Source organism: Mirounga angustirostris, unplaced genomic scaffold (genome assembly GCF_029215605.1).
Source record: "Mirounga angustirostris isolate CCGP_5_RB_7025 unplaced genomic scaffold, mMirAng1.0.hap1 SCAF_13, whole genome shotgun sequence".
Classification (NCBI taxonomy): Eukaryota; Metazoa; Chordata; class Mammalia; order Carnivora; family Phocidae; genus Mirounga; species Mirounga angustirostris.
In genome coordinates this window covers 25,784,790-25,928,968 of record NW_026991721.1, presented here as the reverse complement: position 1 = coordinate 25,928,968, position 144,179 = coordinate 25,784,790, and the positions used below count along the sequence as shown (strand labels likewise).

The 144,179-nt window shown below is 38.5% G+C and overlaps 1 protein-coding gene and 1 non-coding gene across 5 annotated transcripts; one reads left to right on the top strand and one right to left on the bottom strand.

The window, feature by feature from the left end:
* Positions 1 to 8,523: 8,523 nt before the first annotated feature.
* On the bottom strand, positions 8,524 to 8,630 carry LOC123858045 (U6 spliceosomal RNA). Its single transcript, XR_006794015.1, has one exon. It is a non-coding gene; the product is annotated as a U6 spliceosomal RNA (small nuclear RNA).
* A 39,166-nt stretch (positions 8,631 to 47,796) lies between these two features.
* Positions 47,797 to 138,988, top strand: HIPK3 (homeodomain interacting protein kinase 3). Of its 4 annotated transcripts, none has more exons than XM_045893929.3 (17): positions 47,797 to 48,384; positions 77,187 to 78,282; positions 114,466 to 114,589; positions 121,586 to 121,705; positions 122,362 to 122,448; positions 122,954 to 123,138; positions 124,236 to 124,395; positions 124,791 to 124,914; positions 129,803 to 129,924; positions 130,187 to 130,311; positions 130,402 to 130,563; positions 130,721 to 130,783; positions 131,076 to 131,372; positions 131,668 to 131,808; positions 133,509 to 133,744; positions 134,040 to 134,167; positions 135,020 to 138,988. In XM_045893929.3, the coding sequence occupies exons 2-17, from the start codon at positions 77,189 to 77,191 to the stop codon at positions 135,494 to 135,496; spliced, it is 3,645 nt and encodes a 1,214-aa protein (XP_045749885.1). In that variant the 5' UTR covers positions 47,797 to 48,384; positions 77,187 to 77,188; the 3' UTR covers positions 135,497 to 138,988. The 4 variants fall into 4 exon arrangements, with proteins under 4 accessions (XP_045749885.1, XP_045749887.1, XP_054367971.1 ...); XM_054511996.2 differs by lacking the exon at positions 47,797 to 48,384 and adding an exon at positions 48,751 to 48,964; XM_045893930.3 differs by lacking the exon at positions 47,797 to 48,384 and adding an exon at positions 48,971 to 49,187.
* The last annotated feature ends 5,191 nt before the right edge of the window (positions 138,989 to 144,179 follow it).

Sequence of the window (144,179 nt, the reverse complement as noted above, 5' to 3'; positions counted from 1 at the left end):
GTTTTCTCAGAGATCCCCCAACTAGCAACCTCCAACTGCAGTTCCTGAGGTGCGGTTCATGCTTTTCTCTGCCACACCGCTTAAACCTCTAACCCTCGGCCCATGGATGGCTGAGGATGACACACTCTGTCTCTGTCTGTCTCTCTCTCTCGGGGTCTCATATCCCTCCAGGCAGCCCAATTGGGCAATGTTTTTAAGCCAATTTCAACCTGTTTTTTGCCCCTGAATCCACTTAATCCTCATGTCAATGCAGCTCACTCCCAGGAAAGCTTAGCCTCTCCATTCTCGGCCTCTTTGGGCCTACAGCCATAGCTTCTCACATTAAATCTCCCAGCTACACACCAGATACCATTCCATCATATGGAATAGATTAAGGTCCCAAACTCTGAGGGATACTATCTAGCCCAGCCCTAGAAGTGGTCCCTTTGAAGGCTTCTTTTTTTTTTTTTAAGATTTTATTTATTTATTTATTAGAGAGAGAGAGAGCACGTGAGCAAGCTTGAGGCGGGGGTGGGGGGGTTGGGAGGGTGCAGAGGGAGAAACAGACTCCCCGCTGAGCAGGGAGCCAGATGTGGGGCTCAATCCCAGGACCCCAAGACCATGACCTGAGCGAAAGGCAGACACTCAACCGACTGAGCCACCCTTCACCCTGGTGCCCCTGAAGGCTTCTTTTTGGTGTAAGGGAAAACACCATCCTCCTGACCCCCATGGGCATAAGGAAAAACACACAAGAATAACACAGTCCTTTCCAAGGAAATCCCCCTCTCTGGCCACTTCAGCTTCAGGACTTTATACCCTGAAGAGTGGCCAAGGTTTGCAAAGCCAGTTTTTGATTCTTGCCTTTGTAAGTCCTGTTTGGAAGGTAGGCACTCTCCTTGGAATGTGAGTGTATGTGATAAGCTACTGTTTTCTCTTAACCTTTGAGGATACAGCTGAAACTAAGACAGAAAGGATCTCATTATAGCCTCCTATTTATTATGTATCCGGAGAACATCTCTTCAAGGATACCCAAGAAACAGGTGCTTGCCTCCAGGGGATGGAAGGGCCGGAGGAGAGAGATACGAAGGGAGACATTTCCCTGTATACCGCCTGTTGCCTTTTAACTTTTGTACCATGTGCATGTGTTACCTATTCTGTATATGTAATAATCTCATCCCAAGATGCTTCCTCTTGTAAAGTCAGAGCAAAAACACACTGAAGAATGATGTTTGTTTTTTTAAAAGCAAAAGTATAACTCAAGGCGCCAAGTGAAGAATTGATGTAATTATAAAGATTTCCAAGTCAAGAAAGGCACTTTATCTTTAATCCTCCATGCATTTTAGTTCTGTGTTTTGTTTTGTTTTGTTTGGACTAAATTACATTATCTCAATTCTTCATTGCTTTTGTCTGCCTTCTTGGTACCACCAAACTGATAAATTATGGTTGATTCAGTTTTTACTTAAATTCTGTTTCACATTTGATTTTGAGTCACAGAAGAGTCAAGTTGGAAGGAAACTTAAAAAGTATTCAGCTGTTCCTCAGGTGTTGGATGAAGACACTGAGTCCCTCATAGTATGTCATCAGAGCAAACACATCTTCCAGTTAACCTCCTGGAATGCGCGGAAGCCTGCCTGTTCTTCGTCGTGTGTGTGTGCGCACGCACATGCATGTGTGTTTTGTTTTCTTCTTTTTTATTTTAAAGCAATTGTTGAAGATAAATGACAGTATCACTGCATTCTATAACCCAGTGCCAGCCACTGTTCCTGCCACGTGCTATCCTTAGGGTAGGACTCAGTACTTCTCATTATATCTCAAAAGAAAATCCATTCTACAAGGCACTAGAGGGAAAATTTTGTAGAGAAGATGGATTGGAGGATTACATCATATAGCACACAATAAAATTTAATAAAAATCCCCATTAACCAGCTCTGTTCTCTCCCCAAGTTCATTGCCAGACACCAGTTATCTTTTCTCCCTTCTAGCCTTTTTTTCTCAGGCAGACTTGTAAGGCCGCACCTGGTTACAATTAGCTGTACAGCCCCTGGGATTTTCCCTCTGAACTCCTAAATCTCTCTTTTTTTCTCCCAGAGAGCAATTCAACTTGTTTCTGGTTTCTTCATTTTTGCATCTTCACACCTGAAATCCTGTTTGGCTAATAATGCACTTCCATTAGAAGCAAGCAAGTAGTAAACAACATGTTTAAATCTTCTTTGTCTCAAAACAATTTCTTTTCCTCTCCAATTCAGGAAAGCAGCCGTAAGTAAACATTGAATCCAGATTTATATCATTAAGGACATTTGGTGTCATAGAACCCCAGACAATTAGACGAATAAAGACCTCAACTTAAAAGATGAAGAAACTGACCTAGAACAAGATGCATGCAAGATTGTTAGTTATCATCCAAAATCTGTTTGCCCATTATCCATAGTGATGGATTTATAGCTTGTCGTTGCCTCGTGACTAAACTGTCACCAATGGAATGGAAACAGAGTTGCCTTGTGCAGCTTCCAAACCACTTGCTTAAAAGGAATTTGCTTGTTCTGGGCACCTGGGTGGCTCAGTCGGTTAAGCGGCTGCCTTTGGCTGGGGTCATGATCCCGGAGTCCCAGGATCGAGCCCCAGATGGGGCTCCCTGCTCAGCGGGGAGTCTGCTTCTTCCTCTGACCCTCCCCCCTCTTGTGTTCTCTCTCACTCTCTCTCTCTCAAATAAATGAATAAAATCTTAAAAAAAAAAAAAAGGAATTTGCTTGTTCTTCCCTTCCTCTCTTTCCCTGTCTGTTGAGCCAGAAATCAGGCTTGACAGCGACACAACTCAGACCATTCAGACAAAGCCACCGCCCTAGCATCATATTACTCTAAGTGTGGCCCATGGGCTAGTAGCATCAAGCCTCAACTTGTTGGAATAGGCCCCTCATCAGAGTCTGCATGAGATGCCCAGGTGATTACATTTATATTAAAGTCTGGGAAGAACTACTTAGAAGATAGTGGAGCCATGAGACGGAAGGAATCAGGGTCCCTGATTGTCAGGAACTGAACTACCCTGAAAGCCACCAATGTTCTGCCCCGCCCATTGGCCTCTTTTTTTGGTGGTAAAAAAATGCACAACATAAAATTTACTCTCTTAACTATTTTTGAGTGTACAGTGCAGTGGTGTTAAGTACATTGTATTGTTGTGCAACCATCACCATCATCCATCCCCAGAACCCTTTTGATCTTGCAAAACTGAAACTCTGTACTCATTAAATCACACCTCCCCATTCCCTCCTTCCCCCAGCTCCTGGCAACCACCATTCCATTTTCTTCCAGACCCACCTACTTGTGGACTGTTAAGAGAGAGAGAAAAAACCTTCTAATTTATTTAAGCCACTGTGTTTTGGGGCATACTGCTCAATTCCCCTCCTGTAGGACTAAAACACTCATTTCCTCAGCTGCTAACAGTATTTGCATACGTCAGCCTTAGCTCAGCCCCTCTCCAGAAATTGCCCTTGGCAATTCTGGGTGAGAATTTGGGTGAGATAACTTAACCAAAGTCTTTCTAGGGTCAGCCATCTTATAACCAATGAATTCAGGAGTCAAGGCGAGTACCAGCCCCCTTGCCCCAATTTGAAACAACTCAGAAAAGTCATTCCAACTACAAAGCTTCCCTGGGTTTTTTTTGTTTTTTTTTTTAAAGATTTTATTTATTTATTTGAGAGAGAGAGAGTGAGTACATGAGAGGGGGGAGGGTCAGAGGGAGAAGCAGACTCCCCGCCGAGCAGGGAGCCCGATGCGGGACTCGATCCAGGGACTCCAGGATCATGACCTGAGCCGAAGGCAGTCGCTCAACCAACTGAGCCACCTAGGCGCCCCTTCCCTGGGGTTTTTGTGACTGTATCACAGTTATACTTTTTCCTCTGCCTAATTCTGCTTCCTCTACTCCCCCCTGGGGTTGATCTCATGAATACTCCCCAGTATGTCCTCATTTGGTATCCTTGGCCTAAGGATAAGAACTATCATAATAGGGGAGGCCATGCCTCTTAAACTACCAGCCAAAATAGTAAATAAAAAGATATCACATTCTAGGGTTAATGATAGAGATTGTTGGCCTTATAAGGCCCCTTATTTTTCCCTTTTAAAAAATTGAAGTATATATCGCTTCTTAGTCTTTTGGTTAAGATCAAGTGTAAAAAACTGAAGTATAATTAATATACAGTGGTATATTATTTCAGGTGTACAATATAATGATTCAACAATTCTATACTTCACTTAGTGCTCATCAAGATAAATGTACTACTCTTAATCTTTTTTATCTATTTCACCCATGCCCCCACCCAACTCCCCTCTGGCAACCACCAGTTTATTTTCTGTATTTAAGAGTCTGGCTTTTTTGTTTGTCTCTTTTTCCTTTATTCATTTGTTTTGTTTCTTAAATTCCACATATGAGTAAAGTCATATGATATTAGTCTTTCTCTGATTGACTTAATCTCACTTAGCATTATACTCTCTAGATCCGTCCATGTTGTTGCAAATGGCAAGATTTCATTCTTTTTTTATGGTTAAGTAATATTCCATTGTGTATATATACCACATCTTCTTTATCCACTGATCTATGGTGAATATTGGCTTCTGATACAAGAAAACTAAAGGGACTCCATGAAAAATTGCTTTTTTTCTTCTATTCTTGCTAGGACCTACACCTTCACCTTACACATGCCTTATAGAACAGATAATGTATATCCTCCTTGGAATTAATGATTTCTGTGGATTCTTTCAGCACAATAGGTAATACCTAAGCAGTGACCAGGTAGGGTGATCCTGAACATTTTCCAAGACCACTGACTCACCAAGACCCCTGGCTTCATTGCATGAGTGACTTATGAAGGACAGCTAAACACTCGTCTTTGTTCCTGGGTGACTGAGAAGATACTTGCACTGGACCACAATCCTCAATAAAAACCCTAGACTCCAACCAAGAAGAAGACTCACTCTTCTTTCCTTTTCACGTCTCCTGATGCTGTCTGTATCTTTACTCTATGTCTTCAATAGATTCTGCTCTCACTTCCTCTCAGTTTGCATTTGATTTCTATCTTGCCGAAAGCCAAGAATCCTCTTAGCGTGTCTTGCAGGCCTCCCTCTGGGTCCTTGGAACCAGCCAGTCTGCATCACTTCCATATCTCGGCTATTGTAAAAATGCTGCATTTGAATTAGTGTCTCCATTTTCTTTGGGTAAATACCCAGTAGTGGAATTACTGGATCATATGGTATTTTTATTTTTAATTTTTTTTAAAGATTTATTTATGGGGTGCCAGGGTGGCTCAGTACTTAAGCATCTACCTTCAGCTCAGGTCATGATCTCAGGGTCCTGGGATCAAATACCATGTCGGGCTCCCAGCTCAGCAGGGAGTCTGCTTCTCCCTCTCCCTCTGCGTCTCCTTCCATTTGTGCGCTCTCTGTCTCTCTCTCTCTCAAATGAATAAATAAAATCTTTTAAAAAATTATTTTTAAAAAGATTTATTTATTCATTTGAGAGAGGGAGAGAGCACAAGAGTGGGGGAAGGGGCAGAGGGAGAGAATCTTCAAGCAGACTCCCTGCTGAGCATGGAGCCTAACCTGGTGCTCCATCTCACGACCTATGAGATCATGACCTGAGCCAAAACCAAGAGTTGGATGCTTAACTGACTGAGCCACCCAGGTGCCCCTTTATTTTTAATTTTTAAAAACTGGGTTTTTTTTATTTATGTAATCTCTTTACCCCACAAAGGGCTTGAATTCAGAACCCCAAGATCAACAGTTGCATGCTCCTCCAACTGAGCCAGCCAGGCACCCCAACTTTTAATTTTTTGAGGAGCCTCCATACTGTTTTTCACAGTGGCTGCACCAACTTGTATTCTCACCAGCCAGTGCACTAGCATTCCTTTTCCTCCACATCCTCACCAACACTTGCTATTTCTTATGTTTTTGATTTTTAGCTATTCTGATATATAAGGTAATATTTCATGTGGTTTTGATTTGCATTTCCCTGATGATTAGTGATGTTGAGTATCTTTTCATGTATCTATTGGCTATCTGCATGTATTCTTTGGAAAAATATCTATTCAGTGGGAAAAATATGTAGCCAAGAATACTTTAACAAGCAAGGCTGTCATTCAGAATAGGAGAGATAAAGAGTTTCCCAGACTAACAAAAACTAAAAGAGCTCATGACCACTAAACCAGGCCTGCAAGAAATATTAAAGGGGGCTCTTTGAGTGGGAAAGAAAGGCCAAAAGCAACAAAGACTAGAAAGGAACAGAGAAAATCTCCAAAAATAACAACTTTACAGGTAATACAATATCACTAAATTCATATCTAACAGTAATCACCCTGAATGTAAGTGGACTAAATGCTCCAATCAAAAGACATAGGGTATCAGAATGGATAAAAAAAACAAGACCTATCTATATGCTGCGCACAAGAGATTCATTTTAGACCTAAACTCACCTGTAGATTGAAAATGAAGCGATGGAGAACCATTTATCTATGCTAATGGATGTCAAAAGAAAGCCAGGGTAGCCATACTTATATCAGACAAACCAAATTTTAAAACAAAGACTGTAACAAGAGATTTTAAAAAAGGCACTATATCATAATAAAGATGTCTATCCAACAAGAAAATCTAAAAATTGTAAATTTTTATGCCCCCAACTTGGGAGCACCCAAATATATAAATCAATTAATAACAAACATAAAGAAACTCACTGATAATAATACAATAATGGTAGGGGACTTTAACACCCCGCTTCTAGCAAAGGACAGGTCATCTAAGCAGAAAATCAACAAGGAAACAATGGCTTTGAATGACACACTGGACCAGATGGACTTAATAGATATATTCAGAACATTTCATCCTAAAGCAGAAAATACACATTCTTTTCGAGTGCACATGGAAAATTCTCCAGAATAGATCACATACTGGGTCACAAATCAGGCCTCAACAAGTACAAAAAGATTGAGATCATACCATGCATATTTTCAGACCGTAACACTATGAAGTCAACCACAAGAAAAAATTTGGAAAGACCACAAATACACGGAGGTTAAAGAACATCCTATTAAAGAATGAATGGGTTAATTAAAGAAGAAATAATTTAAAGAAGAAATAAAAATTACGTGGAAGCAAATGAAAATGAAAACACAATGGTCCAGAACCTTTGGGATGCAGAGGGAAGTACATAGCAATAAAGGCAAACCTTAAGAAGCAAGAAAAGTCTCAAATATACAACCTAATGTTACTCCTAAAGGAGTTAGAAAAGCAGCAAATAAAGCCTAAAGCCAATGGAAGAAGGGAAATAATAAAGATTAGAGTGGAAATAAATTATATAGAAACAAACAATAACAACAAAACAACAGTAGAATAAACCCATGAAACTAAGAGCTGGTTCTTTGAAAGAATTAATAAAATTGATAAACCCTTAGCCAGACTTATCACAAAGAAAAGAGAAAGGACCCAAATATATAAAATCACAATGAAAGAGGAGAGATCACAACCAACACCACAGAAATACAAACAATTATAAGAGAATATTATGAAAAAGTATATGCCAACAAATTGGGCAATCTGGAAGAAATGGACATATCCAAGGTCAATTCAGTGGCAAAAACGGAGCCTGATCTTGGGTTTCCTGAATGCCAAGTCAGTGCTCTTTTCATTCACCTTCTTTCCATTTCCCCAGTTGTGGGTAAAGGTTTTCCTATTCTCCAGTTAAGGTTGTGTTCTCCATCCGATGTAGTAGTTTTGAGCTTACGCTATGGTGTCAGACAGACCTGAGTCTCTGCCACTTCTCAGCAGTGTGTCATTGAGGAGATCATTCACATTCTTTGAGTTTTGGTTTCTTCACATGTACCTACGAATAATAACAATAGTACCTGTTTCATGGAGTTTATGTAAAGATTAAATGACATAATATTTAATATGTAAGATAAAACCCTAGGACATAAGCTTCAATAATGTTAACTGGCCTTATCATTTTTTTTTAAAGATTTTATTTATTTATTTGACAGAGAGAGAGACAGCAAGAGAGGGAACACAAGCAGGGGGCAGTGGGAGAAGGAGAAGCAGGTTTCCTGCCTAGCAGAGAGCCTGATGTGGGGCTCGATCCCAGAACCCTGGGACCATGACCTGAGCCAAAGGCAGACGCTTAATAACTGAGCCACCCAGGCGCCCCTAATTGGCCTTATCATTATTTCTGCCTGGCTTCTGGAGATCTAACATCTTTCTTTGCCTTGCTTTATCCTCAGCTTTGGCTTCTCATTCAGACTGGGAAATTTGATTCCTGAGAGTTCATTTTAATCTGCTTACTCAAGCTCAAAGTGTTGACCAGCAAATGGAAAGAACACTGTGATTTGCCCTGGTACACACCATAGAGGCATTTCCTTGCATCTCATAGTTATTCAATACGTAGACACAACCGCATACATAATTACATAAAATGGAGGACCGTTCATTCGTGCCTGAGGTATCATTAACACCATGTGATCAGGAAGACAGTTTTTCTTTGTTGTTGTTGTTTTTAATTTGTGGTTTATTAAAAATATGGAACGCTTCACGAATTTGCATGTCATCCTTGCGCAGGGGCCATGCTAATCTTCTCTATATCGTTCCAGTTTTAGTATGTGTACTGCCAAAGCGAGCACGACAGTTTTTCTTTGAAGGCAGTAGTTCTAATAGGGTTATCCCTCTTTTACAAATACAAATACTTTATAACATCTCCTTTATTATCCTGAGATAAAATTCATTAGTACAATAAATCGTTTACACATATAATAAACAATGAAGGCCCCAACTTCAACATAAAAGAGAAATGAAGGGAATGTATTTTATAATAAAATGTGTATTTCAGGGGCACCTGGGTGGTTCAGTCAGTTGAGCATCTGACTCTTGATTTTAGCTCAGGTCATGATCTCAGGGTCATAGGATCAAGCCCCATGTCAGGTTCTGTGCTCAGCACAGTCTGCTTCTCCCTTTCCCTCTGCTCCTCCCCCACTCTCTGTCTCTCAAATGAATAAATAAAATCTTTTTTTTTTAATAAATAAAATCTTTAACAATATATATATTTCACTATATCAGTGCTCAGGCATGACTACATTATGGGGCCAAGAGTCAGTTGGAGGTTTGCAGCTGTGCATAGAAACATGCATGTCATTAGTAGCTATAAACGCAGACGGCTAGAGTTGTGTTGAAATGGTGATTTGAATGTTGAGAAAACTGTGACTATCAGTGATTCATTTTTTCTGAAATGATGAAAAATTTGCTGCAAAATTTCAAACAAACCAAAATACAGCCTTCTTTTCCTTTATCTGCAAGGTGTGTTTCTAGAAAGTTCAGTGTGTATTAGAATTGGGGGGACACTGTATTTATATGAAAAATGAAGGTAGGTTGTAGGCGCAGGTAATTATGAACAGGTTGTTCACTGATATATCTGGAGAGACCTCAAAAGTTGTGAGGGACCAGAATAATTCTTTGGAGTGGACAGCATCCTTGGCAACTGTCCCTTAAATCCCAGCAGGGCTTCTAATCATTATCACATGTGAAGATTCTCCCTCAGAAGCCAAAATGCCCCCGGAGAAGTTCCACCTGCTTTGAGAACCACAGCCTTAAAGAAAATGTCATTATTATGTATGGTTTTATTATACCAGGGCACTGGCACTCAAAACTTCCCAGAAATTTTTTCTTCAATATAATCATTATTTTACACCATGTATCACCATTTTACAAATGAGGAAACAAGCTCATAGAGATTAAGCCACTTGTCCCTGGTTGGCCTTACCCAACCCTGCTCACTACCACTGGGAAACTGTAGGGTCTCTGACCCAGGGCTCAACAGCGAGATTGCTCACCTCCATCTCCTGGAAACCCCGTAAGTTCTGGTTCTCGGGACTCTACTGAGCTGCCTTGCTGGTGCAATTTGCCTTTCCTCAGACCCTCTCTGAAGGCATCTGCCCCTGTCGCCACCCTCCCTGCCTCATTTCCACGGCCACTAGCTTCTCTTCAGGTCTTCCCCAGGGTAGCCTGGCCGAGGTGGCAGAAGGGTCCTCCCCTTTCCCACCTTCTGTTACTAGGTCAGAAAGCCCAGTTCCAGTTTCCTGAAGAGTTTCAAGGGGGCAGTAACTGATTTGATTTGGTCTTTATTCCAGGCCACTCTCCCTGGGAGTCTGATGTGGGCACTTGGGGCTGGCCTGGAAGGCTCTCTGCCACCCCTTACTTAATAATGTCCTTCCCTACCCTATACCAACCATGCTTTCCTCTCCAAGTGGACCCTTGTTTCAGTTGTTTGTATGGGAACTTAAAAAGGGGGGCATTTTTCAGCTGCTCCTTAGGGGGACCTCAGCAATGGTTTCCTAATATTAACCTCATGTGGAATAGAATACAAAATATTCATGAGTATTTGGGATAAAGCTCATGACTTAGAGAGATTCCTAGCTCCTGGGTATTCTGTATGTTCTCTCTCCTTTTCCCTTCCTCTCCCCTTCTCCATCCCATCCTCAGACTATCAAAACTGTACATTTACTTCCCTGTTTCAGGGATAAAAGCTAGAGCAGCACATCTTCTATATGTTAATCAGGTGTTGATGGTAACAATCTACTGATCTCCCCCAACCTTCATTCCCACCCCAAACATGTGTTCTCAGACAATGCCTTGCTTTTCCACTCATTCTAGGGTGACTTGCTCTGAACCTCGGGGCGGGGTCTGACCTTATTTCCTATTTATATGATACCGGTATCAAATACAGTGCTGGCACTTAGTACGTGCTCCATAAATATTAGGTAAACAAATGTATGAATGAATGAATAAATGAAATTCTCACTCTTTTGAGGTCTGGAATGGAAAGCTCTACCTTACCATTAATTAAACACAAATTAAAACAAGGGATATCTACTACCACCATTTTGTTTGGCAAATAATTTTGAGAGGATAAAATACAGTATTAGTAGGGCACCTGGGTGGCTCAGTCCTTAAGTGTCTGCCTTTGGCGCAGGTCATGATCCCAGAGTCCTGGGATTGAGCACTGCGTCAGGCTCCCTACTCTGCAGGAAGCCTGCTTCTCCCTCTGCCTCTCCCTCTCCCTCTGCTTGTGTTCCCTCTCTCACTGTGTCTCTCTCTGTCAAATAAATAAATAAAATTTTTAAAAAATACAGTATTAGTATGGTAGAGGCAGGTGTCCCAGGTACAGTACTCTGTAGGCACTCTACAGCACTCAGCAGCCCCGGGTTGGGAGAAAGAACAGCAGGCTGATATTCATAGTAAGACTACATTTGTACCGCACTGCTGAGGGGCAGTTTGGCAACATGTACCAATAACGTTTTCATGCTCATGAGTCAATAATTTATCCTAGAGAAATGATTAGATAAATGTTAAAAAATGTGTTAATGGTATCATTATTTATAATGAGAGAACTTGGAAACAGTATATAAAATATGGTACTGGTTAAATTAATTATAGCACATCCACACAATGGGTTATTATAGAATTGTAAAATAATATGTTTGAAGAACATTTAATGACATAGGAAAAGATTCCATAATGTATGAAAAATATAGGAGCTACAAAACATTGCTGAAAGAAAATTTAAAAGGCACAAATGAATAGGAAAACATCTTGTGTTCATGGATTGGAACATATAATATTGTTAAAATGTCAATACGACTAAAGTTGATAGAGATTTAATATGATCCCATCAAAATGTCAGTGACATTTTTTGCAGAAATAGAAAAATCACCCTACAATTCATACAGAATCTCAAGGGACACCAAATAGCTAAAGCAATTTGAATAAAGAACAAAGTTGGAGGTCTCACACTTCTGATTTCAAAACTTACTACAAAGCAGAAAGAAAGAAAGAAAGAAAGAAAAGAAAGAAAGAAAGAAAGAAAGAAAGAAAGAAAGAAAGAAAGAAAGAAAGAAAGAGAAAGAAAAAAGAAAGAAAACAAGCGCTGGTGGGATGTGGTGAAATTGGAACACTTGTCCATGGCTGGTGGAAATGTAAAATGGTGCAACTGCTATAAAAAACAATATGATGGGGGTGCCTGGGTGGCTCAGTTGGTTAAGCATCTGCCTTTGGCTCAGGTCATGATCTCAGGTCATGGGATCAAGCCCCTCATTGGGCTCCCTGCTCAGTGGGGAGTCTGCTTCTCCCTCTGCTACCCGCCCCCATGCTCTCTGTCTCTCTCAAATAAATTTTAAAAATCTTAAAAAAAAAAAGAAAGAAAACGTGGTATATACATACAATGAAATATTATTCAACCTTAAAAGGAAGACAATTCTGACATGTGCTACAACATGGATGACTCTTTAGGACATTGTAATAAGTGAGCTATGTCAGTCACAAAAAGGACAAATATTGTATGATTCCATGTATAAAGGTACACAGAATAGTCAAATTCATAGGGTACAATGGTGGTTGCCAGGGCCTGAGGGGAGAGAAGTATGGGAAGTTATTGTTTAATGAATCAGATTTGCAATTTGAAAAGAGTTCTGGAGGTTGGTTGCACAGTAATGTGAATATACTTATCATTACTGAACTATACACTCAAAAATAATTAGGATGGTAAATTTTATATATATAAAACATTTTATCACAATTAAAATAAAATTTTTAAAATATTTTATTTATTTATTTGAGAGAGAGTGAGTGAGAGAGAGAGAGCACAGGGGGTAGGTGGTAGGGGAGAAGAGAGGCAGAGGGGGAAGCAGACTCCCCACTGAGCAGGGAGCCCAATGCGGGACTCAATCCCAGGACCCTGGACCTTGACCTGAGCCACAGGCAGACGCTTACACTTCTGAGCCACACAGGTGCCCCAAATTAAATTTTTAATGAAAATTTAAACATAAAAAATGAAAAGATAAATTGTATATATATGGAATTATTTCATTTTAAAAATACGTGAAAATATAGATGAACAAATATATGACTATATAGAGAGAACATATATATTATGTATTACTATATAGAGAGATACAGAGGAAAAAAAATGAAAATAAATACCCCAAATTTTAGCTGTGATTCTCTGTGGGTCAGTTGAAATAAGAACGATTCCTATTTCCCTCGTACTTGCTCTGTATTTTTCAACTTCTTACAATGAATATATCCAATATATCTTTTAAATCAGAAAAATATTTAAGAATAGAAATAGTACTCTTGATCACCTGGGTGACTCAGTCGGTTAAGTGTCCAACTCTTGATCTGAGCTCAGGTCTTGATCTTGGGGCACTGAGTGTTATATGCAAACAATGAATCATGGAACACTACATCAAAAACTAATGATGTAATGTATGGTGATTAACATAATAAAATAAAATTTAAAAAATCAAACACTTGTTTGGTAAAACCCATGGTAACTTTTTTAAACAGGTAAAACTAGTAAAGATCAGGAAAATATATTAGAAACATTCATGAAAGGATTAATATCCACAAAATATAAAAGGCTATGACAAATCAATAAAAAAAAACTTCCTGAAAGAAATACAGGCCTTTTGCCTATAAATAATCAATTCACAGAAGAAAATATGTAAAAACAGTGTATAAATAGAGGCTTATTGTCATTAGCAACCAAGGAAATATAAACTATAGCAATAAAATATCTTAATCAATCTGAGTGGCAAAAATTAAAACAATGGATAACATCAACTCTGAGTGAATATTCAAAAATAAGGATACTGTTCTACTCTATTGGTGGGCCTGCACAATGGCCAAGCATTTTTGGAAATCAAAGAGGCATTTATGTATCAAATTTTAAAATTCACATGTACTTTGACCAAACAGTTTTATTTCTAAGAATCCATTCTAAAGAAGTGCTCTCATATTCACAAAGAAGTGTGTGTGTATACTCATTACTTTAGCATTTTGGAATAACAAAAAACCTAGAAATAATCTAAATGTCTATAAATGAGTTAATAAATTATGGTAATTTGTACTGTGTAATAGTATCCTGTAGTTACAAATGAATCTATTAGGTCTCTATGTATTAACCTGCAGAGAATCTTGAAGACATAAGGGAAAGAAAATCATTATAAAAGAAAAAAATATTTGGGGCACCTGGGTTGCTCAGTTAAGCAGCTTCGTTTGGCTCAGGTCATGATCCCAGGGTCCTGGGATCAAGCCCCACATCGGGCTTCCTGCTCAGCCAGGAGTCTGCCTCTCCCTCTTGTTCTTGCTCTCTCTCCAATAAATAAATTTTTAAAAAAACCTTTAAAAAGAAAAAAAGTTTGAATGTGTATATGCATACAAGTACATACATAGCATTCAAACCAAACTGTTTAAAGAGGTTTTCTCTGGAGAGGAAAGAGGGATTTGAAAGTAGATGAAGAGTGATTTTTGTATTTTGTTCTGTATATTTCTCTATTGTTTGCACTTACAATGAGAATGTGTTCATGTAATATTTGTGGAAAGATATTTTTATCAATAAGTAAAGACAAAAACATTTTAGGTAATAAAGATGTTTTTAAAATCAAAGAAAGCAATTGGTTTTAGGAGGGAAGATTAGATTTTTTAAAATCAATTAATCTTTTTTTAAGTGTATTTATTTATTTATTTATTTAAGTAATCTCTACACCCAATGTGGGGCGGGAACCCAGGACCCTGAGATCAAGAGCTGCGCGCTCTTCCGAGGGAGCCAGCCAGGTACCCCTAAAGCAATAATCTTGTCTAAAGTCAGAGTTCTGAAGACGAAAAAGTCTGATAATATAATAATCCACTTACTATAATTCTCATCAGTCCACACTGTTTTCTCAGCCATTTCAACATACAAAAGTTTTTAGTGATCATGAAGTTGATGGCACTAAGTATCAGCCACCTAATATTTAGTACTTAAGATACATGTTCTTCTATAAAAATGTGATAAAGTTTTAATGGTTTGCATTTATATCAGTTTGGATACTTTCAGCTGCAAATAACCTAACTAAAGTTTACTTAAAACAGTGCTTCTAAGTACCCTATTGGCATTTGGGCAAGACTGTCCCACCCATGGGAGGATGTTTAGCACCCTTTATCTCTAGCACCAAATGCTACTACCTCCACCCAGTCATTAACTAAAGCAAAATTGCCCACCCCACCGCCACCCCCACATTTCCAAATCCTTGTGCAGTACAGCTTCTGACTGAGGCCTGCTAGCTTCAAAAGTGAGGACATTTATTATCGTCATTAAGCAAGAAGCTTGAGACATGGTGGTTCTAAGGTTGATGCAGTAGCTCAAAGATGTTATGAAGAACCCAGGATCTTTCCATCTTGTTGAACTCTGCTATCTACAATGTTGATTTCTCGCCCTCAGGCTAGCTTCTCATGGTAACAAATGGTTGCCTCAGCTCCAGGACTAATGCTCTTAAACAACTGTGTCCATAGGCAAGAAAAGGGCCTTTTTTTTTCATGGGTCCCATTTTAAAAGGAGAATAAATCTTTATCAGAGATCCCTCTGACTTCCCAGCCAGTCCCATAACCAGGATTGGGTACTTGCCTATGTCATCCCTACCTAGAGAGGAGAAGGGGAGAGTGATATCTGGTACCTGCGGCTTTTATAAAAGGGGGCAGCCTTGGTGGTCATAGTGAATGGCACTTGTATTTTAATGTCTTCAGATCTAACTGAAGTGAAAGATTGTCTTCTAGTCAAGAAAAGACGAATGTTCCAATGAAGGCATAGTACTGCATTTTGTTCTGGAAAACACAAACGTTCCAATGACTTAGTGCTTTTTATTCTCTTACTTTGTCCTGCTCCACTTCCATTTTTTATGATCTTTATAATCAACTGGATTCAATAAGAACTTCAGAAGGAGGACAGCATGGGAACTAAATGACTGGGGCTCCAGGAAGCCCTGCTTCCCTCGGAGCAGGGAGCCCGATGCGTGGCTCGATCCCAGACTCCTGGGATCATGACCCGAGCCAAAGGCAGACGCTTAAACTGAGCCCACCCAGGAGCCCCGATCCTATAGTCTTATAGATAGGTCTTGACTTGGGATACATTGTATGTCAAAGCCTTTAATTCAATGCCTGGACAGTGGTAAATACTCAATAATGTTAACACCAATGATAATGATAATTTTCATCACTCACCCCTGAGGGCATTGCTGACTCCCAACTTAGCCACCTTATACCTTTAATTCAGCTGAAATAAAGTTGGGTTTTCCACTATTCCATCTTGATTTTTATTTATAGCACAAAATACTCCAACATTAGAACAAAATTTAAAAAGAAATAAAAGCCTCATAATCTCACTAACTATACTGTTGTTATTTTTCCATGTGTTTGTCTTTTGTCTCTTTTTGAAAACAATTTAAAACAGTTGAATCATAGTGTATATATACATATGTATCCTGGTCACTTCAGGTTTGTTTGTTAATCTAGCAGTCTTATAATTAGAGCTGCAATCTCATGCATTTACAGTTTTTTTCCTCCTAGGATATATTGCCAAGAGCGGAATTACCGGGCCAAAGGGTATGAACATTTTTATAACTCTCAATATATAATGCCAAATTGTGAAAGGGTTGTACCCAATTTACAAATGGCAAAGGCTGGAATTCTTTCATAAGAAAAAAGAAACTAAAATAAAACACATGAAACTAGAGTCATTTATAAAACAGATTTCCTAATTCCATTTTAACGGAAGTCTACCCATACATGTTTTTAGCCAGGCTACACAACCTCAGCTCATTTTTCTAGCCTCCTTGGTCTCTATGTTACACTTAAATTTTAGCCTGAGTTAGGACTTGCTTGCTGCTAGGTATGGTGAATGCTCTGATATAATCTTTTTGTTACTTATACTGAGAATTGACTTTCAAAATAATTTTATAATTAATGACTCATATTTTCCTCTTTATATCCTTACTCCCTTATTTAAATGTTCTAGTTTTATGTCTGACTCCAGCTCTTTTAACGCAGCAGGGGATAATCAATGATTTAATCTGGCCCCACCCCCACTGCCCTGGTTTAGGTTAGCTATTCAGAGACATTTAAGAGGCAGAATTAACTGGCCTTGGTGATTAGCTGAATAGCTAATGCCCTTCCTCTTAAAGGGTGAAGAGAAGCAGGTGGGGAATACTGCAGTAAAAACCAGGCAAGCTGGTTCAGACTGGGTTGGTTATGCCGTCAAGATCACACTATAAGGGCAGGAGCAGTAAAAGCTAGTATTATCACTTTGTTTGGGCCACAAACCACACCAAAACTCGGTGGTTAAATCTCCAATCATTGTTCTGATTTTCCCTTTTCTCCCTTGCCTGAATAATTTGGTCCTGAAGCTGTTAGGTAGGGCTGAGCAAGGTAACATGTATGTCTGGCTGAGTAGGGGGCAGCTCTGGCTGCTAGAGCAGGCTCTGACCAAGGTGAGTGCTGGAGCTTGAATAGGGTAAAGAAGGTGTCTGCTTGGGGTGTGGCCTCATTGAGGAGTCAAAACCTGAGTAGGGTCAGAGAACATCTGCATGGGGGAGGGGGAGGTGGCAGAGATGGGGGATTGGCTACATACAGAGGGGTTCATAAAATAATTATATTGAGGGTAATGGGAGAATGGCTTGTTGCTATTGGAAAAAAGAGGCACAAATACAGAAAGGAAGAAAACTAGAATTAATCCTGTGCTCCTGGATTGGAGTGGGAAGTATCAAGTTGAACTCACGGTTTTCAATATATTGTATATATTTTATATACTGGAATGAATTCTATTCAGTTATATATATATTTTATGGAATAATACTATTATATACATATCTATTCTAGAATTAGATGAGATAGTGGTAATGGTTGCACAACATAATGGATATACTAAAAGCCACTGAATTGTATACTTTAAAATGGTGAATTTCATGTTATATGTATTATATCTCAATAAAAAATGCATGTGTATATATTATTAGGCAAATGAGAGAGAAAAATAATAGATGTAAATGTGTGTGCATATATACATACATACACGCACATTTCCCAGCTCTGCCCACTGAAAGAACCAAAGCAGTGACACCCCAATAGTAATGAGGATGCCCAGTGACAAGATTCTGATTTTTAAATATTCTCTATTAAAAAGAATCAGGACTGCTTCAAAGAATGGTAGTTTCTAGGTCTGGCACAAGAAAAGGACAAGATGATCTCGGGATATCTTACTGTGTCAGAAAGTAAGGAAGTAGTCAAAGAATGCTGGAAGTAGTCAAAAGATGCAGAACTGGGGATGCCTGAGTGGCTCAGTTGGTTAAGCGTCTGCCTTTGGCTCAGGTCATGATCCCAGGGTCCTGGAATCGAGTCCCATATCAGACTCCTTGCTCAGTGGGGATCCAGCTTCTCCCTCTGCCTGCCTCTCTATCTCTCTCTCTCTAACAAATAAATTTAAAAAAAAAAAAAAAAGATGCAGAACCAGCTTGATGGGGTCCCCATTAACCAAGTCTGGAAGAATTTGAGCATCAAAATAAACAATGAAAGTAACAGATTAAGGTCTCTCAAATAAAATACAAAATCATACATCTACACGACATAAATCATTGATTAAACTAAAAGTTTGATGAGGAATAGGGCATTTACAGAGTATCCACAAAATATTTACTGATTATTTGGACAAATGGAAAAGTTTATAGTGGAGAAGCTTGGCAGACACCACTTTAATCAAGTATTAAGTGAACATCATTGGTAATGAGACAAATTGAAGTCAGGTGCCACTGAACAAGATGAAGTAGGAAAAAAACAGCATCATCTCTGTGATGTTCCTGCCAAAAGGGGAGGGGAGCCTATGAATGGAAGTAGGCCTGTTAGGGAGTATCAAAATCCAAGTGTGGTGAAGAATTCATCTCCACAGAGGAGGGCCCGATGCCCCAACTGGGCAAGGAGAGCATTGTCTTATGGGGGTGGCCTGGTTTGGGGCATCAGAGCCCAAGAAAGGTAGAGAGAACTGGCCTGAAATGGGATTTTGGAGCCCAAGTGGGCTGAGGTGGTTGTCCATGCAGGGGGTGTGGGGAGGCAGGGCCTGAACCGGTGAGGAGAGCTTCTGTGTTTAGGAGGGGCCTAGACCGAGGTGTCAGAGCTTAAGCAAAGTTTCTACAAGGAGAGGAGGGCGTCAGAGCTAAATAGGAGAAGGAACAATTATGCCTAGGTATTTTGTATACAAACTGCCGAAAACCAAAGACAAAGAGAGAAAATCTTGAAGGAGCCAGAGGGCAAAAAAACCATCTTACCAAAAAATTACAGGGGATATGTCATCAGAAACTATGTAAGCAAGAATAGAATGGAGTGAAATATTTAAAATGTTGAAAGAAAAAAAAAAAACCCTACGAACCTAATGAATATGGTGAATAATATAGTGATAATTTCCAGTGAAATTATCCTTGAAAAGTGATGGAGACATAAAGTTTTTCACAAACAAACAAAAACCGAGGGAATTCATTGCAAGCAGAACTACTTTACAAGAAATGTTAAAAGAAAATTTTAGGCAAAAGGAAAATTATATTGGTCAAAAATTTAATTTCTATAAAGAAGGGAAGAGCATCGGAGAAGGAATACATGACAGTAAAATAAAATCTTTTCTTTTTTGTAGTCTTTTCAAAAAAAATTTTTTTAAGGAAGGGGGAGGGGCAGGAGGCAGAGGGAGGAGAATGAGAGAATCCTAAGCAGGCTCCATGCCCAGCCCAGAGCCTGACTTGGGGCTGGATCTCACGACTCTGAGATTATGATCTCTGAGCCAAAATCAGGAGTTGGTCATTCAACCGACTGAGCGACCCAGGCATCCCTATATTTCTTAGTCTTAACTGATTTAAAAAAAATTTTTTTTTTACATTTTTTAAAAAGATTTAGTTTATTTATTTGACAGAGAGAGACACACAGTGAGAGAGGGAACACAAGCAGGGGGAGTGGGAGAGGGAGAAGCAGGCTTCCCATGGAGCAGGGAACCCAATGCGGAGCTCGATCCCAGGACCCTGGGATCATGACCTGAGCCGAAGGCAGAGGCACCCAGGCACCCCTAGTCTTAACTGATTCTAAAAGATAACTATTTGTTTAAAACAATGATAGTAACAATGTATTGAGTGGTTAGAGCATATGGACAAGTGAAATGAATGACAGAAATATTGCAAGGGACAAGAGGGAAGAATTGGGAATATTCTGTTATAAGGTATCTGTACTATATGTGAAAGTGAGTAGGGTGATTTGAAAGTGTACTTATATTAGTTAAAAATGTGTATTGTAATCTTTAGGGCAACCACTAACATTATTTTTTAAGAGTAAATTGATACATTATGACAGAAGATAAAATGGAATTATATAAAATGTTCCATTAGAACCATAGAAAGCAGAAAAAGAAAAAAAAAAATACAAGTAGAAAACAGTAAGGTAAGAGGAGCAGGACATCTGCCCAGGTGTCAGAGATTAAGCTGAGTGAAGAGGGCGTCCATGCATGTGGGTGACCCAGAAGGGGGTTTCGGGGGGGTAAAGTAGGGTATGGAGGGTATCCACACAGGGAAAGGCTAGCAGCAGTGATGGAAGATTGGCTGTGTAAAAGGAAACTTTATCAGGTAAGTAAATATATTAAGGATAATGTGAGCCAGGTTTCTCGGTGTCAGAAAGGAAATTACATGGGCGCCTGTGTGGCTTAGTCAGTTAAGTGTTGGACTCTTAGTTTGAACTCAGGTCATGATCTCAGGGTCGTGAGATGGAGCCCTGTGTTGGGCTCTGTGCTGGGTGTGGAGCCTGCTTAAGATTCTCTCTGTCTTATGGGCGCCTGGGTGGCTCAGTTGTTAAGCAACTGCCTTCGGCTCAGGTCATGGTCCCAGGGTCCTGGGATCGAGCCCCACATCGGGCTTTCTCCTCTGCGGGAAGCCTGCTTCTCCCTCTCCCACTCCCCCTGCTTGTGTTCCCTCTCGTACTGTGTTTCTCTCTGTCAAATAAATAAATAAAATCTTAAAAAAAAAAAAAAAAGATTCTCTCTGTCTTTCTCCCTGTGCCCCTCCCCCTGCCACATGTTGCATGCTCTCTCTTAAAAAGATTTAAAAAAAGAAAAAGAAAATACAAATATGGAAAGGGAGAAAACTAAGATGAAATTTCTGGAATTGGCAGTATCAGTATAAATTCATGGATTTCAATAAATATAGATAGGTATCTAAATACATATGGATGTAGGGGCACCTGGGGTCTCAGTCGGTTAAGTGTCTGCCTTTGGCTCAGGTCATGATCCTGGGGTCCTGGGATCGAGCCCCATGTCGGGCTCCCTGCTCAGTGGGAGTCTGCTTCTCCCTCTCCCTCTGCAGGCTGCTCTACCAGCTTGTGCTCTGTCAGATAAATAAATAAAATCTTCGAAAAAGAAGAAAGAAAGAAAGAAAGAAAGAAAGAAAGAAAGAAAGAAAGAAAGAAAGAAAGAAAGAAAGAAAGAAAGAGAAAAAGAAAGAAGGAAGGAGGAAGGAAGGAAGAGAAAGAAAAATGTAAATGTGTGTAGGTCTAAGTTCGTAGGTCTGTATATATATCTGGATATTCCCTTGCTCTGTCTTGCTGAGAGGACCTAGAAGCAACATCCACCAGCAATGAGCACACCTAGTGCTCAGATATTGAGTTCTAAATGCCATTCTCCACTAAAAGAACCAGAGTTCCCTGAAGAAATGGCTGACTGCATGGTTGGTGAAAAAGGAAATGAACGATGAGCCTGGACTATATTATGTTAGAAAGCAAGGATGTGTTGAAAGAATGATGGAGTCATGTCAAAAAAACACAGAAACCAGTATAAATGGGCTCCAAAAGGCCAAATGGGAAAAATTAAGCATCTGTACAAAATAATAATAGCAACAGTTTAGAAACCATTAAATAAAATGGGAACTGTGAGTTCATACTATAAATAAATGAATAAATTGAGAATTTGACAAGGAATGGGACATTTACATAGTTTCAAAAAACTCCTACAAAGTGATTATTACAAAGGGGGAGAAGAAAACTTCACAGTGGAGAAATCAGTGGACACCACTTTCTGGCAAGTGACCAAAGCAAATATCATCAGTAATGAGAAAACTGTGCCACAAGAATACAGTATTATTTCAGATGCATTCCTGCCAAAGATTCATAATCAAACCTATTAGTGAGGAAACATCAGAAAAACATGGTTTGAGGGAAATTCTACCAAATAACTATCCTGTAATTTTCAAAAGTGTCACAATTATGAAAATCCAAGAGAGACTAAGGAAACATTTCAGGCTAAAGGAGACTAATGAGACCCAACAGCTAAATGAAAACACAGGACTGTGAAATGGATCCTTTGGCAATAAAAACCATTATTAGGACAACTGATGAGCTTGAATGGTGTCTAAGGATTAGATGGTGATAATGAATCAATGTAATTTCTTCATTTTTTTTTTCAAATAGAGGGATCACAGCCCCCCCCCTCTTTTAAAGATTTCATTTATTTATTTAACAGAGAAAGAGAGAATTCATGAACAGAGAGAGGGACAGAGGGAGGGGGAGAAGCTGACTCCCCGCTGAGCAGGGCGCCTGACTTGGGGCTCAATCTCAGGACCCTGAGATCATGACCTGAGCTGAAGGCAGAGGCTCAACCAACTGAGCCACCCAGGTGCCCCTAATTTCCTCATTTTGATAGTTGTATTATGGTTATGTAGAATATCCTTGTCTGTAAGAAATACACACCTAAGTATTAGAGGGCCGTGATGAGGCATTACATTAGCATCTTGCTCTCTAATGATTCAGGGGGGAAATTCTTTGTCCTGTACTTGCAAGTTTACTATAAGTTTCACATTGTCTAAAAATAAAATAATCTACTTGAAGAAAAAAACAAGTAAAAAAGTTTATATAATTGTATATCTGTAAGTAGAGAAAGAACTATAAAGTTACACATTAAGCTATTAACTGTGGTTAATTTGGGGAGGGAATTATGCATTGGAGTAGGAGTGAAGAGGGACTTTTAAGATGTTACTCTATAATCTTCTGTATTTGTAACTTCCAACAACAATAAAAAGTCCAGCCATACTTCTGAAGAAAAAGGACTTCACTCAGACAGAAGAGCATGTGACTCTTGATTTCGGGGTCCTGAGTTCAAGCCCCACATTGGGTGTAGAGATTACCTAAATAAATAAAAAAAATATAGTATGGTACTGTAAAATCTATTTTCTCCTTCTTATGATTTTCTTAATGACATTTTCTTTTCTCTAGCTTACTTTATTGTAAGAATACAGTATGTAATACACATAACAGAGAAAAATATGTGTTAATCTATTGTTTATGTTACCTATAAGGATTCTGGTCAATAGTAGGCTATTAGTAATTAAATTTGGGGCGAGTCAAAATTTATATGTAGATTTTTTACTACGTGGGGAGTCAGTGCCCGTAACTCCTGCATTGTTCAAAGGTCAACTATATTGCAATTTTGCTTCTGTCTATAGAGTCTGTTTTGAAAGAGTCGGCCAGCCTTATCATAGCTAAGCTTAGCTGCCAATTTGGTTTTTTGTTTACTTTTTCTAACCGTTCCTTCATAGATGTTTGGGAAATTTTAAGTACTTGGTTCAACAGAACTTGCTTGTATTGTGTTCAAATGACCAGAGATGTAAAGCAATCAGTACCTATTTAACAAAAAAACAAAAAGGAATGAGTACACTATTGGGAGGGGCTTATATACAAAGTATAAATAAAAGCCTGAACTCTTTTCATAACTCCTGATGAGTTCACAAGAATTTAATAACTGTTGAGGGAAGGGTTTTACACTGAACTTTACATTAATGCTAGACTAGAATTTAAGTTGCCCTCAGTTTTACCAAGTAGACACTATAAATGTAAAAAAAGAAAAAAAAGGAAGAGGAAGAGGGAATTTTAAAACCATACTACAGTGTTTTCTATCAAACCACAAAGTTGTGCAATTACCATTTGTTTCTGTTTTTGTTTTTTTTTTAAGATTTATTTATTTGAGAGAAAGAGAGAGCACAAGAGACGGAGAGAGAGTACGATAGAGAAAGAGAACAAGAGAGAGCACGCACAAGCAGGGGGGAGGGGCAGGGCGGGAGAGGAAGAAGCCGACTCCCTACTGAGGACCCTGGGATCAAGACCTGAGCCGAAGGCAGATGCTTAACCACCTGAGCCATCCAGGCGCTCCTGTTTTTTGTTTCTTTTTTAAAAAGAAGTCAAAGAGAGTGCGTAGGCAAGGTTCTTGGATACGTATGTAAAGAAATTTGTTCTCAGAAGTGTGTGTGTTAAAGTCACATGCTGCATATATGTGAATTTTAGATGAATCACCATACTAGTTAGAATACTCTAAACCATCTTGGGACCTCATTCCTGGCCCTGTTTTTTCACTGACTTACAGTCACTGCCACATAACTTTTAACATTAATAAACACAGCAACAAATATATACATTTAGGGAAACTCTACAACACGGGAGGCACCTGATGATGAAGGGAACTCGGGGTTTGGGAACCATTAAGTTTCTGGCTTTTTTTTTAAACACAAAATTAGGTTTTAGGCTTCTTTTGCAATGCCCAGAGTACCCAGTACAGTGTTTGGCTCACAAAAATACTTGTTGACTTTAGAAAAACTTACTCTGACATGTGTCCTTAGAGACCTATTTCCCCATCTTGATTCCCTGAGGCTGGAGTAAAAATAGAACATGACCAAAATGTGTTGCAGAAACAAACTTCTGGAAATATGCAGTACTGGGTCATGCTTTTTTACCCTTTCTACCAATAACCATAGTACAACTACACACACAGAATTGCAATTTCACCTCATTTAAGTTTTACTAATATCCTGGAAACAAAGATCCATGTAGGCACTTAGTTTTACAGTATTGGAATGTAAGAGTTATTTCTCTCTCAGTTAGTAGGGCTTTTCTCACACACAAAAATAGTCTAGAGTCCGTGATTTGACTTTAACTTCTACTAATACTAATAAATACAAGTTTTCAAAAGACGTGGGGCTTGAACTCATGACCCTGAGTTAGAGAACTGAGATCAAGAGTCAGGTGCTTAACTGACTGTACCACCCAGGTGCCCCCCTCAAAAGACTTTAAAGAATAGTTTTCTGTATTCTCTCCAATAAAATCCTGTGTAATAGTCATGCACTGATTTAGAGAATATTTTATTTATATTCATTGTTCAAAGATCTGATTTTTTTTTTTAAGAACTTATTTATTTATTTGACAGAGAGAGAGAGAGATAGCGAGAGCAGGAACACAAGCAGGGGGAGTGGGAGAGGGAGAAGCAGGCTTCCCGCGGGGCAGGGAGCCCGATGTGGGACTCGATCCCAGGACCCTGGCATCATGACCGGAGCTGAAGGCAGACGCTTAACGACTGAGCCACCCAGGCGCCCCAAAGATCTGATTCTTTAAAGGATTGAGTTAAACGTCATTTTTCTTCAGAGTAGACCAAAGCGCCATTTATTATTATTTTCACCAGTATTTATATTTCTGTAGCATGGTGGTGGAGACTGGGCTCTGCCTTGTTTGAGGGCTTCATTTCACTACTCGTTCACTTGTTGTGCTTCAACTTCCTCAGTTGTGCCTCAGTTTCCTTATTTCTAGAAGAGTGCTAGTTAAATCTATCCTTATGAAGTGATTGTGAGGAACATATTATATAATGCTTAGCACAGCGTCCCTGACACAAATGAATCCTATGAAAATGTGTGCCCAACATTGTAGTAAACTTTGACTACGGTGCAAAGGAAAATGGATCCAGATTCCTAAGAGTTTGAAATCTTAAACCAACTTGCATTAGGATAATTAAGTGCTAAGCTAAGAGATAACATCTCTATGTTCAGAATGAATTCAGAGTAGGGGGAAATTTTTGTGACTGAGGTCCTTGGAGGGACTTTATGGGGGAGTAGAATCTGCACTGGGCTTTGAAGAATGAGAAATAATAAGAACTTAGAATCTTTTGTAAAATAGAAGCAACTTTGAGCAAACATTTTTTTTTTATTTGAGGATTTCTTGGGAATCATTCATATATAACTGTTTTGATTATTTTGTTTATGTGAAATATTTATATTTGTTGAAAATGCTTAGTTTCTTTATAAATGATAACACTTAAAATCTAATTAGAGAAAACCCAATTAAATGGTAAGTACTTAATTACAGTTCATTCACATTTGAAGAACAAACTAATGTACTAGCTACTAATAACTTCTCAGCATGGATATGCCTTTCTTCATCCATCCTATGGAAAACATGGCTCTTTTATACACCAAAGTATAATTGATTGCTAGTACCAGGCTTCACATCGGAATTACAGGTGTTCACAATCCATGAAGATATTGCTAGAGAGTTCTGTTTAGCGTTCAGTAGGCAGTAACATACTATGAACCTTCATGGCATATTATAATTTTAAAAAGAGACGTAGGAAACCAAAGCTGAAAAAGACCCTGTATAACCATTTAGGCTGACTTCAGCCTTTTCTGTGTTTTTTTTTTTTTAAGATTAAAAAAAATTTTTTTAAGTAATCTCTACCCCCAACATGGGGCTTAAACTCACAACCCTGAGATCAAGAGTCACATGCTCCACCGACTGAGCCAGCCAGGTACCCCTTCTCTATGTTTAAATTAGGAAACTAAGTCAGATTCTCCTAAAGACTTAAGTAATCAGGGAGGTGCATTAATTCTTCCAGGCCCCTCTGGGGTACTATGTGATGTTGTTGCCTTCTTAATCACCAGGTTGCCTACGAAGTGGGAAAATAACATGTGTCCCCAAATGTGATTCCTCGGATTAGGCCTATTGCAAGTTGAGAAACAGGGAAAGCATATTGTCACAACCTCTGTCAAAAAGCTCTAGGGTTTTAAAAACACATTTTGCCCTATTTAAGTTCCCCAATGAGTTCATACAGCTTCCAGAACCATCCCATTACTCAGCCTTTCTACCGCTGTGAGTACACTCACTCTTCTGACTCTGTCCCTCTCCAAGCTGTGCTCTATGCTTCACACTTTCAGCTCAACAAAAACCTTGGTCCCATTCCTTTAGGGTCTTGCTATACAACAGTTACTTAATTTAATAAAATTATTGTACTAAGGAATCCTCAGTTGTCTCCCTGCCTCCCCTCAGTATTTTACTGAAAAGACTGTCTATTGCCAGAAGTATTCAGAACATTGAAAACCAAGAACACTGTTGTTCTTGAGAAATGCTCTTCCAAACATTGACTCTGATAAGGTATTTCACCCCCAGTGAATCATGGGAGTATCAATCACTTTTATAAAGCACCTATAACGAGATAGAAAAAGGAACAACCTCGGCAAAATTTAGATCTGTTAAAATGTATTTGGGGCTTGGGCGCCTGGGTGGTTCAGTTGGTTAAGCGACTGCCTTCAGCTCAGGTCATGATCCCAGGGTCCTGGGATCGAGTCCCGCATCGGGTTCCCTGCTCTGCAGGAAGCCTGATTCTCCCTCTCCCACTCCCCCTGCTTGTGTTCCCTCTCTCGCTGTGTCTCTCTCTGTCAAATAAATAAATAAAATCTTAAAAAAAAAAATGTATTTGGGGCTTAGAAATCTATTGTTAATTTGCACAACATGTTCTGATGACAGAATGACTTCCTAAATTTGAACTTGAAGTTGACATAAAGAGAAGCAACCCGACACGTCTGTTGCAATCAGCCTGTTTTCAACAGTCAGGAAAACAAACTCAAATAAAACTTATCTCTGAGTTTTTGGTAGGGTAAAGCTGAAGAGATGGTGTCACTTTTCCTTTCTTGGGCTTTTAAAGCTCGATGAGGACATTTTCTGGGAGTTGCGTCCTTTGGTTATAATGAACGTGGCAGGCAGATAGAGCTCACGGAGATGCCTCAATGTCTGAAAATTAAATGGAGTCTTGGTAAGCAGTCCTGATACATGTTTACTAAATTGGTTTAATTACTGCTGATTCTCATATTCTGCTTTTGAGTTGAATCTTAAATATTTGACAGTTTTAGCACGTGGGATTCACAAGCAACAAATAAAGAAGCTATCTTTGCAAATTTCCTAACACTTAAAAAAAACAATAATAAACATTTTGAATTTACAGAAAGCACTTGTTTTAACAAATTGGGCTGTTGTCTCAAATGGGAAGAAGCTCTTTGCTAATTGGATATCTTGGCTTTATCACTTTTATGATGAAAGATGGTATAGCATTTTAGGTATCTTTTGCCAAGAAAACAACTATAGAGTAACGTGAAGATTGGAATAGGCTGTTTGGGAAATGATTCTTCAAACTGCAAATGCTTACAGGTAGCATCTGTTTAATAAATCAAGTGGCCAAAGGAGAACAAAAGTATCATTGTGGCTGTTTAAGTTGCATTTTTACAAGGCCCAAACAAGAAAGTAAAAAATAGATGAATGGTCATTTTGTGTCTGCTATCAGTGGATTAAAGTGCATTATAAAGATGGTGAATATATTTTTAATATACATAGGTCACTTCATGTCCTCTGGGAAACAGACATCAAGATGGAAGAAGTGCAAGAGATTTATTAGTGATAAGGCCTTTGAAAGATAAAGACGAGAGAGAGCAGAAGTCTGAGATGAAACCCTGGCACCTGTGGGAGGAGCAAGGGAAGGACTGAGAACTGAACAGGAAGAGCTTGGGGCTCAGTTGTGGCTCCGAGCAAGTCTTGGGCCTTCCTACAGAGAGTGGCAATGCAGATTGCCAATAAAGGAGTTCTCTCTGTTGGCAGAAATGGGCCAGACCCTAGGCCCCCAACTCTGCTCACTCATTGGCTTACAGCTACCTAGGGGGAGAGTGCCCTGGGTTTGGATGCTGCCACAAGTCCTAAATGTGCTGCAGCTGAAGAGTACCAGCTGACTGTACTCTTCAGCAAGTTCCCTCTTTAAAGGATCTCTGACAGGGCGCCTGGGTGGCTCAGTTGTTAAGCGTCTGCCAGGGTTCTGGGATAGAGCCCTGCATCGGACTCCCTGCTCCGTGGGAAGCCTGCTACCCCCTCTCCCACTCCCCCTGCTTGTGTTCCCTCTCTCGCTGTATCCAGGTGCCCCTGGAGAACCCCTTTCTTACACTACAGATTAAAGGAATGAATTTCTTGGGGTGGGATAGAGGGTAGGAGCTTTTCTAGGAAATAAAAAATATTGAAAAATAAAAGAAGAGAGCTCCACTGACCAGTTTAAGACTTCTCTGGTTATCTTCAAGCCATCAGCTGCTACCACACCCCATCTTTGTAACTCAGTGGAATTGGAATTCTCATGTGAGTGGGAATTGTGGCTGGCAGGTCCCGTAATCCTCAAATCAGTGCCACCAAAACTTTGGGAAATCAAAGGCATATCCTTCTTAATAATTGTTTCAAAAGATGGAGAAGAATATACAGTGAAAAGAAAACTTCCCTTTTTCCCCTGGTCCCAACTTACCCAGGTCATTTTCTGGAAAGAGCACAAGTATTAGTTTCTTGTTTATTTTTTCAGAGCTTTTCTATGTATTTGCATATATGCATTTATCCATAAATCTTTATCTGCCACACTAATGGGAGCATGTTTTTCACATCATTTCAGACCTTGCTTTTATCACAACATAGCTTAGTGGTTGTTCCATATTAGCACGTAGAAACCTGCCTTATTTTAATTTTAATGGCTGTACAGTATTCCACTGTATGGATATGCCATAATATACCTGAGTTCCTACTGATGGACATTGGGTTGTTCCTAATCTTCTGCTATTATAAACAATGGTGCAAAGAATATATGTATATATATACAATTTTCACAAATGTATGAGCATATCTGTAGGAGAAATGCCTTTGTCTTTTTTTTGGTATCAAGTTGGTCTTTTTCTTAATGATTTGTAGAAGCTGTTAAAAGTGGATTAGAATCTTTCAATATTAAGTTTTCGATTTCTTATGAATGTACATGACATAAGGAAAAGAGGGAATGGTGGAGATCTCAGGATTATCAGTTGACGTTTCTTTATTTAATAGGATATTTTCCTTTACAGTAGAGTGAATTATTATCTGTAAGGACATAGTACATTTGTTATAGTAATGATCCTATGAAATAAATAATTCTTTTAATATCTGTCCATCATAGCAACAAACTTCTTTTCTACTTGACACTTCGTCATTTTCCTGAATGCCAGTCTTAACAGCCTGTTACATTAAGAACTTAAAAACACATTAAGAAAGTGAAACATAAGCAAAGTTGGGCTTTTGTAACATAATTCCTAGGGACAGATGCAAAGCTGTAATACAACTGAGTATTTCAGGAGCAAATAGAACTATTCTGTAACATCTGATAAGAAGTTAAACCCTCCTGAGCTATAGATACTTTTGTTGGCATTCAGCAGTTGTGATCTGCAAAATCTTAAAGGAAACTTTTGTATAAAACTACTTTTGTTATACCAAACGAAATAATGTCCGAGGAGTCCGTTTATATTTATTTTTAGTTTTTCAAGTTTGTTTATTTTTGGTCCTGTGACTCAGGAGTAAATTTTTTATGGAGGGGAGAGGGGCAGGGGAGAGAGAGAATCTTAAGCAGGCTCCACGCCCAGCATGGAGCCCGAGGTGGGGCTTGATCTCACAATCCTGAGATCAGGACCTGAGCTAAAATCAAGGGTCGGACACTAAAATGACTGAGCCATCCAGGCGCCCCCCCTCTCCAAAAATACTTTTTAAACCCTTCTATACTCACTGTTCATGAACTGATTTCCTTTACTTTTCAGAATATTTTTCATTTTGACAAGAAAGGAATAGCATATGAAATGGTGCCATCTTCCTATGATGCCAGTTTTGACGAACTCTTTAAAGAACACTAACCTTTAGAAAGATGTTTATCTACTTGCAAGGAACATAAACCCCAAGAGATTTTCTGGACTCTTCCCTAATTTGGGAGATTTTTGTCAAATTGCTTGCATATGCTCATGTACTCACACTTAATAGTCACAATTCTTCTTTAGAAAAAGCTTGTTTTAAAGAGAAGCTCAACAACTGTGATATCTTTGGAATTTATAAATATCTAGTCCAGGATTTCCTTAAGCTTGTCATCTGTTTCCTCATTTCAAAAGTTGAAGCAGTGTTAGGCTGCATTTTTAAAATGTTAGGTTTGTTTCACCAATACAGGAAAAGCAACACTTCCTAATTTGCTTAGATTCATGCCCACATAATTTGAAATTATATCAGCTCCAGATAAGTACTATTGTAATAGGGGAATTAACAGGTTGAATGTGTGCGTATACACGTGGATGTCCATGTGTGTCTGTAGTGTGAATGTGTATTAGTAATGTGATAGAGGATTTTAGAAAATCAGTACGAATGTCAATTCATTTTTTGGACACTTGTGACCAACAGAGAGACTAAACATACATTTCATTAATTAACTTATTTCCCTTAAGTATTTTTCTAATCTTTAAATCCTTGAGTTAGGATTCATTAATAAGTATATTTTTATTAGAGCATGGTATTTCCTAAAATCGTCTTTAAAGATGAGTTACACATTAGTAGAATCTTTTAGATACTAATAGTTGCCTCTCATCATTTATATAAATGTACTAAAAATAATTGTATATATCTAGCTCAAAATTCTATTCTATGTGGAAATTTTCCTTATAAAATCTGTGGTGAGTGGTTAAATAGTTTTTTTGGTGGTTGTTTTTAGAGAGAATGTATGGGAAACATCTAGAACTGTTCTTGGTACAGTTAACTTTTTTGCTTAACAACAGTCTTTAAATGAAATTTTGTCAGTGGATAATCATTAACTTTATTCAAAGATTTACCATAAGGATGTTTTTTCTCCTGATTGTTTATATATTTTACTGATTATGTGAGTAAACATGTTTATTTTTATGAATCCAAACAAAACAAAGTTAAAGTTTACTATAATCTCACCTCTCAGTAATAGTTACTATTAACAATTGTGTGTGTGGGTATATATATATTCTAATTAGGTATATGTATATTTAAGTATATATAAACATTGATATATTTTTATTCTACAGAAATAGATCATATTAACATTTTAAAAAAATATGTCTCAGATATCTTTTCCTGTAAATAAAAATAGATTTTGGGTGAAATAGGCGAAGGGGATTGAAGAGTACACTTATCATGATGAGCACAGAGTAATATATAGAATTGTTGAATCACTATATTGTGTGCCTGAAACTAATATAATAGTGTGTTAACAATACTGGAATTTTAGGGCACCTGGGTGGCTTAGTTGGTTAAGCAACTGCCTTTGGCTCAGGTCATGATCTCAGGGTTGTGGGATGGAGCCCCACATCTGGCTCCCTGCTCAGCTGGGAGCAAGCAGGGAGCCTGCTTCTCCCTCTCCCTCTCCCTTCTACTCCACCTGCTTGTGCTCTCTCTCTCTCTCTGTCAAATAAATAAATAAAAAATCTTTAAAAACAAAACAAACAAAAAAAACCGATACTGGAATTTAAAAAAAAATTATGTTTTTTTAAATTTTTTTATTTTATGCTTTTTAATCCTGCCATGTATTCCATTATATGGCTATATCACAGTTACTTATCCAAACTCCCTGTAAGAGTTATAGTAGAGCATGTCAGGCTGCAATTTCATGGCCAGAGTCTTCAAGGAAGACATTCTTTTCATTCATGCAACAGAGTTTTATTAGAGTCTACTGCTTCAGTGGAGCTTACACTCTAAAAGGAACAGACAAAATAGCATGTAAGCAAGTAGACAAGATTTTTTTAGAGGATGATAAATGCTAGCCCAAGGCCAGTGTGACTAGGATGCAGTAATTGAGGGGATGAAGTCAGAGAGGTACGCGCCTTGCGGTCCACGGAAGGAAGCACGAGTGTTATTTGCATTTCAGTGGTGAGCTTTGGGAGGGCTCAGACTGGAAAGCTTCAAGGTATTCCTGGCTGCTCATCTGCCTCACCTCTCACACCACTCTCTTCCTGGTCTCTCCTCCCTGGCCACACTGGACTTCTGACTCTTCCTGGAATATGTAAAGCTCTTTTCAGCTTCTGAGTCTTTACATTTCTTTCTTTCTTTCTTTCTTTTTTTTTTTTTAAGATTTTATTTATTTGTCAGAGAGAGAGCATGCACAAGCGGGGGCCAGAGGGAGAAGTAGGCTCCCTGCTGAGTAAGGAGCCTGATGTGGAACTTGATCCCAGAACCCTGGGATCATGACCTGAGCCAAAGGCTGAAGCTTAACGGACTGAGCCACCCAGGCGTCCCGGGTCTTTACATTTCTTATTTGATCAGCCTAGAAACAACAACAACAACAGCAACAAACCAAAGCACTATTCTTCCACATAATGATGTGGCTCCCTCATTCATATCACTGAGGTCTCTCCTTGTACATCCTATCTAAAAATGCTTCCTCCCTACCCCCACCCCCATCATGATGTCTCCATTCTAATCCCCAGGAACTCTCTATATCTTTCCCCTGCTTGATTTTTCTTTGGAGCATTTACTGCTACCTGACTTTATTTCTTTCTTTACGTGTGTGAATTCTGTCAGCTCCCCTAGACTGTAAATGCCACATAAGGGCATGGATTTTGTCTGCTCTGTACAACATTGTATCCCCAGTGCCTAGAACATTGTCTGGCACATAGCGGGTAATGTTATTAGTTATCTATTCTATGTAACATATTGCACAAAACTTAGTGGCTTAAAACAGTAAGCATTTATCTCACATTTCTATGGATCAGGAGGGGCTAAGCTGGGTGGGTGTGGCTCAGGGGCTTCAGCATTGTAGTAAGTGTTGGCCCAGGCTGCGGCAGGAGGGTCTACTTCCAAGCTCTTTCATACGGTTGTTGGTCAGAGGCCTCAGTGCCTTGGTTTCTCCATAGGGCTGCTCTCAACATAGCCAGTTGGAAAGTGATGAGAGAGAGAGATCGAGAGAGCAACTGATTAAGGCGAAAGCCACAGTACCTAGTTATGACCTATTCTGAAGTTGTACACCATCATTTCTCCATCATTCTATTTGCTAAAAACCAGTCAGTAAGCCCAGTCCACACTCAAAGGGAGGGGAACGAAGGTCCATTTCTTAATGGGAGGGGTATTACATAATTTGTGGACATATTTTAAAAACAAACAGAAGGATGTATAAATTGGGTTATATCTTTAAACAATCACTGGCTGCTGTGTGGAGAATGGACTCTGGGGGGCAAAACAGAACCAATGAGACTGATGCTGATGCTAGCCAACATTTATTAATTCATTTTCTGTGCCAGGAACTGGTCGAAGCACTTGACAGCTATTAAGTCACTTAATCCTCAGAACAACCTTATGAGGTCTGCATCATTCTATTGTCTGCATTTTATAGATGAGGAAGCCGAGGCACAGAGATGTGAAAAAAAACAGCAGTCTAGGTGAAAGATGATCTCATACAACAGCTCTGACCCGGAATATTTCAAATGCCTTTAAGTTCTCCAATTTATGATTCCAACTCATCAAAGTGAGCACAAGGTATTACAGAAATCTCTAAATTAATTGAAGATAATACCACAGTTATGCAAGGTAATATACTCATAAATATGTACTATAGATTTTACATTTCTGCCAATGATTCTAGAGTAGTCCATGGTCTATCTCTTTTTTTCAGTAATGGAAGTCCATAGTTATGATAAGCGTAAAACCATGATGTTTAAATTTTATTTTATATGTTTCTGGAGCTAGAAATAACAAATTTACAAACACAGTGACAGTCATGAGTGTATTTATCCTTTTGCAGATCTTAAAAACAAATTTATTTTGTTTTTTCAAATGTTTGGATAAGTGTATCTTCAGCCCCAGAACTTAATCTATAATTGCCAAGCAATGGAATCATTTTTTTTCTGAATTTAGATGGTGTAAATAAGAAATACTATTTTCCTATTATATCAACTATATAATAACTACATTAATAGACCATTATTTAAGGTCATTGTATAATTTGTATTTTATTTATTTATTTATTTATTTATTTTAAAGATTTTATTTATTTATTTGAGAGAGAGAGACTGAGAGAGAGAGAGCATGAGAGGGGGGAGGGTCAGGAGGGTCAGAGGAAGAAGCAGACTCCCTGCCGAGCAGGGAGCCCAATGAGGGACTCGATCCAGGGACTCCAGGATCATGACCTGAGCCGAAGACAGTTGCTTAACCAACTGAGCCACCCAGGCGCCCTATAATTTGTATTTTAAATAAAATAAGCTATATGTAAGCAGATTAGATTTACCTTTACAGTTTTGAAATATTCTACTGCTTGTCATACAAAGAATGAATGGTCTTCCTTTTTTTATGTAACATATTTTTTCTTAAAGATTTTATTTGTTTATTTGACAAAGAGAGAGAGAGAGAGAACACAAGGAGGGGGAGCAGCAGGCAGAGGGATAAGCAGGCTCCCCACTAAGCAGGGAGCCCGATGTGGGGCTCGATTCCAGCACCCTGGGATCATGACCCAAACTGAAGGCAGACATTTAACCGACTAAGCCACCCAGGTGCTCCATGAATGTTCTTCCTCATGTTAAATGAAATTCTGTACTCTGCCTGCAGATCAACAATGACCTTTACACTGTTATCCTTAGTGTGTTGATTAAAGAAAGTGTTTGTTTAGCTTTTGTTGCCCATTTCATTTTACTGCAATGTGAACTAATTGTACTATGCACAGGAAAATATGTCATTTTTCTTTTGCTTTCATAGTTGATTGCTTCCCCCATCATCTCATAGGCCCTTTATGATACCCCCGTCATTCTTTTTTTCTTTTGCATTTTTTTCTGCAAATATATTTTAACCCTACTAGAAAAGAAAAATTTATTGCTGCATTAATCCCAATAGCAGTTTTATGAATAATGTTTCTTCTATTATCTCAAAGGAGTGAGCAGGTTTCTGCACCGTATGAGAAACACACTGTGAAGACTGACCGTGCTGGAATAGGGGTCAGTGTTTTAAGAAACAAACAAGATGCACCCCAGCATTAATCTCATGGATATCTAATAACATACATAATCATTGGGTTACATAGTAATTTAGACAAATGGGTAGTAAGCAGTTGACACAGATAACTATACTTATATTTAATGAAGGCAAATCAGGCATTTGGGGGGTCAGTTGGGGATAGAGGAAATGTGAACTTAGTCTGAGCAGAAATTTCAGTAGATAATAGGTTATTAACCAACTGGAATCCAGACAGTTGGGACTCTAAATTTTCTGGTTGGGGCACAGCCACAGGATAGATTTTGGAATTGAGGGCAAGACAATGAATTTTCTTCTCTCAAGGAAAATTGTCCCTTTCAAAGTGGGACAAAAACTAAAAAGGATGGTCCAGACATGCAGCTGAATGTAATAAAGGTAAGAAAAGAGGTTTAAGCTTGAGAGTGACTGAATCCTCCTTTCAGGGAAAGAGAAGAGGAGGAAGAAAAGCCGAGAAGGGAAATCATGAGGAAAACCAAATGTTTCTCTTTGTAGCTCAAACCTTCCCCTTCTCTCTCTTACTTCTGGGGCTGATCTCAGAGGGGACGTGGACCCCTCAAAGGGGACAATGTGACCCTGAATATCTTCTCCAATTAGCCTGAAATTTTACTAAGTAGACATTCTTAAACATTTTGATTCACCTAAACTTTACTTCGAGCCTACTATACATCAGGTTAGCATAAGTGATCTCATTTAATCCTTAGCTTCTTTGCAAGGTAGGTGTTCACGGAATTTGAAGATAAGGAAAAAGATTGAGGAAAGTGTGAAATGTGTTCAAAGTCACACATTGACTGAAGAGTCTCCTGATTCTTCCTTGTCCAGTCTCCTTCCACCACTTCCTGGAAGGGTCAAAGGACAAAAAAGGAAGGCTGTATCAGCAGGACTGCTGTGATGAATGGGGGGATGGGAGGGTATGAGTCACACTGCAGACGTCACAGATTTGTATTTTTATTATGACACTTTCCAGACATATGGCAGAAAATGTGTTGCCCTAACAAAATTGAATATTAGGACAATTTTCTGACAGATGTAAGCAAAGCCTCATGAAAAGTACCTTTTCCAATTCCAACACAGTCTTTGTTTGGTTTATTGGCAGCTTTGGCTATTTTTAAACATAAAATTAAAAGTATGTTTTAAACAGCATACAGAAGTCCTCCCTTATCCATGGGGGATATGTTCCAAGACCCCCAGTGGATGCCTGAAATCGCAGAGTACTGAACCTTATATACATTATGTTTTTTCCTATACACACACAGCTATGATAAAGTTTAATTTATAAATTAAGCACAGTACAAAGATTAGTGACAATAACTAATGATAAAATAGAACAATTATAACAATACACTGTAATAAAAGTTATGCAAAGGTGGTCTCTCTCTTAAAATATTTTATTGTACTGTACTCACCTTTCTTCTTCCTGTGTTGATGGGAGATGATAAAAGTAAGCACTTGACGAATGAGGTGAGGTGAGTGATGTAAGCGTGACATAGCGTCAGGCTATCACTGACCTGACGATACCTCAGAAGGAAGATCATCTGCTTCTGCACTGCAATTGACTGTGGGTAACAGAAACCAGGGAAAGCAAGATCGTGGATGCTCGGGGACTACTGTACTTTTCCTAAGATTAAACTTGAATTTACTTGGGGAATGATCAAAGACAAGTAATTTTGATGTTAAGGATATCTGGATACAGGGGCACCTGGGTGGCTCATTCGTTAAGCGTCTGCCTTTGGCTCAGGTCATGATCCCAGGATCCTGGGATCAAGCCCCACATTGGGCTCCCTGCTCCTCGGAATCCTTCTTCTCTACCACTCCCCCTGCTTGTGTTCCCTCTCTCACTGTGTCTTTCTCTGTCAAATAAATAAATAAAATCTTAAAAAAAAAAAAAAGGATACGAGGTGGGAACAGGAGTGTCACAGGGGGACACTTTGGACTGCCAGAGCATCATCTGAAGCAGCCTGAAGGGAGTGTCTTTGATCAGCAGAGGGAGGAAACCAGGTATGCAGGGGGAATGTAATATAAGGGGCATCACATGTAGATAGGAAAAAAGCACCAAGGAAGATAAAGGAGAGAATCAATCCGAACGTCACAACTTTACCCAGACCGTCTCTGTCGTCTGTTCTGAAAGTCTTAAAGGCATGGCTATTCTCAGGTTGTTCCCCCACCTCCCCCACAGTAGCAACCTTGGAGCAGCTCCCTATTTTCTGTCACCCAGAACAGCTGGATTGACACAGATGCAGAGTAGATTGTGATGTGATATGAGGACAGACCCTCGCCTAGAGGATTCCTCCTTAAATTCGTGAAATTTCACTAACGCAGAGGACTCTGTTAGCAGGCAGAGTTTTTATTGCAGTTGTAACTGTCATAGTTGTTACATGGCTCTGTATGACTGAACACCCCGCTTTTGTGAGGTGAGCACAGTTTCTTCTGGATGATCCTTGCATGCATCCTTATATATTCCGCTATGGCACATGACCTCAGAAAATAGGGAGGGCAATTTACTACCAGGAGTCAGGCAGTCGATATTGAATATGGAGGGACTGGCTATTTCCTTAGTTCAGGTATAAAGGGAGGAAGGAAGGAATTTGGGAACAGATCAAGGAGTTCCTATTCTGGGGCAGTCATTTTGTTGAATCAGATGGGATGACTGAGGCAAGAGGACTGGGTGTGTATGGTCTTGGGTAAGGAAAGAAAGCTGCCTGAGGCTCTGTTCTCACTTACCGGAATCTCGGTTCCCTCATCTGTAAAAGGTGGGACCTGACAAGCTTGGATGACTTCTCCATGTACCATTTTAGAGGATTGTAAAATTCTACTTTCCTTTTAGAGCTTAATGTTTGTTATATCGATGATTTGATGCTGAGACCTGTCAGGAATACAATTTTTTTTTTTTTTAAAGTAGGCTCCACAAACACTATGGGGCTTGAACTCAAGACCCCAAGATCAAGAGTAACATGCTCTATTGACTGAGCCTGCCAGGAGCCATAAGAACACATTCTTTAATTTAAACTCTTCCCAAGGGTGATTATAATCTCCTTTATGACTACATGTTTTATAAAAACATTTTCAAACAGTATGGAGTTTCCTCAAAAAGTTGAAAATGGAGTTACCCTATGACCCAGCAATTGCACTATTGGGTATTTACCCCAAAGATACAAATGTAGTGATCCGAAGGGACACCTGCACCCCAATGTTTATAGCAGCAATGTCCACAATAGCCAAACTATGGAAAGAGCCCAGATGCCCATTGACAGATGAATGGATAAAGAAGATGTGGTATATATATATATACAATGGAATATTATGCATCCATCAAAAGGAATGAAATCTTGCCATTTGCAATGACGTGGATAGAACTAGAGGGTATTATGCTGAGCAAAATAAGTCAATCAGAGGAAGACAATTATTATATGATCTCACTGATATGTGGAATTTGAGAAACAAGGCAGAGGATCATAGGGGAAGGGAGGGAAAAATGAAACAAGATGAAACCAGAAAGGGAGACAAACCATGAGAGGCTCTTAATCTCAGGAAACAAACTGAGGGTTGCTGGAGTGGAGGGAGGGGAGGAGGGATGGGGTGGCTGGGTGATGGACATTGGGGAGGGTATGTGTTGTGGTGAGTGCTGTGTGTTGTGTAAGAATGATGAATCACAGACCTGTACCCCTGAAACAAATAATACATTTTACGTTTTTTTTTTTAAAGATTTTTTATTTATTTGTTTGACAGAGAGAGACACAGCGAGAGCGGGAACACAAGCAGGGGGAGTGGGAGAGGGAGAAGCAGGCTTCCTGCGGAGCAGCAAGCCCTATGCGGGGCTCGATCCCAGGACCCTGGGATCATGACCTGAGCCGAAGGCAGACACTTAACGACTGAGCCACCCAGGTGCCCCACAGTTTATGTTAATAATAATAAAAAATGGTAAAAAAAAAAAAAAAAGAAAGTAAAAAAAAAATTTGAAGAATGCATTTCATGAAAATCTTTGATTTGGGGTAGATGCTTAAGGTCACACAGCTTGGGCACAAATCCAGCTCCATTATTTACTGTGTAATCTTGGACAAGTTTCTTAATCTCTGTGCTTCAGTTCCTTCACCTATAAAATGAGAATAGTAACAGTTATCCTTGAGTTATTAAATAAAAACATTCAGAACAGTGTGTGGCATATGGTAGGACCTAAAAAGTATTTGTGGGATGCATGAATATCACTTAGGAATGGTATGTTCACTCAAAGCTTTTTGGAGGAGGGAACATTTGTCTTACTTTGAAGGACAGGTGGGATCTCAATAAGAGAAGGCACTATTAATGACAGAAATGTTACAAGCATGGAGAAATAAAAGGTATCATTGGCAAGCGAGAAAAGCACATTTTTGTGGGGTCATAAAGCCCATAGGAAAATGGCTAAAAAGGTTTTATGGAGTCCAACTATAATGTGCCTCAATAGCCAAACTAAAAAATATGAACATTTTTAGTAACTGAAGGTTACTAAAAGGTTCTCCCTCTCTCTCTCAAAAGTAACCTTACTAAGGTTTGTGAGCAGGGACCTGTAAAGATAAAAAAAAATTTTTTTTAAAGATTTTATTTATTTATTTGAAAGAGAGAGAAACAGCATGAGAGGGGAGAGGGCCAGAGGGAGAAGCAGGCTCCCCGCTGAGCCGGGAGCCTGATGTGCGACTCTACCCCAGGATTCCGGGATCATGACCTGAGCTAAAGGCAGTTGCTTAACCAACTGAGCTACCCAGGCACCCAGCAGGGACCTGTAAAGATCCAAACAAGATGGATGGACTAAGACACCAAGATACAATGTGCAACACAGGGAATATAGTTAATACTGGTGTAAGAACTTTATATGGTGACAGATGGTAGCTAGATTTACCAGTTAGCAGTGTATATAAATGTTGAATCATTATGTGGTACACCTGAAATTGATATTGTATATCAACTACACTTCAATTAAAAAAAGTTAAGAAGAAAAGAAGAAAACAAGGTGCATGATTTATTTTACTTGCTCGTTTTGTATTTCCTTGGTTTAAACATTTTTTTCCTCATATAAAACCTATGTTAGTCCAATATTTTGCATTATAAGTACATTTAACTTCCAAGAATGAAATTCAGAGGCTCTGGAGAGAGAGAACAAGGTAAACAGTGTGGGGGCTGGCAGGCCTTTTCACTCTATGAGCTGGTACCTGTGGGCAATGGATTCAATCAGACCTGAAAGAGAGCCTTACATTTTGGCAAAACCTATGGAAATAATGTGCCAAGGATTATAAGGATTCTCCAGCCATGGAAACATCATTTAGGTTGCATATGAGTGGGTATGTCAGTGATTTTACCATCTTGGAGGAAGAAATTAAACTTAACTGAAAGCTCTAGAAAAACTTTAACAAAGGGTGTGATTGCTAGATTCCATCTTAAGAAGAAGATGAAACTGGAAAAGCCAACAAGTTAAAAGCTTCATAAAATTTCTGAAGTGCTCTAAGAGGTGGAACATGTGAAAAATTGACTTTACGATTAACTACCAGGAGCAGACCATTTTTTTCTTTTAAGTTTTTTTTTTTAAGATTTTCTTTATTTACTTTTCAGAGAGAGAGAGGGAGAGAGCACAAGCAGGAAGAGTGGTAGGCAGAGAGAGAAGCAGGCTCCTGGCTGAGCAAGGAGCCTGATGCAGGATTCGATCCCAGGAGCTTGGGATCATGACCTGAGCTGAAGGCAGACGCTTAACCGACTGAGCCACCCAGGCATCGCGTAGGAGCAGACCATTTAGATGGACATATTATTTGTACAAGGTTATATACACAAAACAATGCACACTGTACTTTGTGAGCAATTTGGATAATTTTCAAGGATGAATGTTGCCATATGAGATTTTTGCTTTCTGCTGACTGTAATACTGAACTCAGATTCAGATAAGATTTGTGAACTTCCAGATTAAGATGAAATTATTTTTATCTGTTTGAATTTATTATTTATTTATTTATTTATTTTTAAGACTGTTTTTTTTTTTAAGATTTTATTTATTTAAAGACAGTGTGTTTTTAAAGATTTATTTATTTATTTGAGAGAGAGAGAGAGAAAGAGAGTGCGTGAGCAAGAGGAGGGGCGGAGGGAGAGAAAGAGAATCCTCAGACTCCTCGCTGAGCACGCAGCCCACCCCGCTGCTCAATCCCAGGACCGTGAGATCATGACCTGAGCCGAAATCAAGAGTCAGAAGCTTAACTGACTGAGCCACCCAGGTGCCCCTGTTTTTTAATTTTTAAAAAGATTTTATTTATTTATTGGAGAGAGAGAAAGAGAGAGAAAGAGCACGACGGGGGTGGGGGGAGGGGGCGGGTGGGAAGAGGGTGAAAGTACAAGCAGACTCCCGGCTCAGCAGGCAGCCCAACTCAGGACTCTATCCCAGGACTCTGGGATCAGGACCTGAGCAGAAGGCAGACGCTTAACCCACTGAGCCACCTCGATGCCCCTATCTGTTTGAATTTAGTGGGAACAGTTTCTTTTTTTTTTTTTTAAAGATTATTATTTATTTATTTGACATAGAGAGAGAGCACAAGCAAGGGGAGTGGCAGGCAAGGGAGAGAGAGAAGCAGGCTCCCCACCAAGCAGGGAGCCCGACGCAGGCTCAATCCCAGGACCCCGGGATCATGACCTGAGCAGAAGGCAGATGCCCAACCAACTGAGCCACTGAGGCGCCCCAGTTTCTTTTTTTTCAAGGAAGAGAAACAGATCTTTGGGCTGCAAAGAGTTACTTGAGTGGGCCTCTCAGCTATGCAAATGTAGGTAGGAGACACTCCTGAACCTTTTTTCCTTTCCAGCTGCCCCTCCCTGAGGCCCAGGTATACGGAACTGAACTCTAGCTGGAGGTAAATTATTTGCATAAGGAGGCCAGGACCTTTGGGAGGGACTAAACAGCAGAAGCTCCCTGCTGGACCCCTCCTGCCTCAGACTTGTAGTTAGGGAGCTCTTTTTGGCTGGCTAGGTCCTCCTTACACCCTCCCAAACCCCCAATGGCAGGAAAGGATACCCAGGGTCTGGAGGGAAACAATGATAAACCCCTAACTTGAGGAAGGAGAGTGTGCTTTGATGCCCCAGGCTCTGTGACAAATTCCAAGGTTTTTCTTTGGAGAAGTATCAGCATCATCTGCTAAGACTGTGGAAGGGCCATTTCCCTCTCTTGACACCTAGATGTGGTACAGTGAGGAACAAGGGCAGTGATGAACACAAGGTAAGTGCAGGAGAACTGGCCTCCTTTGGAAGGAGTAATTTTTGGATTTGGGTGTTGGGGAAAGACCTAAGAGAGAGAGGTCTTAGATTTCATGTCTGGGGTGATTTCAAGCAATTGTGACTGCAGTATGAGTTTATGGAGAGTTTCATACTGCTCACACAGAAAATTCATTCTTTCATTTTACAAATACAATTTGATTCTTGAACAACATGGGTTTGAACTGCACAGGTCCACTTATATGTGGATTTTTCTCAATAAATACAGTATAGTACTGTTAATGTATTGCTCTTTTTTGTGATTTTCTTTTTTTTTCAAATTAATTATTTTTAAAGTAATAATCTCTACACCCAACGTGGGGCTCAAACTCATGACCCTGAGATCAAGGGTCATATGCTCTACCAACTGAGTCAGGTAGGCGCCCCTGTGATTTTCTTAACAGTTTTTTTTTTCTATCTTTACTTTTTTGGTAAGAATACACTACGTAATATGTGTAACATACAAAATGTGTGTTCTACCGAGTATGTTATCAGTAAGGCTTCTGGTCAACAGTAGGCTATTAGTAGTTAAGTTTTTGGGGAGTTAAAAGTTATATGCAGATTTTTGACTGCAGTGAGTGAGGGGTCCGCACTCCTAACCCTGGAGTTGTTCAAAGTATTTATTGAATTCCTTTGTATGCCAGGCATGATCTACCCTTTGGGGATAGAGCAGCCAACAAAACAGACCAAAAATTCTGCTGCCAGGGAGCTTACCTTTGTGGGGAAGAGGGGACCGAAAAAATCTATACCATAGTAGCTTTGATGGCGGTAAGTCCTAAGGATAAAAATAAAAACAGGGAGTTTGGGGCACCTGGCTGGCTCAGTCAGAAGAGCATGTGACTCTTTTTTTTTTTTTTTTTGAGATTTTATTTATTTATTTGACAGAGAGAGACACAGCGAGAGAGGGAACACAAGCAGGGGGAGTGGGAGAGGGAGAAGCAGGCCTCCCGCGGAGCAGGGAGCCCGATGCGGGGCTCGATCCCAGGACCCTGAGATCATGACCTGAGCTGAAGGCAGATGCTCAACGACTGAGCCACCCAGGCACCCCGAGCATGTGACTCTTGATCTCAGGGTCATGAATTTGAGACCCACATTGGATGTAGAGATAATAAATAAATAAGTAAATAAGCAAATAAACTAAAAAAACAAAAACAAAAACCCAGGGCATTTATGTGTATGTATAGGTGGTTATCACTGAGGAGACATTTGGGTAAGGACCTGAGGAGGAAGAGTGACTAAAGTCCTTGAGTATACAGTAAGGACACAAAAAGTAGGAGGCATGTTCCTTGTGGACCAGTTCTATGCAAGATCTTACAGACCATTTTAGGTCCGTTGTCAGGTTTTTAGCTTTTATTCTGAATGAAATTGGAAGTTATTGGAAGGAACACTTAAACAATACAGAAAAGTGCAAAGAAGAAAATAGATAGCTCCCATACCCAAAGCCAGTGGCTTTTTTGATCATGTCGTGTCCCTCCTTATTCAGTAGCTTCCATTGCAGGTAGAATAAGGTCGAAAATCCTAATCTGGCCTTTGCTTCTTCCTCTACCTTCATCTGCTTGGATTTATCCTCTCACTCTGACTAAGAACTTTCACTTTCTCAAAATTTCTACTCTCTATTGCCTTTTTCTACATGGCTTTTGCATATATCTTTTCTTTTGTCTCAAGTGTTCTCTGCTTGGGCTACTTTCCACACACCTTTATCTCAACCTTTTTTTTTTTTTTTTGAGATTTTATTTGACAGAGAGACACAGCGAGAGAGGGAACACAAGCAGGGGGAGTGGGAGAGGGAGAAGCAGGCTTCCCGCGGAGCAGGGAGTCTGATGTGGGGCTCAACCCCAGGACCCTGGGCCTGGGATCATGACCTGAGCCGAAGGCAGACGCTCAACGACTGAGCCACCCAGGTGCCCCTCAGATCTCAACTTTAATTTACTCATTCAGCCTGTGTAGTGTAGTTGCACAAGTCCCATGCTTCAAGGGCCCCCATGATGGGTTCAATCCTCTACTGTTACCATCTTGAAATCCTTCATGATTTTGAACAAGGCACCCCACCTTTTCATTTTTCAGTGGGCCTCGAATGTAGCTGGTCCTGTTGATCAGCTGCTACGTACCGCTGTCTTGGAGCTGGGGATACAATGGTGTCCAAAAAGATGTGCTTTCTACTTTTGCAGAGCTTTCAGATTGGTAGTAGAGGTAGGCATGAATCAAACAACAGAAAACAAACAACTGAGGAAACAGAAACTGAGAAAAATGCTACCCATGAAGGATATATGGGGATGTGGATTAGAGAAGTCAGGAGGTTCTTTCTGAGGAAGTAAGCCCTTCGTTAAGTCCTGGAGAGTGAGAAATGAATGAGGTTTTTTATGGCTTCCCCCCCTTCTCATTTGATTAGGGTCTACCTTCTCATTGCAGGCTGGGCTCTTTTTTTATAATGCTTATTAATATTATAATTAGTTATTTGTATAATAACCAACTTTCTAGAGAGAGTATAAACTCATAGGGTGTCTCCCTTTTCCTTGTATCCTCAGATTATAGTCCAATGTCTGGTACACAGTATTTAAGTAGTAATTCTGAATGAAAAGATTTTTTTCTAAAGATCTTATTTATTGGAGAGAGCGAGAGCACGCACGAGGGGGGATGGGCAGAGGGAGAGTGAGTGGGAGAAGCAGACTCCCCACTGAACAGGGACCCAGAGGCAGGGCTCCATCCCAAAGCCCTGGGATCATGACCTGAGCCGAAGGCAGAAGCTTAACCCACTGAGCCACCCAGGCACCCCCTGAATGAAAAGATTATTGAGTTTTTTGGTTATCATCTTTTTACACACAATTAACTTTTTCATATACAATTTAGTAGTCTGCATTTTTAAAAAGAACACTGAAATTTTTCCATTGTTTTTTCTTACAAACTTCATAAAATGGCTAAGTCAGGGGCTTTGAAAAGCTATCTGGATGTTGGCGTTCCGAATGGATTGGAGAGGTAAGAGATTGCAAGTAAAGAAATTAAGCTAAGAGACAATAGGTATAAAGTGGAGGAGGACTTGAATTTATAGTGTTTATTAACTCATTTAGCAGCATTTACTAAAGACAACTATAAATCAGGCACTGTAAGTGCTGGCAATGCAATTGTTAAAAAAAAAAAAAAGAAGAAGAAGACAGAATCCCCTCCTGGAACTTACAGTACAGTGAAGAGCAATGTCAGGGATAGAAAGGAAAAAAAATCCTCCTCCTTTTCAGCTTTTCCATAAATGTAGTAATGCCACAAAATAGGGAGAATTGAAGCCTCTTACTAAAAGTGATCCAGAGAAATATTTAGCAAAAGTTCTGGAAATTCGAAGTTCTAGTGGAATAGTTCCCTTGTTTCACTAAGATTTTTTTTTTTATTGTAACTTTCTCCTGTGAATAGTGTTTTTATCCTTTTTTGGTTCTTTTAACTATTGCTTTTTTAAAAAATCAAAAGTAACTAAATACTAAGTAAAAAGGAATGGCTAATAGGCTGCTATCTCTCTGAGAGACAGTCATTGTTTTGTTTTTCTATTTTGGAAGCCTTTTCAACTGGTTATCCTCCCTAACTTGAAGAAAACAACTGTCATTCGAAAATACTTCCAACTGCTTCAGGGCGTACTATCCTCTTCTCTTTTTAAAAGGCATTCTCAAAAATACTCCTCTCCATTTGAAAAGCAGCAGGGAATAAATGTGTAGTATTAAATATGCAGCAATTTGCCACTCCCTTTGCCCTCCCCCAGTTACTGCAATAGAAAATGTCTGGGGATAAACACATATGTGGTAGAGTCAAACCTCCTAGTGAAGATGATGAAAGGAACAAAGAAAGGACACTTCCTTAGAGAAAGGTGTTCAGTCCTCCCCTCCCCCCATTAAACATTGATTAAGAACAAAAGGAAATAAGTATTTAAAAAATCAACTCTCAATGATAGGTACTAGAAGGTCAGCGGTTTCTTAGGGAAAAGAAGGGGACAGGGCGTGCAGACCAGGGCTTTGCTGTATAATCTTGGGCAGGTCACATAAGCATCTTTGAAGCCCTGTCCTAGCTTAAGAGTTTGGACCAAGGATCTCTTAAGTTTCTTTCATCTCTAAAATTCTATAGTTCTGTGATTACGTTGAGATGGGCCATTCTGTTGATTTCCTAGTCTCCAGGAGAGAGGTAACTAGTCTCTGGGAGTGGAACTAGATGGAGAGTTATCAATGCAGAGGTGGGTATAATTCACAATTACGGGGTTTGGGACCTTAGAGATGCTCTTGGAAAATGTGCAAGAAGGCCTTTTCCCCGTTCTTTAACCCGATTTTACAATTCTCTTGACTCTTTGGGATGGGGGAGCGGGAAGGACCTATTTTAGACCTGGACTGTTCACTTGACCAAGCATTTCCCCTTTCCTTATTTTTGGACCCTTAAAAAAACAAACAAACAAAAAAACCCCAAGTCGCCAAGAAACAGATCCTAAAGGGGTGGAAGGGGAAATTGTGATTACCGCATCTCGAACGGCCTGTAAAATCCCGCTTCCTCATTTTAATCCTTTCTTTGGGGGGTTAGGATCTTTTTTTAAATGTGTATTTTTGTCGGAGGGGGCCTAGAGTGAGGTTCAGAACAGCAGAGGGGGCGCTAACGGATGCTGCTTCTGCGGGCGGGCGGGCGGGCCGGCGGGAGGGAGCTCCGGGTCGGTCCACGCCGGCCGCCAGGCGGGCTCGGAGCTACAAGGGCGCGGCTGCGGGCGGGCCCCGGGGAGGGGCTTCGCGGAGGCGCCGCGGCCCGAGGCGAGCGGGGCCGCCCGGGCTCGGCGCGCAGCGCGGCCCGGCGGGCGGTGGCGCTGCGGAGGCGGCGGCCGAGGCCGGCGGGCGCGGAGGAGGGGCCCGAGACTGGGGCGACCGGCGGCAGCTGCCTCCGTGACGACTGCCGGCAGCGCGGCGGCCTGAGGAGACCGAGCCGCGGGCCCCGGCGTCGCTGCCTCTCCTGGCTGTCTCCTTCTCCTCCTCTCGCGGCAGGGGCGGCAGGAATGGGCCCCAGCCGCCGCGGGCCCCGCACCCTGCGCCGCCCGTAGGCCCCAGCAGTCGAAGGCCGGCCGGCCGGCCTCTCGCCACCCCTCGCCCCAGCCCTGTCGTCCCCACCCCAAATCCCCGGGAAGGAAGATGAGGGAGACGGGCCCGGCGCTCAGCAGCCAGAGAAGCAGCAGCAGCAGCAGCAGCGGTCGGGGGAGGGTGTTTCGCCGTTTCCTCTCAGCCGCCAGGACAAGATGGCAGCGGCCGCGGAGAGGGGCTGAGCCCGGGCTGGGTGGTGCCGCCTGCTGAAGCGCCTGGCTCCCTGTCCCCGGCACGGCCCCGCACCCCACTCCGGACATGCTCAGGGCCGCGGCCGCCCGAAGAGGGGAGAGCTCAGGCCTCTAGGAAGGTAAGGGAGGAGGGAGAGGGGCGAGGGGCGCCCCCAGCCCAGGGTGGGGGGACTAGCTGCGTTCTCGGGGCTTCCGGGCCCCTCAGCCGGACCCCGGCCGGGCCCAACCCCTCCGGAGCGGCCCGCACCCGTCGCGCGTCCTGCATCCCCGGCAGGTCCCCTGCGCTCCGGTGCTCCGCGTTTCCGCCGGGGCTCCCCGCCGGGTGGCGGGTCCGGGGGCCGCTCGGGGCCGGAGGCCGCCGGACGCGGGGGCCGCGCGTGGTTGGTGCGAGCGGTGGCGCAGCCTCCGGGAAGCCGCGCTGGGGCCGGCCTGGGCGGCCCGGCCTTCCCCTGCCAGGGTTGCGCAACGGCTCTTCCCAGCAACCGAAGTTTTGTTTAGTCCCACAGGGGGCCTCTTTCCCCACCGCAACCCTAGGCCGTAACTACGGAGACCTCTTGTTTTTCATTAAGCGGAGCAAACACAAACACGCGCGCGCACGCACGCAACTTGAGCGCCCCAGCCGATGGCTGCGTCCCTGGCTTTGTGGCCCAGTCACCAGCGTCGCCGAGCGGCCGCTTAGAGGGTGTCAACTCTGGAGACGTGAGTGCGTGTTGATTGTTGGGGAGGAGAAATGTGACCCGCCGCTCCGCGTCCCCTGCCGCGGCGGGAGGAAGGCGTGGCGGCCGCGCGGCGGGGCTGTTGCCGGCTTCTCTCGTTACGGTGGCGGCCGCCCGCTTCCCTTCCCTTCGTGGAGAACTCTCGGAAAGACTTCGGATGGGAATGTCTGTTTTCCTGTCGGGAGGGAGACGGCTGTTTTAAAATGGTATGTGGCTCTCAGCGAAGCCTGTTTCCCAATCTTATCTGGGCTTGAGGAATTGCGCTGAAGGGTGTGTGCTTAAATTACCTTGGACCTGTTACAGAGTAGTCATAACACGTTCAGTCCTTGAACTGTGTTTTCACAACCTCTTGCTGCCCTGTTAGAATTTATTTTTCCACCTGTCAGGTCGCTGCTTCTAATTATAAGGCTCTTCTGTTAGCAACAGTGAAGTTTTTCAGATTATCGTCAGGTTTACAGGGAAAGCTCATGGTTGATTCTGTTGTCAACTTTGATGTCTCCCTGGTCCTGGGCCGGGAAAGTTAGCTGGTAAACCGGCCTGTGCTTGTGCTTTTGTGTACCTTGTAGTAGTTTGGAGATCGGTTGAATCTCCACCCCCCCCCCCCGCCCTTTTTAGGGATTTGCTTGTTAGCTGTAGCTTCTGGCGTGGAATCACTTATATTCACACCATTTCAATTTATTTCAAAGTTAATTTCTAGGGGCGGCCGGGTGGCTCAGTCGTTAAGCGTCTGCCTTCGGCTCAGGTCATGGTCCCAGGGTCCTGGGATCGAGCCCGGGATCGGGCTCCAGCCCCGCGTCGGGCTCCCTGCTCCGCGGGAAGCCTGCTTCTCCCTCTCCCGCTCCTCCCTGCTTGTGTTCCTGCTCTCGCTCTCTCTCTCTGTGTGTCAAATAAATCAATAAAATCTTAAAAAAAAGTTTTAATTTCTTGGTGCCTTAAAATTTTTAAGAGGTGCCCTTTTTGATCAGATTTTTGTTGAAAACTTTTGGAGCAGGATCGGTGGGCTTTGTTTGTTACCCAGCTAAAACATTTTAATCCTACATTCTCCTTTAATTTTTCAGAAGCTGGGCAAGCCTCACCATATGTTTGATAAGTCTAGATTCTGCTTATGTTTGCAAGTGCAGTGCTAATTTTATACAGTGAGCTATGATAAGGTTTTGATAGGTCATGATTAAACTTAGTATTAAGCTTAGTAAACTTATTCAACAATATCAAACTGACCTTTTTCAAAAATTATTTTTTATAGTTTTATTGGCTACCTTATGCCTTCATGCCACTTAACAGTAATTGAAATGTAACCAACCCAGATAAAGTACTTTTAAATTAAGGTTTTCTTCGTATATTTATGGGTCCATTCATAAAATGTAGACAACTCTTATTTATAAAATATAATGCTCAACCTGTTTGAGGTTTATTTTTCTTTTACTTTTGAAACTTACTTGATTTTAATTTGTGTTAAGGTAGAAGTGTGTTGAAATATTTGAGATTGTGCACATTTCACTGTGGAGTTTTTTTTGTACTTACCGTAAAATTGAATAACAATTTGTTCCTGAAGTTTTTTCTACTCTAGGGAATATATTTTCTAAAAAAGATTTTTTTTTTTGTAGAGAGCCTTAGATTAAAACTATGTTTTAAAAAGGTAAGATGAGCTTGAAATCTAGAACAGAACCAGTCATTAAATATTTCAAATTTATATTTGGACATTGCTGACTACAGTAGCTAAACACATATTAGGCAAGCAGATCATAACGTGGTGAGCCAGTCTTCGTTTATTGTCATAATACCTTTTCCATTGAACTAGTCATTATCTTGCTTATGACCCAGTCATTGGCTTCTGGGCATGGAGTTTTAGAGTCACATAAAAGTAGATGGTTTTTATGAGATAATTCTTCTTGTAAACATGCTTGGAAAGAAGCTTCAGATCATACTATTTTAATTTTTTGGATGTTCTGTCATGGAGCACATAAAATAAGGTGCAAATTACAGAGGTAGGCTACTGTAGCTAGTATGGCAGAGCACTAAGTATTATTTGTTTATTGTAAGATATTGAAAGCTTTTTTTCCCCTTGCAACTTAAAATAGCAACAGCTGTCAAATGAACTTTCTGATTGAGCTTTTGTTTTAAATATTTGGTACATGAACATCGATGGCATTTATAGGTAGGAAAGAGAAAATGTGGATTTCAGAATGCTGAAATACTGTTTCCTAAACCTGTTTCACATCAGTTAAATGGAATACTTGGTTACATGTTATTTTCCATTGGAGTGTTAGAGTGACTTATTCTGGTGACTTTTGAAGTTTTCTGTGTTCTCTCTGCAGCGGTTCACCAAAGGTGGTGATATGGTAGATTAGAACTGCGTTATTGGTAGTTAATTAAAAGGCATAAGTAATGTAGTTTCCATTGCATTCCATTTATGTTTGAGTTTGGAGATAAAGATGTCATGGCAATATTTAGATTTAAGTGTGTTCTAAGGAACTTTGAAGTTCTCTGTATTGGAAATATCCCTCCAGAGTTACTCTTGCCTCTTAACTATTAGAGGACACAAAATAAGTTGCTATATGATTATATTGTTGCTGCCAAAAGAAATGTTCATGTAAAAATTTCTGGGTTTGCAGCTGTCCTAATTTTCTAATGTCTGAAGTTGAGACTTCCAGTGTGGTATGTTTATCTTAGAGGTTACTTCTGATAAACTACTAGAATTTTGTTAAAATGGAAGACTCTACCAGTCTATTTTATTACTTCTTTAAAGGTGTCCCTACTTGCCCCCCTGCCAACTTGCTGAAAGCTTTGTTATGGTAACCCTTTCTATATGATACAAATGTAAGTCTAAAGGAATTATTTAAAATGTGTTTATTGGTTCTGGATCCAGCTGCTTAAAAAATAACTTGTCTAGTATCTTTGAACACTTAAGTTGAATAGGAGTATATATTTGGAGTCGAAGTTTTTTTGTTTTTGTTTTAGATTTTATTTTATTTATTTATTTGAGAGAGAGAACGAGAACAGGGGCGAGAGGCAGAGGGAGAAGGAGGCTCCCCGCTGAGCAGGGAGCCCGATGCGGGACTCCATCCCTAGACCGTGGGATCATGACCTGAGCGGAAGGCAGACACTTAACTGAGCCACCCAGGCACCCTAGGAGTCGAAGTTTGGAATCAGTGTAAGTTTTCAGGGTAGCCAATGCACTTACATGGCTGACCTAAGGAAACACAGTCCACTTCTTTTGGTTGGATTAAGAGTGATTTGGGGAAAGAAAAAAAGTGGGGAGAAACAACTTAGTATTAGTGTGTTGCTTCTGTAGTTTTGTCATAGCTGTTCTTTTGGACCTTATCTTAATCACTGTTAGGACCAAGCTAGAATCGATACTTGGAAATGTATGTTACACATTTTACCTAAATGTTTGTCAGATTAGACCTTGACCTATTTGGCAGATCAGGCTGCTCTCCTCAGTTGATACTTGGGCCATATGTCACTACACAAAGGCAACATATTGTCTGGATTCTGAGGCATGTGCTGTTATGCTGGGAACCTAGAGCCTCTGCTGTTAGCACTTGTGTGGAAATTTAACAAAACTGGTTGAGTATTGGAAATACTGTATTTTTAGGGATGGCATTTGTGGCTTGAGGACAATTAAGTCAGTAAACTGATTTATCTTTTGTATTTAGTAGTTATGGCCAAGTCAGTACTTTAGAAAGTTATCTTTTTCCAACAGGAAGTCTTTGAACGGAAACAAGCCAAGGACAATATGTTTTACCTTAAATATATTTTGTTCCTTTGACCCAAACAATTTAATTTTCTAAGAGAGTAGAATTTTTCCTTTGGGGGAAGACTTGAGTGGGAGGGAAGCTAGTGGACAGGTAAGGTAGAGGAAGCTGGGCCCTGAGTTGGGGGAATAGGTTGATTTAATTGAATTTGGGAGACTTAGAAATCTGTTTTGACTTAAATGTTCAATTTGCTAGAAACCAGAGTTCACTTAGTTATAAAATCAGTGAAATATGTGGTAGCTTGGGTGAAAGATTAAGAATACACCGTAACACCTGTTAAAAGATGAGAGTTGTGAAGTAATATCTGTGTATCATCCCTGACCAGTTTTTTTATTTTTTAAGATTTTATTTATTTATTCGTAAGAGACAGAGATGGAGAGAGGCAGAGGGAGAAGCAGGCTCCCCGCCGAGCAGGGAGCCCAATGCAGGGCTCGATCCCAGGACCCTGGGATCATGACCTGAGCCGAAGGCAGACGCTTAACCATCTGAGCCACCCAGGTGCCCATCCCTGACCAGTTTTTAAAAACCACTTACCCACCCTTCCTTTTTGTGTCTTTTATTTCTTCAATCAAAACTACTTTTCCTTAATGTAGAATTTACAGAAGATAAACTTCCTGTACAATTACAAAAATCTTATGTTAAATGCCTAATTTGAAATCAGAAGTGTGAAGAGCACAGAACATATTATTGCCATTAAAATGAGCTTGATATATAGGAATAACTTTTTTTTTTTTAGTTTTTAGAGATGCTTAAAAATAAACTAAGGTGCATAATAAATGAATGTAGGTTTTTCAAACTGAATTAAAACCCAATTTTTCTGTTATCTGTCACTCAGTCCATTTTTACTTTATGATATTAACATCTCTTCTTTTAAAAATTAGATTTCCAAATACGCTTTTCATGTTGCATTTTCTTTGCTGCTTTGCCTTTTTGTTTTTTAAATAAAAAGATTATACCTTTTGAATATAATTTGAATATAATTTGAATATAATTATACTTCTTTTGAAGTGGAGATTTAGAGAAGAATAATAAAGTACGTTGTTCCTTTGAGCTGTACTTTATCCTAGGTAAGGATCCAAATTGCGAAAGACCAATTCTTGGTCTCACTGAAAATAAAGGATTGCCAGAGGTGGTCAGATAAATTGTTTTATTTTGCATATTGTTAATACTGGAGCATCTTTTCTAATTGGAAAAAAAATTATTTAGATTTGATATTGAAATAATTAGATGAACAGAATGAGTCATTCCCTCCCCCCTTTAGAATTTTGTAGCTATTTATTATGAATTACATTTGGTTACATATGGCTTGCAAAGAACATTGCCTTTATAGAATTTGATAGAAACTATAAAACTGGCTGCATTTGACTATCCAGTTAAAGATGATCCCCTATTTACCATGGTTGACTTAGGATTTCTCGACTTTACCATGGTGTGAAAGTCATACACATTCAGTACTTGGAAGTTTGAATTTTGATCTTTTCCCAGGTTAGCAGTGTGGGGTCTGATACTCTTCCTTTTTTTTTTTTTTTTTTTTTAGATTTTATTTATTTATTTGATGGAGAGAAATCACCAGTAGGCAGGCAGGCAGAGGGAGAGGGAGAAGCAGGCTCCCTGCTGAGCACAGAGCCCAATGCGGGGCTCGATCCCAGGTTGTTGGGATCATGACCTGAGCCGAAGGCGGACGCTTAACCGACTGAGCCACCTGGGCACCCCCTGTTACTCTTCCTTTGATGCTGGGCAGAGGCAGCGAGCCACAGTTCCCCATCAGCCATGTGATCATGAGGGTCAATAATGATATACTTAAAGCCATTCTGTACCCACACAGCCATTCCTTTTTTTACTTTCAGTACAGTATTGAATACATTACATGAGATATTTCCACCTTATTATAAAAATAGGCTTTGTGTTAGATGACTTTGCCCAACTCTAGGCTAATGTGTTTTGAGCAGGTTTAAGGTGGACAAGGCTAAGCTATGATGTTCGGTAGGTTAGGTGTATTAAATGCATTTTCAGCTATGATGGGTTTATTGGGATGTAACCCCGTTTAAGTTGAGGAAGATCTGTTTTCCATTTTAGAAATTAAAAAGCGGGGCGCCTGGGTGGCTCAGTTGGTTAAGCGACTGCCTTCGGCTCAGGTCATGATCCTGGAGTCCCGGGATCGAGTCCCACATCGGACTCCCTGCTCAGCGGGGGGTCTGCTTCTCCCTCTGGCCCTCTCCCCTCTTGTGCTCTCTCTCTCATTCTCTCTCTCAAATAAATAAATTAAAATCTTTAAAAAAGAAAAAAAATTAAAAAGCATGTGACTTACTAAAAATGTTTGTTAACTTCAAATTCTTCAGCTTCCCCCTACTTTTGTTGCATATTGTTCATAAATTAAACAAAATATCTTAGTTTTTTTAAACAATGAAATAGTAAACTTTGAAACATTTGCAGAAAATAACTTGCTTAGAAAATATTTCATACCCTATAAAGCGGTGATTTAAAGGCCTAAAGATACCATTTGTGTATATTTTGACTGTGCGTTACCTGTTTAATAATACAATGAGAGTCTTGTAGGTTTGGTAAACTATATGAGTTTAGGTATATAATGTACAGTCTTAAATAGTTAATAAGTTAGATAGAGTGACAACATATTGAAAATTGAACCTGACTTCCTAGAGATATTTCTTTTAAAGTAAAATTTAAATTAATACTTCAGAGGGCTTTACATATGTAATTTATGTCAACTTATATTGAGAGTAAGTAGGGTAAAGTGACATAAAATCACAATGAAAATTGCAGGTTATGAGCTACATAGCCTGTAACTATGATGCTATGCTTCACTACATTCTCAAAACATGTTTTGGGCCAACTTGTAATCAGTTTCACTAGAGACAGTACAAGTGTCTGCAGTATATTAATTGTAGTTTTGTGTTTTTTTTTTTTTTTTTTTTCTGACAGAGAGAGAGAGACAGTGAGAGAGGGGGAGTGGGAAAGTGAGAAGCAGGCTCCCCGCGGAGCACAGAGCCGGATGCGGGGCTCGATCCCAGGACCATGGGATCATGACCTGAGCCAAAAGCAGACACTTAACGACTGAGCCACCCAGGCACCCCATAGTTTTGTGTTTTAAGTTAGATAAGAATAGTATTGGCTTCAAAAATATTAGGTTTTTAATCTGATTACTATGCTTTAAATATTTTTTGTAGCTGGATCACAGACTCTCACCACAATTAAGTGAAATTCTATTATGTTGGGTAAAACAGTGATAAAATATGTGTGTGGGAACTATTTTACCTGGTATATATTTGGGTGTCCGCTAAGTGCAAAGTACTCTGCTATGAATGAAGAGAGTAAGACATGGTTCTTGCTTTGAGCAAATAGTAGGTGAAATTGGCCAAGTACTATAAATTTTCTTTTATACTTGCGTATGTGTACGTGAGCTGGAAAACACTGCCTGAGAAGAACAATGATTTATATATAGCATGTTCAAGTTTTTAAAAACTGTTTATAAAATAGCAGGAATGGTTCAGCTTCTGAAAGTTGTGTATTAATACTTGCTACTCCTTTTAATGTTTAAAGCCAAAAAAAGTCATTTAAAAATATGAAAAAAATTGGAGGCACTTGGGTGGCTCAGTTGGTTAAGGGGCCAACTCTTGGTTTCAGCCGAGGTCATGCTCTCAGGGTCCTGGGATCGAGCCCTGCGTTGGGCTTCGCACTCAGTGGGGAGTCTGCTTGAGGATTTCTTTCCTTCTCCCTATCCCTACCCCTGCTTATACTCGTGCTCTCTCTAAAATAAGTAAATAAATCTTTAAAAAATATGAAAACAGTTCTATGAATTTAATTTCTGTTAAAAGCTTTTCCATCAGTCTAACCAGTTTAATAGTCTAATGGTTTTATAGAGAGATGTTGTGTGTTAATTTAAATCAAGCGGAAGTTCATATTTCTTAAGTATGGTTAATCTAGTTCTTATTCTCATGGTTTTTCCTTTTGGACAGGCACAATTCTTGCATTGCTTGAGAAAATTCTAATAGGTTTGCCTTTCCTAACTATATTACCTTCTAAATTTGGAATGCAGAGCTCTCCAAACCTCATTCCTATGCCAACCAGTGGAAAGAGAATAGAAGGTGAAAAGAAGGTATAGATAGAATTCCATTTTAAGCTACTTTTAAGATTGAAATTGCTAGGTATATCTTATTTGAAAGCACTATACAAAAGGGATGTTATTTGTGTACTTAATTTGTGTAAATCAGAAGTACGTTTAATTTGGGGTCCTTTAAGCCGAGTCATGCAAAGGGCAAGTATTACATTGCCTCAGTATAATTGCATATGATACATTCTTAATGAAATTTGACAATTTGGTGACATTTTGATATTTATTATACATGTGTATTTAAAATTGAATTTTGTACGGAAATGTACTTAGGATGTTAGGGATTATAATATAGTTGGTTTTGCCAGTACTTTTGAGTAGAAAACAATTGGGATGTTTGTCTTGTGAGTTGCCCTAAATCCTCAGAGTGTGGCATTTCTGAAAATATTTCTAGTGGCTACTCTGTAACTTCTAAAATCTCTCTTAAGTATCTCACATCTGAAGGTATATCTAGCTTGAAATTGTTTCTTGTTAATCTGGAAGAAAATGATCAATTTATAACCTATTAGGAGGTAACCTAATCCATTACATTTTGGGAAATTTTTACATTTCAAAATATAAAATAGTATCTGAACTGTTGAGGTCAGAGACCATGTCTTAAAGGTTTTTATGGATATAAAGCCTCTAGTAGACATTGGGGAATCAAATATATAATTATCATAAAAGTAATCAAATACAGGCATGCTATGCTCTACCTGTATCCTTTAATCAAAGTATAGTGCCTGGGCGCCTGGGTGGCTCAGTTAAGCGTCTGCCTTCGGCTCAGGTCATGGTCCCAGGGTCCTGGGATTGAGCCCCACATTGGGCTCCCTGCTTAGCGGGAGGCCTGCTTTTCCCTCTCCCACTCCCCCAGCTTGTGTTCCCTCTCTCGCTGTGTCTCTCTCTGTCAAATAAATAAATAAAATATTTTTTAAAAAGTATAGTGCCTTTACTAAGCAGCTTTACAGATACCTGCCCAAGCACTTGAGAATGTGTCATATACACACTTTACCTCTCAAAACCCTACTCTACCCCTCACTTTAATTCTAGCAGATGAGTCTGTTTCCTGTGTAGAAGTCAGTAGGTAACGAACTTCCTCAAGATTTCCAACCCTCTGCCTCTGAATGTAACTTCTACCAGTATACACTTTGTGTTTTCACTCTCTCAAGGACTGAAACATCTCCTTCCCTCCAAGATTATTTCCTATTCTCTCCTGTGGATTTCATCCTGAAATGTGTTTTTCAGCATCTTGAGCCTGTCCAATAACTTAAAGGCTCCCCTACCCCACCTTTTTGGGCCCTTTTTCTTCAGCCTTTAAAAATGATCAGATATCTGCGATCTTAATCAGCCATCTTTTAATTGTGCCTCCTCCAATCTATGGACCGGTCTACCTTTTTATTTCTTCCAAACTTCTTAAATGTGTACTCTAGCTTCTATTTGAAACTGTATTCACTTCTTAGCCCTTGGCAGTATAGTTCTGTCCATGCCACTCCAGTGAAATTACTCCCACTAAGCGCTCCAGTAGTTTCTTTTATTCACAATTTATGTATTCCTCCAGATGATTGCATTTATAGTGTACCCTATTCTTAGCTTTCAGCTCATCTTTTGAAGTATTGAGCTCCATATTTTCCCCCCACAGGTAGCTCAGATTGAATTATCTTATTTCCACATTGTTTCTTTTTCTGTATTTCCTTTTTGGTATCTTCACTCATTTCTATTGGAGTTTATGTTTGAAACTTTATTTTATTTATTTTTTTTAAAGATTTTTATTTATTTGTTTAACACAGAGAGAAAGAGCACAAGTAGACAGAGCAGCAGAGAGAGGGAGAGGGAGAAACAGGCTCTCCGCCGAGCAGGGAGCCTGATGCAGGGCTCGATCCCAGGACCCTGGGACCACGACCTGAGCCGAAGGCAGCCGCTTAACGACTGAGCCACCCAGGCGCCCCGAAACTTATTTTATTTTTAAAGATTTTATTTTTTAAGTAATCTCTACACCCAGTGTTGCGCTTGAACTCACAATCCCGAGATCAAGAGTCACATGCTCTATGACTGAGCCAGCCAGGCGCCCCTATGTTTGAAACTTTAAATCTTAAAATACTTATTTCTGGTCGATGCATTAAAAAAAACCAGCAAAATTTGCACTTTGCAAAGCAAAATTTGGTAGTATTTACCAAGTTTCCTTTTTGGAAATCCATACTAAGAAAATTAATGTGTAAAAGCTATTTATATGAAAATGTTCGTCACAACTTTATATAAATATAGTGAAAAAATTGGAAAAAGCAGTTCAACAAATTATAGTATGCACACATGGTAGAATATTATGCTGCTATTCAAAATATCCTAGATAGAACATATCTAAGTTATCCTAGAGAGAACAAGTTGACATATCAAGTTATACATGTACTGTGAGTGTTTGCTTCGGCAGCACATATACTAAAATATACATGTCCTTTGATTGTAAACATACAATAAAACATGTCAGAATGACTAGAAGGAAATAGGTTCTTTTTCCTGAATACTTTGTAATTTATAGTAATTGAATAATTTAAAAATTATTTTCATACTGAAATCCCCCCTCTTCCTGGAGTGAACAATGTGTATCTTTTCATGTTTTTATGGCAAAATAGTTAAATTTCACATATTAGTCTAGACTACCCATATTCTAGCAGTCTGATTCCAGGTAATGGTAATGGCTTAGTGATCATTTTTGTCCTTTCAACTTGCAAGGTTACTATGAACAAATAACATCTTAAGTTTTTTTTCAAAGATTTTATTTATTTGAGAGAGCGAAAGAGAAGGAGCAGGGGGAGGGGAAGAAGCAGACTCCCTGCTGAACAGGGAGCCCCACATGGGTCATGACCTGAGCCAAAGGCAGACGCTTGTCCGACTGAGCCACCCAGGTACCCCTTAAGTGTTAACATTGTTATAAAATAACTGTTTTGGCATATTCATCATGTATAATTGATATGTAATCATTACTTTATATCTGAGATTCTATCTAGCTTCTTATGCAAATGGCAGAAAAATGACGTGAAGTTACTTTTGGCCAGCATGAGATTTTTAGTTATTATCTGAGAATAAATTTATCATCAGTAAACTGTTAACTGTTTTGTGGCCATTTTCAGTCAAATGATTTAACATATTTTTCTTTATTTTATCCCATGGGATCAATAGCTGGCTTTCATTTTTGAACTTAAAATGTGTTAGCTATGCATTTTCAAATGGAATTAAACTTTTGTAATCATCTTTTTATCTTTTTAGTACGTTGATGGCATTTTAAAAAATCTCTTCAGCTGATAGATCTGAATATGATTTTCTTATGGTTGTAATTCTAATACATAGAGCTTTATAGTATCATGTATGGCAGTGTGACTTTTTACACTAAGGTGAAAATTTTTTTTTTTCAGTGTTTCTGTGGAGCTGGTAGTAGAAGAAAGAAATGTTTATGTGACCCTTGCTAAGCCCATATAAATCTGCAGTTTTAGTGCACGGCTTATTACAAGCAACCCAACAATGTGTCATTTAATTTTATTAATTTTTAATTTTTATTTTTTTAAATTAATTTTAAAAAACAGTAATCTCTGTGCCCAATGTGGGGCCCAAACTCTCAACCCTGAGATCAAGAGTTGCATGCTCTACCAACTGAGCCAGCCAGGTGCCCCAACAATGTGTGTCATTTAAAAAAGTTAATGATTAGAGGTAGTCAGAGCCAAACATAAGTAGTTCTAATAGATTTTTAAGAATTTAGTATCCTTGCTTTGAGAGTACTCTTTTGAGAAGCTGCTTGTTTTCTTTCTTCAGGTGTTTATGAATTTACATTGTTCTTTAGTTTCTCTCTGGCTTTCTTAGGGAGGCTTGTTGTAAAATCTCTGCCTTGTCCCTTCCTCACATTTGTCATGAGAATAAGAAAGAGATCTTTATTTTTCTTAACATATTTTTATTTCTGTTCCTTCTATTGTTTCTGATTAGACACCATAGAGAATTTCCTGAAGCACAGGATTTCCTGAAGCCATTGTGAGACCCCAGTTCACAAGATATATATGACAGTTAAAATTTGAAACTTAAAAAAGTGTTTTTACATTAGAAAGGTTTTTGAAGGTACTTCACTAAATTTCTAAAAAAAGACATTTATATAAAGTAGCATATCTGGCAACTAAAATATGAGTAGGGAGAGAACATAATTGTAGGAAAAACCCAACAACTTTGAATTTAGCAGTGTAGGTCACCTAAGGGCCATGTAGGTTCTTAACAGAATTTGAAAAGAACAAGTGGCTGACTTTTTTGTTGCAGTTTATTTTTTCAAGCCCTAAAATGTTGTTCATAAATATTTTTCAAAACTAAAAGTACTATAGTCAAGCTTATACTGCTGTCAATATTTGTCTTTTCAGCTTTTCCAAATGCAAAACTGTTATCTGTGTGGGTGTGTGGGGTGGGGAGCAGCTACTGTTCTCACATGACTGGTTTTTAGACTTTTAGTTCTTGTGATATACATTACTCTGGAGTGATAGTTTGATAGTTCTCTTTCAGTTATGAATGTAGAATGTTGTACTATTGGAAGTATAAAATGAGAATATTAAAGTTGTTTATTTAGGATAGCCTGTAATTTTGAAAAGTTTTATAGAACAGGACCTTTGATTTTATGAATGTTCATTTAGAACTTTGAATCATTGTTTCTTACAAAGACAGCAGAATGTTTTCCTTTATAATGCTTTGTCAGCAGTGGACATTTGATCAAATTATTAATCTAGGATTCAGCTTCCTTTGTTGATTTCAGAGGTAGATTAAGTTAGGAGGTATTCTGGTAAGGACTTTTATTTTTTGTTTTTAATATTTCATACTCATCTTTGCCTAAAAATTACATTTTTTAATATAAAATAAAAATTTTGTGGTGGTTCTTTTGGGACAGATTTTCTATAAAATAGAAAGTAAGGGGCGGCTGGGTGGCTCAGTCGTTGGGCGTCTGCCTTCGGCTCGGGTCATGATCCCGGGGTCGTGGGATCGAGCCCCACATCGGGCTCCCTGCTCGGTGGGAGGCCTGCTTCTCCCTCTTCTGCTCCCCTTGCTTGTGTTCCTTCTCTCACTTTGTCTCTCTCTGTCAAATAAAATCTTTAAGAAAAAATAAAAATAAAAAAATAAAAGAACATTTCTGTATATATTAAAAAAAAAAAAGTAATTCGTTTGGCTTTCTATTAAGGGAGTTGTTCATAACCCAGAGTTATAGAACTGTTTGCATTTTCTAGCAAGCCATCATACTGGTATTGACAGATACTGTAAGACCAGTTTAAAGAAAAGTTTTCTTTGTGCTTAAGTTTTATAAACTAGATTTGCATTGTTAGCCTTAAAGTTTTCTTTAAGGAAGAGAGTGCTTCGGGTAAACTTTTTATCTTTAGTCAAATTTCCTATCAGTGTTTCATTTCTGGGTTTTTATTTTGTTTTTTAAAATTTAATTAATTTTTTTAAAAATAAGCTCTGTGCCCAATGTAGGGCTTGAACTCACGACCCCGAGATCAAGAGTTGCATGCTCCACTGACTAGGCCAGGAGGCACCCCTGGGGTTTTGATTTTAGATAGCTTTAAAAAATCTAGAGAATTATATGCTTTAGTAAGCGTAGTCCTTAAGTACTGTTAACTCTTTTCTAGCCTTTCTAAAGAAAATTGGTATTTCAGGGTGATTTCTAGCAGCTTTGAAATGTCCAACAGGTCATTTTCTGTTCCAAAAGTTGGAATGTTTTGCTAAGTCAGATGAAGCTTGTTATTTAACATGCTGATTTGTGTTATAGTCAACACATTCTCTAGATGCTTTGTTCACAATACTGCTGGAAAATACCCAAGACTTTAGTGTTTTCAAATAAATGTTTTGTAGGCACCTCAGAGAGCAGGTTTATTTTATGAAGCTTTATAATATGTAGCAGTTCATTTATGTGAAAATGTTTCTTATGTGAAATATTTTGGTGTAAGTAATTTCCTGGACAGAATACTGGTAAAATAATCTGTTAATGATACAGGTATTTAAAATACTGATATTTAAACGGCCAGTGAAGAGAGTTAAATTTCTGGGGTACTTATCTTTTGTAAGAAGACATATTGTTTTGTCTTTTATAAATAGGCACTTTAAACAAGGTAATTGAGAAGTGAAACAGTGTGACTAGAAACTACGTTTTGTTGTCTGAATATCGCTAGTTATGTGGTTCTATTTTCTAATTCCTATTGTAGAGCCTTTTATAGACTAGTACTAGGATTCTCTGTCTTTTCAAGAATGAAAAGGCCTTTTTGTCAAATTTATTGGACCACATAGTGAAATTCTACTTTTAGTCTCCATTAAAGAAATTACATAATGACCAAAAGCTCCAAAACTACTATGAATTAAGTAATACTTTTAAATGAAAAGATTTCTTCTCACTGCTTATGAATACTTTTTTATTAATGTTGGCAGATGATCCCAGGGACTCATTGTGTGTCTGACGATTCTAGATTTTAGGTGATCTGGGTCATGCCTAAAATAACTCAACAGTTCATTCCCAAATGAATAACTCTTGAAGAGCTGCCTTATGCAAAAAAAGACCCCAAAAAACCAAACACATTGTTTTGTACCTGTCGTTCATATTCTTTTTCTTCTGTTTGTCAGTTGACAGAAATTCAGACATATGGAAAAGTTACAGTAGTATAAAGAATTCTTATGTGTCTTTCACCTGGATTCTTCAGATGTTAATATTTTATTCCATTTGTGTTTACCTTTTCTCTATATATTTTTTTCCTGAACTTTTTTTTGAGTTGCTGACATAATGTCCCTTTACCCCTAATATATTTATATTTTTACCCCTAATATTTTTCCTAAAAGCAAAGACTAATCAGTTTTTATGTCTCTTTAGTTACCTGCAATCTGAAAAGTTTCTCAGTCTTTGTGTTGTTTTCTGACATTGACATTTTGAAAAATACCGCCAGTTATTTTGTAGAATGGCCCTCAGTTTGGATTTGTTTTCTTGTACTTAGAAATATCATAGTAAAATGTATTCCTCTTAGTACATTCATATCAGGAGGCATATGATGTTGATATGTCCCATTACTAGTGATTTTAACCTTGATCACTTAAGGTAGCACCTGCTGATTTCTTTCTGTTGTGTCTTATGAGGATGTATTTTGAAACTGTGTAATTGTTTTAATTTAATTTAATTAGAGAGAGAGAGAGAGAATGAGCAGAGGGGAGGGGCCGAGGGGAGAGAGAGAGAGAGAAGCAGACTCCCTACTGAGCAGGAAGCCCGATGCAGGAATTGATCCCAGGACCTGGAGATCATGACCTGAGTGGAAGGCAGACACTTAACTGACTGAGCCACCCAGGCGCCCCGAAACTGTGTAATTGTTGAAAGCTGTGAAGGGTCTTGCAAGCTAACAAATTAGCCATGGGAGCTGGCAGAAGATAGGAGACTGTTAGGTCAGACATAAAGGACTTTTTAACTCATAGCAATAGCAGTAGTCATTGTGTTAGTATTTGCTCTGGTTCCCCAACTGAATTCCCCACAGGGGTGATGTGAACAGGGCCAGCCAGGTAACTTCTGCACAAAAGCAGTTGCATTGCTAGAGAGAAACCCTAGGTTTAGGAAACTTGAATCTTTCATAAGGGGCAGGTGGACCTGACATTGGACCAAGAGGGAGTCATTATCTTTATTACACTGGGCATTAAACAGCCTGCCCTTTGCCGTGGAGGAAGACACTGTACTACTATCTCTACCTTCCAGGGATGTTCAGGGATATGCAAATATCCTTTGAAAAGATACTTTGGAACAAAGGCAGTCAGTGCCCTTCCTTGCAAGACAAGGAGAAACATGAGAGACCTATGGTGAATTGTTTCCCAACAATAATACTCTGTTAATTTTAAAGCTTTCTCCCACTAGTTTTTGCATCTTTAGATAATTCTTGTTTGAATCAATGATTATGATTGTTGCCCAGTGTTGAATTTTATGAGTTGCTTTTCCCTCTTTGGTGACTTATTCCCCATGTCCTTCACTCCTGCCCCCTGGGTTGGTAACTTCCCAAGTAAACTACCTGCATACAGGCCTTTCTAAAAGAATCTGTACATAGGGGAACTCGGGCTGTGTACAAGATACCTCAGACTCATCATGTCTAAAATCCAATTTTTCCTCTCAGTTTTCCTGTCTTTTTTTTTTTTTTTAATGTTTTCTATTAGCATTTGGCTATCAGTTTTTCAAGCCAGAAATGTGCTTGTGTCATTTCCTTTCTTCCCGCCTCGCTGAGCTCTGTGGTTCTTCCTCCTAGCTACCTATTGGTAATCGATACTGTTTCATTCCTTTGGTACTGCCTTTGCTGAGGCTCTGATCAGCTGTTACCTGGACTATTACAGTAGTCTTTCAGCTGTTGTTTCCATTATTGTTTCTGTCCGGTTTATCCTTTAGAACTTTACCTGAGTAATCTTTCTATAATACTATAATTATGTTGATTTTCTGTTTAAAACCCTTCAGAGGCCCCCATCATCCTATAGCTCCTTAGCATGGAAGACAAGGTTCTTCATGATCTGTGCTTTCTTTGTACAGTTGTTTGTCTTCTCAAGGATTATCTTTTTCTCCAGTGGCCCACTCTCCTGGCAAGTTATATTCTAGTGTGGAGGTTAGCAAGCTTTCTTTGAGGGCTAGATGGCAAATAGTTTAGTTTTGCAAGCCACATATGGTCTCTGTTGTATATATATATTTTTTTAAACAACCTTTGAGAAATGTAAAACCCATTTAAACTGAAAGGCATAAAAATACAAACCTCTGTTTAGGCTGACCAGGGTATTTTTTGTGTTGTGAGACATTTATAGGTACAGGGTTTTTTTTTTCCTTTTAATGTTCTTTGGATGGAAAGGTAGAAATACCTATTAATTGGTGAAGATTTCCTTCCCTTTTATGTTTATCCTCTTGAAGGAAATTCTAGCACTTTAGTTGGAGAATAATTAGAGCATGTGGGTGTGAAACTGTTTAATGAGGGACAAATATAGCACTGTAGACTTCTCATGGTAAGTTCATGGGTGGTCATTATATGATAAAAATTTGGGAAATCGCTAACTAGAGACTTTAACAAAATAAAGCAGTGATGATCTTTCTTTTTAGATGGGGTAGGGTGAAGTGAGTAGCTGTTCTAAAATGAAGCACATGGTTACCTGTTCAGTCCATACAAGATATAAAGGAGTTTGTAAAGTACTTTGTTAACCTTTGTAGTTTGTACGTGTTAAAGAAAAAAAGCAGGAGTGATTAAATTTCAGGTAAATTAACTTGATTATTTAAAAGAAACAGTACCCCAAATTTGAATTTACAAATGAAAATAATTTATGAAGGGGTGCCTGGGTGGTTCAGTCTGTTAATGCCTTTGGCTCAGGTCTTGATCCCAGAGTCCTGGGATTGAGTCCTGCATGGGGCTCCCTGCTCAGCGGGGAGCCTGCTTCTCCCTCTGCCTGCTCTGCTTGCAGCTCTCCCTGCTTGTGCTCTCTCTTTCTCTAACAAATAAATACATAAATTTTTTTTTTTTTTTAAAGATTTTATGTATTTATTTGACAGAGAGAGAGCGAGAGCAGGAACACAAGCAGGGGGAGTGGGAGAGGGAGAAGCAGGCTTCCCGCCGAACAGGGAGCCCGATGTGGGACTCGATCCCAGGACTCTGGGATCATGACCTGAGCCGAAGGCAGATGCTTAATGACTGAGCCACCCAGGCGCCCCATAAAATCTTATTTATTTTTTAAAAAAGGAAATAATTTATAGAAGAGTTTTCCATTGGATTAAATTAGCAGGTTTATCATTTCTTCCACAAAATATGATTCATTTCTTTGATGTTGTCTTGAAAAACACTGATAGGTTCACACTGGTAGGTTTTACTGTCACAAATTAAAGTTTGGGTACTAATGAAGGAAGCTAAATTTTCTTTTGCTTCAAGTGATTGAATCTTTAAACTTCAAACTTATAACTCTGAGAATAGGCCAACTGTCTGTCAGATATAAGTATGGTAAAAGTAGAATTAAAATAATATTAAAACATTATTTGATAATATTCACAGTGGATATAGCTATAAGACATTTAAAAAGTGAGCTCAAGGGGCACCTGGGTAGCTCAGTTGGTTAATTGTCAGCCTTTGGGGCGCCTGGGTGGCTCAGTTGGTTAAGCGACTGCCTTTGGCTCTCAGGTCATGATCCTGGAGTCCCGGGATCGAGTACCACATCGGGCTCCCTGCTTAGCGGGGGGGTCTGCTTCTCCCTCTGACCCTCTTCCCTCTTGTGCTCTCTGTCTCTCATTCTCTCTCTCAAATAAATAAATAAAATCTTTAAAAAAAAAAAAAGTGTCAGCCTTTGGCTCAGGTCATGATCCCAGGGTCCTGGAATCGAGCCCCGCATCAGGCTCCCTGCTCAGCAGAGAGCCTGCTTCTCCCTCTCCCTCTGCTGCTCCCCCTTCTTGTGCTCTCTTCTCTTTGTCAAGTAAATAAATAAAAGCTTAAAAAAAAAAGTTCAGGGGCGCCTGGGTGGCTCAGTCGTTAAGCGTCTGCCTTCGGCTCAGGTCATGATCCCAGGGTCCTGGGATCGAGTCCCACATCGGGCTCCCTGCTCTGCGGGAAGCCTGCTCCTCCCTCTCCCACTCCCCCTGCTTGTGTTCCTGCTCTCGCTGTGTCTCTCTCTGTCAAAAAAATAAATAAAATCTTAAAAAAAAAAAAAAAGTTCAATATAATTTTCATAAATTAACTCATTTATCATTTGAAAAATAAGTTGAAAATTAGGTTAATTAGCAGAAATTTAAACTTCAACTCAAATAGTACAGCTTTTGGCTAATGGTTTCCATTTGTGGTATCATAAGTATTTCAGGGGCTGTTACATGATTTTTTTTTGAGTACATTCAACAAATTAATATTAATAAAAATATTATGTTTATGACATAGTCCAAAATAAAGTCAAAATACCATTGCTGGAGTGCCTGGGTGGCTCAGTTGTTTGAGCGTCCAACTCTGGATTTCGGCTCAGGTCATGATCTCGGTGTCCTGGGATTGAGCCCCATGTTGGGCTCCATGCTCAATGGGGAGTCTGCTTGAAGATTCTGTCTCCCTCTGCTCCTCCTGATGCTCGTTCTCTCTTTCTCAAATAAATATATAAATCTTTAAAAAAATACCATTGCAGTAACAAATTGTTCAATTCATGGCTTTAATCAGTCACTGTGTCATTAAAATAGTGTAATATTTGTTTTTAATGTTCTTCTCTGTATTTAATACCTTATCTTTTACTTATAAAGCTCCTGAGAAAAATGTCCCTTTATCCACCCCATGAAATGTTGACAAATTTTCAGTTGAAACACATTTCCAAGGTAAACCTTTTTCCTAGGTATATTCATGAAAGCAACATCTTCATGGATAAACCAAGCTGGAATGATCTATTATTTACATGAAACTAGATTGTAGACCATATTGTTACCTTGAAGACTTCATTCTGTCTCCTTTGAACTCTGTCAGACTTTGTGAAGATAAGACAGACATTTGTACAAAACTTAAGAGTTCTGATAAAACTGATGTTTGCAATATCTTACTAAAAAGATAAACTTGAAGGGCGCCTGGCTGGCTTAGTTGGTGGAGCGTGCGACTCTTGATCTTCGGGTTGTGAGTTCGAGCCCCATGTTGGGTGTAGAGATTACTTAAAAAAAAAAAAGTCTTGTAAAAAAAGTTTGAAATGATGTGAGGCCGTAGCATAGCTTGAGGCTTTTATTCACTTAGCTCTGTTCCAGACTTTGTGAGGAATGCAAAAGCAGTTTAAGAACAGCGTAATTTCGGGGTGCCTGGGTGACTCCGTTGGTTAAGAGACAGACTCTTCTCTTTGGCTCATGACTGGCTCAGGTCATGATCTCAGGGTCCTGAGATTGAGCCCTGTGTCGGCCTTGCAGTGGGGCTGGAGCCTAAGATTCTCTTTCCCTCTCCCTGCGTCCCTCCCCTGAGGGCATGTGCGTGCACGTGCACTCTCTAAAATAAATAAATAAATGCATAAATAAAATCTAAAAAAGAACGGTGTAATTTTTCTTTGGTCCACTAGCTGGGTGAATTAGGTTGACCCTATTATTTTCAAAAAGGCATTTTGCAATGTTGAAAGTCAGAGTGATGTACAAAGCTCCTTTCTTGAAATGACTAAATTATTGATTTGCCCTCAAAAATGCTTTGGTGAAGACCACCTTCCCTAAAGTGCTTTTACTTTTCTGAAAAAGATTTGCTTTTGAATACTACCTCCCCTATAGTGTTTCACTTCTTAGAAGTTCATCATACCTGAAGTGTGTCAGGAAAAAGATTGAGAGAATTCAGATTTAGAATTTTGGATTCGTTTGCCGCTAAGCATCTTTAAAAATACCTTTTGTGTTACATAAGAGAAGTGTTAGTTTTGAGTCTATTGTACTAGAAGGAGAGAAACTAGAATTTAGCAAAGGATATTGGGAATCTGTGTGGTGGGAGATAGATAATCAGAAAGAGATGGTAGATCGTAGGAATAGATGGATAATATTTTGAGGACAGAATGTGAAGTACTGTGTTGACGAGGGCAGGTCAGATCTTGAGGTTTAATTGAGATGAGGGAGAAAAACAAGGCTAGAGAGATGTTTGGATCCAGGTAAAGACAAGAATGATGGGAATTTGGTGTAGTAGGGGACTGCTTGTGTGGGGTAGGTGGGGATATTTTCTTTGTTTTTTAGTATGGTCGTCAATGATTTTTACATAGTGCTTTTAAATCTTTTTGTATCTGGTGCTGATCATAGCATGCTGAAAGGCTATTATAATCTGTAATGTATGTTTAGTAATTTGACTAAAGACACATTCTATTAGTGAACTTAGTACTACACTAACAGGGTAGAACATATCATTATTCTTTTCACATTGGATAATTCTCTAGCTCTGTTAGTTTTGAGGATATCAGGTTAAAGGTACATTGGTACATTGTACCTGATAAAGCAATCTTAACTGTATTTTTCATTTCCTATTCCATCTGTCTCCCTTAACAGAGTTTGGTAATAAGTTCACTTTTGAAAATGAACTGCTCTTGTGTCTACCTTATTTTAATATGTATCCTGGATATATATATTAGTGTTCAGAAGAGAACTCTGAATGCAGGGTTTTCATGTAAACAGAATCAAAGGTTTACTTTCATCTAGTATAGCTGTTTGCTTATTTCCAGTTGAATGAAAATATTCCCTAAGGTAACTTGCATAGAGGTGCCTTTTTTAATTGGTTGTTGTAGTGCTGTTGGTTTTTTTTTTTTTTTTGATTGTAGAATATTGGCTACAAATTTAATGCTTTGGTTTCTTAACCCTGTTTATTATGAGAATCTTTTAGTGCCCTGAGCTTCTCTTTATATTTAAAAAAAAAAATTCTTCTTAAAATTCTGTCTTTCATTTTACTTGTTCTTTTCATTTATTCTTGTTGATCTTTAGAAATGCTAATCATTTTCATATTTATGAAAAACTTGATACTTTTAGTAATGTAATAATTTCTGTACTTTCCATTGGTAGTCTGAAAAAGCTTGGGATTATGCAGTACTCATTTGGGAATGCCCAGCTAATAATGTGGGTTTCTATAGAATTTAAAGTGTAATGTTTAATATTTGTCAAGAACTCAAATGAAGGGCGCCTGGGTGGCTCAGTTGGTTAAGCGACTGCCTTCAGCTCAGGTCATGATCCTGGAGTCCCGGGATCGAGTCCCGCATCGGGCTCCCTGCTCAGCGGGGAGTCTGCTTCTCCCTCTGACCCTCCTCCCTCTCATGCTCTCTGTCTCTCATTCTCTCTCTCTCAAATAAATAAATAAATAAATATATTAAAAAAAAAAAAAGAACTCAAATGAAAAAATAGAAAGCTTACTTGTTATAGCTACTGATGATGTCAAGCTCTGGATGTTAGTACAGCCAGTATTGATGAATTAGATTTAAAAATCACAGTGAGATACCACTTCACACCCATTAGGATGGCTATTATATAAAAGAAGAAAAAAATAACAAGTGCTGGCGAGGATGTATAGAAATTATAACCTTGTGCACTACTGGTTGAAATGTAAAACGATACAGTTGCTATGGAAAAGAGTATAGTGATTCCTCAGATTAAAAATAGAATTTCCATATAATCCAGTAATTCCACTTGTGGGTATATACACAAAAGAATTAAAAATAGGGTCTTGAAGAGAGATTTGTACATCCGTGTTCATAGCGGTATTATTCACAGTAGTCACAAGGTGAAAGCAACCCAAGTATCTTTTTTTTAAAGACAATTTTATTTATTTATTTTTTGAGAGAGAGCATGCGTATGTGAGTTGGGAGTGGTAGTGGGAGAGGGAGAGAGAGAGAATATTAAGCAGGCTCCACAGTCAGCACAGAACCTGATGTGGGGCTTGATCTCACAACCCTGAGATCATGACTGAGCTGAAATCAAGAGTCGGATGCTTAACCAACTGAGCCACCTGGGCGCCCTTAAAGATTTTAAGTAATGTGTACACCCAATGTGGAGTTCAAACTCACAACCCCAAGATCAAGAGTTGCATGCTCCACTAAGTCAGCCAGGTGCCCCCAAGTATCTTTTGGTGGCTGAGTGAATATACAAAATATGGCATATCTGTACAGTGAAATATTATTTAATCTCAAAAAGGAAGGAAATTCTGGCACATACTGCAACATGGATGAACCTTGAGTACGTTATGCTAAGTGAAGTAAGTCATAAAAGAGCAAATACTGTATAGTTTCATAATATGGGGTACCTAGAAATGCTTAAATTCTTACAGAGCATAGAATGGTGATTGCCAGGGCCTGGGGGTGGGGTCAGTGGACAGTTGTTTAATGGGCAGAGTTTCAGTTTTGGAAGGGGAAAAAAGTTCTGGAGATGGATAGTGGTGATGGTTGCACAACAGTGTGAATGTACTTATGTCACTGAACTGTACGCAAAATGGTAACTTTTTGTGTTATGCATATTTTATAATCATTTTTTAAAAAGAAATTTAAAAATTGAGGTTTGAACAACTAGAAGGAGAAAGGTGAATAAGGAGAATGCAAGGCATCATTGCCTTTACTCATCTGTTTGTGATGTCACAGTACTTTTTTTTTTTTTTTTTAAAGAAGAATCCAGTTACATGTGGGCTTTGTATAAATTTGGCAGAATTATTCACAATTTTCATATTGGCTAATACATTGTATATGAGATAGTGAAGTATTTCTAGTTTTGCTTCCTCCCTCCTTTTTCAGGAAGCCTGTAAAGGAGAAAAGAAAACTTTACGGCTAGTGGTAGTCAGACCCATGCTTGTGGGTGTCAGTATTGGTTACATTGCTGTTTTGGTAATTGTAAAAGGATGTGAAGAATTTGGATAGAATTCAGATGGGTCTTAAAGTCTTTTAGAGGGTTAGAAAATAAAAAGCCTATTAATCAAAGTTAAAGTACCTGAGATTATTAAGCTTGAGGAATGGAAGCTTAATGGTTGCTCTAATAGGAGTCTTCACAATCCTCTGAGTGATATATTATAGGCAGCCCCAGTTTACAAAGGGGTAGTATTTCAAAACTTCATTTCTTAGTCAGTTGATAAGAACAAATGACAAAGTCATGAATAATATAGCTACAGAGGTATAACATAGTTTGAATTGCAATGAAAAAGAATAAGAAATAATAGTATTGTTCTGAGTCAGTATTTTGGACTCCATGGACTTAAGCAGCTCCTGTACTCTGCTTACTATATGAGATCCATAAACTCCAAGTAGAAGATAACTCTACCAGGTCATGAGTTTATCTGATGGAGGGTTGGTAGAAGGAAAGACTTAATACCTGGATATGGCAGGGAGTCACAGTGGCTAAGTTAATTAGTAATTTAGAGTTCTTTCCTTGTAGTCTTTTATAACCGTTAGCTCCAGCACCTCCCCCATCTCCTTCTTATATACTATGTATGTTATGTGACATTCCTTTCTGTGTTTATTTTCTAAAGTCCCCTTTGAGATTGGCCCCACATAGCACAGTGGTTGGTGAGGGGGTAATTGTCTAAGCTTCCTTTAGGTGACCTTGGCTTAATTGTTTGCCTTCTAGCTTGGCATGTTGGGAAAGAAAAGGTAAGAACAGCAGGATTCAGAAATTATAGTAGATTCTTAAATATCTCTAGCTCGGTTATCTGGATCTCAGCTGTCATCCACGTAACACCTTGATTTAAAATGGCATGGATTGGGACGCCTAGGTGTCTCAGTTGGTTAAGCATCTGCCTTCAGCTCAGGTCATGATCTCAGGGTCCTGGGATTGAGTCCCGCATCGGGCTCCTTGCTCAGCAGGGAGCCTGCTTCTCCCTCTGCCTGCCGCTCTCTCTGCTTGTGCTCTCTCTCTCTGACAAATAAAATCTTTAAAAAAATAATAAAATGGCATGGATTGGCTAAGGAGTGCTTTGTGTTCTGTTCCCTAGGACTTCATCCCGATTTTTTTCAGACTCGAGGGCCCTGAATTGGTAGAACTTGAATTTGCTAGGGTTTTTGTACAGACTAGATCATTTTTTTCCTCAGATGTTAGTACGAATCAAAATGGCCTTGAGAGCTTGTACACATAAAGATGCCTGGATCACACCACAGACTTACTGAATCAGAATCTTTCTGGGTGGAATTTTAAATATATATTTACTTATTTAACTTTTTATTAAGGAAAGATGTAAATAAACATATTCAAAAGTAGAACCCCTTTTTACTGTCAGGGTCCTATAATGAACGATTTATGACTAATCTCATTTTATTCATATCCCCATCCGTTTACTCTTCTTTATTATTTTGAAGCGAATCCCAGGTGTATTGTTTCATTTCTAAATATGAAATTTATATATATATATATTTTAAATATTTTTATTTATTTATTTATTTGACAGAGAGAGACAGCGAGAGAGGGAACACAAGCAGGGGGAGTGGGAGAGGGAGAAGCAGGCTTCCTGCCGAGCAGGGAGCCCGATGCGGGGCTCGATCCCAGGACTCCGGGATCATGACCTGAGCCGAAGGCAGACGCTTAACAGACTGAGCCACCCAGGCGCCCCGAAATTTATATATTTTAATAGGTTTCTCAGATGATTCAAAAATGTATCTTGAACAGTACCTGTACATAGTAAAAATTAAAGTGGTGAAAAGGATATACAGTGAAAAGTAAATCTTTGTCATTGCCCCCAGTATTCTTGTTACTCTCCTCTGAGACAAAGAAACCAACAGTTTCTTTATGTGTGTACAGATATTCAGTGTATGTGCAATTATATACATATGTAATTCTTTTTTATTACACATGGTAATATCTATTGTAAAGTACACATTTTTCTGAATCTTGCTTTTTCACATAATAATATGGGAATCAGTCCATAACAGGGTAGATTGTTTTCATGCTTTTTTTTTTTTTTAAGATTTATTTATTTATTTTAGAGAGCGAAAGGTGGGGTGGGGAGAGAGTGCGTTAGTGCCCACAGGCACACAAGTCAGGGGAGGGGCGGTGGGAGGAGAGAATCTCAAGGCAACTCCCCACTGAGCACAGAGCGCCATGCAGGCTTGATCTCATGACCCTGAGATCATGGCCTGAGCCAAAACCAAGAGTGGGTTGCTCAACCTACTGAGCCACCCGGGTGTCACTGTTTTCATTCTTTTTAAAGATTGTAGTTGGTCTGTGTATCAAGGTGTGTTTACCCAGTGCCTTTCGAATGGGTGTTTACGCTATTTCCAGTACTGTGTTTCTTTACACAGTACTGCATAAATATTCTTTTACTATCTGAGTTGCCTGGATTGTATGTCAGTTTTGTTAGACATTGCCAAATTGCTTTTTTACCGTCTGTGTATGGTATGTATGGTTTCCCGGGCTCACTGGTTCCATTTTATTTATTTATTTACTTTTAAAATTTATTTGTTTGTCAGAGAGAGAGGGAGAGAGAGAGAAAGCATAGCAGGGGAAGCAGCAGGCAGAGGGAGAAGCAGTTTCCCTGTTCAGCAAGGAGCCCGATGTGGAACTTGATCCCAGGACCCTGGGATCATGACCTGAGCTGGAGGCAGACGCTTAACCGACTGAGCCACCCAGGCGTCCCTCGCCGGTTCCATTTTATTTTATTTTTTATTTTTTATTTTTATTTTTTAAAGATTTTATTTATTTATTTGACAGAGAGGGACATAGCGAGCGAGGGAACACAAGCACGGGGAGTGGGAGAGGGAGAAGCAGGCTTCCCGCGGAGCAGGGAGCCAGATGCTGGGCTCGATCCCAGGACCCTGGGTTCATGACCTGAGCCGAAGGCAGACACGTAACGACTGAGCCACCCAGGCGCCCCTCACCAGTTCCATTTTAAAAATGCTTTTCATGTCTCTCCTATTTATGTTCAAGCTTTTCTTTAAATCCACAAGTATGTTTATAATCGCAGTTTTCAATATTTTTATCTGTGAGTTTCATCATCTGTCTCTCTCAGTCTATTTCTGTGGGTGTGGGTCGCAGAAGTGGTTTGAAATGAGAATCAGGATAATGCTAAATTATTGAAGATAAGGTTGGGGATCCTCACAAACAGTGTTAAGTGAATTAGCAGATGGGTTCAGTATGGTTAGAAGGAGTTTTCAGTGTGGCTTTGCTTCATTAAAAGGAGATAAGTTGGTGGAGATAAATTGAAACCTCTGCTGATGCTGGTTGAAATGGTTTAGAACTCCAGGATTTTAATTTATGATTTTCTCTTACACATTGAACATCAAATCTTAATTTGTCTAATAAGGTTTTATTGCTCATTTCTTACCAGAGCCAGGTCAGCTTAGGAATGTGGTAGGTGGTTAACAAGAAATGTTTAGGGTGTGCTTGGTTCGTTTAGTTGGTAGAGCGTGTGACTTTTGATCTGGGGGTTATGAGTTCGAGCCCTGTGTTGGGTGTAGAGATTACTTAAAAATAAGAGCTTAAAAAAAAGAAAGAAAGAAAGAAAAATGTTTAGGAAGTTGAAGGAGGCATAAATTTATGCCTTTTATCTGAAGGGCAGTGTATTTTCCTGTTCTTTTACTATACCCCAGCTATGTGACCTTGGCCAGTTACCTAGTTCCTTTGAGTTTTTAGTTTTCTTAACAGCAAATTGGGAAGATATTAATATGACTAAATAAAATAATCCAGGGGTGCCTGGGTGACTTAGTTGGTTAAGCATCTGCCTTCAGCTCAGGTCATGATCTTCAGGTCCTGGGATCAAGCCCCTTGTTGGGCTCCCTGCTCAGTGGGGAGTCTGCTTCTCCCTCTGCCCCTCTTTCTGCTAGTGCTCTCTCTCTCTCTTTCTCTCAAATAAATAAAATCTTAAAAAAAAATATTACAAATTAGGCATTTATTAAAATGCTTTGTGTAGTAAGTCCTTCAGTAGGTGGTGACTCATTGTTTTAAATATTATATATATTACATATTATGATGGCAACCTGTTGTTTTTGAATTGGAGAATTGATGTTTGATTTGTTAAAACAGTAGGAGATTGCCCAGTTAATACAATACAGATTTTTAAATTGCAAAGAATGGAAATCCTTTCAAATCAGTCTGAACTGCTCACATTTCTTGAACACTGACTCTATATCGTGGGAACTTTGTTTTGGATCTAGTGTGGAAGACTGATGGATACACTGACAATTACAGTGTAATGTAATGTCATGTCATGAATGCTAATTAGAAGAACTTAGAAGTTTTTATGAGAGCACTGAACGCCCAACTCTTGCCTAGAGGGTGAGTGGCGAGTGTGTGTCCCAGGAAAATCTTCAGCAAGAAGGTATTCACATGTTGATCTGAATGTAAAGAAGTCTGCTTAAGTGTACAAGGGTGGATGTGGAAAAAGACATTAAGAGAATATCATGCAAAGGGACCTACATCTGGCTTCTATACTTATTTTTATAGTTGATTATTTTTCCTGAGGCTGATCTTGAGCTGTAGATTCAACGAATGTGACTGTAGTTATGTAATGGATATTTTCTTGCATTGTCATTGGTTCATAAATGATAATTTGGTGATGGAATGCTTTACGTTTGCCAAATATGTATAGTTTAGGGATCTGTACTTTTCCTTTTGGGGGAAAAATGGTTGTTACAGTTCCTAGGGCATATCCTGGTGATTGCAGCTGCTTGGTAAATATTTTTTGATTAAATGAATGCACTCAACTCTTTATTCCCAGCCTTTTATGCAATACTCAAAATAGATGAAGCACTAATTAGCTAAAATGGAGATACTGAAATATCTGAATATTTCCCCTTCTTGAAGGGGAAAAAAATCTTAATGGAGTTTAATTATTTTTACAAATTATGGACTTGACCCTTGAAAGTTTTCTTCATGAGATTTAAAATTAAAAACAAATTTTTGTAGTTTAATATGTCCTTTTTCTTTCCTTTTCCCCCCTCAGGTATGGCCTCACAAGTCTTGGTCTACCCACCGTATGTTTATCAAACTCAGTCAAGTGCCTTTTGTAGTGTGAAGAAACTCAAAGTAGAGCCAAGCAGTTGTGTATTCCAGGAAAGAAACTATCCACGGACCTATGTGAATGGTAAAAACGTTGGAAATTCTCATCCTCCCACGAAGGGTAGTGTTTTTCAGACAAAGATACCATTTAACAGACCTCGAGGACACAGCGTTTCGTTGCAGACAAGTGCTGTTGTTTTAAAAAACACTGCGGGTGCTACAAAGGTCATAGCAGCTCACGCGCAGCAAGCTCAAGTGGAGGCACCTCCGATTGGGGCGTGGCGACACAGGTTGAATTTCCTAGAAGGCCCCCAGCGATGTGGATTGAAGCGCAAGAGTGAGGAGTTGGATAATCATAGCGCAATGCAGATTGTTGATGAATTGTCCATACTTCCTGCAATGTTGCAAACCAACATGGGAAATCCAGTGACGGTTGTGACAGCTACCACAGGAACAAAACAGAATTGTACCACTGGAGAAGGTGACTATCAGTTAGTACAGCATGAAGTCTTATGTTCCTTGAAAAATACTTACGAAGTCCTTGATTTTCTTGGTCGAGGCACTTTTGGCCAGGTAGTCAAATGCTGGAAAAGAGGGACAAATGAAATTGTAGCAATCAAAATTTTGAAGAATCACCCTTCTTATGCACGTCAAGGTCAAATAGAAGTGAGCATATTAGCAAGGCTCAGTACTGAAAATGCTGATGAATATAACTTTGTACGAGCTTATGAATGCTTTCAGCACCGTAATCATACTTGTTTAGTCTTTGAGATGCTGGAACAAAACTTGTATGACTTTCTGAAACAAAATAAGTTCAGTCCCCTGCCACTAAAAGTAATTCGACCCATTCTTCAACAAGTGGCCACTGCACTGAAAAAATTGAAAAGTCTTGGTTTAATTCATGCTGACCTCAAACCAGAGAATATTATGTTGGTGGATCCTGTTCGGCAGCCATACAGGGTTAAGGTGATAGACTTTGGGTCGGCCAGTCATGTATCAAAGACTGTTTGTTCAACATACCTACAGTCTCGGTACTACAGGTAGGTGACAGCTACTTTTTGGCTATTTAGTAAATGTTGAATTTTGGCTAAATGAAATAATTTTGTGTGTGCGCATGGTGAAAAAGCTTGGATAAATAAAGAAATCAAGATCAGTTTAGGTTTGAGGTGTTAAAAAGATTTTTTAAATTTAGGCATAAAATCTGCCCAAACAGAATAGGAATCTCTTTGCAGTTCCAAGCCAAAGACATTTGACTGGTTATTTTTATTGTTAATAGAAGACCTGAAAGAAAGATTAATGACGATCAAACAGAAGTCTTCAAATGTTGGGAAAGGCTTATAGTAATTTTTGTATATATCTTTGGGCATTTCAGCACTTAAAAAATAATTAGTTTATTAAGGACAATTAGATGTAACCAAAGAACTAGTTTATTAAGGACAATTAGTTGTAACCGGCTACTTAGAAAAGTTATATATGAGAATTCAAAAAGTTATCCTGATTAGCAATTTTAAGATTCAGAAGATTCAAACACACTTCCTTGGCTGCCATAAATGTTCAGGAGACTTTTCCATAACAAGTTTGAATATTCTTTCCATCTATATGTTATGGGTAGTGCTATTTTGGTGTTGGTGTTACGGGTTTAAAGAAGAAAATAATTTCCATGTAAATATTGATAAAGTGCTGTAGTGTCATGATTACTATAATGCTAGGTAGTCTTAAGGGCTAATGATTACCAAGATTCAAAAATATCTTCTTGAGTAGGTAAAATGGTTTTGGATTCATGTTTTTATCATTTTGAGAAATTGTTTTCATTTCAGCGAGAATGAATTTGTGGTCTTGGTGAACTCTAGAGCCCCAGCACAGTCGGCAAATACAGGAGCTGCCAGTATTGGCCATTAAGAAGTTAGTTAATAGACAGATACATGCAGTTTATTGCTGGGAATTGTTAGAATGTGAGGGTTATAAATTTAGACCCAGCAAGGGATAGTTATTTTCTGTCTCCTCACTCCCCACCCCCCCCCGAAGATGTATTTACTTATTTTTAGAGAAGAGAGAGAAAGAGTGCGGGCGTCAGAGCGAGCACTAGTGAGCATGAGCGGGGGCCGGGTCGGAGGGTGGGTAGAGGAGAGAGACAAGCCAATCTGTGCCCAAGCTGGAGTCAGAAGTGGGGTGGGGCTCAATCCCAGGACCCTGAGATTGTAACCTGAGCCAAAATCCAGAGTCAGATGTTCAACTGACTGAGCCACCCAGGCGCCCCTATTTTCTGATTGTATCTACCTTTGTACTAACCTCTCATCCTGATTAGTTTCTTGCAAATACGTGCCTTAGTATCCAGGACAAGATCTAGGAGAAATTAATAAGCCACTACAAAAACCAACTCCAAATATAGGCCTTGCCATCGGTAGGTCAATAGGAGTCCCATATTTATGTCAGTTAGTGATAATTTATTAAAATATGTATTAGAAATTAGGAACATAGCCTAATTTATTCTTTAGTATATTCCTGATTGTAAGATTTTTAGTACTAGAGTGCTAGATACTGTTCCTTTTAAATGGTTTAAAAGATATTGTAGGGGCACCTGGGTGGCGCAGTTGGTTAAGCGTCTGCCTTCGGCTCAGCTCATGATCTCCCAGGTCCTGGGATTGAGCCCCGCATCGGGCTTCCTGCTCAGCAGGGAGTCTGCTTCTCTCTCTCTCTCTCCCTCTGACCCTTTCCATCACTCATTCTGTCTCAAAAAAAAAAAAAAAAAAAGATAATTGTGTTAGAGTAGTAATTCTATTTAATATATCCTATAATTACATTTATTTGATCTGTACTCCTGACAGATTTTTTTTTCATGTAATGAAATACAGAATTAGCTTTTAGTTCATTTTTTTTCCAGAAAAATTATTTTAAAATCTTATTTAACAGCATGAGAAGAATAGTGTTTTTTTCCTTCCCTTTGTGCTCTATGGATTCTGTCTTAAGAGCTTTTAGTTGTCAGCTAGCATATTATATAAACCCCCAGGCTCCAGCTGCTTGGGCTCTATATTTAGTTCACTTGTTAGTAAATGACTTCATTTTATTTGGGTCCTGCATTATACTGTGTATCAGATTTAGCTCCGTGTGATACCTAGACTCCTTTTCTTTATTTGAAATCTTTTGTATGAGCGTAAAAACAAAAACACTTTATTTTTTTATACTTGAGAACATTTATTAAACATTTATTAAATGTTTTAAGAGAGTAAAGGAAATCCTTTAAAAAGCAATCTGAAATGCTAAATATTTTATGATGTTGATTTCTAGTATTAGGCCTTTGCACAAATATTAGCGTCTGTTGGGAATGAAAAAAAATCTATGAATAATTGCTACGTATAATTAGTAAGTTTCTAATTTGTTTTTCTGTATGAATTTCAAGTAGATAATTTATCTGAATCTCACAAGGTATGCAATTGCTAACACAGATTTTGTGTTTAGAAGAAAAAAATGAGATTCTTATTTGTAAACAAGGGCTCATGCTAGTAGCATTTTGGTTGATGTTGCTTGGGTAAAAACATTTAAAAAAGGACTTTATGTTAATTAGATTCAAGAGTTAAGAGTAAGTATTAAGGTAGACTGGTGAAAATGTCTTATAGTCCTTAATTATGTAGTTTTAATATCTAGCGTAGTTTTGCATGAAAATAGCAGGTAACCATTAATCTTTTTCAATATTTGTTCACCAATTTTGGCTGAGTTTTTAACTAAGGTTACTTGAAATTTGATTAGACAGTAAGCAAAAGTATCTTACACTTGATTTTTAACTCTTTGTTAAAAATATGTTGTATTTAAAAATTGAAAGCAGGAAGTGGAAGCTTACCAAATTAAATATTTTTGAGCTAATCACAGTATGAACACACATATCCCAAGTTCCAGGGTAAATGATTTGTGTTTAAACACAGGTTTATGTGTTACTCTATTTCTTTGAACCGTGCAACACAGAAATGTAGTAGGGATATCTTAAAATAGACAGGGGACAGTGGCCAGAAATCATTGACTACTATAGATGGTGAGGCTGTCTAACCTCTTGCAGTGATATAAGCCAGAAGTACATGCTAAGGGCATTGATTTGCTCAAGGTCAGCATGTTCTAAATTCAGCTGCGTGAGGATGGTTTCTGTCAAGAACACGCAGGGCTCTTGAATGCATAAAAGGGTTTAGCTGCAGAAGGTGCTGTGTTTATGAGGTGTGGTGACAACATTCAGTTCATGAATATTTTCCTTTTCTTTTAAATGTAGAATTCTAGCCTGTGGTTTGAGTCATTTCAGTACACAGAGACAGGAAAGTGGGCTGTAAAGTAACCTGAAAAGCAGTTGTATTTATTGCAAGTTTACTGAGTAATTTAGCATTAATTGTTGTTGAGGTAAAAAATGCTTATTTTGCCTGTAATAGTTGACAGAATGGTGTGTAATGATAATTAATTTAGGCTTATCAGTTTTTGTTTAGGGTATTCCCATCCCTTTATGCCGAAGTATCAAAGACAAAGTTCCTAAAATTAAGATACGTAGAATGACCCATACAATGATAAACCAGTACTTTAAATAGGGTACTCTATAATAATAGAAGACTGTGTATGTATACTACGTTTTTTTCCAAGTTCTTTTATGTATGTTTCCTAGTTTGTTTCTCATGTCTCCCCCCTGAGTTAGGTAACAATTGGTAGAATTCCTATTGAATAAGTAGAAAACAGGCTTATAAAAGTCAAACAGGTCCAAATTCACACTGCAAATTTAACTCAATTTTTGTTGAGTTCTTTTTGTGTGCTGGCACTGTGCTAGGGATACAGAGAAAACATGATTTCATCATTTAATGGAGGAGAAAAATTGTTTGTCTTAAGAAGTCCTAGGGTACAGGTGTGTACAGGGTGCTATGGGAACACAGAGGAGAGCACTTAGCCTCATTTGAGGGTTCAAAGAAGGCTTCTGGTGAGAAATAACCCTTGAATGAGCCTTGAGAGTAGAGAAGGAGTTAGGATTGACTAGTATTAAAGTTCTCTCTCTAAATCACCCTTACCCAAAAAAATTCAGTATTGGCTGAAATTGCTGACAATTTCTTCTCTGTATTACGGAATAGTTATTTTTTGGGGGAATCCTTATTAGGCAAAAGAGTGTCAGCTGGGTTTTGTTTTAACAGAATTTTTTTTTGTTTTTAAAGATTTTATTTATTTATTTTAGAGAGAGTGTGTGCAAATGTGGGGAGGGACAGAGGGAGAGAATCTTAAGCAGACCCCCTGCTGAGTACAGAGCCTGCCATGGGGCTCAATCCCACCCCACCACTCCCGAGATCATGATCTGAGCTGAAATCAAGAGTCGGATGCTTAACTGACTGAACCACTTAGGTGCCCCTCGTTCTAACAGAAATTTTCATAGAAGGGATGCCTGGGTGGCTCAGTGTTTTAAGTGTCTGCCCTTGACTCAGGTCATGATCTCAGGGTCCTGGGATCGAGTCCCACATCGGACTTCTTGCTCCGTGGAGCCTCCTTCTCCCTCTGCCTGCTGCTCCCCTTGCTTGTGCTCTCTCCCCACCCCCCCCACCCCCAGACAAATAAGGAAATAAAATCTTAAAAAAAAAAAAAGAAAAGAGAAGTTTTAATAGAAGCTTCCAGAGTCTGCAATGAAGTGATTTTCAGTGCCATACATTGTGGCCACAGATACAGATTATTTTACAATTCAGTGGTTTTTAGTATATTCACAGTTGTGCATCATCATCACAATTTTAGAATATTTTCCTGACCCCCAGCAGAAACCCCTTTACTGTATCCTCTAGCCATCTTTCCCCACTCTCCCATTCTCCAAGCCTTAGGCAAACAAAAATCTACTTTGTATCTCTATAGATTTGTACATTCTGAGCATTTCATATAAATGTGTTCATACAATGTGTGGTCCTTTTTGACTTTTTCTTTCATGTACCATAATGTTTTCAAGGTTCATGCTGTAGCATGTTATTAGTAATTCATTTCTTTCTGTTGCTACCTAGTATTCCATTGTATAGCTACATCACATTTTGTGTATCCATTCATCATTTAATGGAGATCTTTTAAAATTTTATCAATGGAAAGATACATGAATAGAAAGCTATAAAATAATCCACAATTAAGTCTTTCATTCAGGATATTTAGTGCATATAAAGTGTAAAGTATTTTGCTGAGTGCTGGTTTATTCATTGAGGAGCAGAAATGCAGACCTTACCATTATGGTGTTTTCAATCTAATGGGTAGATAACCAAAAAGGTAAAGTAGTACTCTGATGAAAATGAACAGGGAGAGAGAACAACGGTATACCTACTTTTTTTGTTTCTGTTTTTTAACTTTTTGCTTTGAAATAATTTTAGACATACAGAAAATTTGCAAGGATACTACAGAGAATTCCTGTATGCCTTTCACCAGGATTCTCCAAATGTTTCAAATTTAAACATTTTACCACCGTAGTTTTATCACTCATTCTTTCTCTGTGTACACACAGACACACACGATATTTTTTCTTGCAGTGTTTGACAGTAAGTTTCAGACTTGAGGCCCCCTTACCTCTAAATACTTCTGTGTATATTTCCTAAACATAAGGACATTCTCTTGCATAACCCCAGTACAATGATTAAAATCATCAGTTAACATTAATTCAATATTATTCATTTGATGAACTGTTTGAACTACTCAAAATACTATTTGATTTGAGGAAATTAAAATCAGTTCAGTACCAGTGCTTATTTATAGACTTTATTCAGATTTTACCAATTTCCTCACTGATGACCTTTTTCCTCCCCAGAATTCAATTGAATATCACACATTGTATCATTTACCATGTATGTCCCTTTAGTGTCCTCTTATCTGGAGTAGTTCCTTGGTTCTTTCTTTGCCTTTCATAACCTGACATTTTTTTAAGTAGGCTCCACACCCAGCTGTGGAACCCAATGTGGGGCCCTGAGATCAAGACCTGAGATGAGATCAAGAGTCGGATACTTAAACCGACTGAGCCACCCAGGTGCCCCAACCCTGACACTTTTTTAAAATTTTATTTAATTGACAGAGAGAGAGACAGCGTTAGAGGGAACACAAGCAGGGGGAGTGGGAGAGGGAGAAGCAGGCTTCCCGCGGAGCAGGGAGCCCAATGCGGGGCTCGATCCCAGGACCCTGGGATCATGACCTGAGCTGAAGGCAGTTGCTTAACCAACTGAGCCACCCAGGCGCCCCCCAACCCTGACACTTGTAAAGAGTACTGAATAGTTATTTTGTAGAATGCTCCTCAATTTTAGTTTGCCTGATGTTTTCAGTTTATGCATTTTTAGAATAACTGCACAGAAGTGATGTTGTGTTCTCACATATTGGGAGGAACATGATGTCATTTTTTCCCATTACTGGTTAACTTTGATCACTTTGTTGAGGTGGTGACTGCCAGATTTTTCCACTGTAAGGTTTTTTTTCTTTGTAATTAATAAGTATCTTGTGAAAAGGAACTTTGAGAGTATACTGCTTTCTCATCTTATTTTCACAAACCAGTTTTAGCCTCTCTTGGTGAATATGGCCTTAAACAATTACAACTATGGGGTTGTGAAATGATGATTTTCTAATTCTATCATTCCTGTATAAGGAATTCTTTCATAAGGAAGAATTTTCCTTTACTTAGTCTTTTGTTTCTGTATGGACTCATGGATTCATATTCATTGGGTTATAATGTTACTCATTATTATTTGTTTTATTGAATAATTGTCCTAAACTGTCCAGCGGGAGCCACTTTAAGCTTGTTTCTGTCCCTTTGCCATGGCCCCATCCTCCCTTGAGTGCTTACTTTCTGATACCACAAGATGTTCCAGACTGACTTTGTACCTTCCTTCCCCATCTCTGATACTGGCTATTTCTCTAAGGAGCTCTGGTTCCTTTTATTGGAGAATGGTGTTTAGAGAACAAGCTGGATGCTAGTGGCAGATGTGCTCATTGGTACTAAGGTGTTACTGCTTTTAGACCCTTTGAGTGGCAAAGCTAGAAAATGCATGTGTGTGTGTGTGTTTATGTAATTCTGTATCTATCTGTTTATATATTAAAACCATGAATTCATACTCCTCTGTCCAATTCTGACACCTCAGAGTTCATTCTGTCCTTCCTTTATTTATAATCCCTTTTATGATACCAGGAAACTTGGCTCTCTTTATCCACCATGTTACTTATTAGCTCAATTCTAGAATACATTTAATGTAGTTTTGAAATTGCTACCCATATCATTGCTAATTTACTAACTAGAGTACAACATTTATTTACAGTTCTTTTAACAGTTCTTTTATTCTTTAGCCATAGACTTGGAGCATGTAGTCAAAACACTGTATTTTAAGTTACTTAGGTTCTTCTCCAAACCTCCACCTTCAAGTGTGATTATGTTATTTATTTGAAATATATTTAAGTTCATTTCTTCGTGTTTCATTTTGGGCCCATCCGTGTCTTTGTTTGTTTGATTATGTGAAACATTAATGTGGGTCTATAAATTAGAAGCATGCTAAAACCATCAGAAATGTCACACTCTCTCCTCCTCACCATCCTTCCTACCTCATTCCTCCCTAACCCCTTTTAGTAACCATTATCATTAGTTTTTCTTTTATTCTTCGTGGTGTGTGTGTGTGTGTGTGTGTATCTGTGTGTTTGGTGAGGGGTATATAAACAGATAAATGTTTATTTTCTCAGTTTCCCTTCTTACAGGAAAGGTAACATACTGTAGATATCTGTTTGCACTTGGCTGTTGTCCCTTAACAGTGTTTCCTGGAAATCACTTCACGTCAGTTCATAGAGATCTTTTTCATTCTGTTTTATTGCTGAATAGTACTTCATTATGTGGATTACTGTAGTTTATTCAGCCACTTTACTAATTATTGACATAGTGTTTCCCAATTACAGTTACGAAGAATAGTTTTTGTGCATATCTATTTTTGTATTCAAGTTGTATCTTCAAGGTAAATTTTCAGAAGTGGGATTATTTAGTCAAAAGGTAAATGCATATATAGTTTTGTTAAATATTGCCAAATTTCTCTGTCAGAACTGTATCAGTTTGCATTCCCACCAGCAAAATACGATAGTGCCTATTTCTCTAGAGCCTTGCCAGCAGAATATGTTATTCTTTAACAGTTTGCCAATCAAAATTGATTGGCAAAATTGTTTATATAGTTTTATTTTACATGTCTCATTATGAGTGAACTTAAACATCTCATATTTAAGGGTCATTTTAAAATTGTTTGTATGAGTGGTGCCTGGGTGGCTCAGTCAGTTAAGCATCTGACTTTTTTTTTTTTTTTTTAAGATTTTATTTATTTATTTGACAGAGAGAGACACAGCGAGAGAGGGAACACAAGCAGGGGGAGTGGGAGAGGGAGAAGCAGGCTTCCCGCCGAGCAGGGAGCCTGATGCGGGGCTCGATCCCAGGACCCTGTGATCATGACTTGAGCCGAAGGCAGACACTTAACGACTGAGCCACCCAGGCGCCCCAGCATCTGACTCTTGTTTTCAGCTCAGGTCATGATCTCAGGGTCACGAGATTGAGCCCTGTGTTGGACTCCCTGCTCGGTGGGGAGTCTGCTTCTCTCCTTCTTTCTCTCCCTCTGCCCCTGCCCCTGCTTGAGTGTATGCTCTCTAAAATAAATAAATAAACGAATCTTTAAAAAAAAAATAAAATTGTGTGTATAAATGTGAATTGCCTGTTCATGTCTTTTGCCCATTTTTCTATTAAGAGTTTGGTCTTTTGTCCATCAGTTTTAGAGATCTCTTATATATATATGGGTGTTAGCCCTTCATTTGTCATATATGTTGAATTTTTTTTTTTCATTTTGACTTTTTGTGGTTTATTTGCCTTGTAAAAAGTTTTTTGTGTGTGGTCTTTTTTTTTTTTTTTGAGAGTGTGAGTTTGTGGCGGTGGGTGAAGGGGCAGAAGGAGAGGGAGAGAGAAAGAATCTTAAGCAGGCTCCACGCTCAGCATAGAGCCATGCTGGGTTCGATCTCATGACCTTGAGATCGTGATCTGAGTCGAAATTGGATGCTTAGCTGAGTGAACCACCCAGGCATTCCCTGAGTGTGGTCAGTTTTATCAGTCTTCTCTTTCATTGCCTCTGGATTTTAAATCATACTTAGAAAGCCTTTCCCTTGCTGAGTTCAAAGAGGCATTCACCCTGTTTCCTTCTAGTACTTACTGAATTACATTTTAAATATTTAGATCTCTATTTTAAGTTTATTATAATTTGTGTGAGGTGTGGATCTAATTTTTTTTTCTTTTTTTCAAGTAGCTAATCAATTGTAGGGACTTTAGATTGGGTGGATAGGGAAAAATCTTTAAGGACACGATAAATTAAACTGGGGCCTGAAGGAAGACCACCAACCAGAATGGATGGAATGAGAACTGTGGGCAAAGAAAGAGCCTGTGTGGAGGTTCTGAGGTTGGAAAGAGTTTGATAAAGAATCTGAAAGCCTGCCAGTGAGACTTAGGCATAGTGGAATGGATAATGTAGGGTTGTGATTTGAGGTTGGAGGGTAGCTGCTATGGTTTATGTTTTAGTCATTCTGGCTGCTATTTGGAGAGGGAAGAGGACCAGAATGAGAGTAGGAGTAGGAAAACCATTAGGAAAGAGGCATTAAGGTAATCCACAGAGAGGACATGGTGGCCGTGGAAAGAAATGGATTGATTGGTATTAGTGTGGCAGTGGATTGTGCTTTTTCTACTAGGATACTCCCCCTCCTAGGGGAAGATGCTTTGTTATGGTTGATATTTGTTGACTTAAATTGTATATGAATTTAGACATGCACCTGGCTTCTATGGATATCTATATCTAAATATATATTTAACACCATGTGTTAAAACTCCATATTAAGACCAAACAAAAACAAACAAGAAAAACAAAGGAACCTGGAAAACTCTCCATTACTGGTATTTTAGACATGACTGACTACCTGAATCAGAGGAAGTGAAATGTAGCCTTTGACATTTCTTTAAGCTAAATCACATTTTGTTTTTACAGTTGAAGTATTTCAGGCTGATTTGTTTTATAATTCCCCCAAATCATGGTTAGCATTTATCTTCTAAAAATGACTACTTTATGTTATCATTTATTAAGATAAACATTTAAGGTGCCTGGGTGGCTCAGTCGGTTAAGCATCTGCCTTCAGCTCAGGTCATGATCCATGGATCATGCATTGGGCTCCTTGCTCAGCGGGGAGCCTGCTGCTCTCTTTGCCTTGTGCTCTCCTACCCCCCCAACAAATGAATAAATAAAATCTTTTAAAAAATTTAAATAAAAATAGGCTCACAGATTATATTGTTTTGCAGTTTGCTTTTGTTTAATTCTATACCCGTGGCCTTTTCTTTTTCCCAATGTAAGTTTCTGTAGATTATTCTGTGGAACTGTTAAATAGAATCTTCATGTGTGAACTCATTTAGATGCTAATTGAACAGATTAACTGTAAAGAGACAGTTAAAAGGCAATAGAGAAAATTTGAATGTTAGATGGTATTAGGGAATTACTGATTTTTTTTATGTGATAAGAGCACTGTGGGTTTTTTTTTTTTTTTTGAGGGGGAGGGTGGAGCATTGTGTGGGGGTTTTTTTTTTTGAGAGTGTGGGGAAGGGGTAGAGGGGGAGAGAGAATCTTAAGCAAGCTCCACGCTCAGTGCAGAGCCCAACGTGGGGCTTGATCCCAGGACCCTGAGATCATGACCTGAGCCGAAATCAAAAGTTGGATGCTCAGGGGCGCCTGGGTGGCTCAGTCGTTAAGCGTCTGCCTTCGGCTCAGGTCATGATCCCAGGGTCCTGGGATCGAGTCCCACATCGGGCTCCCTGCTCGGCAGGAAGCCTGCTTCTCGCTCTCCCACTCCCCCTGCTTGTGTTCCTGCTCTCGCTCTCTCTCTCTCTGTCAAATAAATAAATAAAATCTTAAAAAAAAAAAAAAAGTTGGATGCTCAACCAACTGAGCCACCCGGGTGCCCTGTTTTTTACTCAGTTTTAGGCAATCTGTTATTTCTAATAGGTGAAAAATGGAAATCTTGATTATTAATGGGAATCAAGAAAAACATCCTTTTACACTTTGTTTTGAAATTATTTCATCAAATTACAATTTTAGATATATTAATGTTTGTTAATATTTAGAAAGGAATATTAAGTATCTTTCTAAAAATTGCTATATAGGGGCGCCTGGGTGGCTCAGTCATTAAGCGTCTGCCTTTGGCTCAGGTCATGATCCCAGAGTCCTGGGATCAAGCCCCGCGTCAAGCTCTCTGCTCAGCGGGAAGCCTGCTTCTCCCTCTCCCACTCCCCCTGCTTGGGTTCCTTCTCTCGCTGTGTCTCTCTCTGTCAAATAAATAAAATCTTAAAAAAATAAAAAAATAAAAAAAATTGCTATATAATATTAGAGCATTTTTATACTTATAACCCCTTTCTTTACATATTTCTTCTGAAAACTTTTGTCCGTTCTGCTCCCTGTATTAGAAAAACAAATTGGAATAATTTGTAAACTGTACTATCATCTTGAGCTATCAATTTGGTGGCCAAAATTACTTTTAATACAGAATTTTTTTTCCATTTTTTTATTGTGAAAAAGCATAACGTAATATCTATCATCTTAAACATTTTTAAGGATGCAGTTCATTAGTATTAAGGATGTACACATTGTTGTAAAACAAATCTCTAGAAGTTTTACATCTTGTACATTTGAAAATCTGTACCCATTAAACAGCTCCCTTTTTTCCCCTTTCCCCATCCCCCAGTCACCACCATTCTGCTTTTTGTTTCTATAAATTTGACTGCTTTAAATATCTCATAGAAGGAGACTCATATAGTACTTCGCTTTTGGTGACTAGTGTGTTTCACTTAGTATAATGTCCTCAAGGTTCATCCATGTTGTAGCATGTGTCAGGATTTCCTTCCTTTCTAAGGCTGAAAAATTCCATTGTATATTCCATATTTTATCCATTCTTTTTTTTTTTTTTTAATTTTATTTATTTGACACAGAGAGACAGCGAAAGCAGGAACACAGCAGGGGGAGTGGGAGAGGGAGAAGCAGGCTTCCCGCTGAGCAGGGAGCTCAACGCGGGGCTTGATCCCAGGACCCTGGGATCATGACCTGAGCCGAAGGCAGACGCTTAACGACTGAGCCACCCAGGCGCCCTGTTTATCCATTCTTTAGCACTGGACATTTGGGTTGCTTCTACCTCTTGGTTGTTGTGAATAGGACTGCTACCAGCATGATTGTACAAATACCTCTTCAAGACCTGTTTTCAATTCTTTTAGCTGTGTACCCAAAAGTGGGATGCCTTGATCATGTGGTAGTTCTGTTTTTGTGATTTTTTTAAAAATTATGTTGAATAAAAGCCTTTAATGTCTTGGTAAAAAAAAACAAAAAACAAAAAAAACCTTTAATGTCAAAGGTTATCAATTTTTTTCCCTTGTGCTGTAGGGCTTTGTTTTAAAGGTGTGTATTGTCTCGTGAATGTACTGTAGTAGGATGTTATGATAACAGCCTTGACATCACACACCTCAGAATGTATGTGCCTGTTTGTTTCTGAGTCTTCAGCATTTTCCTATGAATGGAATTCATTGCCGTGGATGTTATTAACAGAGTGCCTGCTGCTGCAGAAGAGTGCCAGTTTGGTGGCCAGTGAATAATTTAGGCATCAGCGGGTGTGGTAAGATTGTATTACTTAGGAGAAAGATCTAGTATGTGTTAGACTTTGACATTAAAAAGAACAAATGTTTCTTTTGTGAGGAAAACGCTCAATTACAAAAAATGTTGAATATATTTATCTAAAAACCAGTATACTAAATAAAAAATTATTCAATTAATGTTTTTTTAATTATAAAAGTAATGGATGCTCACTGTCAGAAACAATTCAGTAATCAAGAAGTCTCTGAAGCAAAGCAGGAGCAATTTCCCCACTTAATGTTGAGGTTTTATACTATAATTTTTTATATTTTATACTTTAAGCAGTCCTCTTTTTGTTTGTTTTTGGATAATGCCACAGGAAACCTTCTTGTATGTCCTTGGACACTTGTTTGGTACATTTCCATGACATTTCTAGGAGATTTGTTGGGCCAAAAGGTATGTTCATTTTGCTGATGGGTGCTGCCGAATTTCCTTCCATAAAACATATTACTTTAGTTTATAATCTCACCAATAGTGTTTGAAAATGCTCTTTCCTTCACATTTTTGTCATCACAAGGATATTTCTGGTTTTTCAAATTGTTGGCTTTAAATAGGCAAAAACTAAAATCAAGTTTTAAATTTTTTTAATCACCTGCAGTACATGAAAAAAAGCCTTCTGTCATAATGTCGTACTGGTAGATGTTCTTTTTTATGTGGGGAGTGAAAATAAACAGGGTTCATATAATAATAACAACATTTATTGACTGCATGGTACCAGCCACTGTGCTAGAAACTTTTCATAATTACCCCATACCCTTATAACAACCTTGACTAGTGGTAATACTACATTTTACAAAGAGGGAATTTGATATTCAGTATGTTAAGCAACCTACCTAGGGTGGTACATAGCTTTATAAATTGCAGAGCTGTGATTTGAACTCAGTTCTGCCTCTCCACTTGACCATGCTCTTTCTCCAGGGATTTTTCCTCATCTTCCTGAAATCCCTCTCCTGAAGGACATTGTTGACTTGTTCGTTAATCACCAAATATGATGGATTTTTTTTTTTTTTTAAGTCCACATCTGGCTGGACTTCTGTCATTCAGCACTGTTAGTGTTTTATTTTACTGAAACTTTCTTTTTTTTAAAGATTTTATTTATTTATTTGAGAGAGAGAGAGAATGAGAGGGAGGAGGGTCAGAGGGAGAAGCAGACTCCCTGCCGAGCAGGGAGCCCGATGCGGGACTCGATCCCGGGACTCCAGGATCATGTACCTGAGCCGAAGGCAGTCGCTTAACCAACTGAGCCACCCAGGCGCCCTTTACTGAAACTTTCTTAGTTGGTTCCTGAACACTGTACTCTCAGTTTTTTCTTTCACTTCTCTGACAAATTTTCTTGTTCTTTTTCTCACTTCTTAAATGAATACATTTTCCCGAGTTCAGTCCTGCGCCCTTTTCTCATTCAGTATTATTTCCCTCTTGGAGATTTCACTCTGTCCCTTGACTTCAGTTTGTTTAATATGGTAAGCTTTCAGATACCTTCCTATAGCCCTGACCTCCTGTTGAATACCTAATTTCTGTTTTTAGTTCTTTCCTTAGACAGTCTCTGGATGTTATTAACTCACATTCATGATTCATCTTTCTCCCAAAGACCTACATCTTCTCATCATCTCGTATTACCGTATCAAGATTGTTAAGGGGTGCCTGGGTGGCTCAGTTGGTTAAGCATCCCAACTCTTGGTTTTGGCTCAGGGTTGTGAGATCGAGGCCCATGTCAGGCTCCATGCTGGGGGTAGAATCTGCTTAGGATTCTCTCTCTCCCTCTATCCCTTCCCAACACACTCTCTCTCTTAAAAAAAAAAAAAAAAAAAAAAGATTATTGAAAAACCATTTTCCCTGTTACTCAGTGTGGGAAACTGAGTTTTTGGCTTTTGTTTCCCTGTTATATATCTAATCATAGTGTGACCAAATCCTAGTATTTTTATCTCTGAAATAGCCTCACATGTACTTTTTTTTTTTTTTAAGATTTTATTTATTTATTTGACAGAGAGAGACACAGCAAGAGAGGGAACACAAGCAGGGGGAGTGGGAGAGGGAGAAGCAGGCTTCCCGCCGAGTAGGGAGCCCGATGCGGGGCTTGATCCCAGGACCCTGAGATCATGACCTGAGCCGAAGGCAGATGCTTAACAACTGAGCCACCCAGGCGCCCCTAACCTCACATGTAAATTTGCCACACTTCACCCTGCCTTGTTCTGGTCTAGACTTCTGTGCTAGATTAGAAATTCATTTTTTAACCTATAGTCTCTGCCTCTTATAGTTTATCCTGCATTGTTATACATGTGTTATGGATTGATTTAAGAAATCACAGACCTATACACAGACATAACTACCTGAAAATTTATTTTTACTACTTTATGCTTTCTTACCCCCTAGTTCCTGATATAGAGTGTACTTACCAGCAAATGTCACAAACTAACGACCTCTTGGAAACCTAATTGCGGTGGTATCAAGATTATGGCATGACTTTGGCCTTGAAATAGTCCTGTACAATTGGAAAAAGCTGACAAAGTAATCAAAAAAGTGATTCAAATACTTTAAAAATGTGTGAGTAGAATGTTATGCTTAGGAAGCTTTTGGTAACTTTTCAGTAGATTTTCTAGTACATGCCTTGATAACACGAGCCCTATATCTCTTTTCCTGTATCACAAGTCTTTGACTGTCCACTCTCTTCTGTGGTATGGAGCTGTTTCATATTGTAGCAGAATGTTCCCTGGCATTGTAAATGTGGGTTGTTTGTTTTTTTCTCTTTCCTTCGTCAAGGCTAAATTAATCATCAACAGTTCCTAAAGATAAAATATTTGTATTAAAGACGTTATGTAGAAGCAAATAATTTTAGAGTGGGAAACATTTACATAGACATTCAGTCTAACTTATATTATAGAAGAGGCAACTGAAATCCAGTATACCTAAATGAGAATTGGTATATCAGCATTTATAAATAACTCTTTTAATTTTTACATCTATTAATATGGGTATCTTTGATTTTTAGTAATAGCAAAGTAATAATAAACGTATCCTTTGAATCTAAGGATATAGCTTCTTTATAAATGGTAAAACATAATTGTGGCATTTGGCAATCAGTCAGTTGGTGAAAGTCACCTGAAAACAGGATGTCATTTTCTTTCTTTCTTTTTTTTTTTTTAAGATTTTATTTATTTATTTGACACAGAGAGACACAGCGCGAGAGGGAACACAAGCAGGGGGAGAGGGAGAGGGAGAAGCAGGCCCCCCGCTGAGCAGGGAGCCCGATGCGGGGCTCAATCCCAGGACCCTGGGACCATGACCTGAGCCAAAGGCAGGCGCTTAACGACTGAGCCACCCAGGCACCCCTCATTTTCTTTTTTTTACGATTTTATTTATTTATTTATTTATTTATTAGAGAGAGAGAGAGAGAGCGCGTGCGCATATGAGTGGTGGGGGAGAGGGAGAGGCAGAGGGAGAAGCAGACTCCCCGCTGATCAGAGAGCCCAATGTGGGGCTCCATCCCAGGACCAAGATCATGGCCTGAGCTGAAAGCAGATGCTTAACCAACTGAGCCACCCAGGCACCCCCAGGATGCCATTTTCAAACTAAATACTTCCAGAAGCGTTTAGAAAGAGTAAACTCATTGAGAGAATTTATATTTGAGTAATATGGTGGTGAAACCATGTAACATGAAAGAAGTATGTGTGTGAATCTTTTAAAGCTTTATTTTGTTTGCTCTAAATTGCTTCTCATTAACATATAACTACTCCTCCAGAGAGAATGTCACTGAATTAGTAACAAGCTTCTAAACACTATAGTATTCAAAATATATGATATGGGGTGTCTGGGTGGCTCAGATGGTTAAGCGTCTGCCTTCGGCTCAGGTCATGATTCTAGGGTCCTGGGATCGAGTCCCACATCGGGCTCCCTGCTCAACAGGGAGCCTGCTTCTCCCTCTGCCTCTCTCTCTGTCTCTTATGAATAAATAAATAAAATCTTAAAAACAAAAACAAAATATATGATACGATAGTGTTCCTTTTTTAGGGCTTACAAGAAGACCTTAGACTTTTCACTGGTTCATATGAGGCATTAAATACAAAGTATTTTCGAAGAAGGATAGAATTTAAAAAAAAACAAACAGTATACTTTTGTTTGTTGGTGCTAAATAATGTCAGGTAACAAATTATGCTACTGTATTTATTCACAGGCTCATAATTCCAGTTCTGCCACTTCATATGTCAACTAGAGCAAATTGTTTAACTTTTCTGAGCCCAGTTTACTCATCTGTAAAATAATGATGCTAATAGCTACCTTAAAGGTTCTTACATAATGCATGTAATGCATGTAAAGCACTTAGTACAGTCTTGGGACATTGTATTTACTTTATAAATAGAAGCTATTAGAAAAAAAAGAGTGTATGGTGTAAAGGAAAATGATGCAGTGGTAGCAAGATGATAAGGAGTCTCCCAGTTGTTCCCTGGTGGCCTGCATGGTGTATAATGCGCCGCTGTTCCTCTTCAGAGCAGAACCTTTGAAAGCTTTCATGAAGTAACTGCATTTGTGTTAATAATGGCTAATGCAGCCATTTTTTGTAAACTATTTTATTAAAGTATAAGATAGTATAAAGTCACAAATTTTAGGTTTACAACTTCATTATTGCAATGTGAATCGACTATTTGGATGTTCTATTTTGTGAGTTTCTTTTGCCTCATTTTCTATTTGCTTGACAGTCTTGCTCATTTGTGGTTTTTAAAGTGTTCTCAGTATGAAACCTTTTGGAGAAACGTCTTCATTCTGTGGCTTTCTTTTTGACCTCCTTAGAGCTGACTTAGGTGAATACATGGACTAATTTAATACATGGTCTCATTTTTTTAATATATAGTTGACCCTTGAACAACATGGGTTTGAACTGCATGGGTCCACTTATATGTGGATTTTTTTTTTACGAACACGGTACAGTACTGTAAATATATTTTCTCTTCCTTATGATTTTTAAAAAAAAAGATTTTAAGTAACCTCTACACCCAGTGTGGGGCTTGAACTTGCAACCCCTAGATCAAGAGTTGCATGCTCTACCGACTGAGCCAGCCAGGCACCCCATCTTCCTTATTATTTTCTTAATAACATTTTCTTTTCTCTAGCTTACTTTATTGTGAGAATATAGTACATATATATATTATTTGTATATATAAAACACAAAATATATATTTATTAACTCTCTATGTTATCATGAAGGCTTCAGGTCAGCAGTAGACTATTAGTTGTTGTTGAGTTTTTGGGGAGTCAAGAAGTTATACATGAAGTTTTGATTGTATGGGAGTTGGTGCCCCTAACTCCTCCGCATTGTTCAAGGGTCAACTGTAGTTTCATTTTTCAAAATCCTTTAGATTAACACCATTTGTGTCCTATTTAACGAATCTTCATCTGCTCTAAGGTCACTAAGATGTTTGTTTTCCTGTGTTTTGTTTTAAAAGCTTTATTGTTTTACCTTTCACATTTAGTTAGAGATGCCATCTCTCTGGAGTTGATTTTGCATATAGTATGAGGTAGGGATTAAGGTACATTTCCCCCCATGTGGATATCCCTTAACTGAACACCATTTATTATCCCACTGCACAGCAGTAACCACTTTGTCGTAAACCAGGTGTACGTTTGTATGTGTGGGTCTGTTTTTGGACTGTCTTGTTGTGTCCTTTCATTATTTTGTCTGTTGTACCAGTACCACCGTGTCATTACCATAACTAATAGTGTAAGTCCTCCTGCTTGTTCTTCAGAGCATTGTTTCTGGTTCTTTGCATTTCTAGATGAATTTCAGAATGTCTCAGTTTTGCAAAAAATATTTTAATTTCTGAAATATATTTTCTCCAGGTATACTTCGGGAATTATTTTCTTTCAGTACTTTGAAGATGTTATTCTGTTATATTTTGGCTTCCATTATTTCCATAGAAAATTGGCTCTTTTGATGATGGTGATGTGTCCTTTTTCCCCTCTGTGGCTGCATTTACGTTTTTCTCTTTGGTGTAAGCAGTTGACTCTGAGGTCTTGGGGGGGGGGTGTGTGTGTGTGTGTGTGTGGTGTTATGTGTTAAAATCAGGAATTTGTTAATTTAAAAGTAAATTTCAGTTTTCTGGTGACATTTTCTTGAACATTTTTATTGTTATTTTAAAGTCCCTGTTACAATTTCACTGGCTAGATAACTCTGAGGCTCTTTCTATTGACTTTTTTCGTCTTTTCTTTCTTTACATTTGATTGTATTTCCTGTTAGGCTGGTAACTTTTTTTGTTCGCTTGCTTGTTTCTTTAGTATTCAATCTTAGGTATGAAAAATTCTTGAGCTCTGCTGTTCAATATGGTAGTCTTAATCACTCATGGCTATTTAGGTTTAAATTTAAATTAATTAAAATTAAATAAATTTTAAAATTCATTTCCTCAGTCGCATTAGCCACATCTCAAGTGCTCAATAGCTGCATGTGACCAGTCCTGTCATTGCCAAAAGCTCTGTTGGACAGTGCTGTGTTAGTGACTCTGGATGGTAAAATCTTCCTCCAGAGATAGTTCTCTTTTATTCTGGAAGCCAGGTAGAGTAGGTAGCTCATGTTATTCCAAGTGAGGCTTGTCTATTTCAGTTTGCCCTTGTTCCTAGGATGTAGCCCTTTGTGGTTTCATTTGAAAAGCTTGGAGTATTTACAAGGCCCATCTTTCTTGGCAGGTTCTGAATTCCAGTTTTTGTTTTCCCAGCCCATTGGAATAGCTGTAGGCTAAATTTAGGCCACTATTTTCTGTCTCCCCACCCCCCCACCATGTCTCACTGTCATTTGGTGACTATCTCAAGGAAATGTAAGGTCAACATTTTTTTTTTTTAATTTTTCTAATAGATTTTATTTATTTATTTGAAAGAGAGAATGAGATAGAGAGCGAGCATGAGAAGGGGGAGGGTCAGAAGGAGAAGCAGACTCCCTGCTGAGCAGGGAGCCCGATGTGGGACTCGATCCCGGGACTCCAGGATCATGACCTGAGCCGAAGGCAGTCGCTTAACCAACTGAGCCACCCAGGCGCCCGGAAATGTAAGGTCAACTTTAATAAGTTTTCTCTTTGGTCTGGGATTTTGTTCCCTCTAGTCCTAGCTGTCTTGTCTGCTTTCTGATGACTTCACACAATTTTTTTTTTTTTAATAATAGACTTTATTTCTTAGAGTCATTTTAGGTTCACAGCAAAATTGAGCAGAATATACAGAGTTCCCATATCCCTCCTTCCACATACATACAACCTCTCCCATTATGACACCCCCACCCGCTCAGCCACATCAGTAAATTTGTTAAAATTGGTGAACCTACACAGACACATAACTATCACCCAAAAGCCACTATACACAGCTGTGTGTGTGTGTGTGTGTGTTCAGCCAGTTTTTGTAGTTGTTCTCCCTGGGGATATTAATCTGATAGCAGCTAAGTAGTACCCTTCCATTTTCTTTTATTAGGTAGAATATAACTCAGTATATTTGAAAATTTCTTAATGATTTCTAACAATTCTTTGGAATTTTTATTTGTTGGGATTAATGGTTCTGGTAGGAAAGTATGCAGGGTTAGGTATGTAGGGAAAAATATATATGTGTGAGTGTTTAATATTTTCATATTCCCTTAATTCTATTATTCCAGGTACAGACATTGCTTAATGTAGTTGGCCATTTTGTAGGTTATCAAATATCTGAGAATTTAAAATGGAATATATTTGGGGAAGCATTGTGTCTAATTGAATATTTTGTGTTCATTGTACTTCTTTAAGGAGTGATTTCAGTTTATAAAATACTCTATCAGCGGCTGTATGAAGTATAAAACCAAGCGAGAGGCAGCTCCTGATATTAAAGACCTTATGTTCTCCTTCATAGAGAAGATAAGACACATATTAACAGGACTGCTTGTAGAAGGCACATTTTATATCTCACAAGATTTAAAGGTTAAACCCAAGTTTCTGTTTTGGCACTGCCGTTTATTGGCCCTGTGACCTTGGGGAAATCACTTAGTCAACTTCAGATGCTTTTGTTGGAGGGAAGGGATATTAATTATGTGCCAAGTACTTGGTTTTATTGTCACAATAATCTGGAAAGGCAAGTATATCCCTTATTTGCAAATGAATGAGTTGAGGTGGCAGTAACATTTGTAACTTGCCTAAGGCCTAGAGTTTTGTGAGTAGCTACCAGAGCTGGGATTTGGATTTGAATTCTCTGTTACTCCAAAGTCTGTAGTTACTTGATTATACTAGCACATAACAATCTATTCTGAGAAGTATTGATAAGTATTCCTTGAAAAAACTGATGATAGTATAATATACACTTCTAAAAATAAAGTGTAAGATAGCATCACTCCTGTGGTATTCCTGCTGAAAACAGCATAAACCTCATGAGGAAACATTAAATAAACACAAACTGAGGGACATTCTAGAAAATAACTGGCCTGTATTCAAAAATGACAGTATCATGAAAACCACAAAAATGCTGAGGAACTATTTTAGATAAATGAAACTAAAGAGACATGCATGGTTCTGGGATTTATTTATTTTTAAAAATTTTGTTTGGTATAAAGGAAGGCATTATTGGGATAGTTGGCAAAATCTGAATAATAGTATTGTATCAGCATTAATTTCCTGATTTTTACAAATACATTGTAGCTATGTAAGAGACTGTCATTTTTTTTAGGAAGTACACAATGAAGTATTTAAGGGGTAAAGGGTTACCGTGTCTGCATCTTAACTCTTAGATGATTCAGAAGAATTGTATTTGTGTGTGTGTGTAAGAGAGGATAATACAGATGTGGCAAAATGTTAACATTTGGAGAATCTGGTTGAAGAATTCTTTGCATTATTTTGCAACTTTTCTGTGAGTCTAGAGGTATGTCAACTTACAAGGGAAAAAAGCATGAAAAACTAATAATATTCAGTAGTTCACCCCTTATCCACGGTTTTGCTTTTTGCGGTTTCTGCGGTCCCGCCCGCAGGAAATGATCCTCCTCCTGACTTGCTGTCAGAGGCTCAAAACATTACAATGCCTGCATCATTCACCTCACTTCATCTCATCACATAGGCATTTTATCATCTCACATCATCACAAGAAGAAGGGTGAGTATGGTACAGTAAGATATTTAGAGAGAGAAAGAGACTACATTGACTTAACCTTTATTACAGTATATTGTTATAATTATTCTATTTTATTGTTAGTTATTGTTGTTAATCTCTTACTGTGTCTAATTTATAAATTAAGCTTTATCATAGGTATGTATGTATAGGAAAAAACAGGTATATAGTGTGTGTGTGTATGTGTGTGTGTGTGTGTGTGTGTGTAGGGTTTGGTACTATCCATGGTTTCAGGCATCCACTGAGGGTCTTAGAATATAACCCTTATGGGTAAGGGAGGAGTACTTTATTTGCCTGTTAGAAGATTATTGGCCTTTAAGAGATGGTATGCTCCAGGGGCACCTGGGTGGCTCAGTCGGTCAGATGTCTGACTATTGATTTTGGCTCAGGTCATAATATCAGGATTGGGAGATAGTCCCGAGTGGGGAGTTTGCTTGAGATTCTCTCCCTCTCCTTCTGCCCCACCCCTTGTTCATACACCTACCCCCTGCTCATACACACCCCCCTCATGCATGCACTCTCTCTCAAAAATAAATAAGTCTTTAAAAAAAAAGAAAGAAATGGTATGTTCCAGAGTGCCACCAGATTGTGTAAGATCATCTGATGAATCAATGCCTAACCTTTTACTTGCTTATTAATGCATAGGTATATGGTCCTATAATTAAATAATGCATTTGTAATAGTTCATAAAATAAAGATGATTTATCTGTGTGGTGTTCAGGAGCTTGGACTCTCACTCAGACTGCGTAGGTTTATTTACAAGCTCTGCCTTGAAAAGTTGCTTCTGTACTTTGGTTTCCTCATCTCTAAAATGGGATAATACAGTACCTACCTCAGGGGGTTTTGTTAGGATTTAATGAGATAATGAGTGTAAAACATTTAGCATAGAATCTGACTCCTATTAAGAGTTCAATAAACAGGGGCACCTGGGTGGCTCAGTCGTTAAGCATCTGCCTTTGGCTCAGGTCAGGATCCCAGAGTCCTGGGATCGAGCCCCGCATCGGGCTCCCTGCTCAGCGGGAAGCCTTCTTCTCCCTCTCCCACTCCCCCTGCTTGTGTTCCCTCTCTCGCTGTGTCTCTCTCTGTCAAATAAATAAATAAATAAATCTTTAAAAAAGTTCAATAAACATTTTTTGTCATTTTCAGTAATTATTATGAAGTTATAAAATTGAATCATTTGGGGCCCCTGGTTGCCTCAGTCAGTTAAGCGTCTGCCTTCAGCTCAGGTCATGACCCCAGGATCCTGGGATTGAGCCCTGAGTCAGGCTCCCTGCTCAGCCGGGAGCCTGCTTCTCCCTCTCCCTCTATTGCTCCCCCTACTTGTACTCACATGCTCGCTTGCTCTCTTTCTGTCAAATAAATAAAGTCTTAAAAAAAATTGCATCATTTATTGCAATTAAATATTTTTTGTTGTCTGATTTATTTTATTTTTTTTAAAGATTTTATTTATTTATTTGACAGAGAGAGACATAGCGAGAGAGGAAACACAAGCAGGGGGAGTGGGAGAGGGAGAAGCAGGCTTCCCACAGAGCAGGGAGCCCGATGTGGTGCTTGATCCCAGAATTCTGGGATCATGACCTGAGCCGAAGGCAGACGCTTTAACAACTGAGCCACCCAGGCGCCCCTGATTTAGTTTAAATATATCTTATAGATTATGAGCTTCTATTGGCACCTACTGATGATACGTTATAACTTTAAAGATATCTCATAGTTAAATTTAGGAAATCTTGGATTGTTTCATACTTCCCTCCTAATCACCTATAGAATAGGGATAACGACATTTATCTTGTTACCTCATAGAATAAAATATTTGAACAGGTTGTAAAATACAAATGCAATACAAATGTAAGTTACATATTGATTTTTTCATCCAATAGCATGTAACCAAACATAAAGAACAGACACATTCAAACTCAGTTGTTAATGTTTTTCCTTTATTTTTTACAGATACTTTTTTTTCTTTTTAAAGATTTTATTTATTTATTTGACAGAGAGAGACACAGCGAGAGAGGGAACACAAGCAGGGGGAGTGGGAGAGGGAGAAGCAGGCTTCCCGCGGAGCAGGGAGCCTGATGCGGGGCTCAATCCCAGGACCCTGAGATCATGACCTGAGCCGAAGGCAGACGCTTAACCGACTGAGCCACCGAGGTGCCCCTACAGATATTTTTCATATTCCCCTCCAAACTCAGCTCCTTTGCTTCTCTTTCGATATATGTTAATAATAATTTTCTCTGTTTTCTCTTCCATATCATGAGAATTTTCGGTCATCTTGCCACTGTTCTTGATAGATAAAACATGGAAGATGTAGTGCTGTTTATAAATGGAATATGTTTCTGAGCCCTACCTATCTTTACAAAATATTAGCTGTTGTTCAGTCTTAGATACGCAAATTATTGTTGTATCCATCTTTTTGGACATTGGGCTCTAAATCCCATTTGGCATATTTGGTGATGAATATTAAATCTTTGCTGTCTCCTATCTTCTACCTCACATTTACTAGGTTTTGAAATTACTTATTATTATTGCTGTTCTTTGTACTTGGTGCTTTGATCTGGATCATTGTCCTGCATACTTAAAGGATTAAGTGGCCTTGCAATAAGGATATTTTTAATTGTGATATTTTTAGCCCATGACTTAAGCTACATTTGAATGAGTGTCTATTCTAAGAGTGTGTACTTTGATTACACATGTTATTGAATAGTTTGCTTTTCCAGTCATAAAAACAGTTGTTGTGATTATCTAGTATTCTGTAGTGATATTATTGCCTATAGCGACAAATTTTTTTTATCATGTTAAAAACATTCATAACTTAAAAAAGAAAAATATTTCTAAAAGTGGTTGATTGTCTCTGTGGAAATTTATTTGCCTTTCTCAGAGCATTGAGGTTTTTTTGTTGGTTGTTTTAAAAAAAGCACCATACTGCAGGGTTTTGAAAAGAGTGCTGATCAAGCTGGAAATTAACTCACTAATATATTTTAACAGTCATCCTTCTGTTAAAGTTCCAATTGTAGAAATGTTCTTTGATATTTTCATAAATTTTAGTAGCATTATGATTCGGAAGGATCGTTAGAGGTCCCTCCAGTGTAAGTTCCCCTGTTGTGTTTACAAGAATCTCTTTCACAGCCTTCCCTACAGACAGAGAGGCTCTAAGATGTAGCTCCAGTGCTCTTTCTTTCCAGAGGCAGTGTATTCCTACCTCAGAAACTCTCAACAGAAGATTGTTCCTTATAATAAAAGGAAACAAGGTTCACTTAACACCGGTTATGTGGTCTAATTTGATGGTAATATTAGAAACGTGAAATTCCTATAAAGTCCAGGTGACTGACAATTTTTTTTAACATTAGTTTTTTATTGTATATTATGAGGTGCTTCTTTTAGAAACAAACATTGTGAGGGGCGCCTGGTTGGCTCAGTCGGTTGAGCCTCCAACATTTGATTTCAGTTCAGGTCATGATCTCAGGGTGGTGAGATTGGGCCCCACCTCGGGCTCCCGCGCTCAGAGCAGGGTTTGCTGGAGATTCTCTCCCTCTCCCTCTGCTCCTTCCCTTGCACATGAACTCTTTCCCTCTCTTAAATAAATAAATAAATAAATAAATAAATAAATAAATAAATAAATAAATAAATAAATAAAAATAAATCTTAAAACAAAATATCGTGGAGATGTATACTTTTCCCTCCCCCCTTGCCAGGTTGATTACTCGGAGTTAATTGCCGGTAAAACTTGAGTGTGTATCCTTTCCTAGATTGATTGTACTTGTACGAACGCACATTTACTGATGCTTGCATTTTATAACCACTTTAGGTCTTTGCTGTCTTTTGCTAGGTACAGGGCTTTGACATGTAAGAATTTATTGAGTGCGTGATGTTGAATTGGTACTTAGGAGTAGCTGGTCATATCTACTGTTGAGCTCATTTCCTAATTGTTTCTGTAAAAGGATATTACAGTCATCTTTGGGAACACAGTATCTGCCAAAATAAGAGCTTTATTTTAACTAAGATGTATCTAGCAGATGACTGTGTATTTAATGTGAAAGATTATTTATGGTTAAGATGAGTAAATGCTTAAAGATCAGGAAAAGGAGTAAAATGTCAACTAAGTTCTTTTACATAAGTGTATTTATATTTCACATTTCCTGGTTAGTCTTAAAATCAAAGGTGATATGTTTAAAGAGAAAAGAAGAACGCTTTTAATGATAAATATAGCATCTGAGTGGGAGAACTTCCAGTAAGACAAAAGTGTGATTGTTTCAGTAATCCTAGGAATTATTTATGTTAAAGTATAGTAGTTAAAAGTTACAAGTGTGGACTCTGAAGTCATTAAACCTGGCTTTGAATTCCAGCTGTACCTTGACATAAACTGTGTGGCCCTTAGGCAAATTATTTATTCTAGTGTCCATTTCTTTATCTTTTAAAAGGATTAGCAGGGCTATCAAATGGTTAATACTTCTAAAGCACTTAGAGCATTGCCTGGTTCATAGTGTTATGTAACTGTTTGATGTTATTGCTGTTACTATATATTTCCTAAAGGATTTATATAGAATGAAAAATTGGTTTAAAAAATGGCAGCAAGATTTTTTTTTTTAAGATTTTATTTTTTATTTGACAGAGAGAGACACAGCGAGAGAGGGAACACAAGCAGCGGGAGTGGGAGAGGGAGAAGCAGGCTTCCCACTGAGCAGGGAGCCCGATGTAGGGCTCGATCCCAGGACCCTGGGAACATGACCTGAGCTGAAGGCAGACATTAACAACTGAGCCACCCAAGCGCCCCAAGATCTTTTTTTTTTTTTAATTGTCCTGGAAAGCTAAAGACCAGTTAATCAAAAAAAAAGCACATAACAGACGTTTTCTCATGTTATGTAACTATTAGAAAACATAGATCAGTTAGTATTTTCCTGTTCTGTGGGAAATAAAACTAGAGCATAACTTTAATTGAATTGCTAAAATGACTTTGGTGTTAATTTCCAGGTTTTCTATTTGACTTTTTGTGTTTCAGTCAAAAGATTTTATAATTTGGGGTGCCTGGGTGGCTCAGTCGTTGGGCGTCTGCCTTTGGCTCGGGTCATGGTCCTGGGGTCCTGGGATCGAGCCCCGCATCGGGCTCCCTGCTCGGCGGGGGGCCTGCTTCTCCCTCTCCCACTCTCCCTGCTTGTGTCCCTCTCTCGCTGTCTCTCTCTCTGTCAGATAAATAAATAAATAAAATCTTTAAAAAAAAAGATTTTATAATTTAAGGGTATATGGTATAGAGAAAGGCTTTTGGAATCAGGCATTTGAAATCTTTAGTTCCATCACTTTCTGGGTAACTTGGGGCAGTGTATCACTTATCTGTTGCTGTGTGGCAACTCCAGACTTAGTTGCTTCAAAAACAATGATTTATTATTTCTCATGATTCTGTGGGCTGGCTGTACTCAACTGAGGGCTTCTTCTGTTTTACGTGGAACATTTTGTTTACCAGCACTTTATATCTTGGAGCAGAAGAAGAATGCAGAAATCTGTTTTTCAGAACACTTCTTTAAATGAGATAATGCATTAAAAGTTATTTCCATGATGCCTGGCCCATTGTTAGAGCTCAGTAAATGGTGGTGGTTTTTTTTTTTTTTCCTAGAGTCAAAACATATCAGCTGTCCCTAATGCAAAGTGGCTGGCGTGTAAAAGTCTCTCAGTTGATACCTGTGTGGCTCATGTATTTGATGTAACAAAAATATTCTTAGCATTTTCAAATTAATGTATGCTAATAGCTCCCTTTAGTTGATTAGTTCATTGAACAAATAATGATTGAGTGCCTACCATGTGCCAGGCAGTTTTCTCCGTGCTGGGAATATAGCATTGAGAGAATTAAAATTCTTATCCTTGGGGCAGTTGGCTGGCTAAATCAGTAGGGCATGCAACTCTTGATCTCAGGGTCATGAGTTTGAACCCCACATTGGGTATAGAGATTAATTTAAAAAAAAAAAAAGTTGCTGCCCTCATGGAATTTATATTCTAGTGGGGAAGGGAAAATAGATAATAAGCAAATATATATGTTAGTTGTGGCAAGTGCTATCGAGAACTATAAAGCAGGGTAAAGGAGGAGAGGTAAGTTTATGTGTTGGCAGGGGCTTACTTTTTCTATTTAATGTGGTCAGGGAAGGCCTTTCTAATAAGATGGTCCTTGAGCAGAAACACAAAGTAATAGTACAGAGGTTAAGTCCTGCTATTCCATCTGCCCAGAATCTTCTCCTAGATAAGCGCAAAGGTTTTGAGACAGGAACTGTGGTTAGAAACAGTAAGGAGGCTAGTGTGGGTGGATCAGAGCAAGCAGGTAGGATAGTGATAAGAAATATTAGATGTAGGTAAGGGCTGAATCATGTATGACCTTGTAGGCCATTGTAAGGAATTGACTTTACTCTGAGATGGGAAGCTGTTGGGGGATTTTGAAGAGAAGAGTGATGTGTCCAACTTGTGTTTTAAATGGACCACTCTGGCTGCAAAGTTGAGAATAGATGGGAGAGGACAGGGGCAGAAGCAAGAAGAACAGTTAGGAAGCTTTTGCAGTTATCCAAATGAGAGGTGATGGTGGCTTGGATTGGGGTGGCAGCAGTAAAGGTGGAGCAAAATGGTCAGATTCTGGATCTGTTTTGAAGATGGAGTCAGTGGGATCTGATGATAGATGTGGGAAGTGAGAGAAAAAGAAGAGTCAAGTTTGATTTGCCCATGTTATGAGCCTGAGAAACTAAGGATAGAGTTGTCATTTCCTGAGATGGAGAAGGAGTGGATTGGGGGGAATTAGGAATTCTTTTTGAATGTGTTAATTTGCGATATCTAATAGGCACTCAAGAAAGGGATGTTGAGTAGACAGTTGAACACCTAAGTCTGGAGGTAAGGAGAGAGGTTGGGTTGGAGATACACACTGGGTTGGAGATACACATTTTAGAGTGTTAAGTATAGAGATGCTATTTAAAACTCTGTGATTGGATGAGATCACCTAAGGGAAGTGAATGTAGATAGAGAAGATGGATATCCAAAGCCTGAGCCTCCAGAATTTAAAGGTTGTGGAAATGAGATGGAACTAGAAAGGAATCTGAGAAGGGAGTCTAGTGAGGTGTAAAGGGCAGAGCAGAGTGGTGTCATGGAAGACAAATGCAGACTGTTTAAAGCAGGAGAGCATAATCAGCTGTGTCAGACGCTGCAAGTCCAGTAAATCCGAGTTTGTGGCAATGCAGTGGCTGATGGTGACCTTGGCAAGAGCTATTTTGGTAGAATGATGGGGTAATGAAGGCCTGATTAGAGTAAATTCAATACAGGGGCAGAATTGGAGGCAGCTTTTCTAAACAGTGCTTTCGAGGACTGGCATAAGGGGGAGAAAAGAAAGGGGTGATGGCTAATGGACAGTGTAAAAACAAGATGGTTCTGGAGAGAGAGAAAGAGTTGAAGAGAGGGCTGGGTGGAGAGAGAGCGTGGGAAATTGGTGGAGTGATATACTTCAGTAAGTGAGCCTCGATGCCTTAGATAGAAGCACTGACAGATGCAAGTGGGCTAGTAGATGTGGTGATGAGAAGGTGGAAGTTTCAAATTCTTTTTTTTTTTTTCCAGTAAAGTAGGATGCAAGGACAACAGTCCGGAATGAGGATAGGGAGGAGGTGGTGGCTTGAGAAGAGAGGAGGTGTGAATTCGGACAGTGGGAGGATGAATAAATTAGAGGAATGTATATACCGTTTTACATTTTACACACATTCTTTTATAGGTAAAAGTATAAGATTAGTCCTTTAGGTAATCTTTGGAGAATATAGGGGTGGTAGAACCCCATCTTTTAAAAAATGAAAATGTGAAGGCTCAGGTAAATTACTTGCTGTTTGAGGGAGAGCTAAGTGCCTACTCTTGAGTGTTAAAAATATAGCTCTCTTTAGATGATTTTCATTGTTTGAAATCAGTGCCTCCTTACCAGACTCCAAAATTTGTCTTCCCCGAGCTTCTGTGCATAGATTCGCAGTTTTTTAGTACCAGCATAGCATGACGTTCTCATGAACCTCACCTGAAGGGAATTGCACCTCTGATCCACGCTCTTGTATAGTGGATCTCCAGGATATGGGCAGAAGGTTCCTTTTAGTGCCCCTAGGGGTCTGAAAAGGGGTAGCACAAGATTAACTCAGTTATTAAGACAGCAGCGTTGAACAAAGTGGAAAAATCAGTAGTTCTTTTAACACTGGTACTCTCCTTTCCCTTTTGGATTTCTGTCCCATCAAAGGCATTTTCTTCCTGTACCGGCCAGTTCTGTCTGAGGCGGTACTTGTCTTTGGTGTGCAGCCTCTCTGCTCTGACCTTCAGCACTGGAGTATATTCTTGCTCCGCAGTGTGGTGAGCTGATATATGGCCTCTCTTGGTTAACTTCATATTTTTCATAATAGCCAAAATAAGTGGAAGAAATTCAGATGTCTATCCCTTGATGAGTGGCTAAGTAATACGGATATCCAGGCAATGGAATACTGTTCAGCAGTAAAAGTGAGTGAGGTACTGGCACACACTGCGGTCTTGAAAACATGCAAGTGAAAGAAACCAGTCACAAAACATTACTTTCTATGATTCCATTTGTATGAAACGTCCAGAAGAGGCAGATCTAACGAGACCAAAAGTAGATTTGTGGTGGCCTGAGATGGAGGAGTTTGGGAGGAATAGAGAGTAAATGCTAATGGATATAGGGTTTTCTTTTTGGGATGATGAAAACGTTCTGAAATTGATTGTGGGGATGGTTGCGCTATTCTGTGAATATACTAAAAACCACTGAATCATACCATAGCTTAGTAATACTGTTATTTAAAAAAAATGCCTTCTTCATATTCTACCTTAGAAAAGACTATTGTCATTTTAGTATTTTTATCTTTATTGAATTTACCATTTATTTACCTTTTCCAAGATTGTGTGCATTTCTCTAGTATTTTTTTAATGTCAAAAGCAGAGAGAAGTGTGTAGATAAATACTTGGTATAGAAGTTTCATCAAGAGAAGCCTGGATGACTGTACCTCTCAGTCTTAGTGAGTGATGTTACCTACCTTCTGGCCTTTAGCTTGGCATTTCAGAAATTATTTGATTAGTGTTCTAGACTTGACCAGACCTGGGTGGTTCTGCCACTAGACTCACCAGAAGCTGAAGTGTATCAGCATTATGCTAATTAAGTTTAATGAGAAGTGAAGCTGTTAGGCAGACTAGATATTCACGCTGGCCTAACCATTATATTCTCTTTATGTCAAAAAGAAAACTCACTCTCTATAAGTTTAAGAGTATGATCAACATTTTCTTGATGGCCATGAAATCATCATATGAGTTCATAGTTTAATGACATTTGGAGTGATGACCCAAGGCATCTCTGTTATAAGAATGTAATTGTGGGCGCCTGGGTGGCTCAGTCGTTAGGCGTCTGCCTTCGGCTCGGGTCATGATCCCGGGGTCCTGGAATCGAGTCCCACATTGGGCTCCCTGCTCCACGGGAAGCCTGCTTCTCCCTCTCCCGCTCCCCCTGCTTGTGTTCCTGCTCTCACTATGTCTCTCTCTGTCAAATAAATAAATAAAATCTTAAAAAAAAAAAAAAAAAGAATGTAATTGTTAGGGTGCATGCGTGGCTCATTTGGTTGAGTGTCTGACTCTTGATTTTGGCTCAGGTCTTGATCTCAAGGTTGTAAGACTGAACCCCACTTCTGGCTCCCAGCTCAGCAGGGAGTCTGCTTGAGATTCTCTGTCTCTCCCTCTCCCTCTGCCCCCCTCTTTAAAAAAATGTAATTGTTCCTAGAGCTAGACATACTGAATTCCTGAACTGAGATACCCTTTTTCCTAACAGGGCTGGGTTTCTTCTGCCAGTAATTGAATTTTCAACTTACAAAAGTAAATAAAGATGAGGTAAAGCAAATAAAATGTTCCATTAATAGTTGTCTTCTTTTCTGAATGACAGTATTTCACTATGTTCTTATTTGAAGCATCGACTGCCAACAGTCTCTTTTACTCTGGCAAAAGTCCCCAGAGTTCAGTTTATGTAGTTAAAAAATTTGTTTTCATCTTACCCACTTTACTATATTTTATATCAGTGTTTCAGGATTTTAGAAGAGTAGAAAGGATTTATTCTTAATGAATATTGATACATTTGATTAAAAGCACGTGACAAAAAATAATAAAAAAGGAAACTAGCATTTTAGCTATAGATTGCCTTTGTTACCATATGACCTAATTTTTTTAGTTTGTGGGTTTGACACTTCTAATTGTGAGTTTTTATTTATAGAGTGGTAAACAAGAGGTTTTGTTATACTTTCCATTCAGTAGACATGTTTAATGGTGCCTGGTCTCCAAAGTACAAATTTTATCTATTCCCTGTTACAGCCTTAGCACTGCCACATTACAGGTGCTCAGAAGGGAGTTTGGATAGATGAAAAAAGAAGTGGAACAATTTCCTTTAGGAGTAGGACAGAAGTTTGTTTTGTTTTGTTTTGTTTTTAAGAATGGTCCACAGATTAGAATCCCTGTTTTGATAATTTTTATCCAAAAATATAGTTAGCCCAGGGGAAGAATTTGAGAGCCAATTAAGATAAAAACAGAAAACTAAGCTTTCTTCATTACTGACAGATGGATATATTGTTCTTTCATGCATAATTTAATTTTTAAAGTTTTTTGTGAGACTGGCTGGTAGAGTTGGACATCTCTGGCAGCTTCATCTAGATTGTGGATGCTTTATGGTATTGTTTCCCAACCTTTTACACTGATCCGCATAGAAAATGGTAGTATCTATGGCATGCTAGGGTAGACTGGAGTTTGGGCACATTTAAATGGGACGTGGTGAGGAAATTTGTTGCATTTTCTTTATGACATATATGTATTTGAAAATAAAATATGAAAGTTTTGGGGAGGATGGTTGTGGCAGGCATGGAATTGTGTCACTCAGATTCCCCTTCAGGAGAACCTCCAGTGGGGAGCGCAGTTGACAGAGAGTCTGCAGCTGTTGCACCTTCAGATATGCGTCCTGGCTGTTCTAGCCAGTGACCAAACACAATAGGGGTACTAGAACTATTCTTGCTTGATGGGGAGCTCCTCCAGCAGGTAATCTTTTGCTTAGGGACTCTGCATTAGCCCAGCCAAGACTTTATCCTGACAGCGCTGTAGTGGGAGGTTCTCTCTATCCGCCTCTCCCTTTGCCCCTCTTCTTGCTCATGTCACAAGTGCTCGGGGTCTGAGGGCTGTCTTCACCTGCTCCTGCTTCCTCTCCCTGCCTTCCTCCAAGACATTTCTTGCACATCTAATCTGCTTTTTTGAAGACCCTAGCTGATGCAGTAATACACAATGAGTTTGTGTAAAACTTGGAGTTAAAATACTTTTATATTTTAAAATGAGAAATTTGAGTTTGCTTCTTTGAGTACAACTTTTGTATCTCAAGGGTTTTTTTTTTTTTTTTTTAAGATTTTATTTATTTATTTGACAGAGAGAGACACAGTGAGAGAGGGAACACAAGTAGGGGGAGTAGTGGGAGAGGGAGAAGCAGGCTTCCTGCTGAACAGGGAGCCCGATGCGGGGCTCGATCCCAGGATCCTGGGATCATGACCTGAACCGAAGGCAGATGCTTAACGACTGAGCCACCCAGGCGCCCCTATATCTCAAGTTTTATGCTTGAAGTGGCTTTATGCAGTCCTGGTCAGGATTTTAAAAAGATGTCTCCACATTCTTGTCACCATCAATTAGAAATTTGGCTCATTCATTCAGTGGTAACAAATGACAGAAGGAATTCATTGCTCTTTGTCTAGTTGACAGAAACTCCTTTCTTATTGTTAATCAGGTATCAAATAATTTCAGTCTCTTTAAGTTGTATATCCTAGGCACTATCATTCTGTTACTTTTCTTTCATTGCCAGATATGACATTGAATTTTCCAATAGCCAATTTCAAACCCCATTACTTTTTCATAGTGAATATTGCAAAATAATCATAAAACTCTTACATGGCTATAGATCTGTTGGTCTTAATAATTCTTCAGAATTCAAATTAGTATGATTAAACATCACTAGTGAATCCCTTTTTATTCCATACCTTTGAAACTGTCTTTTTGCTTTGAATCTTTTTTAGTATGGGCTAATACATACTCTTTATTAACTCTTGTGGCCATTTCTCTTTCTTTCTGCCTAGACTTCTATTCCTCAAGGCTTAGTTCAAACCCGTATTTCGAAAACTCTGATGCTTTGCTTTGTGTGACCCAACCTGTGTAGGAATGATTTATTTGAGAAATGTTTACTGAGTGCATATTCTCTGCTAGGTTCTGTGTATACCATAGTGAACAAAAAAGGGTAAGATCTTCTCTGTCTTCTTTTGTACGATATTGTGAATATGTAAGGATGATAATATGTAAGGATGTGTAACTTGTTTTTTTCCCCTCTTTCTACCCAGTGTAGCATTTGGTTATGTCAATATAATTCACATTTATACATCTATACTAAGTATTTTGTCAAAAGAATGAAAGCCTTTTGTAACTATGTTCTAAAGATCTTTTATGCCTCATAGCACGTACTTGCTTTTAACAAATGCTTGTGAATTAATACCTTAAGTATGAATTATGGCAGAGATGTCCAGGAGAGGACTCACTGGACAGATCCTACATCAGTGGTACAAAACAGATTATTTCTTATCCCTTGAACTTATTCTGATCAGAAGAGCTATAGGGAGAAGATGGAGCAATCTTCCCATTGGTCTAACTACTTGAGCCTAGAGCTTTGGTTCTCAACTTTGGCCATGTATTGGAATCACCCTAGGAGCTTTACAAAAATACTGATTCCCAAGTCCCTCCCCCAGAGTTTCTAATTTAATTGGTATGGAGTGTGGCCAGGACCAAGTGATTGTAATGTGCAGTCAAGATTGAGAACCGCTGCTTTAGGAGATAATGACAATTAGCAGTCTCAGTTAAAGAAATTAGCAGAAGCCTTATTTTGTCTAACTGTATATAATATGTGTACTGAGAGAGCCTGGGAACAGTGCCAACCCAGTAGTAATGAGAACGCATAGCTCGTTGAGGGAATTGTGACTGGTCAAGTCTGGGAAAATTAGAGTATCAAAATAGATAATTACTGTAATGGATTATAACTCATTGAATAAAATAGGATTCTATTAATTTATACTCACATAGGCAAATAAATGAAGAAATGGAAAATTTGATAGTAATGGCTTACCCATATAGTCTCAAATTTAAGTCCTGCAAAATATTTAATTAGAGAGAGAAAAGAAGGAACTCAATAGTGGAAATATCTAGCAGATACCATGTTAAATAATCAAAGTGAACATATCACTACTGGAACAAATCAAAATTGTATGCCACCCGACAGCACATCATGAGGAAAAGCATCACTTCTGTCATACTCCTCCCAAAGATTTATAACCCGGATCTAATTATGAGGAAACATCAGGGAAACCCACACTGAGACATTCTACAAAGAACTGGCCTGTAATAGCTTGTGCCAAGGTCATAGAAATCAAGGAAAGACTTGAGGAACTATTCTAAAAGATATGACAACTAAATGCGATGCATGGTTCTGAATTGGATCCTTTTGCCATAAAGGACATTCATTATTAGTATAATTGGCCAGACTTGGAGTCTGAGGCTTAGATGGTAGAGATGTATCAGTGTTCCTCTCCTGATTTTGATGATTGTATTATGGTTATGTGGGGCAATATCCTTGTTTGTAGGAAATACAAAGTTACTTGGCAAATTACTCTTAAGTGGTTCATGAAAAAACCCATTCATTGTATTGACCTTCAACTTCTCTTAAATTTGAGACTGTTTAGGGTAACTATGATTGTATGACTCACTTTGGAATTACATAGCTGTATGTGAAGCCTCTCAGAATCTTACTTTTTCTCATGTAAAGTCATGTGAAGTAGCACATAATTTATCTGGGCATGATATTTTTCATGGGATACATTTTCCAAGTAATTGAAGCTCTTCAAGTGCTAAAATGCTTTCTAGCTGTTTAGATACCTTGTATTTTTCTGCCTTTTAAAGCAGAATACATTGCACTTGGTCTTGTCTCTTCTGATGACTAACAGTCCTGATTTTGTGAATATTTATTATTGTTTTCTGAAGTAATATCTAGGCCTAGATCCACTTTTAGTCTTTGGGCTTGTTTTGCTCTTACCTCTCAATGTCTGGTTTTCAGTTCTGTTGATGTCAGCAGTGCGTGTATTTCATAGTTTGCCAGTTCTCTTTCTAGTGTATTATTTCTAATCTATTATAGTCTCAAATACAAGATCTGTGCTTTTTCTAAAATTCTCTGTAATGTTAAATAGAGATTTTATCCTAGCAATGGTTGTACTCATTGTACCCTTGTAAGCTTAATTCAAGATTATGTCTAGGCTTCAAAGAATTCTGAAAAGTGAAGAGTTATAAATAGAAGGTGACTACTCTCATTTTACTAACTTTTTGTCAGATGAAATAAGATAATTTTAAAGGAAAATCATTGTGATTTTTTTTTTTTCAGAGCTCCAGAGATTATATTGGGGTTGCCATTTTGTGAAGCCATAGACATGTGGTCATTGGGATGCGTGATTGCAGAATTATTCCTTGGATGGCCGCTCTACCCAGGAGCCTTGGAGTATGACCAGGTAACAAAACTGTCATGATAGATCTAGATAGAATGTAAAGAAAAATAATAGACTAATAGGAATGCATTTCCCCAGGTATATAATACCCATGAAAATCTTTTTAAAATAAAACGACAAGGGGTGCCTGGGTGGCTCAATTGTTAAGCATCTGCCTTGGGCTCAGGTTGTGATCCCAGGGTCTTGGGATCGAGTCCTACGTTGGGCTCCCTACTCAACGGGGAGCCTGCTTCTCCCTCTGCCTGCAGCTTCCCCTACTTGTGCTCTCTCGCTCTCTCTGCCCCCCCCCCAAAAAATCTTTAAAATAAAATGACAAAATCTGAGATCTTAGGGAATTTAAATTCAAGATCTCAAAACTGTATTTGGTTTTTAAAAACTTTAACAGCTGAAGTAAGGTTTCATAAAGGTACAGTCCACAGGCCCCCAAACCAGTTTTGCAAAAACACTTTTTTGTATTATTTTTATTCTTTAGACATTTTTAAAGGGCTGGACTATGTCCATTTAAATAATAAAGCTACCCTTGGGTGACAGACTTTGATGATGGATGAAATGTCAGCCACTTTCAAGGAATAAAAGCATCATAACTATTGATCTTAAATCAGCAACCATTATTGGGCTTAAATACTTCAGTCACCTGAACCCTCTTTAGTATTTTAAGCTGTTTTTGAGTGACATTGGAAATCTAGTTTAACATTATTTAAATGATTCTCTGTAGAATCCAGCAAATTACTTCATTAAACACTTTTTTTAAAGATTTTATTTATTTATTTGAGAGACTGAGAGGGCATGAGCAGGGGGAGGGGCAGAGGGACAAGCTGACTCCCTGCTGAGCAGGGAGCTAGACACAGGGTTCCATCCAGGTCCCCAAGATCATGACCTGAGCTGAAGTCAGACACTTAACTGACTGAGCCACCCAGGCGCCCCCATTAAACACTTCCCATGATAGTTTTCAGTTACGTTCATTAGCCTCTCTAAGCTATTAGACAGTGAATATTGTTTGCTATTTTCTTGTGTTTTTGTTTTGTTTAGTTTTAATACCAAGGTTCTTTTTTGGAGTAGTTATAAATTTAATCTGTATTTGAAAAAGTTTCATAGCATCTTCCTTATTAGAGAGATATATACTCATATTTTAGTGGAAAACTTTAGTCAAAATGAACAAAATGCTTACAGCAGTTTTGTTTCTAGTAGATAAATATTTTTATTAAATGATATACTATTTAACTTTTAGTGAAAAAATAGAAAATAGAACATTTTGGGGTGCCTGGGTGGCTCAGTTGGTTGAGTGTCTGCCTTCGGCTCGGGTCATGATCATGGAGTCCTGGGATCGAGTCCCACATTGGGCTCCCTGCTCAATGGGGAATCTGCTTCTCCCTGTGTCCCTCACCCCACTCTCGTGCTCTCTCTCTCTTTCTCAGTCTCTCTCTCAAATAAAATCTTAAAAAAAAAAAAAAAAAAAAGAACATTTTAATGCAACCATGACATAATTGTAGCAATAAAATGTGCCTTATTTCTGATTTTCAGGGCTTAACTCTGTATCAAAAAGGGTATGAGGGGGCACCTGGGTGGCTCAGTTGGTTAAGCAGCCAACTCTTAGTTTCAGCTCAGGTCATGGGATCGAGCCCCGTGTTGGGTGGGCTCTGCACTCAGTGCGGAGTCTGCTTCAGGATTCTCTCTCTCCCTCTGCCCCCCACCCCGTGCCTCTCTCAGATAAATTAAAAAAAAAAAAAAGGTATGCGAGGTTATGAATTTGGTGATTTACGTGTTGCTGAGATGAGCCTAAAAGTCATTTAATATTAATTATTAGATTAGATGTTATCATTAACTTTAATCTCTTATCTTCTTACAAAGACTTTCTACCCATAAACCACCTCTTTTATGCTAGGCTTCCTGTAGTCTGTCTCTACCTTTCATCCTCCATGTTCAGCATATCTCTAGAAGGTAGTTTCTGTAACATTTTCCATACATCCTGGTTTCCTTCGGCTTTTTACCAACCTAACTTTGATGTGGATGCTAGACTGGTGCTAGTTTTGAAAGAGTTGGTGATCTAGTTGGGAGAGTCCCATAGTCTCTTAGCTGCTGAAGGCTGAAGTTCCAGTCAAATGCTAGAAGTATACCTCTGGTTTTGTGGACTACCAAGTTATGACATGTATGGTATTCTGGAGCAGGACACCATCTAGTGGCAACTTCAGATTGATTTGCTGCTGTACTTTGGATTGGGACGTCTACAGTTCTAGTCTTGGACACCTGACATTAGTACTGAAAAGGACCTGCAGATTATCTATTTACTATTCCTTCCTATTTTATAAAAGGGATAACTGAGGCCCAGAAAAATGAAATGACTTGTCGAAAGTCACAATGGTCATTTGAGACAAAGCCCTGATCAAAGCTTTTTCTAAGTTCCATGATAGATTTTTTGTTTTGTAAACTGGGAACAGGTGTTAATCTGATCCATATTAACAGTATTTTCAGAATGTATAGTACTTTAATTCCAAGAGAATATAATGATTAAAAAATATATTAGCATATAACATCAATAGTTACATCATAATTATTAGTTTGGTATTTTAAAAGTTATTTTCCAAAATATCTGAGTGGAAGTGAATAAGAGTGATGATGTAAGCATTCTTGTTTTGATTTCAATCTTAGACTTTATATACTCATTTCCAAATGTGATGTGTCCTATATAGGTTTTGATAAATGTCTATTTTCAAGATAAGGGAACTCCCTCTATTCCTAATTTTCTAATTATTTTTTTTATCCTAAATTGGTTTTGGACTTTCAAATGCTTTTATACATCTATTAAAATGTTCATGTAAGTGTTTTTTTGGTTGTTTTTTACTTTAGTCTGTTTATTAATGTGGTTGGATTTCATAGATTTTCACCAGCTTCCTGGATTATGATTGTCTAATTAGGATGTGAAGAGGCCATCAATAGGGTATGCCTTTATCTGTTTTCTGTTCCCTGTTCCAGTCATCAGCTGCCCTGATATTCTTGGACACCTAATTGGGGTGCTGTTGCTATTTTATTTTTAAACTTTTTTTTTTCTTACAGTGGCAGTACAGTGGGTAATGGTAATATTATTATTACTTACTGAGCTCTTTTATGTGTCAGAAACTGTTCCTACACTTTCATTAATTCATTTAATGCTCACAGCAACCCTATACTGCTAGAGGTGCATACTACTATTGCCTCTGTTTTACAGATGAGGAAGCCAAGGTGTGGGGAAGTTAAGTAACTTGCCCCAAGAATCTAACCCGGGCAGTTTGAATCCAGAATCTATGCTGTTAGCAGTGGACCACCTCTACACTACCTTATGGATAATGATACTTTCAAGAAAGGGCCCAACTAAACCCTGCTCCAGTCTGTGCTCCAGCCCTCTTCCAGACTTCACTTTCACCCTACCACTGCCTCTCTGCTATCCCTGGAGGAGGGTTTTATGGTCTTTATGTTAGTTTCTCAAATCCATCCACCTCCACCGGTGTTCTCTCTCTCCAGACTGAGTTCTAGGGATGGATCCAGGAACTTAGTTGATCAGTTTGTCCTGTGATAACATTTTTTTTTTTTAAAGATTTTATTTATTCATTTGAGAGAGAGAATGAGATAGAGAGCATGAGAGGGAGGAGGGTCAGAGGGAGAAGCAGACTCCCTGCGGAGCAGGGAGCCCGATGCGGGACTCGATCCTGGGACTCCAGGATCATGACCTGAGCTGAAGGCAGTCGCTTAACCAACTGAGCCCCCCAGGCGCCCCCTGTGATAACATTTTGTACAGATGTTTCTCAGAATGTATGTTGTATAAGATATTCTTTTTTTTTTTCCTGTTTTGCTTTTATTAATAACATTGCTTTTAACAATAGAAGTATTCTTACATTACAGATTCATCAGCATTATTTATAAAGAGGGGAAGCTTAGCCAATTAATTTGGGGAGTTCAGTTCAACACGAACATATGACAATTCTATATTTTATACATGTAGTAATAACTTTAAAGTAATATAAATCTAGAATTGACAGAACCAGAAGAGAAATAGATAAACCCACAATCATAATTAGAAATTTTAGCACGTTTCTTTCAATAATTGATGGAGCAAAAATAGAAACATGATCAGTTTGTAGAGGATTTGAGCCCGTGATTAACTAAGTTGATTTAGTGTCACAGGCATAGAGTACTCCATCCAATACTACGTGCAGAACTGCAGAATGCACGCTTTGGGTGCACATGGAACATTTACAAAAATAAAGACTTTGTATGAAATCTATTGTAATTTACCTCTTTCTTTACTCTTATTGGTATGTCTTATATCTAACCTTTATTTAACCTTCTAATGCAATAACAGGTTTCTTTTTCCCAAAGGAGGTGAAAAAGAATTAGCGGTAGACTTATAATTATTATATACTTAAAAGCCACATTTGAGTCACCAGGAAAAAAAATAATGCAGATTATGTTAATTCTTCATTATGGGGTTTGTGTTCTAGCTTTTTAATCATCTTTATCATCTATTTCTTAAAGCTTTTCCAAGGCAATTTCCTCTTTGAATTTTGGATTCTACAGCTAGGCCCTGACCTTGTTGAGAATTTCTTACATGTCATATTTTCTCATATGTGCATTTCCTTTCCATTCGTACACAAACAAATGGTATGCGTGTTTAGAGAAGGCTGCCCTGTGCTTGAATCAACCCTTCCTGTCTTAATTGTAGGTATACTGTCTTATTAATGTGTTCTGTGTATTGGATTGAACTTCTGTTTATCAGGGAACTATCCAAAACATTCTAGGGAATTAAATAATATTTTTATGGGTAGATGGACAATATTAACTTGGTAATGTTGATTGTTCTTGCAAAATGTTTGTTGGAGTTTAGAATCTCATCAAGAACAGCTAAAAGTCTGAATTTATATTCAAATTATTTTACTTGGTAATTTCAAGTCATATCCTATGTAAGAAAAATAAAATTGACTATTTCAGCTCCTGAGTGTTATGAGGGAGTGGGAATCTTTAAAGTTCTTTTTGTCAGGCTATTTGGGTTATATAGAGACCTTCTCAAGCTGGCTCAAGTAAGAGTTCCTGTACGTATATGTAGACTGTCACCAAAACCCAAGTATGGAGCTGTAATATGACTGGATTTTGTGAAGTGTGGAGTTGGAAGTGCTTTTGGATTCAAAGCAGCACTTAATGGAATTATTAGACATGATAGAACTTCACTTTGGATGAAGCTGGGTCATAAGTTGACTGCTCTTCGAGTGCTTTTATCTGTTCTAGTTCTAACTTGCTACTCAGAGTTTCTGCTCACTGTGAACTTTGGTTAGATTAGCGTGGCCACCAAACTCCAGTTCCATTTTGTAACCCTGTAGTTCCTCCCTCAACAGTGGTTGATACTTGTTAATTCACATTCCTGACATTGTAAATCTCATTTGCTTATTAGCTTATTTCTAGTTGAGTTCACAACTTGAATTTATGAATTAATTGGTTCTGAGTCAGGTTTTCACCCTTAATTCACTGGGGACGGAGGAGACAAAGGGTGAGTTCTTCATGTATTAGGGGGTATAGGTGGAACAGTTTTTCTTTAGAAGACAGGACAGGCATTATGACCAAAAATAAACTCACAAGATCACTTGCCATTTTTTTGTTTTGTTTTCAGTGCCCTCTCAAATTCATAGGTACGTTAATTACCCTATTCTCTGTGTTCTTTTAGCACTTTGTTTTCTTCTTCATAATGGCACTTCCTAGCTTAATTGCATATTATGTGCTTAAATATTTATTCTGAATTAATATGCTTTTGCAGATTGTCACCGTGTTTTATTCATTTGCATATCTTTAGCATCTGACATATAATAAATGCTCTGTGTATGTTTGTTGAATTGTTGAAGACCTTTCCTACCATCTGAGAACTCTGATGTAGCATCTAGCAAAAGTACCTTGGGGTACTTTTCACTTTCTGTTTCTGTAAAACAGGGAACTCAAACTCAGCCACTTATGGGATGTGGAATGAGGGGAAGTGATTTTATACAGGGGAGTAACAGATTTGTGTTTTGCCAGAATGGCTGTTAGTATGAGTAATGAATTGGGGGTGAGTGGATGGCATCATTAGGGAGGCAGATAAACTACGTAAGGGGGCTTGTGAAATTGTATAACTCAAAATTGAAGAAGACCTAAAAGAGGGATGGAGAGAAGGGACAGTTAGGAAAAATACTAATGAGGTAAAATTGTTAGGGTTTTGGATGTTGTGGGGAGAGAGATGAGGGAGAGGGTATGTGTCTGGTGTAAGTTTCAGGTTTCTGGTTTGGGTGGTTAGTGTTGGTGTTTGTTGCTGGGAAATACATGAGGATTAGCAGATTTAAGGGAAAATTGAGTTTAGGATATGTTCTCTTTGAGGGACCTCAGGTCCAGCCAGGTAGAGAGTTTCAGTAAGCAGTTGGATCTACAGCTCCAGGGCTAGAGATAAATATTTATATACAGATTTAGAGATAAAACAATGGGCACTTGGGGCTTATAGAGGGAAAGAGGACAGATAAAACTTCTTACCTTACTGATGAAGCCCTCTGCCTGCTAGTTCAGTTTTACCTCTTGTCATTTTTCACTGAGTGAACCTCTGCGCTTCCAGGATCTGAATGTGTGGGTGTTTTCTCCTGATTTTGCATATTTACTCATATTACAACCTTAGCATATATCATAGTCAGGTTTTCCCCACTCTTCAGGGCTAAAGAACTCTTAACTTGTCCTTGTAGACTCAAGTTGAGCATCACCTGTTCTGGAACTTTATGTGACTACAATTATTTTACATGTCCCTTCTCTGTCTTCCCATAAGCTTGTATTTATTATGGTACTTACAACCCTGTAATATAATTGTTTACTTGTATGCTCCCCACTAGAATTCCTTGAGGGCATAGACTACGTCATTTAATTCTTGACCTAACATCGAGCTTAGTGTCTGATAGAGAATAGGTGTTCAGTTAATATCTATTACATGAAAGAATAAACTCTTCTGTTTTATAAATTATTTTTCAGATTCGATATATTTCTCAGACTCAAGGTTTACCAGGAGAACAGTTGTTAAATGTGGGCACGAAATCCACAAGATTTTTTTGCAGAGAAACAGATATTTCTCATTCTGGTTGGAGATTAAAGGTAATTCATTAAAAAAAAATATTCAGGAAAACATTTTTTTAAGATGCATCATGTGGATAATATCCCCCATGCCTATTTTTATTTTACTGTATTTCTTCTTCTGAATTTTCATTTTTGACCCTTCCCCCTTTTTAATGGGGGAAAAAAAAGCCTTCCCCGAATAACTTAGCTCATTCTCTAACCTGGCAACATAATTAACTCATCTTAAATGGTTTTTTAGATTTTATGTATGTAATTACTTCTGTGTTGTATGTTTCATCTTCTCTACCCAGTTTCCCATTATTAAGCTTTATAGGACAGGGACTAAATTTCACCATTTTACTCCATAACCCAAGTACCTAATTTATTCCTAGGCTCTTTGTGGGATTAGTAAATCCTCAATGATTAACTTTATAACCAGTTACTTATAAAGGATATAATAGGATTTTATATATATATATATATATATGATAGGATATATATTTTTTACCTGAACCAAGTCTTCTTAATTTTTTTTTTTGTACTTTTAAAAAGTACATTTTTGATAGTTAATCTTTTGGAATTCCTTGCCTTAGAATATTCAATGTATTACACTAGATGTGCCAGAACTAAAGAAATAAAGAATTTCCAAATGGTGGGTAATAATATATTATTTTCCCTCTTTGATATCCAATAAGACACTAGAAGAGCATGAGGCAGAGACAGGAATGAAGTCTAAAGAAGCCAGAAAGTACATATTCAACAGTCTGGATGATATAGTGCATGTGAGTACCACAGTCATGTTTGTTAGTTTTCCCTGCTTACGATGCTGCACTTGAATGCCAAGGATGCCACCACATATTAATCGTCTTCTAAAGAACTATAGAGTGCTTGCTGGATTTAAGCTTTTCAAACAAAATTGTTCCTCTCAGGAACTAAATTGCATTTGTCTTTATCAAATATTAAATTTATACCATCCTGTGCTTTAGTAAAAAGTATTTTCTTTAAGAGGGAAAATCCTAGCTGTACCAATTTATTTTCCTTATATTTTGTTAGAAGTGGATATTTGTTTAAAACAATTTTTTCCCTTGTTTTAAATACTATTTGGTACCTTGAAACATTTTGTAAATTTGTTAAAACTCAATACTCATTCTTGTTTCAAAATAATTGTAGTCCTCTGTTCTTTTCTGTGTTGTGGTATTTTTTTTTAAACTGAATCTTTAACATATACTAACTTCTGTGGCTTTTTTTTTTTTTTTTTTTTGATAACTTGAAATTTTGATCTTATAGGTGAACACAGTGATGGATTTGGAAGGAAGTGATCTTTTGGCTGAGAAAGCTGATAGAAGAGAATTTGTTAGTCTGTTGAAGAAAATGTTGCTGATTGATGCAGATTTAAGAATTACTCCAGCTGAGACTTTGAACCATCCTTTTGTTAATATGAAACATCTTCTAGATTTCCCTCATAGCAACCAGTATGTTACTTGAAAATCTTTTTAAATGATCTGGAAAAATAATACTAAGTCTGTAGAAAATTAGTGTGTTAGAGAGATGATTCAGTATATTTATTAAATGTAAGTAAATGGAGTCGAAAGAGGTTAAGCTAACTTGGCCAAATTCACATGGACTAGTAAGTGGCAGCTAGTATCAGAATATAAATCTGAGTTGCATTCCAATGTTCTTTTTCCAAAAATACCATACTGAAATCACTTTGCTTTATATTTTTGTATATTATGTTATATATTTTATATATTTATGTTTTATATTAATCACTTAATAACCAGGCATATATATAATAAAAGGAAGTGTTAACAGTTTTCCATCCTCTTTTGAGTCCTGCAAACTCCGTCTTTAATTTCCCTTCACACCATTTGCTTTCCCTGCCCACACCTTCTCCTCTGTGTTGTGGAAGGAAAGGAGGGTTTTTATGGGTTAGTGGAGAAGAATATATTCTCAAATTGAGAAGGTCTTATCAGATTTACCTTAGACAAATCTTATGAATTCTTTAAAGCCCACACCTTTTCTTTTAATATTTTATAAAATATTTTAATATTTTAATATATTAGTATAATTTAATATTATTTAATGACTGATATTAATATTTTTAGATGACTGAAGGAAGAAGGTATAGGGACAAACCAGTATTAATTATTATGGATTACCCTCAAAATTGGTATTTTTATAAAGCCCAACTACTCTCCCCATCCCTATCCCCAACAGTTAAAAATATCTAATGATTTCCATATATAAGCACTTTGAAAATAACATGATAACCATATACTTTGTACCAGTAGTTTAGGAATGTAGAGATCTAGAAATTTAGGAAAAATTATTTCAGGCAGCGGTCATAAAATTAAATTGTGCTAGTCAAAAAATGCTCACTATTGCTTTGATGTCTTAGAAAATATTGCAGATATAAGATATACTTTCACTTGCTTTAAAATTCAGTCTTTTGTAGGTTTTCTGGTAGAAATTTTTTTCTTTTGGAAACTTTAAATTTTAAACTACTTTAACTAAACATTTAAAATAATATTACAATCACCTTTCCTTTCCTTTTTTTTTTTTTTTGCAGTGTAAAGTCCTGTTTTCATATTATGGATATTTGTAAGTCCCACCCAAACTCATGTGACACAAATAATCACAATAAAACTTCCCTTTTAAGACCAGTTGCTTCAGGCAGTACTGCTAATCTGACAGCAAGTTTTACTAAAATTGGCACATTAAGAAATCAGGTAAGAACTTAGAGTATTTAATAATTTATACTCCTTTTCTTATGATTGCTCATTTTGCTTTTGAGGTATATAGAAGTCTTATGTCAGCAGTTAGAAGTCACGTGCTGGTGAGGGTCTCACTGGTTATTTTGTGAAATCTTGAATATTTCAGGGTAACAATCAGAGCATGTCTGCTGAAGCTCATTTATTTTATCACCTTTCACTGTCAGTATCCCCTATCTGCCTTTCTGTACAGCAACTCTACGAAAAGTAAAGTTGAGTAAAATCAGTTTCTGGGTCCATTTTTATCAATAGAAGTATGATTTTAAGAAGTGTATTCGAATTGCATTTGTAAAGCATGCGCGTGGCAGTTAGAAGACTGTTCAGGATAATGCCACCTGTGCTGATCCTTTCAGGCATTAACCACGTCCGCTCATTCAGTGGCGCACCATGGAATTCCTCTACAGGCCGGAACTGCTCATTTTGGTTGTGGTGATGCTTTTCAGCAGACCCTGATTATCTGTCCCCCAGCTATTCAAGGTACTCCCTGATTTAAATTACACTTTGAACTTAGGCATATATTATTTTTAAACAAATTTAGGCATCTAGTAATTAAATATGTTGCATAGTTTTTGATATATTTAGTGCCACATTTGAATTAAATTTAAGCTGGTTGGTAGCCTTTAGACCAGTGACATTCCTCTCTTGACTGGAGCTCCACTGTAATCATCACTAACAAAATGGGTCATTATGATAATGAGATTTCCTGTAGAGTCTAGCACAATGAAATACCTTAGTAGAAATTAACGAGCTTGGAAAACTGTGGGGTTGTCCATTAGTGGTTATCACAGCTCCAGATGTTTAGGTAAGTACCTTTTATCTGTCTGTTCTTACCAGACATTAAAGTGACTGAGAACTCAGTTCTTTAAATTTTGGTCGAGGGAATTCTTTTTTTTTTTTTTTTTTTAATTTTTTAAAATTTAAGTTCAATTAATTAACATATAATGTATTATTTGTTTCAGGGGTACAGGTCTGTGATTCATCAGTTTTATACCCAGTGCTCTTACAACACATACCCTCCCCAGTGTCCATCACCCAGTTATTCCATCCCTCCTCCCCCACCCCTCCAGCAACCCTCAGTTTGTTTTCTGAGATTAAGAGTCTCTTATGGTTTGTCTCCCTCTCTGGTTTCATCATGTTTCATTTTTTCCTCTCTTCCCCTATGATCCTCTGCCTTGTTTCTTAAATCCCACGTATCAGTGAGATCATATGATAATTGTCGTTTTCTGATTGACTTACTTCACTTAGCACAATACCCTCTAGTTCCATCCATGTTGTTGCAAATGGCATGATTTCATTTTTTTTTGATGGCTGGTCAAAGGAATTTTATCCCCAAATTTTAGAGTCTTGTTCTTTGCCCATACCTTAGGATTAAAAAAGGAGAGATTGATTTTGACTCGATTAGATTATGTCCCTTATTTAGATAAAAAGCAAATTAAAACCTCAAGTGAGATGAGTGGCAGAATACCTTTGAAGAGGCCATAAACTCCCAAACCGGGCACTTGTTAGTGGTTCTTAAAGGACAGTAGCAGGCAATATTATGGCTGGAATAACCAGAATAAAACGTGACTTTCTAGGTCCTTTCCTAGCATTTTGTCTTTGCTAGGCTTTAACATCTAATTCTGTCTTAAAGCAAGAGGTTAACTACAAATGAGGCCCTAAATGACTCTTGGAAGTGTGGTGGTAGTACTGCGTAGTAGTGTTGGTGAAAGCAGTCGGTGCTCAGTCAGGACGCCTGGGATACCGTCCTGTTCTCTGCTGTTTGCAGTGTCATTCTAGATGAGTCTGGTAACCTGTTTTCAGCCTTAGTCAAAGGAAATGGGCTGAATAGATAATAGCTTTGTGAGTTCTAGCTCTAGTATTTCTGTATTCTGCGGGTTATTTGAAATTTTTGTTTGATTTAAGGATTTGAGCAACATTTCTAAAGTTCTAATATCTCCTACAGTGCCTAATAAAGCACTGAGGTATGTTTGTTGACTTGATCGGCTGGTAATAAGAGATGTGAAAACATGTTCACTCTGCAGCCATTTTTGTTCTGCCAGGGTAGCTTTATTTTCATCTTTTATATATATTGGGTTTTCATATAAGGTTTCATCGAGAGAAAGATTTGTAGCACTGAAGATAAAAAACAAGAGCTTAGATGGTTGATTTTTAAGATGAAATTGTGTGCCAAGGTGGTCTGTAAGTATCTGTGACAGTAACCCATGGCTAGGGGTAATAAAAAAACCCACATCATCATGATGTCAGTGCTTTTAGAGATGCTGTTGTGTTTATTTCTTTGTTTTTCCTCAATTGTTATTATAAAAATTTCAAACCTGTAGAAAAGTTCAAAGAATAACATAATGCCTTCTACCCTAGATTCAACAAGTGTTAACATTTTGCCCTATTTGCTCTATCTAGACATACTTACACTGTTTGATAGTAAGTGGTAGACATTTTACTTCTAAATACTTGAGCATGCAAGACTGATGCTTCTTTGTTTTTTAATCAGTTATCATGTAAATGGGTTTTTGACAGATGCATTTTCACTTAGATGAGTTTTTACTGTGTACTAACAAATAGATTCTTAAGTTCTTTTTTGTTTAAGTAGGCTCCACGCTCAGTGTGGAGCCCAGTGTGGGGCTTGAACTTACGGCCTTAAGCTCCAGACTTGAGCTGAGACCAAGAGTCGGATACTTAACCAGCTGAGCCACCCAGGCGCTCCAGATTCTTTTCTAATAATTTTCCCCTGTGTGCCAAAGTCAGCTTGAGTACTGTGGGGTACAGTGTGGGGTATCTCATCAAGATTGAGAATAGCAGCTCTTTTTTTCAGAGCCTACCTTCTGTTTGTAGCAAAAATTTAAGAGGCTTGTGAGACACATTTCTGAACACAGTCAAGCATCATTCTTTAAACATCCAATGAGGCATCAGAGAAATCTTTTCTCTTTGAATGTGCCTTATAACTGATAAAAGATTAGCAACCTTTCTGTACATATGCCAACAGCTATATGAGTGGCTCAGGATAGGGGTAACAAAGAAAAGGAGATACCGTCAGACTCATCAACCTTTTAAATGTCAGGAACAGTATTTTGGAATTAGAATTAACAGTAAGACAAAGCAGAATACTTGTTAGCTTATGTAACAGGTACATTGTAGCAGGACATGTAGGCTCTATAAATATGTTGGTTCTTTGTTTCTTGTCTTAGTATAGTGATGCTTAGAAATGAAAGCTTTCCCTCTAATCTGCTTTAGTATCTCTGTAGAAAATCCCAATATTGGTCTTCTTACTGCTTTCCCTCATAATGTGCTGCCAGTCCGTTTTGAAGAAACATTTTAAATGGTTATTGGGCAGCTGTTGGTTAGCAGTTATGGCACCATTATAGTTTGTATTTTTAAGTCAATTTTATGTCTGTTCCATTTGACATTTTTTACTTTGGGGCTACAGTGTCTATAGGTTCATCATGCCTTTCATATATTCTCCATGGGAATAGACACTATACGTACTGTAGCCATAACATTGTTATATTATACATTATAACACGTAGATATGGATATATAGGTACGACAGCCATGACAGTATACCTTTTTTAGGTTAAGAAACACTTAGCCAAGCTTTTATTTAACAAATTTGAGTATATATTAAACAAGCATTTAACTTTATTTGGCAACCTGAAGGGCTAGTTATTCGTCCCCTTTGGTTGAAAACTGCTATTTTAGAATCAAACACATTTCAACAAAATTCTCCTGTTGTCCTAGAACAATCTTTAAGCTTTTGTGCCCCGCTGTGCAGGTATTAAAGCAAATCTAATCAAACAAAGATGAAGTTTTAGCTAATCTAATAACTATATAGAAAATTGGGATCTTAACCATGTTGAATTTGATAAAAATAAATTAGACCTCATGAGGAGAGAAGATAATAGGAGAATTCTTCTCATTGTAAGGCATCAGTTATGAGGAGAATTTAAGGGCAAGTTGATTTTTGTTGGAATTTGAGAGTTCGCTCTGTCCTTTCATCCTTGTCAAAGTGAATACTTTTCTCTCTGATGAGATTGTCTATTGCTGCCATATATCTACACTGCCTGGGTGTGCTTATATTCCGTTTCTTGGAGAACTGGCTGATCAAGACATGCTTTTTGGAAGGGTAAGAAGATCAGTTTTAAAAAAAATAATCCATAGATCTTTGTTAAACTTAATCCTAGCTTTTTAGGTGGAGCTCGGGGGTAGAACACCCTGGTAGTGGGAGAAGAGCCTCTATGAAGATAAATAAACACAACCAAATTCACATTCTCTTTAGGATTAACGCTTATAATATATTTGTGCAATAAAATTATAAGGTTATTTTTCAGTAGTAAAATAAAACAATTGTAATATTTTTCTCTTATGGCTGATAAGAAACACCTAAGATCACTTTGATGCAAAAACCGATGATACTTAAATAATCTGCCAGCCTATATTAAAAGTCACTGCTACAAGAGACTGGAACTGTGAAGTAGTGAATTTATTCTCATAACTGAGCTTTCTGAGTTTGGGGGACGCCCCTAAAATCTTGTTGAGTCAAAGTTCTCATTTGGGGTGATACTATTTCACTGTCTCAAAGTTTAATATAAGACAGTATTTGCAAGGTACTTTTGCAGTATATGACACAGAGGTATTAACAGGATTAACATGACTGGCAGTTCTGCTTTCTAATTTTCCTCGTGGGCGAGCAAAGTGGAACATGTTTGTCTTGGAGTTGCAGTAGCTTTCTACTAGGAATACTAGTGGAGTAAGCCACATTGGTCAAAGCTCAGCTGTATCATCATGAAAGATTGTTTTTGCTTTTCCTTTCGAGGTTGGAATGAGTGTGTCATCCCTGAATTTTCTTGAATCATGTTAAGCCATCATGGCCATTGAAGTGTGAAGTTACGATACATTCCCCGCTTTGGTGCCAAAAGTGTAAGATCCTGTTAGAGTTTTTAAAGAAGTTTGTATGAGAAGATATACATTACCTGCTAGAAGATCAGGATGTTGGGCTAGATTCACCTTTCCATGTCCTTTATCGTAGTGGCAAAACTATTTGAAAAGGAAATAAAGCTAGAATAGCAAACTTTAAAAGGAATGGGAGGTTTCAAGAAAAATAAATGATTCAACTTGGTGGTATGCATTTTAAAGCTGTAGAATGAATAGCTTTATATCAATTTTTGGAATGATGTACCACAAGGTAGATAGAAAGAACCTCACTTTCCTAACAGATTGCTTTGTTAATGTTATGAACATTTTATGTAGGAGATGGTTTTAAAGTCCTAATGAGAATTTTAGCAGTTCTTTGAATTTAAAAGAGTTTTGTAAGTTAACTCAGAGAAACAGTTTTTAAGAACTTTTTGTTTTCTTTGATTTTTCTTTTTCATAGGTATTCCTGCAACACATGGTAAACCTACTAGTTATTCAATAAGAGTAGATAATACAGTTCCACTTGTAACTCAGGCCCCAGCTGTACAGCCACTACAGATCCGACCAGGAGTTCTCTCTCAGGTTGGTAATAATTTATTATTTTTGCCTATATGCTGTCTTCCTTATACTCAAGTAAGGGCACTGGTCCACTTCTAATTTATCAGCCTGTGCTGCTGAGAAATAGTAAAAACGATCTGGACAGGAATTCGATCTTTTGTAGTCTTTGGCTCTAACTTTTACATAATTATTAATGATTGTTACTGTAATGTATTTTTGATTTTAAGCTGTAGTGATGATGAATTACTTGTAACTTACTAGCTTTTCTTTTGCATCTGGTGCACAGACGTGGTCTGGCAGAACACAGCAGATGCTCGTACCTGCCTGGCAGCAGGTCACACCCATGGCTCCCGCTACTACCGCATTAACTTCTGATGGGGTGGCTGGTTCCCAAAGGCTTGGAGACTGGGGGTAAGTTAAAAACAAAAATACTTGCTCGTGAAGTTTGCAGAACAGATCTTGGTATAGAAGGGATTCAATTTTTCTGAACTTTCTCCCTAGGAAAATGATTTCACACAGTAATCATTATAGCTCAGTGATGCCACAACCTCTTCTAACCAATCAGATAACTTTATCGGCCCCGCAGCCAATTAGCGTGGGCATCGCGCATGTTGTCTGGCCCCAGCCTGCCACCACAAAGAAAAATAAACTGTGCCAGAACAGGTTGGTATCAGTATTTTAACTTTCCTCTGCATTTTGAAAATTAGTCCTTAAAGTAAATTTTGCATGTACACTAAAGGGTCACTCTGTTTTATTCAAAATGACCTCTTTGATAGCTGTGTTGCAAACACTAAGCCAGCTCCCCTTCTCAATTTCTCAGAGGTATTTTGGTAAAACTAATGGAATGGGAGCCAGGAAGAGAGGAAATAAATGCTTTCAGTTGGTAAGATTGTCTTTATTGCCCTTTTGATTTATTATCTACATATAATCTCAGACAATTTTAGACACTCAGATGCCCCATTTACCAAGAAATGACCATTTTAATGTATATAACTGCAATCTACACTGATATCTCCATAGATAATATATTTATAAAACGATCTATATGTTAGTATGTTATATACATGATCTTGAACAAGTGAAGCTTCACATTGTTCATTTGAACAAGATGTCTTAGAAAAATGTCATGTACATATTTTGATTATAGAAATGACACGTTATTCCTTTGGTTGCAGGAGTAATTCATTGCAGAATACGAATGTCCCACATTCAACATTTATTTCTCCAAAGTTAGTAAATGGGAAAGATGTCGAGGAAGTACGTTGTATAGAAACACGGGACAATCATAACTCAGAAGGAGAGGCGAGAGACTGTTGTGAAACATCTGTACGGCAGGAGTCTGACTCATCAGTTTCCGACAAACAGCGGCAAACCATCATCATTGCTGACTCCCCAAGCCCTGCAGTGAGTGTGATCACTATTAGCAGTGACACTGATGAGGAGGAGACAGCGCAGAGACACTCACTGAGAGAGTAAGTGCCCAAAGCAGTTCCTTGTGTTCATGCCACAGCCTTAAATAGTGATGGCGCCCTCTGGTGTGGTGAAAAACACCTTTCTGGGACTTATCCCTGGTCTGTCAGTGTCCTTTGGAGTAAACATCCTGAATAGTAATTAACATGATTATCACAGCATTTCTCCTGTATTAGTAAGCTTTAGGCTTTTGTTGATGTAGGGCACTCTGAACTGCTTCATATCCTTAATTAAATAATGTAAATTTTGGCTGCTTCTCATTTTTGACCCATGGTTTTCTCATCCCTCTTTCACTAGATGTAAGGATAGTCTGGATTGTGAAGCTTGCCAGAGCACTTTGAATATCGATCGGATGTGTTCATTAAGTAGTCCTGACAGTACCCTGAGCACCAGCTCCTCAGGGCAGTCCAGCCCATCCCCTTGCAAGAGACCGAACAGGTAAGGGAATTTCAGTGGTGGCATACCATAAATACTATGTCTGCTAAAAAGCCTGTAATTTATTTTGTTGTTTATGTTAATAAGTGCCTGTCCATTTACCACAGTGGCTTCTCTCTTGAACATAATTTTAACCAGATCACTTTTTTAGAAACTTGGGTTTTAAGTAATACTTTTCTTTTACTTTTTTCTACTGTTGTAGAACACATCTAAATGAAAAATTCAGCTTTTAATAAATGATTTTTAAAGAATCATTTGTTTTTGAAAGGGTAGAAAAAGCCATGTCCTCAAGTTCTCCATAGACTACAATTATTACTTAAATTTGGAATAGGAACATAGAGAAAAATAAACATTTTGGCAAAATAAAAGGAATTTTTGCATAATAAAGTCATAACCCACTGTCAATAAAGTATCCAATATGGCTTTTTTTCTCTCATTGGTGATTGATTTGCATGGTTTTATCCATATTTCCTTTCCTACTCTTTTTTTTGGCCAGGGAAATGCATTGCCACTAAACTAGCGAGCTTCTCCTCATCAGCATGATACACCAACACGTAAAGAGATAAGCCATAAAGATCTCAGTGAAATACATTTGATTTCAACTTTTAGAAAAATTTTTTTTTTTTAGTGGAAACAAAATTTGAAAAAATCCTTAAGAAGTCTTAATTTTAGGGGTGCCTGGGTGGCTCAGTCGTTAAGCGTCTGCCTTTGGCTCAGGTCATGATCCCACGGTCCTGGGATCGAGCCCCACATCAGGCTCCCTGCTCAGCGGGAAGCCTGCTTCTTCCTCTCCCACTCCCCCTGCTAGTGTTCCCTCTCTCGCTGTGTCTCTCTGTCAAATAAATAAATAAAATCTTTAAAAAAAAAAAAAAGTCAATTTTATACATTTGTTTTCTGTTTTTTCCTTAGTCAGGAAATAATGGTATTGAATACTTTGGAGGATGTAAAGAAGTTTTAACACATCTTTTTGTGAATTGCTTATAATATGGTTTGGCAGTTGGCATATATACTCATCTCTGTAAATATGTCTATATAAAAATATTACATATATGTACAAATAAATATAACTAAAAGTATATATATACATAAAGATGCTTCAAATTGTTAAGTATGAAATGAATGATTAAAATAGACCATCCCTGCTCTCTCCAAGAGGGGAGAGATTGTCATGGCCTCAGGGGGCCAGGAAGAGAAGGGAAACATGGGACTTTGACTAGGGCTTTGAAGAGCTGGGGAAGACCTTTCAGATAACTGTTTAGTTAAAAGGACCCCAATTACCACTAAAGATATGAATCCTAACATTAGAATTTAATTTGAAATCAGGTCACATGACTATATGTTTTTACATGTCATTTAAATTATCCAGAATAGTGCATCTTTTATAGTGTCTTGAGATTTTCTGGAGTTTATAAAGTGGAATTTTATGAACCACTACTAAGAATCAATTGGGAAGGGAAAGGAGAGAAAATAAAGTGCCAAAATGATGTAACTAAACAGGATAGAAACAGAAGGTTAACAGTCTGAATAGAGAATTAATGTGAGAGTCTAGAATGTTTATGAAAAAAATATTACTGGACAAGGAAGAAGTTGTAATTAGATATGAAATAACTGAGTAAGATTCTCATTAATTTACTGGAGCCTGGATAGTACTTAACTTTAGATGTAATGTTGAAAAACATATTCATAAAAATGCTTTCTTATAGTATGTCAGATGAAGAACAGGAAAGTGGTTGTGATACTGTGGATGGCTCTCCAACGTCAGACTCTTCGGGACACGACAGTCCCTTTGCAGAGAGCAGCTTTGTGGAGGCCGCTCATCAAAACACAGAACTGGTGAGCTCGGCCAACACGGAAACCAAACCAGCTGTTTGTACTGTTGTGGTGCCACCAATGGGACTAGAGAATGGATTAAATGCCGACGAGCATATGGCAAACACAGGTAAACTGAGTCTGCCCTATTTCCCTGACTAGCCCTTCAAAAAGTCTTAATTTGGGAACCTTAGAGAACAACATTGCCAGAAGTCATCTCTGAATTTCCAACTTGATCCTGCCTAATCTGTCATAGAAAGGAAATCTTTCCTGATACCATTTGGTGCTGGAAACCATGAGATGTCTTTTCTCTTTATTTAATTTTAAGGTTGTCAAATCAGTACTGTGTAAAATATCTGAAGACCTTTCTAATTTTTATATGAGAAGGAAAAGCATCAGCTGTCTTCTGTTTTGTTCGTTGCCAGATTCTATATGCCAGCCATTAATAAAAGGCCGATCCGCTCCTGGGAGATTAAACCAGCCTTCCACGGTGGGTAATCGTCAGCAGAAACTGACATCAGCATTCCAGCAGCAGCATTTGAATTTCAGTCAGGTATGCTTGTGAAGTTCTAAGAGTCTTTGGGATTCAAAATCAGCAGTGTTTCATTTGGAGGAAAAAAGATTCTGACCCTGTATACAGTCTTGAAAAATGTATCCCTTTTCATCGTGACTAAGGAGAAATCGGCCTCATAATAGGATAATGAAGCAGATTATCCTAGAACCTGAGTTCTTCAGAAACATTAGGCTTTTAGATTCTCTTACATGACTGTCGAGTGTGTCTGCTGTCTTAGACCCGTCTGCTCAGATTGCGCACTAATGGATTGGTGGCTGCCTTTGTTGTGTCAGTTGTGGTAATAGTCGTACCTCGCCAAGTACTTGCCCTCTGGTCAGTGCTGTGCTCAGCAGTTGTGTTTCACTCTGGGAAAGAAAAGGTAACAGGTACTGGCGTCAGACCTGTGTTCAAATCCTGGCTTTGCTGAGTACTATGTATGTTACCTTGGCCGGGTCTCTTCAACAAATCTGGACCACAGTTAAAGGGAATAATAGCTATGTTGTAGGGTTGTTTTGGAATTAAATAATGTCACGTATGTACAGTGTTAGCTTTCCATAAAGTAAGTGCTCCCCAAATGGTTGTGATTAGTAGTGACGGGGGGATGGTGATCCTGGCAGCGGTGGTAGTGGCAGTGTTAATATTATCATACTACATGGTAATAAATGTTAACAGGTTTAATATTAATATGTATAAAACTGATATTTCACTCTTCTCTGTGCTGAGTAGAAGTGGAGATCTGAGAGATCCTCTGTGGATGATCAGTCACAGAGTGTACTGTAATTTCCCTTTCTTCCTTTCTTTTTAACTTATAAAATATGTATTCAGTCTTTTCTCGTCTGTGTTTTTGGATAGGTTCAACACTTTGGATCTGGGCATCAAGAGTGGAATGGAAACTTCGGACATCGAAGACAGCAAGCTTACATCCCTACTAGTGTTACCAGTAATCCATTCACTCTTTCTCATGGAAGTCCCAGTCACACGGCCATGCATGCCCACCTGGCTGGAAATGCGCATCTTGGAGGACAGCCTACTCTACTCCCATACCCATCATCAGCTCCCCTCAGTAGTGCTGCACCAGTGGCCCACCTCTTAGCCTCTCCATGTACCTCAAGACCTATGTTACAGCATCCAACTTACAATATCTCTCACCCCAGTGGCATAGTTCACCAAGTCCCAGTGGGCATAAATCCCCGCCTGTTACCATCCCCAACCATTCATCAGACTCCGTACAAACCAATCTTCCCACCACATTCTTACATTGCAGCATCACCTGCATATACTGGATTTCCACTGAGTCCAACAAAACTCAGCCAGTATCCATATATGTGAACACTCAAAAAGAGTATATTGAGGAAGCTCAATGATATAAACATTTGATTAAAAATAAAAACATGGTATTTAATAAATATTAGCCATGGCACAAGAAAATTATTTTTGAATCATGTAGACTTGGGTGCAATTTAAACAACTTTGAGCTTTAAAAAAAAACAAACTCACTTTTAATGTGTTTTGCACATTTGGTATAACTTGTCTTTGGTCATGTTATCTTCTTATGTAGTAACTCTAGACAGGTGACTTATGGGAGCGGAAGTCCAATTTTGCTCCTGCTATTTTTTATAAAATTGCCTTCTAACTAGTGCAAGACACATCCACATTTGGGAAGCCATTCTGTGTACAGACTTAGAGCAACAGATGCACATATGTCAGAATTACAGCTTACAAGTGAATTGTATTATCTGTGTCTTAGTGTATAAATGTTGGGTCACTTACCTAAGAAATTGAGCTATTGTTCTTTACATTTGCATGTGTCTTTGCATGGGCAAAATGTTGCCTAGACTTTGCTCTTAAATGTTGTTCTAATAATCTCAGCTGCATTGTAAACCGTTCCCACACATAGTGCCTTAAATATTTGAGGTTGTTAATGTTATTACCTATATATAAATGTTGAGGACTGCAGCACTTAAAATTCAGATCTACTCTTTAGTTTTCTTTTGATAGAGTAATGTTCATTTTTGGTTTTGTGTGGTATGATTTCAGGTTGTAGCTGTTTTTTCCTTACTAAGAGGGCAGCATGTTTGCTATAGCTGAATTCTGCTGTCTGATTTTTCAGAATGATCTAGCTTCAAGAAAAGCAAGCAGTTAGTAGTGCTTAAGAAAAATTGATTGAGTATCTAATGGATAGTTGATATCTGTCACAACACAGCATTTTATATACTGTTAAGTGAAACTGCAATACAATCTAAGTTTATTTTGGGAGTGTTTGCTGTATAATTGGATTTAATAAAATGTTTAGAGGTGCAGTAGGCATGACTTTGAGTAGGTAATGAAAGAAAACGCAAAATGCTCATTGATTCATGATGTGGTTTCATCTTAGCTTGGGCAAACCATGCAGTATTTAATAAATAGTAGCAGAATATTTACTATTGAAGCTTGAAAAGATGTGAGTTCTTTGTGTGCAATTGTTCATTTATGCATGTGAGAGGGGTTTTTTTGTTTTGTTTTGTTTTTAAGTATTTTTACATTGTAGTACTTGTTTTGCTTGTTGGTGGTGTTTGCTTATTTAATACATTCCGTCAGGGACAGAAATTACATGCTTTTTCTTTCCTAGGAAGTGTGTCTTGGGTTTTTCCCTTCTTCTTTTCTTTTCTTTCTTTCTTTTTTCTTTTTTGGTGGTTGGTGGTTATGTTTAAATGAAGTTGCTTTTACAGCACCAAAGACTTAATCATCCATTTCCTATATAAAAGGTAGCTACTTTTTTGCATAGACCTCAAGTATATTGTAGTGTAGAGGTGGAATTTAAGGAAAGGTATTAAACAGGCTGTGTTTTAGCTTATGGGCAAGTAATAAATTGTATCATTTATCTTGAATGTATCATAGATAAGCTGCTATATAACGATTGCCACTTCAGATAGCTGTGAAATTAGGTGATTAACTAGTTGTTATTTAGCCTTCTAATTTCTGTATAAGTCTAATTACATGAAATAGAAGTTGGGGTTTTGATTTTTTACTTTGCTTTTCTGTTTGGAGTGTCATTGTAACTACTGTATTGTAAATGATGGAAAATAATTGCATATGTTATTTTGGGGTGTGTTATTTGCATCAGTATTTTATCTCTATTAATGTTTGTGCTCATCACTGCATATAAAAAACTTGGATGTATCAATGTAACTTAATTTTTTATTTTCATACTGGCATTGTAGACACTTGAGAAAGCTGTATCTTGCAGGCTTGACTTAACTTTTTTTCCTTAAAAATCTGGAATATAATCTTACAGCATTTACTGGAATAAACAGTACAAAGCATTTGAGTGTAAAACTCTCCAAATGTTTTGGATTTACAGCATTTCTTTGATAAATGAATTGCATACCACTAGCACAGCTCTAATACAGCGTTGACAATAATAAGCTAATAATGGATAAACTTTTCTTTACTCCATTAACACAAGCAGTGTTTTATTTAATAATCATCAATGAAGTAAATGTGCCTGAAATTGATTTTAAAAAATTACAGTATTAGATCATAAAATAAAAAACCAGCAGTACATTTTTAGTCACACTGAAAATGAAGGACTTAATTTTCCCCACAAGTTTCAGTGTTTTTAGTAATCAATTCTATGCATTTTATATAAATAGAAATATATATATACATATATATATTACACAGAAAAAAGGAGTAGCCTAAGATTAATTTAAAAGATTATTTACAGATGGCAAATTTATGGAGTCACTATTTAAGTAAACTTGCTGCCCTCCACAGCTTATTAATTTTTATTTATATGGTCCGGCAGATCACTGGTATCTGCTCACTTCTTGGAAAAGAATCAATGCTGGCAGCGAATGTTTCAGAAACACCAAGTGCAAAGGATCGATTTCTGTTTGTACAACAGGTACAAAACTGGCGCAGTTTTATATTCGTTCGGGGCCATATTTACTACCCTGAAATGTCGTATTTTCTGTATTTCAGTTCCAAGACTCAGATGGTCTTGTTAAAAGGACAGTAAATGTTTTCGTAATAGTCAAGTTTGATAAAGGCGTACCCTAGTTGAGTACACTGCTCTTAACCAATTCTGATCATGGGCTTTTTAATGTGTTTAAAAATTAAAAATGTCAAAATCCTGCTAACTTTTAAATTCAACATATCGACAAAAGAATTTGGATTTATACCTTCTTTAAAACCATTTTACCAGTTTTCTTTGGTTTTACTGCTTTCTTAAATAAAACACTGCATGACTTCCAAGTTGCATATTTGCATACTTTTTTGATTTGCAAATTACTATTATTTTTTTTTTTACCAAATACCCTGATACTTACTTTTCTTTTCCTTCAGGGTGTTTAAATATGTTACTGTAGTAGCAAAGCCTTTTCACTTTTTCAGATCTCTACTAATTTTAATCTTGGTTTGTGTTAAGTAAAAGTTAAATCATACACTGCAAGGTGTAGGAAGATTTGTTTTAATGAACCCAATGATAATAGATTTGATTACTAAGTTTGAACTGTTAACTGTTTAACAATTTTAGACTTGTGGCTTTCTTTCTTTGGTTTGTTTTTGCTTTTACTTCTATGCTACACTAGTTTGCCATGTAGCAATTGCACTGTGCAATATTACAATAAGGACTGGGAAAATTTTTATGGATGTAATGTCTATTACGGTTTGCGCTAGTATTTCTCTCTAGTTCTCAGTGATTTAAATGTGACCAAGCCTTCTGTACTTTGTCACAAAAAGCGGGTTTTCCAGGTGACTATTTTGGTGAGTGTCAAAATAAGAATTTATGGTGTATTACTGTCGATTCACTTTGAATTAAAATATATATATTGCAGCAAACAGCTTGTTGCCTTTTTTTCCACCCCAGGACAGCTTACAGGGGAGGGAAGGAAAAGGGTAGTAACACTTAGTACCTAACTTACATCAGTCATCTCATTTAATTCTCAAAACCACCTGTGAGATAGGTATTATTATCTTCACCATTATGTAAATGAAGAAATAGGTTCAAAGTATTTAGGTAAGTTGTCCAGAGTCCCACTTCTGAGTGGTGAATCTCATCTATGAATGAGGCTGTCTAATCATAACTAATCTACTTTCCACCAGTTTTTTGTTTTTGTTTTGTTTTGTTGTTTTTTTAAAGATTATTTGAGGGAGGGTGTGTGCAGGAGCAGGGGGAGGGGCAGAGGGAGAGCTAGAATGTCCAGAGGACTCCCTGCTGAGCGTGGAGCCCGATGTGGAGCTTGATCTCATGACCAGGAGATCATGACCTGAACCAAAATCAAGAGTCAGACGCTTAACTGACTGAGCCACCCAGGCGCCCCTGCACCAGTTCTTTTTAAACTGAGGCCTGGGGCAGTGTGCCAGAAGTCCTGCACCCACAAGATACCCACGGCCTGTTTCCCCTGAATATTGTTTCCTTGAATATTTTTTGAGGTAAATATTTCTGCTTAATATGCTTGAATGAAGAGTAGGGAATTCACACATTTTTAAGATGTAAAACATGAGACTTAAAGGGGACGCCTGGGTGGTGCAGTCAGTTAAGCGTCCGACTCTTGATTTCGGCTCAGGTCATGATCTCATCAGGGTCGTGAGATCGAGCCCTGTGTTGGGTTCTGTGCTGGGCATGGAACCTGCTTAAGATTCTCTCTCTCTCTCCCTCTGCCCCTCCCCACCCCCATGCTCACTCACGCTCCATCTCTCTCTCTCTCTCTCAGGAAAACAAACATGAGAGTTCAAAAGAATATAGTTGTAGTAGGCCAATTTAAGCTAGGTCCTCAAATACTATCTCATACTTCAAGCATTGAACTTTAGGAGAGTTTTTTGGGGGAGCATTCTACCAGAACAGTGAGAATACATAATCTCTCGGCAAACTTTTAATTGAAGTATGACATACGCACTTTTGTGTCTGGCTTCTCTTGTTCGACATTTTTTCTGTAAGATACGTCCATATTGTGTTTAGCAGTGGCTCATTTATTCCTATTGCTGTATAGTGTTCTTTTGATTGTTCTTTTCTTGTGTGCTTACATAATTTGTTTGATGGTGTTTTTGTCCATATCTTTTGGAGAACACATGTATGCATTTCCTTCGGGCACATATGCAGCTATGGAGCTGGGTCATAGGGTGTATCCACATTATTAGATAACTAAAACAATATTCCAAAGTGTTAAATTCAATTTACCCTCAATAGCAGTAATATGAGAGTTCCAGTTACTTCATGTCCTCACACATTATATTTTTTTCTTTCATTTTAGTCATTCTTGTGGGTGTGAGTTATTCAAAGTAATGTGAAGATTTCCATTTAGCCCAAAGCACTGATCCTACATACAGATGAGATCCAGATTTTGTAATTTACTTGAAAATAGAGTAAATTGGCTTCTTGAGAAGACAAGTTTCTCCACTGTGGAAAGTAGGGCATGCCTTTGAAACCTTTCGTAAGCCAAAATGGTGTAAAGAAGCAATTACCATTAATTTTAATGGAAAAGCTTTTGAGCTTTCCCAGACCCAAAAAATAAGCTCGCTCAGCTTTTTCTGATCCCTCAGGACACAGCCCTACCAAATAAATGGAGATAAAGTGCAGATGTTTACAAACACAGGTCAAAGCTATGACTGCTTGGTGCTGGGATGCCGGGTGTGGCTCCCCAGGAGGGGGCTTGGGGGTGCCGTGCTTTCTGCCCTGGAGCGCTGCTGCTCTCGTGGCTTTCTGCGAACAAACTGCCGAAGGCTCTTTTCTTCCCTTTTTGCCTCTTCATAAAAACCGAAATCCTCTTTTGGTTAGCAAAAATAGGTACTGATGGTCTTTCTTAAAAGTGAAGAAGGGCCATAACCCAAATTTTTGAAAAGTGGGGGATACCTGTACCAAGAAGTACTTAGCCATTTTAAATGGATCAAGGGAGGTAAAAAAAAAAAAAAAATTATTTTTTTAAAGAGATGAAAAAAAAGTCTTTGAGCAACATGTATAAACCGTTCAGTCAGCACTTAGCATGGTGCCGGGCACACGGTAGGTGTCATGAGTCATTCAGTAACACTCATGAAGCAGCTACCATGTTTCAAGCACTATATACTAGGCATGTATCGGGACAAAACAAGTTTCTCTTGATCTTAACTATCTTTCCTGTTAGTGGGAGGGAAAGATTGAAAGCAAATAAGCCCGCTTAGGGTAAGTAGGATAAATACAGTATACTGATTCAGTGACTTTAATATGGGCAAGCCAGAAAAGTGGCCTGTGAGGTTGAAGAAAAAGTCTTGCGATTGGGAGCAAAAGCTAGAAGATAGAACTAGAGGGGTGATCATGCAGGCCTTTGCCAAAGAAAGGCATCTAGATTTAATGTCAGATGTTACGGGACGCCTTGGGAGGACTTTAAGCAGGCAGACAGGCAGGGCCAGAGGGGAAGCTGGAAGACCAGATAGGAGGAGGTTGTTGAAGTAGTTCAGATGAGAGATGATAGCTACCAGTCCTATGTCAAGATGTTTGTATTATGAATATTTTCTCCCAGGTTGTGACTTGTCCTTTCATTTTCTTTACAGGGTATTGGGAAGAGCAAAGTCTTTGAATTTTGATAGAGTCCAGTTTCTCAGTATATTCTCTTACGGTTTGTGCTTTTGTGTCCTAAGAAACTGTTGCCTATCTCACAGCTGCAAAGACTTTTCTTCTTTGTTCTCTGCCAGACGTTTTACGGTTTTAAGTTTTATTAGGTCTATGATTCATTTCATGTTAATTTTTGTGTCAATTTTTTATTTTATGGCATTATTTTATCTTACGAGAACCCATGTGGTTCCCTAATTAGAAGTATGGTCATTTGAAATAGAAAAAATAAAATGTTAACATTTCATATTTTTCCATCATAAGAATAATACATTATTACAATATACTTGGGAAATGCAGAAAAACAGATTTTGAAAACTCATTGAAATGTAAGTGTTCAGATAGTTAAAATAATGTAAGCAATTTTAGATCCTGATACTTCCAACTTGTAACACGAGCATTGAGACGATAAGAATGACATTCTCAATGACATTCTTCAACTAACCACAAAACTTCATAACACCCAGCCACGTTAATGATTTTATAGCGTCCGTTCCATAATCAAATTTTCCCAGGTGTTTTAGTATCTTTTATAACTCTTCCCTTCTCCCCTCAACTCCAGGAACCCATCAAGATTCACCCATTACATTTGGTTATGACATGTATCTTTGACTACTCTTAAATCAGAGCAGTCCTCTATTTTTATGACATTTTTGAAGAATTTAGGCTAGAATGTCCTACATTCTGAATTTGTCTGTTTCTTCACCCTAACTGGTTCCTTTCTATCTTTTCCGTAAAGTACAAGTTGGGTCTAGTGGCTTGATTAGTTTCAATGTTTGTTCATTGAATTATTTGTTCATTGTAAGAATTGTAGGAGATGTGTCCTTATTGCATCACATCAAGAAGCACATAATTTCAGGTTGTCCGTTATCAGTCATGACACTGGGATAAGAGGTTGGTAGCAGATCTCTCCATTGTCATCTGTGGGGTGGCACTGTGGGAATATCAGTAACATCTTATTCAGTGGCTTTAGCATCCCTTGATGTCTGTTGTCTGAATCAGTTATTACACTGGGGGTTGCAAATGCTGATTTTCAATTCTGTCATTCCTTGTACATTCATTACCCAGCATCATTCATCATCGTTCTGTGAAGAAAGACTTTCTGGCTTTCTCCCTGAGCTTGCTTCCCTTCCCTCCCCCCTGCCCCATCATTATGGATTCATGGATTTTGCTTTATTCAGTAAGTTAATTTTATTTTTATTTTTTTTAAGATTTTATTTATTTATTTGACAGAGAGAGACACAGAGAGAAAGGGAACACAAGCAGGGTGAGTGGGAGAGGGGGAAGTGGCTTCCCGCCGAGCAGGGAGCCCGATGTGGGGCTCGATCCCAGGACCCTGGGATCATGACCTGAGCCGAAGGCAGAGGCTTACTGACTGAGCCACCCAGGCGCCCCAGTAAGTTAATTTTAATTTACTGAATCCTTTTGACATCACTGCATTAGTCTCAATGTTTCCTTGTTCTCTGGCCCAATAAGGTGTCTTAGGCTCACTTTGTATTTTTCTGGCCTTGGATCTGGAATTGGTCATTTCTCCAAAGAGCCCAGGTTTCAAAGGACGTAGTTTGAATAATGTCTATGTCCTACACATCGGTAATTCCTTTGTCTTTTGGAGTGTTGCTGACCAAGAGTAGTTCCTACTCCTAGTTTAGCTTTCATCCTGTCTCCCCATCACTCAAGCTCAAATCTGACTACTCTTTCTGCAGACAGATGTCGCTTGCCAAGCAACTGCTGCCCACCTCCGTTAACTCACTTGTGACTATAGCTGATCTTGACTTCCTCTTGGCCTTGTGCATTGATTGCAGATGGTAATTCAAAGCCAGAATGAATGAGAAGAATGATTGATAATTTAGAGGGCATGCATGTAAGTAGGATTCATCTAATAAATGATGTGTTTATAGCTGTTTCCCCAGTGGTTAGCTGCTTGTGCCAGTGAATGTGCAGTAAATGTGGACCCTAGGGTTGGAGGGCATTATTCAATAAGTCTTAGTAATATTGGCATTGTGTTCACCGTGCTGATTGACTTGAACCAGGTGATGAGGTGATGAGAGCAGGGATTGTGCTGCCCCAACACCATAGTCCCCATCCTTGCCTTTGTCACTTTCATCATATTTCTTGTAATTCCCTGTCTGTCTGCTTTTCCCACCAACTAAACTCTGAATGCAAAGGCCGTTTTTATCTTGTATACTCAGTGTCTTTGGCACTTACTATGTGCCTGGCCATAGTAAGCACTAAACATTTGCAAAATGAATGAATGAAATCAACAAATACTTGTTGAATAGAATTTAGGAGGTTCAAATTTTATCACCTGTCTTGGTACTAATTAGGTGGTATGGTTTTGAACAAGTTTGGGCTTCAGTTTATTCACTGGTAAATTGAGAGAGTTTGGGGGTGCAAAGTCAAGCAGCAAGGGCTGGGCAGACAACCTAAGTATGTGAATTAGAGTGGGGT

Coding starts and splice junctions, on each gene's coding strand:
- HIPK3 (XM_045893929.3), top strand. CDS start 77,189: ATGGCCTCACAAGTCTTGGTCTACCCACCGTATGTTTATCAAACTCAG. Junction 131,809..133,508: donor CCTTGCAAGAGACCGAACAG/GTAAGGGAATTT, acceptor GCTTTCTTATAG/TATGTCAGATGAAGAACAGG. Junction 133,745..134,039: donor CGAGCATATGGCAAACACAG/GTAAACTGAGTC, acceptor GTTCGTTGCCAG/ATTCTATATGCCAGCCATTA.